We start from the raw sequence: 144,179 nt of genomic DNA, 5'->3' as shown, positions 1-144,179 counted from the left end.
AATTAAAGACTTCAAGGGTACGTTTAACTAGTAAGACACTCGAAGCGTTTCTGATTGAACTGTTAATGAGTTTCAAACCCTGCCCGCACTACATACAAGGGCAAGGGTTCGAAATTACTTATAAGTTTAATGGAAAACTATTCGTGAAACATAGCAAACTTACATATTGAAAAACTGGCAGAGATCACTAAATATGAAAGAAATCCAACTCAGGAACACGAAAAATATTCCGGCTACTGCTAATGGATTTAGGTTCTGTGATGTGGCCAATAATGTCAGTCCATTCATATTGTAGTTCATCTGCTTTTTCTGGCCATTTCCACAGTCTACCACATTTCTTCATCGCAGATATAATTGCGCCACTTTCTGTGATTGTGACAATTCTTCCTGGAAATAATTCTTTGTCGTAAGTGAATACAACAAATTCTCCGACATATCTATTCACAGGTCCCAAAGATAAAGTACTCGCGTTCATTTCTTCTGAGCTATCTTCGTCATCTTCATTCAGTTCACTTGAGGATTCCTTATAGATCACTTCTTCATCTGTCTCTGAATCCGAAGTATCTGTATTGTTATTTCTAGCAATTGAAAATGAACAAAGTTCTTTACTGTTTTTCTTCTTTCCAGCTCTTCTCCCTTTAGAGCTCTGATTCGCTTTTCTTGCTTGTTTCATTCTTTCTCTTTCTTCTTTTTTCTCATCCTTTCTGCAGCTCTTTCTTTCCTTAATCTTTCTTGTTCTTCCTTTTTCTTCAATTTACTTTCGTAATAATCTTGCCATTGCTTAGAATAATCACACTCGATATTTTTTCTTTCCTTTTCCTTTCCTTATCGTCTTGATTTCTCTCGGGCCAGAATAGTGACCTCTTAAATAGACTTGGAATAACTGCAGACACATTTCAATTCTGTGGTGTTTCTTCACAGTCGTGTGTTTGATCTTGTCTAACTTCCGTTTCTTTATCACTTTTCATTTGATCTTCTCTTACTTCCATTTCTTTATCACTTCCCGTTTTATGTTTACCAACTACTGTTTCTTTATCACTTCCCGTTCGATCTAATGTAACTTCCATATCTGTATCACTTACCGTTTGATCTTCTCTTACTTCCATTTCTTTATCACTTCTCGTTTGATATTCTCTAGCCACCGTTTCTTTATTAGTTACCGTTCGATCTAATGTAATTTCCATTTCTATATCATTTGCCGTTTGATCTTCTCTTACTTCCGTTTCTTTACTATTTCGTCTTCCAACTTCATGAGCAGGAACTTACTCTTCACTTATTCTCACAGTTGTTTCTTGTTTCTTCTTAATGTTTTCCTGTAATTCTTTATCCGCGTTCATTTCTTCTACCGAAATATTAGATACTATTTTCTTCCACACTTCAAAGAGCGAGTAGTCTTCTTTAGGCCCCATCCATCCATTTTGCAATGCTGATGAAAACTGTTCTATTTTCTTTCTCCCAATTAGATCTTCTAAAACTTTCTTAGCGGTTAGTAAAGAAGAAACGCCTAAGTTGCCTGAACATGTAGAAGTATTTTTGGGTTTCACAATTTCCACTGCATTTGGATTCCAAGGGTAAAGTCCAGAAGCTCTAAACCCATTTTGTAGAACAATCGGAGAGACCGACTTTTCTAATACCTCTTTCAATAAAGGTGCAAAGTCTTTTCTTTTGAGAACAGTTTTTATTCATGTTTTTTCTTCTCCATTCATGAACTTTATTCTTTCAAGATTCTTTTAAACCATGAAAAACAGAAACATCAAGTGGCTGAATAAGATGAGTAGCATTAGGGGCCAATGCAATTAGAATTATACCATTCCGCTCACAATATCTACTTGTGTTCAAAGAAAGATGCGATACGTGTTCATCAATGAACAGAATAACAGGAAGTTCTATTTCCTGAGTGATTAGCCATGGATGAAAAACATTAGCCACAAATTCGAAAAAGAGTTCTCAGTCATCCATCCAGATTCAGATTTACCGATTCCCCACTGCTTATCTACACTATTAACCACATCTTGAGGTAAACGTTCATAAGGAAACACGACTAAGGGAGGCGCAAATATTCCAGATGCATTACCAATAATTAGCACAGTCAAGCACTTCTTCTCATCACTGTTTACTCGCAGATAGACTTTCCTGTCACCTTTTTGAGTAAGAATTTTCTTACCTTTGGGCCTTAAAAAGAAAGCAGCCTCATCAGAATTAAACAGTCTGTTTGGGTCTTGTAGAATGTGGTCATACCCATTTTCACTTAGATAAAATAATACTTCCGAAAACCAATTTAAAATCATTTCCTGAGTGACGGATGCTCGTGACACTGTTAAGTTTTGTGCGACTCTTTTTGCAATTGATGGATTACGTTTAACAAAGCTTTTGAATGTTCTAGTTTAAGGCAGAACGTGATTAACAGGTGAATTGTTTCAAAAAATACTTTTTATCCAAGTAGTCATACTTGCATTAACCCTTTGCCCTCTAAATACAGATATATGTGGTTCGGATTCCACGTTAATCAGTAGGTCCACGTCTCATATAGCCTCGCTGCTGAACGGGACGTAAAACTCAAAGTCAACTCAACTCAACTCTAAATACAAATGTATCAGGGAAAAAAGGAAAAGTGAAGGATGTATAAGGACATATCCACTCAGAAATGTATTCAGCAACCGCAAACTCCTGACAAAATTTGGTTTAAAGTTTAAGCTTAAGTTTAGTGTGTATTTTCAGCAGTGAGGCTATATGAGGCACGATGAAATAATTTAGTATCCCTGAATTTAAATTCAGTAAGCAGAAAATTCATCTATACTAACTGAACGTTATTCTAATATCATTTTACATCAGAAAAATATCTTTTACCCGATAAGTTGTCATTCAAATGTAAGAATTAAGTATTCGGAACTCAGACAAAGAAAGAATGGGGGTGCTTCTATCAGAGAATGAGGGTTTGTGCTATAAGTTGACAGGGGATGTCAATTACTAGTGAACATTATAAAAACTATAGTCAGTAGTTGACACCCACGCCATACTTAAACAACTTCGTTGTAGGACAAAGATCTCTATTGAAATACGTTAAGCACTTTTCAGAAAATAACAAAGAATAATTTTGAACCAGATAGAACCAAAAACAAAAGAGTAAAACCTTAAGAGAAATACTCACCTGCTTATCAAACTCCTTTACAAAAACTCACAACGCTCATCGAACGCACACTACCTTCGTTAGATCCTTCGCCATGTCTACCCACAATGCAGTACAGCCAATTAGTTTATTTGTTTTCACGATAGAGGGTAGTAGCCGTGTTGCTTCATAATTTTCAAACGATTCTGAGCACTGGTTACCTTATTATTTGAAAAGTTTCTCTAAAGTGTCAGCTACTGGAGGGGGTGTCAACTACAGGTGCTTTTACCTTATATGTTAAAAAATGCGCAGTTAATTAGCGGATTTGTATATATTGTTGTTTGTCTTTTATTAACAATTTACGTACACTCATGTTTAAAATTATTGTCGCATGTCTATAAATATGCTGTTGTAGGAATATAATTTGATAGAAAAATAACGAATTCGTGCGGTATTTCTTATAATGTTAGTATGTGTATAATTGACAAACAGATGTATGTGACAAATTTCATGTCCGAAGAGCAGTAAATAAGAACTATAAAACGAAAATACAACTTTCTTGTCCATTTAGCAACATTTTGTTTTACTCACTCTAATTTTCATATTTATAATTCTTCTTCTATGAAATTTACCACAAATATACATTTCCTAATTATGCACATAGTATCAGTATTAAAAATAACCTGCAAAATCATTATCAAATTATATTCTTATCATTTTGGACATGAGTATACATCCCTAACAATGACCTACATATTCCTATCAGCGACGCACGTGCTATTTATAATTACGCGGTCTAAAAAATGAGGGGGGTCCGATGGCATTGTAGCAGAGTTCTGATCTCTGATCCGATTAAAAGTCATTTCAGTTTCTGGTGGACAACATTGTGTCTCCTTTTCTCCCCTTGGTCCTCCTTTTCCCTCCAACGTTTTTATTCCACCAATTCATACATAATCACTTATTCTCATTTATCAATCGTTTCCTTTAGACTACAGGGCAGAATTGTGTGATATAACCGAGTTCCGTGCTTCTCATGATGGCACCTACAGTACCACCGAGAATCGAACCCAGAATCATGCAGATAATATGTAAATATGATCCCGAGGGTACTTAATTCCTTTTCAGCATTATACTGTATTAGTTTCTAATGCAATACGAAAAATATATACAATGTAAAAATACTCAGAAATATACAGTATTAAGTGAAAAATCAGCTTGAACTGTTTTGAGATATGTAGAGGCTCATGTAGTAAATTGAACTTTGGTATTATGTCCTTTGACACTTTTAGTTTGTACATGTTTTAAGTTACTCGATACTAATGACAAATAAAATCGAAATGCGAAATTTTCCTTCAGTCCTCCTCATTTTTGAAACTTACTTTTGACTAATAGAGTCCAATGCTTCTATCTTGATATTGAGAGAGGAACTTATCTATCACAGCATCCAATAATGCACTATTCTCTCAATTAAGCTTTAAGTGGAATCAGTTCCGTCAGTTTTCTTTTCTCAACGACCAACAAAACAAAATTGCTAGCTGCTTTCTATTAATCCTTGTGCTCCTAGGGTACAGTCTTGTTCAAAAAAAGCATTTGCTGCCTTCCGCGCTTTAGAAGGTCATATTTGATCAACATTGTAGCAATTTGTAATACTTTGAATCTAAATTAAGATTTCAATTACCTAAAGAATATCACTGTTTCCTTGATTTAATTGCAACGTGGGTTAAAGTACAGGACTTTTCACAGAGGGATAGGTGGTAAAGTATTTTTTAACATGACTGTACTTTTTAAACCAGCCAAGGTCTGAGATTTTCCTCCCACTCAAGTGGTACTTGACACAGTAATGGTTACGACTATCTCGGTTAACTTGAACAGGTCGTACAAAGCAAGGTAATGCATATTGTTCTAGGCTACCAGCATTAACATTTTTGACAACATATTTCTTTTGTTTCCTTTCTCATGGCATTTAACTACTTTTGGTAGTAGTTCCAAATCAGATTTAACGCTTTCCAAATCACATAAATATTGTTCACCGATTATAAAATATCAGAGAAAAAATAACATTTTTATGAAACATCTTTGAAATTCACATGCGCCATATAGGATGCAACACGAGACGTTACAAGTTAGATTTTAAATTATAAGACATGATTCATTACTTTACTACAATTAGAAAATTCACAAGGCTTGGTCAAACTTAGACATCATCTTTACAATGTCTGCTAGCAATACAAAATTGAAAGTTTGCATCATTGACTTCATATATCATTCCATTTTATATTTTAGGAACGTTTTATATCCCACATGATATGATATAACATCCCGTTACTTAATCATAGTTCTCATTAGCTAATCCATGTCAATTTATTTATTTTCTATATTGATATCTGAGAGTATTCAAGATGATAGATCCGGTGTATGTAGTTACAAATAATCGTATAGTCTATCATTTATAACGAACGTTGAGTATCTAACACCTCATTCTAGATTGAAATGGTTCTTCAATGGTAATTATATCATAACTTATTGACTGAAATTTCTCCCACAAAATATATTGGAAGGATGTTTATGTACTTGTATGTTTAATTGGTAAAAAACCTGAAAAACCACTTCAACGTAAAGTACTCTTAACAGAAAACAAGTTCTCGATAGCACACATGCGAAATTTGATTTTACATTTGAATGTGTACTTTTCCTCAAGCTCTAATGGTTAATCCGTCTGCTCTTGAAGAAATCAAATGTGTACTGTAAGTAGGCATACTGCGGAAGGATAATTGGAGAGCTCCTTAGAAGATGATAGCTAGGGGAAAATAAAATAGATTGAATATATAAGATTTCCATTCATCTTTTTAGTGCTTATCTCGATTCTTGAGGATTTAAAACGATATCCATCAATTTAATTTAACTTTTATATATCTACGAAGTATACAGGGTGGAGGAAAAGATGGTCCAATAATCCCAATTCCGAGAAAAGGTTAAGTTCTGTCCCTTTTCTTCAGAGTTTTGAATACACCTACTTAGTCTAGCATGTCATGAATATTTCTAAACCACCACGTGATTCCTATTAACTTCATAATGTCGTAAATTGACTACAGATTTCGAACCTGCTTTTGTCTGCATTTAAATCAAAAGTGTCTTTTTTTTTTTTTTTTTTTTTTTGAATGCTTTCATTTGCTTGCGATTTCGTTAGAGATTAAAAATTGTATTTCTAGGCATTCGGCCCTTAAAGCCAGTGAGTGACAGTAACGTCTCTCAGTGATCACACTACCCGGTAAAATAGGGAAATAAAGAAGCAGCCTGGGACCTTCATGTTAGATACCATCCCGGCACTTGTCTGGTGTGAATAAGGAGAACCCAGGAAATATCTCACTTAGGATACCTGATCTGAAAAGGGTTTTACACCTTTCTGATCGAGCCCGGAGCCACTCATATTAAAGGCGAGAGCATTAATCAGCTTTGGATTTCGCTTCGGAACTTAAATTCACGCATTTCTATCTTAACTATAGCTATGAAAAAATGGTAGCCCATGACAATAGAATAATTTCACATAACATTTGTTCTAGCTTATCATTTAACTATACAATTACTAAAATTATTTGGAAATAATTATTTAGCGTGTACTACTTATATAATCTAAACCCTTACCGAAGTTAGGCTAGTTTCAGACGACTAGGCGTCCTGTTCAATTCATATATCAACGAAGTTGAGCAGTTTCGTTTTCGTTGAAAATGAGTATTATCTTCCATAATACATTCAAAGATATTGAATAAAGACAAAAAGTAGATAATAACCGTAATGGAAACCTTTTACAAGTAGTGCATTTTGTAAAATGCACTAAAAGAAGAAAGTAATTCTTGATAAAATAATGCAGTGTTATTCCCTTATTTAAAAAATAGAGAAATACACTGAAACGGAATATATATATGTACGTGTATGTGTGTAATTTGAAATTTTACGTTTCGCGTTTATGCATCGAGGCTACGGAAGACGATGATAATGATAATGAATGAACAGTGGAATTAAGAAAGTGGAAGAAAACGGGAAAATCTACCTACACGGTGTGTATCCACCACAAAGATCACTTGACATGAGCTGACAAGGAACGGACACTAACCTGTCAGAGGGACGGACACAAACCTATCAAACCTAGAACATTCGATAAACATAACAAAAATATGTTCATGCTCAAAAAAATAGTTGCCATGGACAAAGGAGTAAGTCCCTGGGGACCGTTAACCCATTTAATATAAAGAAAATCGTAGACCCGCGGTGAAATAGATATTGCATCAACATTGTTCATTGGAAAGTAATGGTTTATATTTCATTCTCATCAGCATAAAACGAGCCTTCCAGAGGTGCTATATATTGGGGCCCATAACGTACTTGAACAGGGAAAATTGGGAGAATGTCGGAAAAGTTCTCTCCAGAAATCTCTCCTATCAACTTTGGACCCGTCTGTAGTGGTCCCGGGTAAAAGCACGCAATCCAAATGTATCTAGCAAAATACTATACGGGATAAGAAGTGTGTACTAAACTTTGTATTGATAGACGGAATAGATATGAGGGAAAAGCCTGCATACCAATACACGCTTTTCCCTCATACCTATTCTATCTATCAATACGAAAAGCATACAGCAAACTGGGTGCATAAATGCTTCCTTTCGGAGTTATAGGCTGCAGAGAACATGATAATACGAACTTTAGTTCCAAACCTATGGGACCTACCGTAGTCAGGTCAAGACTTCACTCAGGAATTAGTATGTGCTCTATCCAAATAGTAGTAATCGCATGACTTGGCCGAACTTTTTGGCCCCTGGGTCCCTGCCTCAGGACCCATGGTCCCTGGCCCAGGGTCAATGACCTAGGGGTACCATGGCCCACCCCCTAAAATTTGGCAGGGGTACATAGGACCACCCCCCAGGACCCATGGTCCCTGGCCCGTGTCAATGACCTAGGGGTACTTAGGACCACCCCTCTAGATTTTGGCAGGGGTACATAGGACCATCCCTTAAATTTTGGAAATTGCCAAATCTAAAAATTGGGTGTGGTAGCCTAGGACCACAGTATGTACCTCTATCAGTATTGGGTGTCTATGTCGTTCCCTTTTATGAGTAAAAAATTGCCAAAAATTCAAATTTCGGAGGTTTTTGACCTAATTTATCCCCTTGGATGAGGTATTATTACCCTATATGGTTATATGGGCGTATACAGGGATTCATTCCCTTTTATAAGACATGGGTATATTAATGCACCTCTTGAAATTTTTGGGAGGTGTACCTTGGCCCACCCCTTCAATTTTGGAAATTGCCCAATTTAAACATTGGGTATTATAGTACAGGACCCTAATATGTATTATGATAAATTTGGGTGGTCCACCTCGTTCCCTTCTAGGGGTACAAAATTGCCAAAATATAAACGTAAGCAATACGTAGTACCACGTGTTTGGTTTTTGGTCGATTTTATCCCCTTTGATGAGGTTATTATCCTATATATATAGTTATATGGTCATGTATAGGGGTCCATTACCTTTCATAAGATATGGGTATATTTGTGCACCCCGGGAGGGGTACTTTTGGCCCACCCCTTAAATTTTGGAAATTGCTCATTTTATATATTTGGTATTATAGTACGGGACCCTAACATGTATTATAATAAATTTGGGTGGTCCACTTCGTTCCCTTTTAGGGGTACAAAATTGCCAAATTTTAGTACAACCACGTGTTTGGTTTTTGGTTATTTTATTTCCTTGGATGAGATCCTATTACCTTATAAGGGTGTATACAGGTGTTTATTTTCCTATTGTAAGACGTAGGTACATTTGTGCACCCCGGCAGGAGTGCCTTGGCCCACCCCTTAAATTTTTTGGAAATTGCCCAATTTAAACATTTGGTATAATAGTATAGAACCCTAATATAGATCACTATAAATTTTTCGGTGGTCTATCTCGTTTCCCTTTTAGGGGTATAAAACTGCCAAAATATAAACGTAAGCATTACGTTGTACCACGTGTTTGGTTTTTGACCTAATTCATTTCCTTGGATGAGATCCTATTACCTTATATGGTTGGGGGGCGCGGTGGCTCAGTGGTAGAGCGTTCACCTCTGGTGCTTGGGGTCCCGGGTTCGATCCCAGCCCCGCCAAGTGAACTTTGTGGTGGACAAACACCGTGCTCGTGGGTTTTCTCGGGGTTCTCCCGTTTCCTCCCACTTTCTTCATTCCACCATTTTCATTCATCTCTCATTATCACCGTCTCCTTTAGCCTCACCGGCATAACCGTGGGACGTAAAACTTAAAGATTTCATTTTTTTTACCTTATATGGTTATATGGCCATGTATAGGAGTCCATTCCCTATTATGAAACATAAGTACATATGTGCACCCCCGGGAATGGTACCTTGGCCCGCCCCCTTAAGTTTTAGAAATTGCCAAATCTAAACATTTGGTATCATAGTACTGGACCCTAATATATATTACTACAAAATTTGGGTGGTCCACCTCGTTCCCTTTTAGGGTGCATTTTGTTCCGCTTTAGGAGTGAACCTTGCAATCGTCCCGAGTTTGATTCTTGGAAATGTTGAATTTAACGTCCCCGCGAAAACGGTGATAGGACGAAACATGAACTTACTTGACTGAGGATTGAAGCAGTGACCTCATACAGTAGAGACAAGCACTGAGCCATCGTACACGTGTGTTGATTACTATGCAATAGTCCCGAGTTTGATTCTTGGTGCTAGTGTTAGAAAAATTTAACGTCCCACTTGAAACGATGATGAGAAATGAGAAAACATCATAAACTTACTTACTTGCGGATTGAAGCAGAGATCTCACATATTTGAGTCACCATGGCCCATTGAGAAGTTCAGTTTGTTGATTACTATGTCATGGTCCCGAGTTCGACTTTTTTTTTTTTTTTAAAGAAATGTTGAGTTTAACGTCCCCTTGAAACGATGATGAAAAATGATAGGAGGAAACATGAACTTACTTCGTTGTGGATTGAAGCGCTGAGCCGCCGTACTCCATTCAGTGCGAACAGTTTCACGTATGAAAAGAAGACGAGCAGATTATGTTACATTACACATTTCAGTGCGAGCAGTTTATACTAGGTTTATGTTTCATATAGAAAGATAGAAGATCTGCGTTGTCATCTTTTTTACTTTGTGTGCAACTTTGACCTTGAAGAAAACCTTGTTGACTCAGTGCAAAGCATTGACGTATACACATAATCTTATTGTTTAGTTGGCTGTATTTAGAGATGAATCAGACATGTAAGGTTGCTGGTTCGAATCTAGTTGTGTTCGCTGTAACTCAGTGCCTGAGCGATACTTACCGAAATTTTTCCAGTGTTGCCAACACTATCAGAATTAATGGATTCATTTAGTCGGAGCAGTTTCGTGACGAAAACTGATTTTTGTTTTGCACACAAAAATTTTTCTGAAACAGAATTTTGTTTGTACATAAAAATTTTTCTGAAACAGAATTTTGTTTGTACATAAAAATTTTTCTGAAACAGTTTTTGTTTTGTACACACAAAAAATTTCTGAAACAGAATTTTGTTTTCGTACACAAAAAATTTTTCTGAAAACATTTTTTTTTTCGTACACAAAAATTTTCTGAATCAGTTTTTTTTTTCGTACACTAAAAATTTTCTGAAACAAAAATTTAGTTTGATTTTTTTTTTTCGTAAAACATTGTTTTATTTTACCGGTAAACTGATTCAGAAAAAAGAAATTGAAATCGCAGTACAGGAAAAAGAATTTGATTTTAGGATGTGAAATAAAACACAGAATCATGTTTTTGTACATTTATTTTTAGCATGTGAAAATGAATACAGAATTTCTTTTTCTTCAAAGGAAGACGTGTCCGTGACGGGTACAAATTCTGTAAAGAGAAAATAAAACATATGAATATACATGGTAATATTTATTTTGTTTCCTGTGAAAGAAGAAAAACAGATTATTAACATCGAACTAACTGATCAAGAGAGAGTGAGGTGAGAAAAGAAACGCAAATGTGACGTACCTGAATTCCTTTTTTTTTTTTTCTCCACTGGTTTCTGCAAGGTGATGTCATCTGAGTTTTGTTTCCGCTCGTGCATCGTTGAAGCATGTCCCGTGTTGCGTTGATTCTTTGCCCCGTCTTTGGGAGGTGATGTTGGTGGGATTAGGGGAAAATATGGCTGTTATTCTGTTCTGGCTTTTTTATACCCATAGGGCAATGTCTCGTATGTGTCTGGTATTAATCGGCGTTTTTTATAGTTGAAACTATACTTCTTTTCTTCAGGTTTTGTGACAAGATGATGATCGTGGGTTCTGTAAATTTTGTGCGGCGTGCTAATGGAGATTTTTTCACTCGATTGATTTATGATCATTTGCTCCAGACTATTGAAATTTAACTTTTGACTTGCAGTATAATTGAGTGTGAATCCACGAATTTTGCATACATAACTGGTTGATTTCGTGTCGGGGTTGTAGATTTCCAAGGCGTACTGTTTTGGGCCACCAGACACGAATTTTTTAATGTATGCTTTTGGTCCAATTGATTCAAGTTCATTTGACATTGAACCAAGAAATACTTCTGGTTCTATTGTGGGCTGTGATGGTCGCTGCGTGAATATCACGGAATCTGTATCGAAATATAGTACTCTTTCTTGCAGCAGTTCTAAATATTTGTAGAGTTCCAGACGAGCATGACACGTTGTAAATGCTCCAAGGACAACATTAGCATTGTGATTTTGTACTGGAACATCATCTTCATACTGCCAATAAAGGTATAACATCGAATCGTTAACAGGTAAAATTTGGTTGACTTTTATATCTGGAGCAGTTAATTTTTGATACAGTTCTTTGGGGTCGTTAATGATGGTCGTTTGGCTGAAATTGTCTCTTATAGCGAGTCGTCCCCAGAAGGCATTCAAACAGAGTTTTGCAAGACTACGACGTGCTGAATTTGTCATTATATTTGCTGCATCTAAAGTTATGCCTTCCCGTTGTTGTACCACTTGAATATACTGCTGCTTTTCTTCTTCGGTGACGCAATTGGCAGGCCATCCAGAAGCTTCCAGCTTAGATTTCAAAAATGTATTAATGTATTCGCTGAATAATCCGCCAGTCTTGGTTTCTGGATCATATACGGTGATGTCGTAATCCCAAATTTCGTAAATTTCAATGACTTGATACCCAAGTTCAATGGCTTTTTGAATTTCATAGGACACCCATGTTCCTGTTAGACTTCGTTCACTGTCCGAATGTGTACATTCAGAATCTTGATTTAATGCTGTGGCACAGGCAGCACAAAGTGGAAACAACAACTTCTTATTTGAACGAAATGGCAGCACTGGATGAAACACATTTCTGCTAGGCAAAATCTTCAACTTGACCAATCCGTTGACATCTTGAATGTCGGGCATTTCTGGATCTCCCTGTAGATATATTCGTGGATGCCCTATTGGATACCGTCCACATTTATTGACATAAGGATACAGGGAGACGATATCCAAGAATTTTATTTCTTCGCCTTCATTTTCATTTGCGACGTGATACAATTTAATGGCATTAACACGGCCACCATAGAAGCTGTCTCTTGGATTTAATGGTGTCTTATTAGTATAAGGATGTGTGCTTAAAGAAGAGGCCAATGCTGGATTGGATTTTAACACTTGACGAAATTCACATTCCCACATTTCATGTATTTTATATCCCATGGATCGTAATAACTTCATTTTACGCTGTGTTCTCTCGTAGCGATAGTTCATCGTTTCTTCGGAGTTCTCATAAATGGGTTGATCACGGCCTGTAGGGACACATAGAGGACAGCCGTGGAATCTGCACCCTTCAAATTCATACACGTGTTCCTCTTTAGTGTCAGGATCTTTGTAGTAACCGTCCAGATGAAAACCAGCAACATAAACTTCTTTTCCTCTCGCAGCATGTTGAATTGAATGACCCTCTTTTTCTTCCATGTAGGCAAGCCACTGCAAAGCAATCCGTGACTGATTGTTTCTGTGACGATATCCACGTGCAGGGAGAATGCTAATAGTATTAGGTTTTAAGAAATTTCGTCGAAATACTAAATTGCACGCACTCGCCAAAGTGATAGTCTCCAGGAAAGGATTGACGTGAGTTTCTTGTTCAAAAGTGGTCATGAAAGATATACAAGCCATTCGAAGTACGTTGACGTCCTGGACACAATAGTTCACCAATTCTTCTTGGAAAATAAACGTATCGTTCTGGTGTTCGTTGTACCATGTCATGAATTTCTCTCGTTCATCCACTTTCATTTCATCTGCACCATAATAATGGATGTCCGGTAATTTTCCCACATACGTTTGATTTGCAGCAGTATTAAAAAAGTGTGGAAAATATCCTTTGGTCGCGGGTAAATGAAATGCCTTGGATAATTTACTTAAAGCCATTGGCATGAAATTTAAGGAGTCAATAAACGATAAGTGATTCACTTTCATGCTTAAAATTTTTGCTCCGTTCAAGATCAAAGTAGGTTTCAATTCATGTTCTTCCACTAAAGATTTAAGAATAAAATGACCATCATAGCCCTTACAGTTATGTGCCAAAGATACAATAAGTTTGATGCTGGGTCGTGGTTGACGTAAATACGCAAGAAAGGCATTGATCGGATCATCTTGAAAAATATGTTCTCGCTGTCCACAAACTTCACACGGATGATGTATATCCTCATCTTGAACACAGTTGTAACATACTTGTTGGGCCACCAGTAAATTGGGCTTATGAATGAACGTGTCTTCATCGAAGAAAGTATCCTGTGTGGCTTCGATATCATAGAAGACAATCATAGCTTTCTTGGCATGTAACACTGATGGAACTCCAGGTTTTAATTGAGTCGTATCAGGCTTCATGTAGCATTGGTGGGTAGACGTAACATGTTTATGGCACACATTACAAAAATAATCAGTACAATCATGTTTTCTTTCCCCTGTATGGACAAACGAATAAATGCGTAGACATTTGGCACACTGTTTCACCATCTTGCATATTGGTTGGCCTTTATGATATGGTACAGTCAGATGATTTGTATAGCATGTTTCACCATAAAATTCACGATTGCATTCTAGGCACTGCTTCTCCGTATTGGTCTTACTGCATGGCGGTTTCTGCAAACATTTCTCGCACATGGCCGAACAGTTCTTGACGTGTGCATTACGATGATCATATTTTTTGTGGCATGCAGCACAATAGTAGTTGGTAGAAAAAACAGACGTTAATGACGTGATGATGTCATAATGAGAATTGATGCACATTAAATTGATTGGAATTTTGTCTTCGCCACCAGGCCCTTCATACAGAATATCTTCTCCGGAAAAGCTGGTGTATACGGTAAGTTTATAATTTGTCAAGTAGCGTTGCAATTGTCGTAATTCTTCCACGGATCCCCCATGATCTAAATTCACTGATGATCTGGACAAAAGTTCATGTACGGCTGGAATAACAACACACTTGCTCTGGTCCTGGTATTGTCTGTACAGTTTCTTGTTCGTATCCTTATATTTCTTTAAACCAATAGCAATCACAATTGCATACGCTAAACATTTCTTGTCGGTGTTTTTTACTCGTAGAATGCCTTTCTTGCGTTTTAATAATTCGTCGTTTGATAAAAGACCTCGACGCACCAATCCAAATCCACGGGGCACATCCACATGATGAAAATGGACAATGAACGGTTCGTTCATGAGAAAACTATCGTTACTTTGAAGGATGCGATCAAAGGATGCCCATAAAGTCTCCAGTGTCAAATTACTTGCATGCCGGAAAGATAGATAAAATGGCTTGTTCTTCTCATCGTGGGATAAAATCGATAATCCAACCATCGATGATTCGTCGACGTTTTCCAATAAATAATCCAACATCTGTTGAAAGGAGGTCTGAACCCACTCCACAATATCGGTGCCACTGGCCGGAGCATTAATTTGAATTTCCAGCATTCGTCCTTCAAGATTAAAACGCCGATAATGTCTATTGATTTCTCGCAAGACAGTAAAGCCAGAAGTAGCCATATTCAAATAGGGAAAAAAAGGTAAGGTAAGCAAAAAAGGAATAGGCAAAGAAAACAAATATCTAAAACGAGAGAGAAAAAAAGCACGAATTAAAATTGAATTCAGAGATCACTACATTATCAAAATGACTACACGATCAATCCTAAAAGAATGATCATATCTCAAATAGTTCTACTACTGAAACGTTTTATTGTCGTCAAACCCGGACCAACATCAACATGTAAATGACCTAAGTTTCTGTAGTGATAAAAAGAATGAATGAAATTGTTTTTCTAACTGTGCTGAAAGAATCATTGTAGTAAGCATTTTTTCCTCTGACACTGAACTTTAAAACGTATGACGAACATGAAACGAAAACAAAATCTCATGCGCTTGCTTTTCTCGAGCTAAGGCAAGAAAGACTCGAATTCGTTTCTCGGCGGGAGATCAGATCCCACATTAAACTGCAAGTCCACGTCTCACGTTGTAGGGAACAAATTCGTGCGTAGTTTCTTTGTTTACTATCAGAAACTGAGCTAAGTGGTTAGCGTTACGCAACTCTGGCACTGGTTCAACACCCAGTATGCGCTCAGATTCAACATTAAGCTGTATTCCTAGCACCCCACTACTGAAGGGACGCTAAACCAAAATCAACAAATTTCTTGTGCTTACTTCTAATGTGTGGGATTCCTAATTCGATCCCCGGTCAAGTTATTCTTCCATTTGCTAAATAATTCATGTTAAAATAAAACAATGATAACAATGTTATCCTCATGCAAAAACACTCCATTGATATTAAGAAAACGCGGTTGATACTTACCTCAAATTCAAGGAACGGAGTAAAGTCACGCTGTCACAAGAGGTACACCTACGTTCATTCAAGATCTTCGTGGAAGTAGGATTTGAAAACGAAATTAAGAAATTTATTTAGATCTAAAACGTGTTCAACTATAAAGTGACATCACTATCAGCCAATCAGAAACGAGGAAAATGAATCAATGACATCACGGAGAACCAATGAAAACACAGCTTTCATCATGAGCCGAAACGTGATGTAAGAAGCAATCTGATTGGTTGTGACATTATTCACGTTTTTCTCCTTACACATCAATCGTTACGACATCTAGTATCGCAATTTTTTGATCATGACATCATACCGTTGACTCGTTTGTTTCTTACGACATTCAAATTACCACATCTAAAATGTGATTCATTTTCCTTAAACTTGATTGAAAAAATGTAACATTCATCGATATGTTACGAAACTGTCTTTGACATAAATGTAAAGTTGAGCTTTAAAAGTCCGTCAGCTGAGAAAAAATGCTGATGTAGTAAAAGCAGATTCTGCAATTTCACAATAACAAGCTTCTATGCGTAACAACAAGCAGAAATGTGTAGTAATGTAACATAATCTGTTCATGTTCTTTTCATACGCAAAACTGCTCGCACTGAATGGAGTACGGTGGCTCAGCGTTTTTTTTTCTGATGTGTGAGGTCTCTGCTTCAATCCGCAAGCAAGTAAGTTTATGATATTTTCTCATTTCTCATCATCGTTTCAAGTGGGACGTTAAATTTTTCTAACACTAGCACCAAGAATCAAACTCGGGACTATTGCATAGTAATCAACACACGTGTACGATGGCTCAGTGCTTGTCTCTACTGTATGAGGTCACTGCTTCAATCCTCAGTCAAGTAAGTTCATGTTTCGTCCTATCACCGTTTTCGCGGGGACGTTAAATTCAACATTTCCAAGAATCAAACTCGGGACGATTGCAAGGTTCACTCCTAAAGCGGAACAAAATGCACCCTAAAAGGGAACGAGGTGGACCACCCAAATTTTGTAGTAATATATATTAGGGTCCAGTACTATGATACCAAATGTTTAGATTTGGCAATTTCTAAAACTTAAGGGGGCGGGCCAAGGTACCATTCCCGGGGGTGCACATATGTACTTATGTTTCATAATAGGGAATGGACTCCTATACATGGCCATATAACCATATAAGGTAAAAAAAATGAAATCTTTAAGTTTTACGTCCCACGGTTATGCCGGTGAGGCTAAAGGAGACGGTGATAATGAGAGATGAATGAAAATGGTGGAATGAAGAAAGTGGGAGGAAACGGGAGAACCCCGAGAAAACCCACGAGCACGGTGTTTGTCCACCACAAAGTTCACTTGGCGGGGCTGGGATCGAACCCGGGACCCCAAGCACCAGAGGTGAACGCTCTACCACTGAGCCACCGCGCCCCCCAACCATATAAGGTAATAGGATCTCATCCAAGGAAATGAATTAGGTCAAAAACCAAACACGTGGTACAACGTAATGCTTACGTTTATATTTTGGCAGTTTTATACCCCTAAAAGGGAAACGAGATAGACCACCGAAAAATTTATAGTGATCTATATTAGGGTTCTATACTATTATACCAAATGTTTAAATTGGGCAATTTCCAAAAAATTTAAGGGGTGGGCCAAGGCACTCCTGCCGGGGTGCACAAATGTACCTACGTCTTACAATAGGAAAATAAACACCTGTATACACCCTTATAAGGTAATAGGATCTCATCCAAGGAAATAAAATAACCAAAAACCAAACACGTGGTTGTACTAAAATTTGGCAATTTTGTACCCCTAAAAGGGAACGAAGTGGACCACCCAAATTTATTATAATACATGTTAGGGTCCCGTACTATAATACCAAATATATAAAATGAGCAATTTCCAAAATTTAAGGGGTGGGCCAAAAGTACCCCTCCCGGGGTGCACAAATATACCCATATCTTATGAAAGGTAATGGACCCCTATACATGACCATATAACTATATATATAGGATAATAACCTCATCAAAGGGGATAAAATCGACCAAAAACCAAACACGTGGTACTACGTATTGCTTACGTTTATATTTTGGCAATTTTGTACCCCTAGAAGGGAACGAGGTGGACCACCCAAATTTATCATAATACATATTAGGGTCCTGTACTATAATACCCAATGTTTAAATTGGGCAATTTCCAAAATTGAAGGGGTGGGCCAAGGTACACCTCCCAAAAATTTCAAGAGGTGCATTAATATACCCATGTCTTATAAAAGGGAATGAATCCCTGTATACGCCCATATAACCATATAGGGTAATAATACCTCATCCAAGGGGATAAATTAGGTCAAAAACCTCCGAAATTTGAATTTTTGGCAATTTTTTACTCATAAAAGGGAACGACATAGACACCCAATACTGATAGAGGTACATACTGTGGTCCTAGGCTACCACACCCAATTTTTAGATTTGGCAATTTCCAAAATTTAAGGGATGGTCCTATGTACCCCTGCCAAAATCTAGAGGGGTGGTCCTAAGTACCCCTAGGTCATTGACACGGGCCAGGGACCATGGGTCCTGGGGGGTGGTCCTATGTACCCCTGCCAAATTTTAGGGGGTGGGCCATGGTACCCCTAGGTCATTGACCCTGGGCCAGGGACCATGGGTCCTGAGGCAGGGACCCAGGGGCCAAAAAGTTCGGCCAAGTCATGCGATTACTACTCAAATATCCATATTTCAGAATCCTCTGGCACTTCTGCAACTATTTTTATAGAGGTAGTTGGTGACTCCTTCAAATTATATGCCCGTAGTCAAACTCCCTCTATAAAAATCGTTGTGTAAGTGCCTCAGGAGTCTGAAACATGTATTTTTGAATAGGGCATATATTAGTTCCTAACTGAAGTCTTGACTAGAGTGCGGTAGGTCCCATAGTACTGGAGCTATGGGCCTTTAAAGTTCATTTTTTTTATGTTTTCAGTAGCCTATAACTCTGAAATGAAACATTTGTGCACCCAGGTTGATCTATACCTTTTGTCTTATCTTGTTAGGAATCACCTCCCAAACGTTATCGATGTTGTTTTGAGATGCCCTGTATATACTACAAGAGTTAATTAGAAAGTAACATTGTTGTTCTGTTCATAAAGAATTTATGCCTGGCTTTATGAACAGAAGAACACCTGTTACATTCTTTAATGTAATCACCTCCCATATCTATCTCCTGTCACACATATGGAAGGCGTCGTGCACCGTCAGTGCCTCAATTTTTGTCGATGTCTCGCAGAGACCACCATATGGCACGTATAGTTTCTCCTCTGATGTTTGTAGCTCTTCCCTCAAAGTTGTGCCCTTCTTTTAGTGAAAAGATCCTCAGGAAGACCCTGAAAACATTGTTGTGCACTGCTCCCATATGACACTTCAATCTTGATCCACGAACCTTATTCATATTTTCGATTCAAATGTTATAGTTCTTCTATTACCCTTCTCTACTTTATGACACTGCATTTTTTGACTGAATAACACTGTCACACTTCATCCAAGTCGTTATTTCAGAAAAAATGTTGCGGAAGCACATTTAGTATTCCAGAGCGCTGGTACTATTCTATGTATTATTATATTATTGACGTATTATTTTGGTCTCCTCTGGGAGGGCACTCTCAGAGCAGCGGGGGGAACCAATGCCCTCCAAATTATGTCTGGAAGCAACAGCGCTTCATCCCCTCACATTTCCTTATCAGCTACGGAACTCTTATAGTTCTGAATCACAGTCTCCTGACTTGACAACAATGTTGCCACTACTTCTTCATATGTAACAAATACCTCCCACGTATTACTGTTTGTATTCTTCATTCTACATCCTTCATATAGAATTCATGTGGACTCGAAGTTTGGCACAGAATTCGAACGTCTGCTATGAGCATCTATGAGCATCTTAGGAAAGTATCTATAGGTGCTAATACTGGCTGAGCAAGAAACCCAGGGCTCCCAAAAATTCTTGAAGCACTCCAGAGTCTGAATACATTTGCTTGGATAACAAAGAAATACAGTACCTAAATGATTAGCCCCCCCCCCCAAGAAATCTACTGAAATCGACGCCACTGGAAGAGACCCCACCTCATTTTCTGCCATTCTAACTAGGGATGATTTCCTTCCGGGACCAAGTACCTAGGAAAAACCTATATATCATCTGAAAGCTCCTGCCATGAGAAGTACGAATTCGTTTTCAAATCACGGGCAAACCCGCAAACTGACCCTATATGAAGCCAGTTTGTTGGTGTTTGTGACTCTATGTATGCTATATTAGACAGAAATAAAACTGAATAATACGATGCATCACACGTAAGCCCCTGAGTCCATCATGTTCTTGTTCAGCTCACTTCTAGAACGTGACTCGGGTAAGGGTTTGATAATATCACTTTGCACCCAAACGTACCCATTTCGTCAGTATTGAGAACGAATTGTAAATACATACAACGTGGCAGATGGTTTCTGTACCACTCGATGTATATTCATGAAAACGTGGCATAAACATCATCTGTCACTTGAGAAAATATACTTTGGACATATTAATCTTCCAAGGACCACAGTTTGTCATAGTTGCCAACCAAGTATAAAAATCAGAAATTGTAAAACATATTCCGTACGATGAGATGTTTACATATCAAGCTTAGCAGAAACATCACACGAACTATAGTAAAAAGATGTTGAGTGTGGCCGTCTCCCAACCATTCTAGGTTGTCAGTGTTGCCAATAAGTGTAAACATCACAAGGTTGAAAATGGCGTGAATGTCATTGAACGAATATATGGCAAAAGTGATAGAAGCAGCATTGGACAATGGAAAACATAGTGTAAGTGTCCCCATCTCCCAAGTACCTGAGTGTGGCGGATAGAACTAGACTGTGACCAATACTAGGTTTGTAATATGTTAGTGAACACACAAGCACCCATATCGTCAGTCATGTTTGTCAATGCGGTGATTTCATGCGAAAATCTTGAATGTTCGCACTGGTTGGAAACACTGCCACACTAGTGTATAAATCAAGCTGATGCTGGTTTGCCAGGCTTCGTGTCTAAACATCTCATCGTACGGAAAGTGTTTTACAATTTCTTATTTTTATACTTGGTTGGCAACTATGACAAACTGGGGTCCTTGGAAGAGGAATATGTCCGAAGCATATTTTCTCTAGTGACGAATGATGTTTATGCCACATTCGAGTGGTACAGAAACCATCTGCCACGTTGTATTTACAATTCGTTGGCAACACTGACGAAATGAGTACGTTTGGGTGCAAAGTAAGATTATCAAACCCTTACCCGAGTAACGTTCTAGCAGTGAGCCAAACAGGAACATGATGGACTAAGGGGCTTGCGTGTGATGCATCGTAATATTCATTTTTAATTCTGTCGAATATACCATACATAGTGTCACAAACACCAACAAACTGGCGTCATATAGGGTCAGTTTGCGGGTTTGCCCGTGATTTGAAAATGGTTTCGTACTTCTCATGGTAAGATCTTTCAGACGATATATAGGCTTTCCCCAGGTACTTGGTCCCGGTATGGTATCATCCCTAGTAAGTCAAGCATTTTATAAATCTGAAACATGATTATAATATTTTATACGAAAAGTCCAAATTCCAAATCTCATGTCTCTATCCTTAAAGGATTCCGAGTTTGAACCATTTTAATAATTCTAAACCGCGTCTGAGTTTTCTTTCCACCTTCTTTTCTTTTTTTCTGGGTTAAAAAAACGCTAAAAACACGTGTTTTATTATTTTAAATGCGAAGTCTATAACGACTCTATAGAAAAGCGTCGTCAACCTGGTTCGTCTTGTAAAATATAAGTTACGAAGCGATAATTACTTTTCTTTATGCAAAAATCAACTCAGATATTCAAAGATTATTAGTCTCACCTTTATTGCTTGATATGTCTTAAATATTCTTTTTAAGACCGTAAAATACATAAATTCACTTGACTAGGTCAACACATAACATGTACATAGCCACAACTATCCCATAATAATCTCTTACATATATTAAAAACATTCTTCTTTTTTGTTAATTTAAAAATGAACATTCTACTAAGTATATTACATATTTATGAACACTTTTTGCCCAAGGTACAGGTTAATATTATACAAACTAAAGTATTTCGTTATAGAAAATGTCGCCCGATAAAGGGACTGAATATAAAAGTCATGAGTGGGCTTGGCTTTTATATTCAAGAACCACTGGTCTGATTAGATTAATGTTCGTACATTACATATGTTCTTTATATTTTGATCACACCTCGTATATATCTTCATTACTTTTTGGTTAACCCTCATATATATATAAAATATTAGTTATTATCATTCACATAAATACATTTACAATAAATCTTTGATTTCATTAATATTTCTCTTTTATTACATTATTATTTATTCTTTATCATTAAAAACATCGTCGCTTAGAAATATAATTAACGAGGGTGAAACACAAATTATCAAGATTACTAGTTTCGATCATTATTACAAACGATGATGTGACAAATAATATTTGTTCTTTTCGGGCGCATTGTATAACAAATAAGTTAGATGTTGCAATTGTAATGTATACATAGTAGCACTAAGATGTCCAAAATAAAGAAGAATTTCACTCAAGGTAGTCATTGAATAATTGATTTTATAGAATGGATCTTATTCTTAACATAATCTTTGATAATTAAACACAAATCAATCTGATATAAAATAATTTTTGCCTTTAACTAATTATAAATTGAATTATGATTCTTCACATTAATAAGAAAGAATAAAAATTAAACATAACCTACGTTTGAATAATCAAATGGAAGTAAATAAATTTATTTTACAGAAACAAAAGACACCTTTTTGTTATTAAATAAACACATTTTTCATTATTATTGTTATTTTTCATTCTTATTTATTTGATCAAGAATGTTGGGTGCTACTAACTCTTTAACTAGATGCATTTCAAATATTTATAACTATCGTTTTCATTATTAATATTAACACAAACTTTAAAACGAAAATTCACAAGAATCTATAACCAACATGGGTTTAACCTAATTTCGTTAACGATAATCATGTTACATTCGCACTGGCATATGAATCTAATAAAGTGCATTGTACCGCACAATCGTGGTTAGGTTCTACATTAGGTTGTACATGTCTTTCATCGTGATTTGAATTTGGATACGAAGTACCATCTCGTGAACAATGATTATGTCTATACATAGGATTGGTAGCATCTCTAGGATTTCGACATGTATTTCTATTATTTTTGTGTCTACTTCGGTTGATTAGGTTAGGCGGATTCCCTACATAGCCTTGTCTATTTTGTTCATTTTGATTGCTAGAGTATACTCGTCTTAGGTTCGGTTCAGTATTATTCACACTTCGGATATTCAAATTCCGAACAGGGACCAAATGACCTGAATTATTCTTATTTTTACACATTCCTGATTGTGTTAGATTCATAGCATGGTATTGAGTTTCGTAGCATTGTACAAGCATTAATAAATGACTGAAACTCATACACTGTGTGGAAAATAAGATCTGCTGTAATTTAAATGGAAGCAAATTGCGAATCGATGCAATTATTCTTGATTCCGATTGCAAGGGATTAACAACCTTTAATTCATTATAGACATTTACAACAAACTCTACAATAGATTTGTGCAATCGAGGATTGAAATGTTGATTTCTAAGAGTGGCATCTCTGTTTGCCAGCAAAAAGTCATTTTCGTAATTCGCGATCAATGCCGCTTTAAATTCCTCATATGTACTAATGTGATCACGTATTGCCTTAAACCATAAGGAACAAGGTGGGAGTAATACATGGGGTATTAATTTCATGTATTGTGATCGGTCGATAGACATTATATTGCATTCGTCTTGGAATTTCTCTAAGAAAGAACTAGCATTTTCATTGCACTTACCACTAAATTTACTCATGGCTTTGATTTCGCTCATCTTGACACTTAACTTTACCTTTCTTTTCTCACTCCTTGTTCTTGTGGTGTGATTGTTCCGGTCCGTGGCGTGTTGTGTCATGATACCATTTATATTTCGTTCATCAGTGATCTTCGGACAATTTTCCTCTAATATAATATCCTCCTCAGATTCCGGCGAAGGCGTATTTATATCCGGTGATTGGGGAAACTCGAAGCGATCACTGCCCAGATTATTGCGATAAATGGTGTCTCTAGCCTGTAACGTTTTAATTTCTTCCTGCATAGTAGCCAACTGGATCTTTTGATGTTTAACGGAAGATTCTATTAACGTTAAATCCTTTTTTACAGCACAGATTTCATGATTTTGATGATCGTGCTTTTCTTGACACTCATCGGCTATCCTTTTTAACTTCTCTTCAAACTGCGAGGATATGTCGTTCATCACCTGGACGATTGTTTGTTTCGTATCGTCTGATTTCAGTTCTATCCGTTCTATTCGTTTACTTAATTCTTCATACTGCTTGCTAGCTTCGTTAAATTTCAGTTCTATCTTCTTTTCCATGGTCTGGTTAGCTTCATAGAACTTCAGTTCTATCTTCTGTTCCATGGTCTGGTTAGCTTCATAGAACTTCTGTTCCATGGTCTTGTTAGCTTCGTTGAATTTCAATTCTATCTTCTGTTCCATGGTCTGGTTAGCTTCATAGAACTTCTGTTCTATCTTCTGTTCCATGGTCTGGTTAGCTTCATAGAACTTCTGTTCCATGGTCTGGTTAGCTTCATAGAACTTCTGTTCCATGTTTGTGTTAGATTCATTGAGCTTCTGTTCCATGGTTTGTTTTATCTCAGTCGACATTTGCATAATTTGTCGCTGCACAGCTAACAAAAGTCGATCCTCAGATGACAAACTTGGTGTTGCACTAATTTCACCTGGATTACTGGTATTAGATTCCTGTTGCACTATTTCACTATCCATTTTTCTTTTGATGACCTTACCGCTTCGTAATACGGTTAAGTTCGTATTCATAAATGGTAATATCCAAGTAAATTCAGCCCTACTTTCCTTCTTCGGGAACTGAATTTTCAAAAGTCCCGGGTTTGGTAAACCAAATTTTTATAACGACTCTATAGAAAAGCGTCGTCAACCTGGTTCGTCTTGTAAAATATAAGTTACGAAGCGATAATTACTTTTCTTTATGCAAAAATCAACTCAGATATTCAAAGATTATTAGTCTCACCTTTATTGCTTGATATGTCTTAAATATTCTTTTTAAGACCGTAAAATACATAAATTCACTTGACTAGGTCAACACATAACATGTACATAGCCACAACTATCCCATAATAATCTCTTACATATATTAAAAACATTCTTCTTTTTTGTTAATTTAAAAATGAACATTCTACTAAGTATATTACATATTTATGAACACTTTTTGCCCAAGGTACAGGTTAATATTATACAAACTAAAGTATTTCGTTATAAGTCAAGACAATAAATTTTGCATCTCTAACAGCAAAAGATTCCGAGATATGGACATTTTATTATAATAAGGTATACTTTCGGTTAACCGAGTCCCGATTATCCGAGTCTCCGGGTTATCCAAGGTGGTTATTATTCGTAAATATTTATTTTTATCTTCAGCGGAATAGTTAATTATTAAACCTTGTTTTTTAAAGAACTTAAACAAATATATAATTAATTTTCTGAATTTTATACTGCAATAACTAGATGTAAACCAACAGTATTAATAGTGTACTTTAAAACAAAAGTGTACTCGGCTAAAGAACAAGATTTAGTTCACGGAAGACAAACAAATTGCGGCGTTGTTTGAGTCATTTGCGGACTGTACAGCAGCACGAAACGGAGATCACGATACTATCTGAGGTTCTCGTTATCCGAGGTAGCCTTTGCCCAGATAATCTCAGATAATCGGGAGCATACTGTAATTGTAATATCCAACGCTTTCTCCTTTTTATTATTTTTCCCCTTCTAGGACAAGTATTAAAATAACATAGAAACATGTGTTTAATTATGTTAAATAAGAAGTCTCGTATCAAATTACATGTCTCTAACCTTCAGAAATTCCGAGATATGGATATCTTAATGTAATTATCACCTCTATCCCCCTCCTTTCCTTGTCAAATTTCCGAAAATCCTTTCTTAGTAGTACCTTACGTCACAAATTCTATGCACTCGTCAAATTTCAATTTTTTTGTTTAAGTGGTTTGGCCTAGGCGTTGGTCAGTCAGTAATCGAGGACTTCTTAATTTAGGATGTTTTCATGTACTGAAAGTGAAAGAAAAAAATGACTAAGGCCAAAAGCATTGAGTTTGATAACCACTTCCTTAATATACGTACAGTGTGCGAATTAGATAATCTATATTGGGGGGGATAAAATTAGGTCAACAAGTCATAAAGTCTGAAGCTACAAATTTCAAAATGAGACAATAATGCCTTACTCTCTCTCTCTCTCTCTCTCTCTCTCTCTCTCTCTCTCTCTATATATATATATATATATATATATATATATATATATATATATATATATATATATGTGTGTGCGTGTGCGTGTGTGTGTGCGTGTGTGTGTGACATCTGTAATAAATAAGAGATTTATTAATTTAATAAATCTACCAACAATAACTATGCATGTATATATTGTCTGACATACCCCCACCCACCCACCCACCAAACCTTTCTGAACGTGTTTAAATGTTGTACTCACTCTTGTACCCGTACCTCCCTAAGGTTTATTTAATTAATAATACGTCCCGAGCGATAGCCATGATCACAAGCATATGCTAATTTTTCCATTCATATTGAAATCTTACACTTTGCGCAATTACATACAGGTAGCAAAAAAAGTCTTATGAAAACCACTAAAATTATCAGTTAAACCGGGCATACTTTTTAAAAAAGAAAATCTAGATATCAGCCTATCAAACAAGAAATGGATTGTTGCTGGTTCCTATTTCTGACATCAAGGTCAAATCGAAGGCCAAACATTTAAAATCTCTCAATTCAAATTTCGAGCTTGTGCTTCTACTCCCCGCTAAAGCTGCGCTCTTCACGACTTTTTTCTCCAAATGTCGATTCCGTGATTGGGCTCAGGAAGTCAACACTTACAATTACTTTACTGTTAAGTTGCATATGAGTTGATTCACTATGGGCTACGTTATTCAAATAAAGTAAAACATTACATTGAAGTTTTTCAGACAACATTATTAGCGTGGACAGCAAACTGTACAGTGAAAAGAAAGATGGAAAAATGAAGGGTTAACTTAAAAAAAAAAAAAGCTTCAGTTGAAATGCTTATACAGACACGGACAAAGACACGGAGAACCAGTCGTATTAACAAATGCTGAAACAAATCTTCAATTATGCGCTTATTCACCTAGAAATCACCTTCACTAACATGTCTGCTCACTAGGAGCGTATCCCCAGCGTGTACGTTAACATATACTTACGAGAGAATACCTATATCTCAGATTTTGAGTACAGTTTCAAAATTCATTTCCGTAAACTGAAAAGGCAGTGATTACTATGTTAATTATCACAAATTAAATGCAACTTTTGAGTTGTATACACACAAACTACTAGGGAATGAAGACCATGTACTAACAAAGAGTACACTGGAAAATGAAATAACATGTTATAACAAAAATTAAAATAAGATGATAATCGATACAAATGTAGAGGATGAATATGACATGTCCGAACTTTGCCAAGTATGGTGGAAGTAGCTATTTGTTTACTTCTTCTTGGCCAACCGCTAAGAGCATTTATAAATCCATATGTGGCTTTGTTATACGCAATTAGTACATTCAAATTCACGAACGATGACGAACTGAAGGGTACGAAGGTACAGTTGCAAGTAACAACCATAGTCATAATAATATAGTTCAACTAAATTGAAAATAGTGGTTAATTAGGTGGTAAGTAGAAATGACCACAACTGAATAGTTTACATCGATCATTCTGAAGAAATTTGTAGTTATACTGAGCATAGTTTGGGGGGGAAAGCGAGCATCCCCGGTGGGAATACTTCAGCTGACTTCTTTGGGGGGGAACAAAATGTGATTAAGGGGGAAAATCCCCCTCATCCCCCCCGGTAATTTGCACCCTGTATACGTACATACAAAAAAAAAAAAGAAACCTTATCATTAGGAAGAGTGTCTAATGTATTTGTTCTTAATTTCATTTCTTCGTATTACACTACCAAAAAAAAAAAAAAAAATCACCTCTTTAGTGTATTTTGTAAAAGCATTGCCTTAAACGTCTTCTTTCTCTTTCCTATAGTCACCAGAAAGAAAAAGTATCCATATGTATGTATTTATCTTTTAGTGTTATTCAGATAATCACATTGTATTCACACTTCAAAGAAAGATAAACTACATCCCTAAAGTTACAAGTATTAATAAAAGATCATCTATCTTGTACATATTTCTCTTTGTTTTCTTTATTGCCTATAAAAATTCTTTAACGAAACTCGTTGTATAGTAATTATAATATTTCCATGAGATATGTTGCTAATCATTAACAACTTGAAAAACTTTCAAATTCTTTGTGTCAAAATAGTTATAGGGAAGCAGGTAATACTTGCATATTCTATCTTTCACCATATCAAAGATAACTTATGGTAAGTGTGTCCTTAAAACTCTTTATTTTTTTTATTAGAAATTTGAGGCATTTGTTACTATAATTTATCGTTTGTAATGTCAGTGCTCTAAAAATATATAAAATATATTTAGCAATGAATTTTCACATTGTGACATACAATAAAGATATATACGAGTAAATAGAGAGGAAGATCGGTTACTATGGAATACCATTATTGTTTCGCTTGTAACTCAGTTAAGAATTGCACATTCAAACAAAAAGGAAAACAAATATACGCCTTACATATTTGGCTTTATTTATGCGTATCTTGATGAAGAATTTTCGTTACAGGGGTGGGCAAACCTTATAATTTGTAAAGAAACCACTTTGGAGGGTAATATGGAATAGTCGGGTAATATGGAATAGTCGGGTAATATGGAATACCAAATTCTATACTGACAAGAAATTAGTTTTCTGTTGAACATACAATGAATGCAATGACAATATATGAAAATTCTGCATGCCAAGCCATAACTGATTGTGAATACTTGCAAAAGTCATAAATATAAAACTCTGCTTCAGAATCGGCACAGTCTTTGTGTGTTCATATTAAACATGATGAACGCTGGACCCAAGCTCACCTCTTGTATCATCAGAAAATTTGCTGTAATAAAGAATACACTTGGCATTGTTGTAATAATATATGTATATTTACTTGCTTAATACCGATAGATATTTTGTAATCGGAATACCATACGGAATACGGAATACCATGCTTTTCCTGCGGGTATTCCATATTGCCCTCCATGCCAACTAGGAAACGAAAGAGCTGTTAAACGCATTCGAAGGCGTATAGGATAATGGGGCTTATCAAACTACCACTCTGTATATCCAAAGTCATAGTAAACAAAGAATTGTTTTTCTATTACATTTCAATAGGAAAATACAGGTTGTAAAACAGTTACCTATAAAAGTTTTCATGAATAAGAAATCAGATTTTCACGTCTACCAACATAACGAATGTCACAGTCACAAGGAAACTGACTGTAGAGCATCATGGGGACGTGAGGTAATATTTTCTTTCCTCTCCGCTTAGAAGCAACACATCACAGGCGAGATAATGAGGTATTCCATATTATCAGACTATTCCATAATACCCGAACTTCCTCTTTCTCTCTCTCTCTCTCTATGTCTATATATATATATATACAGATGGTGATCAGAAAAATGGAAACACCTGAACGAAATTGCAACTTACCAGATTAATATGGTGTCGGGCCACCTTTCGCCTTCAGAACAGCCTTGATGCGACGTGGGATGTAGGCATAGAGGTCGTGAATAGTAGCAAGTGGAATTTTATACCATTCCTCGTGCAGGGCATCGGCCAGTTCTGTGAGAGAGGATGGAGGTGGAAATCGTCGCCGGAGTTGTGTTTCCAAGACAGACCACAGATGTTCAATTATGTTGAGATCTGGGGATTGGGCGGACCAGGGGAGGTGTTGAACTTCATCCCGATGTTCCTCAAACCACGCTGCAACAACGCCAGCTGTGTGAATAGGTGCATTATCATCCTGGAAGATGGCGTCATTGTTCGGGAATAACATCCGGACCATAGGATGCAAGTGGTCTCCTAAAATTGCGACATAATCGTTGGCAGTGATTCGTCCGCTAAGTTTGACCACAGGACCCAATGAAAACCATGATATGGCGGACCACAGCATCACCGAGCTGCCGCCATGTTTCACAGTTGGGCGGAGACACTGCAGATCATAAGCTTCTTTGGGCGTTCTCCACACATAAACACGGCCCGTGGTTGGGAATAGGGTGAAGGATGACTCATCCGACCATATCACATGTTTCCAGTAATCAACGGTCCAAGTTGCATGATCGCGGCACCATTTGCGGCGTGCGAAAGCGTTATGGTCCCTGATGAGCGGTTTGGCCCGTGCAACATGACCCCGTAAGTTCATGTCATGCAATTAGCGGCGGACTGTGATTGTCGAAACAGGGTGGGGAAGGTGCTGATTGAGTTCCTCCGTCACTTGCTCCGCAGTGGCACGACGGTTCTGCGTGACAAGGTGCTTTAATACCCGGCGTGACCTGTCACTCATGATTTTCTTCCGCACACTGTTCCGCTTTCCCGATGTGGTTTTCCCGTGTGCTGTGTAGGCCATCATCACCTTCGACACTGTCCCACGCGACACACCTAACACAGTAGCCACTGCCGTCACACTCACTCCATATAACCGCGCACCAACATTTTGCCCTCTTTGAAAACACTACCATTTTACACTACCTCAGTCTGCCGCAGCCACTGGACACTGTTGTTCCACTGCGCCTGACGTAGTATGGAGACCGACCTAACACTCCACCACCAGCAGTCCGGCGCTGCGGGCACCACGACACCACTGCCAACCCATACATCTGACGTGTTGCCAAATTTACAATGTAGAACCCTTAAACATGATGGATTGATGTTTCCAACAACATGAATACAGGCTAATCACGTAAGAATAACAAGAAATCTTAATACAAGAATTGACAAATAGTTTGACCATTATTGCTTGAAGTCTGGAAAATACAGTTATCAGTTCTTCGCACGTGCCATCTGTAAAAGCAAGTGACGTCAGTTACAGTTATCAGTTGTTACAGTTATCAGTTACAGTTATCAGTTATCAGTTATCAGGAAAATACAGTTATCAGTTCTTGTTTACAAGTGAAGTCAGTTACATTGCAGGGTTGTCAGAGGTACTGGTTTTATTTAAGACTTGGTTTCAAGAAGATAAAAAGTATATGCTGAATCGAATCAGATTTAATTGAAGTAGTTCTGTACATACTTTAAGTTATTGTGTATTGAATACATAAAACTACTTAATATGAAATCAAACATTAAAGCATGTAGATAACTGCAAACTTAATTTTTCCATGGGAAAATAGGACTTAAATAATATTAAACATTATTAAAAAAAAACATTAATTTAATACGTCTAGATGTATAAAGGCTGATGCACAGAATGTGCCTTATCGACTAAAACGTTCGTCGCATAGCCGAACAGACTTCCATGTGCTTTTGCATCATAACGTTAAATATTCAATTTCAGTACACAGGAGTGAAACGAATTGCAGAGGGGACAAATGATAAACAAATGCTCTATGCAAAGGCCACCATGTAAAGTAGTATAGAAAAATACTCATATCTCCTCTCTCGAGAACTCCTTCAACCAATAACAACATATAAACACACAACAGTAACTCCACCAAACGAACATAAGAACTTACCAAATGGGTAATATGTTCATGGGAATTCCACAGTTTATTGCTGCTTTTTATTATTCGATTAAAATAAAAATCTAATAATTACTGAGCCGTAACGAAATACCTAGTGTATCAAATTTTTCCTAATGTCTCATAAAGTATTTGTGCCAATTTTGTCATTACTATGTAGATCTTCAAGCCACGCTGATCACCATCGATTTGAAAAAGAAAAACAAAAAGGTTTGAATCTGAGGTTTTGTCTTTTTTGTCCTTATACAGCACCAAAGTTCTGAAGGAGAGGATTGACATTTAACGTGGGTCTTGAACCACAGCAGAGGGTTTAAAATCGGTTAAATTGGCGGTAGCGCAGATCAACCCAACTCTCACAGTATAGGCTGTTCTTCACTATCTTGGCGTCAGAAGAGCTTGATTATAGGATATGATAGGAGCTCCGGCAGAGAAAGAAAGATAAATGGTGTAAATTTGTTTGGAATTACTTTCAAAGAAAAGTCCTTGTATTATTTTAGAACATCACAGAACCAAAAAAGCTACTGAAATTTTATAGCCAACTAAAAGTCTTACGGCAGAAGAGTAGAAGCTATCTCGTCTCGGAAAGCGTAATTGTTTCTAATGGAAGAGTCCTGCCTCGTCTCGTATTGTATCATGAAAATTCTCCCTCATGTTGTGTCATGAGGAACCCTACCTATATATGATGATATTTCGTGGTTGTATATGTTTCCGAAAGCATAAGCGTGATACGTAATCTTCTTAAGTAAAGAGAATGAAACATGCTTATGTGTTTCGACCGTTTAGCTATGAATATATAGTTAATAAGCTTAACGAAGCAGTAAACTGGAAATCATTCTGTTAATTACAGAAGAGAAGAATCTTTGAATGCTGCACAATGCTTCTTGGAACGTTAACGACCCTACAAGAACAAAAGAATAAGATAGCGTGGGCCGAGAGAGTGAAGGATGATTCTAGTGTAATATATATTTTTAAAATGCAACTTGGAATTCACTTGGAGTTAATTTTCGCAATTGTATACGGATGCAAAGGTTGGGAGTTATCTTGCGGGGAATGAGTACAACTAAAAGACGTTTGAAATTAAGGTTAGTAGGTATTACCAAATCATTAAATTGAACGGTAATTTTAACTGTACAGTAGAACAGAGGTAGATCGGCCTTTTCTTTTAACCTAAGGTTCAGCATCGTATGTGAATAATTGTAAAGTAGGGATCTGGAGTAAAGGATACATTGAAAATCAGGACTACATATCCAAGAGATAAGCAATTAAAACATTACTAAGATGTTCACTCGGCATTATTACTTCACTCTGTTTAACTGTGTCAAGTAACAATGCATGTCTATACTACATTTAACAAAGTTTTTGCATTAGTACACTACTATAGTACTAATTTAAAATATTTATATCCTAAATTCAGGAAAATGGGGCAGTTGGCCCCCTGTGCCCCTCCAAGTGATCCCTTCTCAAATAGGTGTAAGTATATGTTACTCGAATACCACGATATAGCCTTAGGACTGGACAGAGACGTCGAAGTTCAAGAATCAATAAAATATTATTGTAACTGTAAAATATAAATAAAGGGTTATAGTCCAGTAAAGATAGGATTGAGAAAGGAACAAATTAGTAACAAGCTGAAAATTGGTATGGAAGTAGGGGGATGTGTCAGGAATAACATACTAAAAGTCCCCTAAAATCCCACTGTAGCTTTTCCCGCAATTTTGAAAAATGTCCGCCATCTTTAGATGACGACAAGGAATTTATGGAAATCGTCACCCTTTATGTTTATTCTTCTAGTCACCGTTCTAATTATCACAAAGCCATGAATCATATATGGTTGGAAAGCTTGAAAGACAGAGAATCTAAGTAAATAACATATATCCCCATCGTGCTAAATTTCTAGAAGAAGAGGAAGAAGAAAACAGCTTTTTTATTTAAAAAAAGGTATTTTCAGAAATCATGAGAAGTTTGCAACACTGACAGTAATTGCACGCCAACGAAACACCACCAAAAGATATCCTTGATATTTATCTCAATCATAGCCAACAATGGCACAAATCGGTGCAATACAAGCCGAGAAAAAATATAACTTATGTTACTTTCTGACCTCTTTGTACAAAAGTGCATAATGTGACATACACTTTCATGGTTCTAGTCAGCTTCTTTTATCACATAGGACCAAAAGTTATATATCATTAGAAATCCTAAGAAACGTAAATTCGAACGAGGTAACACTTATACTAATCAACTCCAATTTGTTGAAGAAGCGCAAAACCCAAAATTTCGGGACAAAACGCGATTTTCGCATAAATTCTTTAAAACTTACAACACTGACAATTATCGTATGTTAACAAAACTCAGCCACCGTTTTCACTATCATCATTATTAATTTACTTTTAAAATGACCAACGTTTTTCCCAATGGAGTAAGCTTTTATGATACATAGTTTTACATCACTTAAATATAGCACAAAAATCATTTATTGACAGCATTAGAAAGTAGCAGAAATTGGTAGTCTCCTATTCATAGGAAAATCGTAATTCACACACTTAAAATCACTCTCAACTACAGTAGTCATTTGAGTGTATTTTTTTAAATGTCTTGTTCATAACTAGAATGCAATTTTCCTCCTAGTATCCTTCAAATCAACTTAGTGTTTATACTAGATGTTAGTATGCACTTTAAGAACATTTTGGTAACTAATCCATTCGGATTTATTTTATTAGAAATCAATGAGGTTATCATTATCTCGTTCATCCCTATGGTCTTCATCATTTGGTTCTGCATTCATACATCCAATTCCTCGACAATGACATAAATTAGAGCACACAATTCCTGCTTTCCGACAACCGTACATACTTTCATGGCCCTTTTTACAGTTACAGGATATTACACGGAGCGGGTTCCTTGGTCATTCTTGCTAGTACGAGGATACCTCCTAATGTTGTCCATTCATATTCAGTCGCTCGCATATTATTGAGCAATACCTGGGTTCAAAAAACGTACACTGTCAAAGAATGAATGGAATATACCACTTTTAACGTACACACGCAAAGGTAATGGCCTTTCGGATTTAATCATTGAAAATATAAGATACCTTCGTGTTCTGTATATCCAAACTAAAATCCACCTTCTGTACGATGTAACATGGATGATTCTCAAGTGGTTGAAGACACTTACTTGCCCGAATTGGAATGGATTTATGCAGCTGGTGACAAGCAACAACCATAAGTATCAAACATATTAGGTAGTGATTCAACCTCTCATCAATCTTCAACCAATAAACATGGATGCTGTATACTCAGAGCTTATGTTTGCCAGCAAAGAATGTGCAGGAAATAAGCAAAATGGGGTGCTTAGTCACGTTGGATCAACCTTTGTACTCTAAAGCATGTGACATTGTAGCAGCATGTAGAAATTCTGGTGAATTACCGTCAGTGGTTGTTAGACTTGGGGGTTTCCCACACTATAATGTCATTTATGGAAACAGTTGCATATATAATGAAAGGTAGTGGCATTGAAGAACTTTGGTATTGTGTGTATGCTAGTAACTCCATGCCACAGATGAAGTCAGGCCATTCTTATTGCTCGTGGTTTGCAAGCTCATTTCTTTTAACACAGTTAGCAGTTGCAATATATACTGTATATTTAATGAATCAGACGACACTGAGGAGTTTGCGCGTCAATTGCGAGATGTTTGTATTTCTCTGATGACTGAAGAAGATACCGATACTGATGGAGTTGTTCAACACTCAAACATAGTCAATCAAGATTGCAAATGACCTGAAGTTATTCATTGACGCTGCTGCAGAAACAAGCCGTAAGTTATTCACTTTGTACTTTCAGCTTGTAGAAATTATGCGTCTTTTAATTCGAAAGAACTGGAGACTTGAATCTTCATCTTCACTGCATGTAAGAAATGTTACCATACTCTATGCAGCTGAGCATCTTTTGTATGCCAAATACGCACATCTGTACTTACAAGAAATGCTGCGGTTGAAGGATGAAATGGATCTTCATCAGTTCCAGCTATTTGTAGGAGACGTTTAGTTCACTGTTCGTAGAAAAGATATATTTTGGAGTAGTACATGGTCTGATATGACGATTGAGCAGGTTTTAGCGAGAGCAATGAAGAGCAGCGGTGGACTGACCCATGGGAGAGGCATGACTGAAAAGATAATATCTAGGTGTATGTCAAGTGTGCCAGCAGCGTGCCACTTACGAGAATGTCTTGAAAAATTATTAAACAAAAAAAGGCTGAACTTCACACTGGTCGGCATGTGGACCTGTACCAAAGTAGTCAATCGCGTGATATATTACCTCTAAAGAAGTTCTTGCGTTGGTTTTGCCAGCATTCTCCATTCCCTACATATCCGAAGCTCGCGTCCCTAAGCACTGGCATGGTAGGTAATGAAATGGTCAACTGATAAATCTAAGGAAGTCGGATTGGCTGCTATGGAAGGAATGTTTGGACAGACTTTAGGAAATGTGAAACTTAAACAAAAAGATAAAGTCATCCCACTGTCAGTAATGCACAACGTAGTGCGTATCCGTGATGAGCTACTGGCTGTAAACACCATACTTCAACTGAATCATATGAGTAGAAGTCCGAAAAAGAACTCCAGCAGTGTTTTGCTTACGAGCTTGCACCCTATTCACTTTCTCTCTTCACAGAAATGTCTGAGAAAAACGAAAAAGTCCGCTTTGTACGACATGTTTGAATATCGGACAAATTTTAAAACTCAAATTAAAAACACTGTGTACGTTATAGATGGAGGCTTGCTTTTGGCCACAACATGGAACATACCTTGACGTGCACAACTCGTATGTGTCCTATGTACTCATAAACTCAGGAACGAAAGCAACAATTATTTTTTATGGGTATTGCACTGAAAACTGTACAAAAGCCGCTGAGCGGGAGCAACGTGAGTCAAAGGTTCAATCAACTTTGGTGTTATTCACAAATGAAATCATATTATTAACAAAAAAAGATAAATTCTTAGGTAATTTCAAAAATAAAGATTGTTTCGCCCGTGAATTCATGGTTCATTTGACACAAGCTGGAATTCAAACCCAGCAAGCACGGAGTGATGCTGACGCACTTATAGCTAAAACTGCTGTAGCCAAGTCTTTAAATCCTTGTAGGCACGTCGTAGTAATGGCGAGGATGTTGACATTTTAATCATTTTGCTTGAACAAGGTAATAATCAGTATGACATCACATTTCGAAATAACCAGTACGACATTGGACGTGTACAAGACGTGAGTAAAGAATTTAGTACTAAGAAGTTTAAGATACACAGACAAATATACTAACGGTTTTGCTCAGTTACCATGCTTTAACGGGATGCGACACATCATGTGGTTTGTATCTGTAAAAGGGAGAGTCGTCGTTGCCATAGAAACCACCGTTTCTTAATTTTGAACATACTAGATTCGATTGAAACGAGAAAACTTTTTATCGGACTTCTAAAGAGAATGAAATAAAATAACTAAATACATGACCGTGTTTATTACATCTAGGATTCCCAGTCACGACCCCCTTTTCAGTTTTATTAAAAAATAGAAGAAGAAGATGAAGAAAGGAAAAGGAAAATAGAAGAGGAAAGAGGTAAAGTAAGAAGGTAATAAAGAGGAAACTGTTACTGAATATTTTGAAAAAATATGGTAAAGAAAGTGAATAATTATCGAATTCCAATAGCTATTGGGTTAATATTTGGTATTCAGGTGATTAAGGGTAGACACATGTTAACCCATACATCCCCGATCTAGATCCATTTAACCCTAACTACCAAATTATCCCGATCTAGATCTGAGATAGATGAGAAAGTTTAATTCTACAGTTTATTCAATATTTCCACTAATATCCAATATTTGAAAAGTAAACGACGAAGTTGATGGCATGTTAGAATCGACCACAAAGAAAAAAAAAATCAGAGTATTACATATTCGTAGAAGATTTTGACTCTCACAGTTCTCCCATGCTGATCATTCGTTCAGGCTACTTCAGTCCTTTTTACTTCCTTCATAGAGCCAACTTAAGTTAGTATTAACATTCAATGAGTTTAATTGATAACTACCATTAATTATAATAAATCACACATATATGTCAAAATAATGGATGCACTTAATACTAAACCTACATTTCACTCACACACACATTCATACAGGACAATGTATACTTCGGGTTGTATTTAGTTAAATTAAATTAACCTAACTACATTACTATATACATTTATTACATTTCAATAAAAGAAAAATTAGTTGGACATAACAGGGAAAAAATTTAATACATGGAAAGAATGTTTCATTAACATGCATAGAAATTCGCTAATTTTATCAAGACCAAATAACACATTTCTCTTCCTATATATATATTAAAAGTTGAATTACATAAAAGAGAATTTGACAAAAAAAAAAAAATGAAAGACAAAAATAAAAAAAATTCAAAGATCAATACATTTAGGATTCAATGTAATGAATATATATATATATCGTTGCGGAAAAAGAAAGAAAAAATAAATAAAAAAAATATATATATATATAATTGGTTAATCATTCTAAAAAAAAACACTTTAGTAACATTTTATTAGGTCTCTGTCCCAAGAGGAGACATTTCGACGATTTTATGAGTCTTTGTTCTCACATCGATAATAGCTCCCTTTTCCAACTCTCTTTTCGCACTGTGGTTTGTGTCCATGAGAGTGTTTAATTGTTTTTGTTTTAGCTATAGACAAATAGTCGCTTCATATCATATATATATATTTATATTTCTCATTTCGTCACTCGACGCACTCAATATAAAATTTCAAAGTTTATCAAGGTTAAAAAAAATTTTGAATCCAGTCACAGACATTGAAAACATATTTCCATATTCCGGTATTCACATTAAGTTATCAACTAAATTTCTCTTCATTAACTTTAAGACCAGTAATTTTCTTTATAGTATAGATCTTGTAGTCAAAAGATTCTAGTCACTGAATAGTTAAATTTCTGATCGTAGGGGAAGGATTTGTTTCAGAGTCTACTGATAGAAGATTCGTTGGTGGGGCACACTGTTTCGTAGGTTATTAATTTCACTTTGATCTTGCGAATAAATTTGGATGAGGATTAGGGTTATTTTACTTATCTTACGACCTGCTACTCGTTTTACTTACATGCGGTATTTAACATTATATTCAACTTTAATAGTTACAGACATCAGTAACCACTCAACAAAATGTAATTTATTACAATATACGCGGTAACACTATATGTCACAAATAGTTGGTAACGGTCGGGTGTCAAAAACCTTTGGCAACCTAAATAAAACCAGGGTAAATACCGAGCCCATTACATACATACTCGTATATATATATATTCATATTATTCAATACAATAAATTTCACTTTAATATCCATCGTAGTATTTTGTCGACGTTTAAATTCTACATAACCGTTCATATTCGACAAGTATTCATATTTTATAAATGTTTATATTTTATTGGCTCAAAGACAAAACAAAAACCCTGACTATCAAAATTCACTTTTTTCTCTCATAAGGTTGCAACATTGTACTTTCTATGTATAAACCCGATAATCAATAATCATTTTCAATTTACTAAAGATCCGCATATATATATATAAAAAATAGTTGGTGTTATTTAGTGACATAAGAGGTGGAAATGTAACAAATTGAGCAGGCACGTAACTTTTAAAACTATGTAAGCACATATATAGATGTATATATATAAAAAAAAATCAATGTTATTGGAAACTAGTGGGCCCAGACTACTAATACATACACACTATATGACCAATCAATAGAAATAAAAACCAGAAATCAGTTGTCAATGGATATAATTTGTATGATCCATGAATAACAAATGTTTCTAGGAATCCGAAAGCATAGTGTACCTTCCCATCAATTTCTCCAGTGGTGGATTGAATATCGCGAAAATGGTCCCGAGATGTGCTGCAATACCTCCACGAATTGCATCCCTCGATGTCTCAGTTAGTACATACGATCGAAATAAGTGATATGGAATATTGTACATTTTCATGAGTTTCAGAAATCGGGGGGGGGGGGGCAAGGTTGAAAAATTAAAAAAAAAATCTCGAAGTAATGAAGACAGAGAGAGATAGAGAAGAAGGAAGACGAAGAATAGTGGCGCCAAAGACTTAAGTGAGAAATAACTAACGCTACAAAGACAAAGTCGAATTTCTATCTCGACAAATCCATAGCCAAAATATTCTTAACATGCCAAAAGGGTGGTCTACTCAAATACGTAGACTCAAGGAACGCCCTGCTGCCAAGGATGCAAGTTCTGTGTCCATCAGATCCCAATCCCACAAGAATTTGGTTGTAAGATTGAAATCCGATCCCCGTATCCGGCCCAAACCAGCAGGTTCCCGGAAATCGTCCGGAAGGTTAGAGAAGGCGCTAATTTAGAATTTCAAGAAAAAAAAAAAAAATCATCCGACCTCTTGGAAACTAGAAGATTCCAGAATAGGGATGAAATTAGAGTAATAGCTAAGGTATCCCTAATTAGTAATTCGCCAAAATTAAAAAAAAATTAAATAAATAAACTGAATTTTGGATCGGTGATTTCAATTACCGAAACATCACCGATGGCTACCCAGCGCAGACATGCCACCGTCTGGGACGTCGTTAATTTCCCTCATCTAATTAAACTAAGAAAAGACATGAAAAATACTCAAGGGGACTAGGGGTCGACGTCCGGGTACGCTACATTTAGTAGCAGTTAATTTAATCGGATAGTCCGAACTGAGTTATATGAACACTGCACAATAAATAAATAAGGTAAGCAACAAAAACAAAACAAAAAATCTCGGAGAGGCTATGAATGCTAAAGATACAAATGACCGAAACCTGTATTTTTCGATGATCACAGGATATAGCAGTTGGTTTTCTTAATTATCATTTCTGTCATCCTTTAGAAGTAATTCCCACATGATACTACTCTATCTATTGAAAGGCTTAAGATCTGGGGCTGTTATTATGAGGTACATAAATGCAAAGTAACACACAATTCCCAACTATAATTTACATTCAAGTAGCAAACTCGGTTGGATGAATGCACTGGTGTGGAAGTCAAAACGCGAGAGATTTTTTTTTTTTTCGTAAACATATTCATATTTTCACTATATAAAATTCACTAGGCCTATCCATTTAAATATAGGGGTCGTCATCTCGTTCATATTATATATCATATTATTAACATATCATTACGTTCATTCATTATCTACTAATTTTCGCACGAAGTAATATTTTATAAACACCCTATTTCGTACATTTTACACGCAGGCCATACACATATCTACATTACGCAGTAATAAATATATATATAACTATCACAATCTATCACGCTCAAACCACCACACGATCACATTCATCGAACCACGTACTCTTTATTTCGAAGCACCCAAATTGTATTTACCTTGCAGGTTTAAAAAAAAATCATACATGTATTTACGGAAAGTTAAATTGTCAATGATTAATCTATTTCTGATTTGTTGATAAAACTGAAGCAACAATGGAATTTTCGACAGCCACGGGAAAAAAGAATTTAATACTACATTTTGAACCAAACAGTAACAGCATATGGGCTTTACTTCTATTAAGAAAATAGGTATTCTTTATTTCGGCGGATATTTCAATTTCTACTGACCCTAGCAAGCTGAAATTTTCAGTACAGTAAGATCTCATGCTATTTTATACGAAGGTATACTCATCTGACCCGAAATCCATGTCCAATGAAAGTAATTTTTGAATAAATGACTAAAATCCAACAACCTAGATCACTAAGTTATGCGATGTCGTATTGTCAACAAACAATTGAGTACCGAAACCGGACGCTGCGGCGCTGTAGTGGAGGCATAATTTACCGTGTACTGAAATCTATACTTGTACTCATTAATCAGAAATTTAATATTTACTCTGGTTTATTTCTGTTAGGAAAATGGTACTAAATTAACACATATTTATACACTGTCCAAATCGAAAATTCACACACTCACACAAAACTACTAACTACATACACCACTGCTAATACTATACATAAAACAACTAACTAAACCAAACATGCACCATTTAGTTACATGCATGTTGACAAAATAAATACTCCCTTCTGATATATACCGTCGGCTCTATTTAATTTAGAGGGGGCAAAATGAGAAAGGTAAACACTAGGTCCAATTGACCTGACCAATTGTTTACATAATGACTACCAAAAGTTGATGCCCGGGGGGCACCTTAACGAAGTTTATGGAGGGTCCCTTCCCCTAAAAGGGGAAAAGGCCCTAAAACGAACAATAACTAACCCATTCCCCCGCTAGAACCGGTTCAATTCAGAAAAGGGGATAGGAGCCCTTTTGAACTAACTTAAGCTGCCATTATGATTATTTACAGTACTATCAAACCTACTACATACATGCAATTACGAAATAAATAATAATAAATCACATTTACTTAATACACGACCAACATGCACTAATCAGGTCGTAATTTCCCTAATCCCTAATTGAATTTGGAATAACAAGAAAAAAAAGTAAAGTCACTCTTTCACTTTTGCTGTTATAGCTGGGCAGCAAACATGGCTTCCTGCAAACCGAAATCCTGAATCAGATATTTTCCCCTGGTTTTGCAGTTCTTTCAACAAAAATATGGGTTTCCTGGCTCCTGATTGATCACACGACGTTTACGATGACATTTAGTCTAAATTTTACCTGTTTTACACTCGAAATCCACGTCTTTACCAGCCAGTATAGCGTAGTTGATTTCCACGGCTGTGCTCGTAGAGTCGTTCTCGATTATTCTCATAACATTGCGCCGAAAAAGCCAGAGGTAGGAGAATTCCTCCAATCAGAAAGAAAACTTTAGCCGCGGAAATTACAAAGCGAATGGAAATTTGGTAAATCCAGATATAACCGGATCTGAAAGTGACTATGGACTACTGAGAGGGGGTGAGGGAAAAGGTTAGGTACCTGACTAAATTCTACATTGGTCTGAAATTAAGAAAATTTATATCCAATGACAGAACTATGTTTCGGTATGACGTCAGAATGGTAAACCTTGAAACTTTTCAACTTATATATCAGAAAATGGGATTTACACTTAATCAAAATATAAATAAATATATTATACAGTGGGAAATATGGTTATTAATGAAACCTTTCGATTCATTATATTTAATTCGAAGTAAAGGGAGTAAATAAATTGTGTAGCTAAACCGAAATTGAATAAAAAAAAAATACTAGGTACAGGGTGCGTAAAAAAAAATTGCCATTACTTTCAACTGTAATGGTACATTACAGTTTTCCCCGGCCCATTAACAAAATTTTGTTAGAATAACAAAATTTTGCTAATTGGGAATACTAACTACTGATGCTTGTTAAATTAACACACTCATTCATCTCATTCAAACATTACCAGTCACACTAGGACAGTATATTATATCTACTTGGGGTATTGCGCGAGTAATTCATTACGTTTTTCTTCTGTACAATTGAAAATCTTTAAATTTCGAAAATTGTGAGTTCCGATACTTTCGCCTTTAAGATTATGCAAAACAGCGCAGTTTTTTAACAATTTTTTCACGACAAACGGGCCAGTGAAAATTTTCATCCATTTGGCGGATTCCTGTTTTATTATTGACGATAAGTTGTGTAATTTCAGCATTACTAGTTGACCTTCTTCCAGAGTAACAGAATGTGTTGATCGTTTACTAGAGTTTCGCGAATTTATATCTATCTCAGTAAATTTAAACCTATTTTCAACGGAATCTAATTGTTTTGGCCATGGGAACACCTTCCGGTAGTTGTCAACAGCAGAGTAACTCAGAAAGCGTTCCGCCGGCGTGCAACCAATACTTGAGCAATAAGAATTATTAAGAAGGTCCTGTATTTTTACAAGATATCTATTCCAGGTGGTTTGATCTTCATTACACCATAACCGAACTAACCTATTGAGCTCTTTATGGCTGCGTTCTGTTATGCTGTTACCCTGAGGAGAATAGCTAGCTGTTTTCTTGTGTTTAATTTTATACTTAGCACAGAAATCCTGCCACAGTTTGGACTGGAACTGTGGTCCCCTGTCACTTAAGAATTCTTGAGGGTATGGTAAAAGGTGAAAGTATCTTCTCTCTAGTACCGTTATTATTTCTTTGGTATGAGCTTTTCTGAGCGGAAGAAAAGTAACAAAACGAGAGTAAATATCTATTAATGATAAAATATAATAGTATCCCTGGCTAGGTGGTAATTTCCCGATAAGGTCCACCCCCAGAGTCTCATGGGGTACATTTGCTCTTATGTGATATTCTTGCTGAGCTATGGTTCGGTTTGTGAACTTTGTTTCCGCACATTGGATACAGTTTCGGATGAAATTTTTTATGGTAGATTTTTGATTTTTCCAATAAAAGATTGCGCGACAAAAGCGATAACATTTTTGAACTCCAAAATGACCTGTGGAGTGAACAATACTGATAATTTGGTGAATACAAGCCTGAGGTATTACTAGAAGCCATTTTTGAACTCGCAACGGTTTTATGTACATTAACCCACAATGCATTGCGATTCTACTCTGATTACCACTATTTTCATATCGCCTTAAGAACGTTTGACATAATTCATCAGTTTCCTGATTTTTCTTGATATGATTTAAATCGATGTCAGCATATTGTGTTTTCGTTAGGAAATGCACATAATGGGTTTCGGGTTCAAGCAATACCTCGGGCGGATACCTACTAAGTGTATCGGCGATAAGGTTCTCGCGGCCTGGACAGTGCTGAAACGTTAAGTCAAATTTTTGTAATTTAAGTAGGATCCTGGTGGTTCTTGGTTCAAGGTTCTTCTGAGTGAAAGCATGAGTAACTGCTGCATTGTCGGTATGAACATACGTGATACGACCCATTATATATTGTTCAAAGTGCTCACATAGGAACAGAACGGACAGTAGTTCTAACTGAGAGATCGACAGAGACAACTCGTAAGGCTTTACCCGTCGACTAGCATATCCGATGACATTAGGATCTTCTTGACCTGCTGGATATTGTGCAAGATAGCCAGCCAGATTTTCCATACACGCATCACTGTGTATGTGAAATGGCAGGGAGAAATCTGGCTGACTTAGAGCAGGCGGATTGCTAATAAGCTCTTTTAACTTATGGAAAGTTTCCAATGTTTCATCGTTCCATGTGAATTTTTGATCCTTTTTTAATAGTTGATATAATTTAGCGGTAAGTCCCGAAAAATTTGGTACGAACTTTCTCCTCCACCCTATGAGGCCTAGGAACTTTTGTAATGCCTTCTTTGATTTCGGAACCGGAAAACAACGAATAGGTTCGTTCAATTTAGGGTCGACCCTTATCGTTTTGCCACTAATGATATGACCTAAAAATTTTATCTCCCGTGCGAAGAACTTACATTTTTGAAAATTTAAGGAAAAATTTGCCCTCTTGAAAATTTCAAAGGTTCTTTCTAAATGAGATAAGTGTTCTTCTTCCGTGACCGATTTTACCATAACATCATCAAGGTATAAAACTACAAAAGAACGAGTTGAGTCGTTGAAAAAATTAGTCATAACGGATTGGAAAACAGCAGGACTGCTCTTCAATCCCTGTGGCAAAACGGTAAGGCAATATTGCCTTCCTTTATACACAAAGCTAGTACACTGATATGATTCTTTGTGTAAACTGATCCCATAATAGGCACTAGATGCATCAAAAGATGAGAACCAAGTGGCTTGTGAAACACGATGTAATAGATCGTCTATTGGTTCAACCTGTGCTTGTGGAGAAATAATTTTTGAGTTGGTAGCCCTGAGGTCCAAAACGGGACGTACGCCCCCAGAGGCCTTTCTGACAACATGAATAGGATTTCTGTATGGGGACATCTGTTCTATAGCAATTCCTAACCGTAACCACTTATTTAATTCGGCCTCAAACTCGGGTTGCATTGCTTGTGGGACAGAATAGCAAGGTCCCACAACTGGTTCGTTATCTTTTAGTTGAATTTTGTATGGAGGCGCATTAACACGACGTGGGTACTCGGAGAAGAGAGATCTGTACTGTAATAATAGTTTACGGAGACCTGATCTAATTGGTGGTGGTAAATCATCCCGAGTAGTAATGTAAGTGTCGATGTCTTGTGGAGAGACATTGCATTCGGCATTCAAGAATGGATCCAGCTGATCGTCCCTGTTAACCTCTCCTCCATTGAGAGGTGTCACTGCACAGGCAGCTTGACAGATAAACCTGGGGTCAAGCATGGGCTGATCCATCACTGGCCGCCCTGACTCACCGATTGCAATCTCTCTTTCCGGTATTCCCACTAACATTACATTTGGCTTATTAGTTGAAACAGTAACTGCATTCCCGAGACTATCTTTCATACGAATTTCTTTCTTTTCACGGTCGATGATACAATGAAACTTATCTAAGAATGGGCAACCCAAGATTAAATCCGTTCGCAAGTATTTAATAACAAAAATAGCTATTTCAAAAATATGGTTTTGAATATTAAGATTGAAATTTTGAACCCCTTGAACTGAAAAACTTTCCTTCCCCGCAAATGCACCCAGTGTAAGACCCGTGTACGGCCTTAATTTTGCAGAAGGGAAGCGCTGTTTCAATCTTCTCCACACCTCCCAGTCCATTAGGCAGAGCTCCGAACCACTATCGATGGTAGCAACAAGTTCAACGCCACCGATACTTCCTTTTAGGCTGGGAGATGCCGAGAAATAACGTTCTTCCCCCACCGCAAATGGCTCTTCATCGATTACGAATTTTATTATAAATTCTAAGGAATTCGGCGAGGGGTATTCTTGTATCTGAAACTCGGATTTACTATTATTAGAATATTGCATTTTGTGGTTAATGGGGTGTATGTACCCGCAGTTATCCTCCCCCATTTCATCAGGTAACTGCGGCGTTAGTTTGTCGACTTTACCGCAGTTTCGCGACTATCACTCCCATTTAATATTGTTCTAGGCTCACCGTTACCACGCACTTGCGAATGGATTGAATTCTGGGGTCGATTTACATTATTGTTACTATTATTGTTATTATTATTGCCCTGACTATTACCGTTCTCCCTTCTTCCGTACGTCCTGTTAAAATTCCTCCTGGCGTTATCGCCCCTATCCGGGTTTGATTCCATGTTGGTACGGTCATAGGGACGATAACTCCGGCGATTGTTGAACATGGGCCGATTCCTAAATAGTCGCCGGCCATTATTGTTGTTTTCTGAGCCATACCCACTAGGATAACGAGATCCAGCTTGGGTATAACTCAGGAAATCTGTCTGGCAACTTGCCGTTACCTTCGTCTTAGTCGGTTTTAGAATCTTTGCCTGTCGGGCGAAGTATCGTTTTGGTGGACCACCAACTTCCTTACCGCACAAGGCAGCTAAACGTGAGGTGACTTCTCGCACCGTTTGGCACAAGTGGGACGCTATGGCCCGGGACTCATCAGGTGGAAGAGCGTTAACTATAATATCTACCAGTTCGGCCTGAGAGGGATGTTCAGCTATCTGATAATATAGTTCGATAATTTTCCAAGCATAGTCCAAGAGGGACCCATACTTGGAGCGATCATACCGGAGTGATTGTAAGTTTCTTTTTTGGAGTCGTTCGATGTGCTCATTACAATATTCTTCTTTGAAAAGAATCAAAAAATCACCGAACGTCCGGATTTGGTATTTAACCGAGGCAAACCATGCGCCCGAAGCGGCGATCAAACATTTTTCAACTATTTGTAGGCGTTCTCCATCAGTAAGTTTGTACATGTCTAGATATTGCTGCAATCTTCGCAGAAAAACTCTAGGTAACCCGTTAGTAATGTTCCCATCGAAAGTGGGGAAACGTTCAATATCCCGGAGGGAAACTTTAGAGCTCATACTATACGGGGCAGGAAAAGAATCTAGTGGAATCAACGCATTATCCTGAGCGGTTGGGGTTGTCACCGGATTTGTCACCGACGGAGTGGTCACTGAACTGAACGCTCCCATATGACCAAGAGAGGTTTTATAATTAGTATTGACCATGTAAGGTTCGAATTTAGGACCCACCACTGCAGTAACTGACGGTCCGGCACACCTCCTTTCCCCTCCTGGCAGCACGCTGTAAGATTGTACCATTCCAAAGGTAGAGTGAGCATTTACGCTAGTGACTGTTGTAGTCACAACACTCGACTGCATCGGTACATCGAAATTACTCAACCATGATTTCGAGGTTTGCTGATGCGGGGGACAATACATGGTTGTGTCCCGTGCATCAGGCAACACTTGACTCTTTCCCGGGAGGACGTTACTCGTTTCGGGGAAATTTTTCCCTATAGAATCGCTATCAGGAAAAGGATAGGAGATGTCAGACTTGACGATTTCCAGTTTAGTAATCTTCCCCTTAATACTGTCTACCTCAGTTTGAATTCGACTAATTCTTTGATCAACCGACTCTAGTTTAGTTTCTATTGATAGGTCGGATATTACAACATTCAATTTACTTATTTCAGCCTGCTGCTGTTCAACCTTTCGTTCGATGTCACCAAATCTTTTGTTTGTACCCTCAAACCTTACATCTATTTCGTTTAGTTTCTCATTTGTTTCGTCTCTGAGCTGCTCGGTAGACTGTTGGGCCTGGTATCTAACCTGCTCCAGTTCAGTAGACGTTTGTTCTTTCAATTTACTAATCGAAGAAGCAAAGTCTAAACAAATCTGGTCAAATTTGTTGTTTAATACCTCGAATCGAGCGTCGGTCTCTCGTTTCGAGGTATCAAACTTCTCATTTATCTCACGCCTTAAGTTTTCACTATTCTGATTTATCTCACGCCTCATTTCTGCATTCTCACGTCTCAGATCTGCACCATTCTGTTCTATTTTAACTTCCATGTTAGTGAATTTTTCATGCATCATTTCCATCATCTGGCGAATTAATGCAGACGTGTCAGACCCTCCAGATGACATTCCTTCCTTCGGGTTTGCCGTCTGATCCCGAGAATCACTGTGATTTTCATTTTTTTCCTCATCGTCGAGGTCAGATATCTCCGCTGGAGATATTTGGCCTCGGTCCTTTTCACAGTCCTCACAATATTTTTCTATTTCGCCGGTTTGCACCTTTTCTGCATTTTCCGCAGTATCATCTAAATTGGAACAAGCAAAGTGGATCCATTTTTGTCCACAACCGGTGCATCTAATTAATCTTCGCGGGGCGCGAGATCTTTTCTCTTTTTCATTTAATGTGCATTGAGTGCACGTGATTTCACACTCGCCCTGTGACACCACAACCTTTTTTGTTGCCATAGCTTTGAGACACTTTACACTTTACAAAAGACAAGATATATATAGCAAAAATACACATATACTATAAAATACTTATTTGCTATCCAGACAAGTATTATTCATGACTTAAAGGACTCCCATTCTCTTTCCTTCCTTGAAACCCTTCTAGCGTTTAATTCTAATTTTAGAAAAAATTTTGACACTCCTTCTCTTTTTCCCCCTTAGAAAAGGAAACAAAAATGACAAAGTAGCCAACGACTCTACTTATTTCATTTGACTATAAAATTTCTCTTATTAATTTCAATGTTATAATCAATTCAACATGCCTTCAACCTCACTCTTTGACATTCTTAACAAAAATTTCAAATCTATCGGTCGCCATTTAAACTGAGATCCGTTGCCATGGAAACAAACGTTGCCATAACAACCATTCTTATCGCGGTTCACCAACTCAAACTGATTGGCATGATAACTGGTATTATTCAATAAGCATTTTCAGATCCGTTACCACAGTAAACATGGTTACCATAGCAACAGTCTTGTCACGTGTCGCCAATTTAAAACTGTAAAAGGGAGAGTCGTCGTTGCCATAGAAACCACCGTTTCTTAATTTTGAACATACTAGATTCGATTGAAACGAGAAAACTTTTTATCGGACTTCTAAAGAGAATGAAATAAAATAACTAAATACATGACCGTGTTTATTACATCTAGGATTCCCAGTCACGACCCCCTTTTCAGTTTTATTAAAAAATAGAAGAAGAAGATGAAGAAAGGAAAAGGAAAATAGAAGAGGAAAGAGGTAAAGTAAGAAGGTAATAAAGAGGAAACTGTTACTGAATATTTTGAAAAAATATGGTAAAGAAAGTGAATAATTATCGAATTCCAATAGCTATTGGGTTAATATTTGGTATTCAGGTGATTAAGGGTAGACACATGTTAACCCATACATCCCCGATCTAGATCCATTTAACCCTAACTACCAAATTATCCCGATCTAGATCTGAGATAGATGAGAAAGTTTAATTCTACAGTTTATTCAATATTTCCACTAATATCCAATATTTGAAAAATAAACGACGAAGTTGATGGCATGTTAGAATCGACCACAAAGAAAAAAAAAAAATCAGAGTATTACATATTCGTAGAAGATTTTGACTCTCACAGTTCTCCCATGCTGATCATTCGTTCAGGCTACTTCAGTCCTTTTTACTTCCTTCATAGAGCCAACTTAAGTTAGTATTAACATTCAATGAGTTTAATTGATAACTACCATTAATTATAATAAATCACACATATATGTCAAAATAATGGATGCACTTAATACTAAACCTACATTTCACTCACACACACATTCATACAGGACAATGTATACTTCGGGTTGTATTTAGTTAAATTAAACTAACCTAACTACATTACTATATACATTTATTACATTTCAATAAAAGAAAAATTAGTTGGACATAACAGGGAAAAAATTTAATACATGGAAAGAATGTTTCATTAACATGCATAGAAATTCGCTAATTTTATCAAGACCAAATAACACATTTCTCTTCCTATATATATATTAAAAGTTGAATTACATAAAAGAGAATTTGACAAAAAAAAAAATGAAAGACAAAAATAAAAAAATTCAAAGATCAATACATTTAGGATTCAATGTAATGAATATATATATATATCGTTGCGGAAAAAGAAAGAAAAAATAAATAAAAAAAATATATATATATATAATTGGTTAATCATTCTAAAAAAAAACACTTTAGTAACATTTTATTAGGTCTCTGTCCCAAGAGGAGACATTTCGACGATTTTATGAGTCTTTGTTCTCACATCGATAATAGCTCCCTTTTCCAACTCTCTTTTCGCACTGTGGTTTGTGTCCATGAGAGTGTTTAATTGTTTTTGTTTTAGCTATAGACAAATAGTCGCTTCATATCATATATATATATTTATATTTCTCATTTCGTCACTCGACGCACTCAATATAAAATTTCAAAGTTTATCAAGGTTAAAAAAAATTTTGAATCCAGTCACAGACATTGAAAACATATTTCCATATTCCGGTATTCACATTAAGTTATCAACTAAATTTCTCTTCATTAACTTTAAGACCAGTAATTTTCTTTATAGTATAGATCTTGTAGTCAAAAGATTCTAGTCACTGAATAGTTAAATTTCTGATCGTAGGGGAAGGATTTGTTTCAGAGTCTACTGATAGAAGATTCGTTGGTGGGGCACACTGTTTCGTAGGTTATTAATTTCACTTTGATCTTGCGAATAAATTTGGATGAGGATTAGGGTTATTTTACTTATCTTACGACCTGCTACTCGTTTTACTTACATGCGGTATTTAACATTATATTCAACTTTAATAGTTACAGACATCAGTAACCACTCAACAAAATGTAATTTATTACAATATACGCGGTAACACTATATGTCACAAATAGTTGGTAACGGTCGGGTGTCAAAAACCTTTGGCAACCTAAATAAAACCAGGGTAAATACCGAGCCCATTACATACATACTCGTATATATATATATTCATATTATTCAATACAATAAATTTCACTTTAATATCCATCGTAGTATTTTGTCGACGTTTAAATTCTACATAACCGTTCATATTCGACAAGTATTCATATTTTATAAATGTTTATATTTTATTGGCTCAAAGACAAAACAAAAACCCTGACTATCAAAATTCACTTTTTTCTCTCATAAGGTTGCAACATTGTACTTTCTATGTATAAACCCGATAATCAATAATCATTTTCAATTTACTAAAGATCCGCATATATATATATAAAAAATAGTTGGTGTTATTTAGTGACATAAGAGGTGGAAATGTAACAAATTGAGCAGGCACGTAACTTTTAAAACTATGTAAGCACATATATAGATGTATATATAAAAAAAAAAATCAATGTTATTGGAAACTAGTGGGCCCAGACTACTAATACATACACACTATATGACCAATCAATAGAAATAAAAACCAGAAATCAGTTGTCAATGGATATAATTTGTATGATCCATGAATAACAAATGTTTCTAGGAATCCGAAAGCATAGTGTACCTTCCCATCAATTTCTCCAGTGGTGGATTGAATATCGCGAAAATGGTCCCGAGATGTGCTGCAATACCTCCACGAATTGCATCCCTCGATGTCTCAGTTAGTACATACGATCGAAATAAGTGATATGGAATATTGTACATTTTCATGAGTTTCAGAAATCGGGGGGGGGGGGCAAGGTTGAAAAATTAAAAAAAAAATCTCGAAGTAATGAAGACAGAGAGAGATAGAGAAGAAGGAAGACGAAGAATAGTGGCGCCAAAGACTTAAGTGAGAAATAACTAACGCTACAAAGACAAAGTCGAATTTCTATCTCGACAAATCCATAGCCAAAATATTCTTAACATGCCAAAAGGGTGGTCTACTCAAATACGTAGACTCAAGGAACGCCCTGCTGCCAAGGATGCAAGTTCTGTGTCCATCAGATCCCAATCCCACAAGAATTTGGTTGTAAGATTGAAATCCGATCCCCGTATCCGGCCCAAACCAGCAGGTTCCCGGAAATCGTCCGGAAGGTTAGAGAAGGCGCTAATTTAGAATTTCAAGAAAAAAAAAAAAATCATCCGACCTCTTGGAAACTAGAAGATTCCAGAATAGGGATGAAATTAGAGTAATAGCTAAGGTATCCCTAATTAGTAATTCGCCAAAATTAAAAAAAAATTAAATAAATAAACTGAATTTTGGATCGGTGATTTCAATTACCGAAACATCACCGATGGCTACCCAGCGCAGACATGCCACCGTCTGGGACGTCGTTAATTTCCCTCATCTAATTAAACTAAGAAAAGACATGAAAAATACTCAAGGGGACTAGGGGTCGACGTCCGGGTACGCTACATTTAGTAGCAGTTAATTTAATCGGATAGTCCGAACTGAGTTATATGAACACTGCACAATAAATAAATAAGGTAAGCAACAAAAACAAAAAAAAAAATCTCGGAGAGGCTATGAATGCTAAAGATACAAATGACCGAAACCTGTACTTTTCGATGATCACAGGATATAGCAGTTGGTTTTCTTAATTATCATTTCTGTCATCCTTTAGAAGTAATTCCCACATGATACTACTCTATCTATTGAAAGGCTTAAGATCTGGGGCTGTTATTATGAGGTACATAAATGCAAAGTAACACACAATTCCCAACTATAATTTACATTCAAGTAGCAAACTCGGTTGGATGAATGCACTGGTGTGGAAGTCAAAACGCGAGAGATTTTTTTTTTTTTTTCGTAAACATATTCATATTTTCACTATATAAAATTCACTAGGCCTATCCATTTAAATATAGGGGTCGTCATCTCGTTCATATTATATATCATATTATTAACATATCATTACGTTCATTCATTATCTACTAATTTTCGCACGAAGTAATATTTTATAAACACCCTATTTCGTACATTTTACACGCAGGCCATACACATATCTACATTACGCAGTAATAAATATATATATAACTATCACAATCTATCACGCTCAAACCACCACACGATCACATTCATCGAACCACGTACTCTTTATTTCGAAGCACCCAAATTGTATTTACCTTGCAGGTTTAAAAAAAAAAAAAATCATACATGTATTTACGGAAAGTTAAATTGTCAATGATTAATCTATTTCTGATTTGTTGATAAAACTGAAGCAACAATGGAATTTTCGACAGCCACGGGAAAAAAGAATTTAATACTACATTTTGAACCAAACAGTAACAGCATATGGGCTTTACTTCTATTAAGAAAATAGGTATTCTTTATTTCGGCGGATATTTCAATTTCTACTGACCCTAGCAAGCTGAAATTTTCAGTACAGTAAGATCTCATGCTATTTTATACGAAGGTATACTCATCTGACCCGAAATCCATGTCCAATGAAAGTAATTTTTGAATAAATGACTAAAATCCAACAACCTAGATCACTAAGTTATGCGATGTCGTATTGTCAACAAACAATTGAGTACCGAAACCGGACGCTGCGGCGCTGTAGTGGAGGCATAATTTACCGTGTACTGAAATCTATACTTGTACTCATTAATCAGAAATTTAATATTTACTCTGGTTTATTTCTGTTAGGAAAATGGTACTAAATTAACACATATTTATACACTGTCCAAATCGAAAATTCACACACTCACACAAAACTACTAACTACATACACCACTGCTAATACTATACATAAAACAACTAACTAAACCAAACATGCACCATTTAGTTACATGCATGTTGACAAAATAAATACTCCCTTCTGATATATACCGTCGGCTCTATTTAATTTAGAGGGGGCAAAATGAGAAAGGTAAACACTAGGTCCAATTGACCTGACCAATTGTTTACATAATGACTACCAAAAGTTGATGCCCGGGGGGCACCTTAACGAAGTTTATGGAGGGTCCCTTCCCCTAAAAGGGGAAAAGGCCCTAAAACGAACAATAACTAACCCATTCCCCCGCTAGAACCGGTTCAATTCAGAAAAGGGGATAGGAGCCCTTTTGAACTAACTTAAGCTGCCATTATGATTATTTACAGTACTATCAAACCTACTACATACATGCAATTACGAAATAAATAATAATAAATCACATTTACTTAATACACGACCAACATGCACTAATCAGGTCGTAATTTCCCTAATCCCTAATTGAATTTGGAATAACAAGAAAAAAAAGTAAAGTCACTCTTTCACTTTTGCTGTTATAGCTGGGCAGCAAACATGGCTTCCTGCAAACCGAAATCCTGAATCAGATATTTTCCCCTGGTTTTGCAGTTCTTTCAACAAAAATATGGGTTTCCTGGCTCCTGATTGATCACACGACGTTTACGATGACATTTAGTCTAAATTTTACCTGTTTTACACTCGAAATCCACGTCTTTACCAGCCAGTATAGCGTAGTTGATTTCCACGGCTGTGCTCGTAGAGTCGTTCTCGATTATTCTCATAACATTGCGCCGAAAAAGCCAGAGGTAGGAGAATTCCTCCAATCAGAAAGAAAACTTTAGCCGCGGAAATTACAAAGCGAATGGAAATTTGGTAAATCCAGATATAACCGGATCTGAAAGTGACTATGGACTACTGAGAGGGGGTGAGGGAAAAGGTTAGGTACCTGACTAAATTCTACATTGGTCTGAAATTAAGAAAATTTATATCCAATGACAGAACTATGTTTCGGTATGACGTCAGAATGGTAAACCTTGAAACTTTTCAACTTATATATCAGAAAATGGGATTTACACTTAATCAAAATATAAATAAATATATTATACAGTGGGAAATATGGTTATTAATGAAACCTTTCGATTCATTATATTTAATTCGAAGTAAAGGGAGTAAATAAATTGTGTAGCTAAACCGAAATTGAATAAAAAAAAATTACTAGGTACAGGGTGCGTAAAAAAAAATTGCCATTACTTTCAACTGTAATGGTACATTACATATCGACAGAGAAAAAAAAAGCCATTGCGATTACTTCAAAAACGGGAAGATTTATGATGATCCCTTGAAGTTTTGAACCATAATAATGCTAGTGTACAATCTATGAAGCTGGCACATCATTTCTACTAACACACTACGATTCTCCAGCAATAGTAACCTTACTAGACGAATTCCAGTATCATTCATACATCCTTGCAATAAGTCGCTCCCAATTCAGAACGAAATACAATTGGCAAAACTGCCACCCACCAGTGATGCTGCGAAACAACATATCATCAGGTTCAATAGTACCGTGGAAATGATTTGCGAGCGACTGAATATGGATGGACAACATTAGCAGGTATTCTCGCACCAGCAAGAATGACCAAGGAACCCGCTCCGTGTAATATCCTGTAACTGTAAAAAGGGCTGTGAAAGTATGTACGGTTGTCGGAAAGCAGGAATTGTGTGCTCTAATTAACGTCATTGTCGAGGAATTGGATGTATGAATGCAGAACCAAATGATGAAGACCATAGGAATGAACGAGAAAATGATAACCTCATTGATTTCTAATAAAATAAATCCGAATGGATTAGTAACAAAAATGTTCTTAAAGTGCATACTAACATCTAGTATAAATACTAAGTTGATTTGAAGAACACTAGGAGGAAAATTGCATTCTAGTTTAAGCAAGACATTTTTAAAAAGTTACATTCAAATGACTATTGTAGTTGAGTGATTTTAAGTGTGAATTACGATTTTCCTATGAATAGGAGACTACCAATTTCTGCTACTTTCTAATGCTGTCAATAAATGACTTTTGTGCTATATTTAAGTGATGTAAAACTATATATCATAAAAGCTTACTCCATTGGGAAAAACGTTGGTCATTTTAAAAGTAAATTAATAATGACGATAGTGAAAATGGTGGCTGAGTTTTGTTAACACACAATAATTGTCAGTGTTGCAAGGTTTGAAGAATTTATGCGAAAATCGCATTTTGTCCCGAAATTTTGGGTTTTGCGCTTCTTCAACAAATTGGGGTTGATTAGTATAAGTGTTACCTCGTTCGAATTTACGTTTCTTAAGATTTCTAATGATATATAACTCTTGGTCCTATGTGATAAAAGAAGCTGACTAGAACCGTGAAAGTGTATGTCACCTTATGCACTTTTGTACAAAGAGGTCAGAAAGTAACATAAGTTATATTTTTTCTCGGCTTGTATTGCACCGATTTGTGCCATTGTTGGCTATGATTGAGATAAATATCAAGGATATCTTTTGGTGGTGTTTCGTTGGTGTGCAATAACTGTCAGTGTTGCAAACTTCTCATGATTTCTGAAAATACCTTTTTTTAAATAAAGAAAGCTGTTTTCTTCTTCCTCTTCTTCTAGAAATTTAGCACGATGGGGATATATGTTATTTACCTAGATTTTCTGTCTTTCAAGCTTTCCAACCATATATGATTCATGGCTTTGTGATAATTAGAACGGTGACTAGAAGAATAAACATAAAGGGTGACGATTTCCATAAATTCCTTGTCGTCATCTAAAGATGGCGGACATTTTTCAAAATTGCGGGAAAAGCTACAGTGGGATTTTAGGGGACTTTTAGTATGTTATTCCTGACACATCCCCCTACTTCCATACCAATTTTCAGCTTGTTACTAATGTGTTCCTTTCTTGGCAGAAAAATGGGCTATCTTTACTGGACTATTATGTACAATGTTAATTACAAACACATCAAAATGAGTTGTAAATACATAGCTAGTGTGTAGTTTCCTTGCTTTTTATTCATTTTTCTTGAGCCGCAAGTGGCTCAGTGGTAGAGTGCTCCCTCTGGTGCATAAGGTCCTTGGTTCTATCACAGCTCACACCAAGTAAGCTTTGTGATGGACAAACACCGTGTGCGTGGGTTTTCTCGGGTTCTTCCGTTTCCTCCCACTTTCTTCATTCCACCATTTCATTCGTATCTCACTATTGTCTTCTTTATCCTAGCCAGCATAAGCGCGGGAAGTACAACTTAAAGGTTTCATTTATTTTTTTCATTTTTTTTTCTTTTTTACAGCACCCAGGATTTATTATATAGCTGGTGCTTGATGTTTGGTGGATATTCCGTAGATCCGTAGATATTCATTTGAATATAGTTTGTTTTTTTTCTTTGCGTATAGCAGAAAGCATTGCATGTATTCGTGAAAAGACAAGAATTTAGGTACTCCCATGCGCAAAAAAAATTGCGCGTATACTGTAACTCACGATTTTTCTCAATTATTTCATTTTCCTTATGTTTATGGGTAAAATTCAGTTACTAGTATGTGGAGATCATAGAAAGCAATCCATCTAAGGAGATATTTCCAAAAAATATAATAAAATAATAAAAATATAAGCAAAAAACAAAATTATGTTTGGTTTTGTGTATACTGGCAATAATGTTTTCGAGGGAATTTTTGGAGTAGCACAGCACGATTGTAGAGGGAATTACAGAATTGGTAACAGAACAGGGGGACAGTTTAATCAAGGAACAGGAAAGTGGAGTAAAATATTGCATTTATTGGCTTAAATCTAGGGTGTAAATTGTCTGCCAAATATAAATTAGCTTCTGTAACCAAGATGTTCTACGGAAATATATAAACAAAGAGAAAAACTGTTGTCTTAAGTTTGGAAGTGACATGCTCTGTAGCCATGAGCATTTATTTTTTAAGAAAAAGATAGGCAACAAAAGAAGTTCTGGGTGGTCAAGTGGGCAGAGTAACGGATTAGTAATTCTTATACTGTTTTGACCCCAGATCGAATCCCATCCGATCCTGTTCAATTTTTTTTCTTTACAAAACATTGTAGAAAGTGTATAATTTTTATGTTAATAAAAACTGAAACAATACAATAAAGAAATAACTTTTTGTTTCCTCTGATGACGTATTTATTTAGAATTAGTGTACTATTAGTAATAGCCATTGCTTTCAGTTTATGCTGTTATATAGCTTCTTTTATCATCCTCTTTTCTTGAAAAAAAACAACAAAAAAACAAATTTGTCTCCAATAAAGTATGAAAAATATATATAGACAGAAACAGACATCTTAGTATCAAACGTGATTTATCGTGATGAAATAAACAAGTTCCCCGTTATTAAAAAAGAAAACTATAGAAAATCATTGAATTTGGTCTTTAGGTTTTTAGCATGCTATATATATTCTTTATAAGACTATACTTTATAAGGCAAGATGTGCGATCATACCCACAAATTTAGCTAGTAGGTGAAAGATGTTTTCGGCACAAATATTTTACAAGTCTAGGTGCATGAAACACCAATACACCATGGTCTTGACCTTCGTTTATTTCACGTTATTGTCCGACATATCATAGCAGGTAAAAAGCAGCATCAATCGGCAAGAAAAACTGCAAGTTGTGGTCTTAGTCTGTTTTTGATGCTCCGGACTCGATCGCCTAGCACGCCCGTCTATACCTTGACTCATACGTCTATCATTCAGTGCAGGCACATATCCAGCTTTACTTTTCGGAGGGGGCCCGACACGAAAGCTCGTAAGCACGTAATTCTAATGTTTCAAAAATATCAATAATAATAATAATAATAATAATAATAATAATAATAATAATAATAATAATAATAATAATAATAATAATGCAACAGTTCTGTATTCTCTTAAACATTTCTTACTTTTCATTTATGAACCGGTCAAACTGCATTCTAACACAAACGAAATCAAAAAAAATATTTTCTAGAGACATGTAAGGAAAACTGTCTGCTACGTATATCACATAACAAAAATAGCAAATGGCAATGAGTGTATCGTTCTAATACAATAATGTTATAAACAGAACGGAAACGAAATTGTAATCCCATTTAAAAGTGTTCTTTAATTCCACCTGGTATCAATGGCATTACGGTATATTCTTACAAGTAACACTTCCCAAGTGTAACACTCCGATTTTGATAAAATTTGACAGGCAGCTACTACACATAAAATAAACGAATACATGTTTTTTTTTTATTTTTTGCGGAAAAACGGTTTTAGGGGGCAAAAGCCCTCACCCAAAATTTTGAAAGTTAACGCCCGAAAGACAAAAACAAGTGGACCAAAGTGAACGAAATTGTGCACAGATATGGCAGACGTAAAATGAAGGAATACGTGTTTTGTATTTTCCTGGAAAAACAGTTAGGTGGGGCACAGACCCCTTCAAACCTTTGATAATAAAATATCAAAAGTGCTAGTAACAATATGTCTGATGTGTGTAAAGGACGAAGAATTCCAACGACACTTTGTGTATGGACAATACGCAAAAACTAAACGAATACCTGTTTTTTTATTTTCTGCGGAAAAATGGTCTTAGGGGACAAAAGCCCCCATCCAAAATTTTGAAAGTTGACGCCCGAAAGGCAAGAAGAAGTGAACCGAAATGAATGAAATTGTGCAAAGGTATTGCAGACGAAAAATGAGGGAATGCGGGTTCCGTATTTTCCTTTAAAAAAACGTTTGGGTGGGACACAGACCCCTCCAAAACTTTGTTCGTGAAATATCAAAAGTGCTAATAATAGTATGTCAGAAGTGCTTAAAGGACATGAAGAATTTGAACGACACATTGTGTAAGGACAATACGCAAAAAACAAACGAATACGGGTTTATTTTCTGCGAAAAAATGGTTTTAGGGGGCAGAATTCCCCACCCAAAATTTTGAAATCGTGCATAGATATTCTAGATGTAAATTGAGGTAATTGTGTTTCGTATTTTCCTGGAAAAAAAGCGGTTGAGTGGGGAACGGACATTCTAAGCTGTTGATTACGAAATATTAAAAGTGCAAATAAGTATACGTCAGAAGTTCCTAAAGAGTATGGAGAATTGCAACGAAACTTCGTATAGGGACAATTTGCAAAACAATAAATGAAATGCGTTTTAATTTGTACGACAAAACAGTGTTGGGGCCTAGAGCCCCTCAAAAAAAAAAAGTAAATATTACCGCAAAAATGCAGGAAGGAATGGACCAAAGCAAATGAAATTGTGTGTAGATATTGTATAGACTGTATGTAAAATAAGGACTTTCGTGTTTTTAAGATGTCCGTATCAATTTTGGCACATCAACAACAAACAGGAAATTAATCGGCACGTGTTTTTGTTTATGCGGAAAAACATTATAAGGGTTAAAGTTGCCTCGTGATATACTACAAAATACGCTAACTGTTTGTGCTTGTTGTTGATCCGCCAAATTTGAAGAAATCTGATGGAGACGCTTGTGAAACACGAGAGGCTTTATTTTTCATATCCAATATCTACAGACAATTTCATTCGCTTCGGTCCTCTCCTTCCGACACTCAACACCTCGGTCCACTCAACAGTTTTTTTTTCTTTTCAGGAAAATACGAAGCACGTATTCCCTCATCTTACCTCTACAACATTTGTGAACAATTTCATTCAGTTCGGTCCATTTCTTCTTGCCTTTCTTGCGTCCAATTTCAAAATTCTGGGTGGGACCTTTTGCCCCCTAAAACCGTTTTTTCGCAGGAAATAAAAAATCGTATTTGTTTATTTTTTGCTTATTGTACTAACACAAAGTTTTGTTCCAATTCTTCGTGTAAATTTAGGCACTTCTGGCATACTGTTATTAGCACTTTTGATATTTCATGATCAAAGGTTTGGAGGGGTCTGTGCCCCACCTAACCGTTTTTTCCAGGAAAATACAAAACACGTATTTCCTAATTTTATGTCCGCAATATCTGTTCACAATTTCGTTCACTTTGGTCCACTTGTTTTTGCCTTTCGGGCGTCAACTTTCAAAATTTTGGGTGAGGGCTTTTGCCCCCTAAAACCGTTTTTCAGCAAAAAATAAAGAAGCACTTATTTGTTTATTTTATGTGTAGTATCTACCTGCCAAATTTTATCAAAATCGGAGTGTTACACTTGGGAAGTGTTACTTGTTAGAATTATAATAACAACGCATTGTCCACAGTTTGGACACTGACTCAAAGTAATCTGACATAAAAGAACCTCAAAAGGGAAAAAGTAGGTTTATTAAAAAGTGCTTGAGGTTTGGTAAGGGACAGCTTCCAGGACCTCACGCTGGATACGTCACTGAGTCAATGCATTGTATTTGTTTCTTGCAAAACATGATAATTAGATGCATAATATTTAAAATTATATCATAGTTTGACTTTTAATAGGTCTTTCCTTAATACATCCATATTATCCGGCGTTCTTCCTGCCTGTTTCATGTCGGATAAGCGCAACTCTACTGTATTTTCAAAGATAGCATATACACAGGGGCTAGAGGTCTGCACGGGCCGGAATTTTTAGAACGGACCCGGCCCGTCCCCTTTAATTTATAATCTATAAGCATTAGCGGATTAAGGGCGGAGCCAATGGAGCCCAGGTTTCGGGGCCCCAAGCTCAGGGGGCCCTTTAAAATCCCTCTGTTTAATACTAAAATATAGTAATCAACTTATTATATTATAGGCTTCAGACCGATGCTATTTTTTTCCCCGCTCATTACGCTCGCGGTATCGCTAGATTTAAGTCTTTCTATCAGCAACATTTACCTATTAATAATGAATGCAATTATTTAATTGTTAATAATGAATTTAACTAAACTAATTATTCTAAACTTGGAGCACATTCAAATATTACAGCATAGTTCTCGGTAGTTCCATAAGCCTATGAGGCTGTGGAAGGCAGAAAAGAAAATTTATGCACTGGAACTATTCTTAACATAGGGCCCCCTTAAAACAGTCGGTTCTAGGTCCCCAAAAGCCTTAATCCGCCCCTGTCTATAAGCAATATTTCACGAAAACCTGGTATTTTTTAACAAATGTGTTCGTCATCAAGTTTTCATAAAGTAGTCCCTTTCTCCTTTAAGTAATTTCAGAGCCCACGGTATTTCAGTGGTAGAGCGTTCACCTCTGGTGCATGGAGTCCTTGGTTCAATCCATGCTCGCGCCAAGTGAACCTTGTGCTGGACAAACATTGTGCGTGGGTTTTCTCGAGGTTCTCCCGTTTTATCCCACTTTCTTCACTCGATCATTTCATTCATTTCTTATCATCACTGTCTCCTTTAGCCAATCCGGCATAATCGTGGGACGTAAAACTTAAAGATTTCATTTCAAATCATTTCAATCAAAAAACAGTTGCAGGAAGTATGTAATTTCGAATAAAACAAACTACTATATACAATTCTGAGTATATTATTCTTTTATGAAATTCTCGCGAACCTTATTTCTAAATCGAAGGGTAAGAAGACTAAATTCACTCTCTTATTATTATAGATCCATTTCAATTGAAGCAGGGGGCCGCGGTGGCTCAGTGGTAGAGCGTTCATCTCTGGTGCTTGGGGTTCCGGGTTCGATCCCAGCCCCGCCAAGTAAACTTTGTGGTGGACAAACACCGTGTGCGTGGGTTTTCTCGGGGTTCTCCCGTTTCCTCCCACTTTCTTCATTCCACCATTTCATTCATTTCTCATAATCACCGTCTCCTTTAGCCTAACCGTCATAACCGTGGGACGTAAAACTCAAAGATTTCATTTTCATTTTCAATTGAAGCAGTTGGAATAGTTGGAAAAAAAATTAAAAAAAAAAAAACATACCCTATATTCCAGTGTGCCACAATCGGTAATTATTTGCAAGAATATTTGTCGAGCTTCTGTTATTTATTATTATTATTATTATTATTATTATTATTATTATTATTATTATTATTATTATCAACGATTCTTTCATGGATCAGCTGTCTGTATACGGTTAAGCAACCACAAGTATCACATTGAGGGAATGAGTATAATTATTTACTTTAATAGTAATACAAAATCTATTTGCTTGTATATTCTACCGGGAATAACTGCATCCGTCTAGAAAGCTAGGACTAACAACAAAGGGATCCGAAGTTGTGACCACACACCGCCCCAAATCGTGAGTGCCACAAGTTCCCTTCTACGCCTTAGCACAATAAGGGCTGTTGCGTTCAGAGAGAGAGAGAAACAACTTAATTCCATTGCAGTTATATGCTTATTAAATGTTAACTTATATTTATAAATTATGTAAGTGATCGTATCGTTTTCTGTTTATTATTATTATTATTATTATTATTATTATTATTATTATTATTATTATTATTATTATTATTATTATTATTATTATTATTAATTCTTATTATTATACTTTTCTTATTACGTTGATTGCCATGTGTATGGAATTCCATACACACGGCTCTCCTGTGCAGTAGAGCGTGATTATTTTCCATACGCAAACAATGTAGATATTCGAAGTTTTTTGTGTTCGTTCTATAGCTGTGTATGTAATTAGATACATATGGCGTAGAAATCAAAATTTAATGTCCATGCCACGTATATGCAAAACCATACACAAAGACATTTATGAACAAAGACATTGAGTTTGAGTTTAACGTCTCGCTCAGCAACGAAGCTATATGAGACGTCGGTCTACTGACTAACGTGGACTCCGAAGCACGTGAGCTCTCGCCGGGAATCGAAGCCGGGTCTTCCACGCCAAAGGCGCGTACGCTAACCGCTTAGCCACTATGAAGCTCATGAACAGAGACATTTAAAACAAAGGCGAAAACAAAGATGTGTGATGTAATTTTGAGTTTAACGTCCCTTTCAGCAGCGAGGCTATATGAGACGTGGACCTACTGATTAACGTAGAATCCGAACCACATGAGCTCCCGCCGGACGAAAACAAAGGCCTTTGGAATTGACAATAATCGTTTGGACATTTCAGTCGCACCTACCTAATATTAACAACATTTCTACGATAATTTCGTAACATTGTATTATTTCTTTTGTTGATTAGCTTGGTTAGGCTTATTTAAACACTTTTTTTTCTTTGCACCGAAGTGTCACATCTCTTGGATGAAAATACACTAGCTCTCACTGGAAATCTAATCCAGAACCAATGCACTTGAACCATTTGACCACAACAAGGCACATTTAAAAAGAAGTTTCGATTTTGTTCGGAAAATTGTGATTAGGTGTAACATTAAAAAATATATTTAAGAAAGGATACGGAGCAAACGCACTGTACTTTCTCGCTCGAATTTTTTACACTGACTTATGTTAGGCTGTAACTATTATTGAAACATTTATTTGGGAAATTGCGAATAAAATAATGTTTTAGAAAACTTTGCTAGAAGAAACTTTAGGCCCAAAAGTAAAGTACCCATTGGTCATATTTTGGTTAGAAATAACTTGATCCATATATTAGAATTATTAAGGATATAATTGTATGTGAACTATAAGCAAAAGCGTCTGAGTAATTTCTGAGAAAATCATGAAAAAAGTCACCCCCAAGAATAAATTATCCCTTGTGGATCTTTTCAGGACAAACGAGCTATGTTATATCGTTAGTGTTTTCGTAAAACATTTATTTATGAAATACGAACACAATCGCCTGAGTCGTTCTTGAGAAAATCGCAGGGTAAAACTTACTGTCAAAAGTAATATACCATTTCTAGTTTTTCCGGATGAGGGAATTATACCATATAGCTAGGTTATTTATGTCACATGTATTTATAAAATATGAACAACAAACATCTCCTGAGTGTTTTTTAGGAAGGTCATCGGGAAAAGCATACCCCCAAAGGTAAACTCTTCTATCTGTAATTTTGACAGTATATCGAGTAATTTTTAAGCAAATCGTCGGGGAAAAATTCACTGTCAAAGTATCTCTTTTGGATTTTTCTTTTCGGAACAAGCGAGTTATACCATATTGTAAGATTATTACAGAAAATAATTTACTGAAATTAGAACAAATTTGTCTAAGTTATTACTGAGAAAATTGTCCAAAAAATTCAACCCTTGAGAAAACCACTTCTTCTGTATGTTATCGGAATAAACGATTTATGCTGTATGTTAGTTTATTAATGAAACATTTCTTTACGAAATATGAACAAAATTGCCTGAGGCGTTAATGGGAAAACTATCGGGGTAAATCTCACCCTAAGATTAAGCTACTCCTTCGAACGAGTTGTTTGTTAGGTTATTAATGATACGTTTATTTATGAAATGTGATTGAGAAAATTCTGCAAAAAGAACGCATACCATACAGTAAATTACACCATATATATTTTTTCAGAAAAATTATTCATATGCGGTGGAGATTCGTTAATAAAATATATATTTATAAAAAGTAAATAAAATCGTCACAGCTTTTTTTACTTGAGAAAATTGAATTGTTTTAAATTTTAATCCTTCAATAAATTACCCTTACTTTTAGATGTCGAAGGACATAAAATTCGAAAGATAGTATGTCATTAAAACGTTGTGTCTAGAATTTGGTGCAGATACGTTGAACAGTATGGCCTCTATTTGAGTGCGAGTAAAATCGTGACGAACCGAGAGACGAATAGATGGACAGACATCGAAAATCATTTTTTCGATATGTAGGAGCCATGTAACTTGAATCCATTGAAATCTGGTATTCGGTTTTTATAACTATAGCCACACTTTCTTCTTTCGTCGCTCGAATGTGAAAACGAATAGGCCTACACCGACACGTAATGTGATAATTTGTAATCCCAAAAATTTAATTTTTTATGTTTAATGTGTTGTCACGCTAGAAAAAGAAGCTTATGCATGTTAGATCATTTTATTATCAGTTTTTCACGCTACTGTATAATTCGTGGGAAGCATTCGTGTTATTCACAAAGAGAGCTGTAAAATTTAGTTTTGTTTAAAGAAAGCATTCTTGATTTTTTTTTACACAGACTTGCATTTGTTGCACTTGTTGATATGAAACAAAAGGAGAGAGAGAGAGAGAGAGAGAGAGAGAGTCAATACTCTAAAAAGGAACACACACACACACATACAGAAACACTAGAACAGACAACGAGCTAGGCTGTGATTGTGTTCGTCACGCTGTGTAAAGCTGCAGGTCGCGCTTGTTTTGTTTTTTACAGACACACTCGCAGTGAGTTGAAGTTTGAAGTTACTTCTGCTGTGTTAAAAAAAACGGAGAGGGAATGATTAAGCATACCATACCATAAATTAGTAAGCTAATTCTGAATAAATACGTCATCAGAAAAACAAAAAGTTATTTCATTATTATATTGTTTCGGTTCTTATTAACATAAAAATTATACACTTTCTACAATGTTTTGTAAAGAAAAAAAATTGAACAGAATCGGATTTGATTCGATCTGGGGTCAAAACAGTATAAGAATTACTAATCCGTTACTCTACCCACTTGACCACCCAGAACTTCTTTTGTTGCCTATCTTTTTTCTTAAGAAATAAATGCTCATGGCTATAGAGCATGTCACTTCCAAACTTAAGACAACAGTTTTTCTCTTTGTTTATATATTTCCGTAGAACATCTTGGTTACAGAAGCTAATTTATATTTGGCAGACAATTTACACCCTAGATTTAAGCCAATAAATGCAATATTTTACTCCACTTTCCTGTTCCTTGATTAAACTGTCCCCCTGTTCTGTTACCAATTCTGTAATTCCCTCTACAATCGTGCTGTGCTACTCCAAAAATTCCCTCGAAAACATTATTGCCAGTATACACAAAAACGAACATAATTTTGTTTTTTGCTTATATTTTTATTATTTTATTATATTTTTTGGAAATATCTCCTTAGATGGATTGCTTTCTATGATCTCCACATACTAATAGCTGAATTTTACCCACAAACATAAGGAAAATGAAATAATTGCGAAAAATCGTGAGTTACAGTATACGCGCAATTTTTTTTCCGCATGGGAGTACCTATTTTTTTAAAAAAGTCTCATTGACTTTCTAAGTGTGATTTTATTACTCTTTTGACACAAACAACCCAGACCAAAGTTATTTTTCATTGGACTCCATTTTGTTTTATTTGTTGCTTGTAAAACTCTTTAATAAAAAAACACTGCTAAAGATAGTATAAAAAGGATCACGCGATTCCACGTTTGGGATAATCGGATAAGGATTTTGCATTAAGAAAAGCTGAATACCCTTTTATTATAGGCAACCAACGCGTCTTTGCTATTGTGCAGATTGCATACAAACTAAGGAGTAGTGTAGATTTTAAACGGGTATGTATAGCCACGGCCCTACCAACAAATACAATCTTACAAGTCCTCTGCAGGATCCTAATAACGATGCATTGTTTCAGATTATTTGTTCATCTTTCTCAACGAGCTTTTTATCTTCGCCTTCCCAGCTGAACAAGTAGCTATCTTGCACATCTTTGATGCATGGAGTTCTGCATTCGATTCCTGGTGGGAGAATCTTGTAATATGAACGCATTTTAGTATTTCAGATTCCACTTTAAACTACACGTCTATGTCTCATATAACATAGGTGCTGAAAAGAGGCGCTCAACTCCAACGAATTAAACCAAACCTTTTATCACCATGTTACTTTTGCGTTCTGAACGAAAGTGTTCTAATATAAACAAATTCTACAATTATTAGCGTATGAAGGAAGCCTAGATATGATAGATAAATATATATATTGTATCATTATCAACGGGTGCGGATAAAAATATTGCGATTGTAATATTTCTTATTCTAAACGGTTAGCGTATGTGCTTTGGCGCGGGGGACCCGGGTTCGATTCCCGGCGAAAACTCAAGTGGTTCGAGTCCACGTTAATCAGTAGGTCCACGTCTCATATAGCCTCGCTGCTGAATGGGACGTAAAACTCAAAATCAACTCAACTCAATATTTTATATTCCTAATTATACAAACCTTTACGTAGTTGAGACTACCATATGATAAATATTATTGACGCTATATCAACAATGCCGATTTTAGACTGTACTCTTGAATACTATGTATACAAGTGGTACGTATTTCGTATAGGTTATGTATTTAACACAGTATATAAAACATCATGCGTACTCAATTTTCTAAATAGTCAACATGTCTATTGGTTTTCACTAAACATTTAATACGTAATAGCAGGTTAATTTTAGGACAATAGATTCACATATTTCTGAGATTTTTTTCTAACCACACCCATTTAATCAACAGCGTGAACATAAAATGCCTCTTCTCTCTCTTTCCTCGTATATCTGTGTGTATGTGTGTTAAAATACATTAGTTGACTCATGGTTGCATACAAGGATTATCCATCTTCGTTAGGAGGTTTCAGCTCAATGACCTTCAATGTGTTTCACTCACTCACTCATTCATTCATTATATGAAGCTACGAAATGGAGCTGAAATATCAAACCAGATTTTTTCATTTTTTTTTAAATTTCTTGCACAACATATCCCGTCATTCGTATTAATGGTTATTCATTGGAGCAAAAAGCAAACATAATTTACGATTACAAAACCCAATGGTTTACCGAAGTTGATGCGCTAAATCATCTGAACTTAGGTTCAAATATCAAGTAAAGCATGCTTTTCAATTTGTATTTTATACATTATTTAAATGAAGTCAAATCGACGTTGTCTGTTACATCAATACGGAAAAGTATCTGAACCGTTTGAAATGAACATTTTCTTTTTTCATGTTACGTTTATTACGGTTTATTCCTAAGTGAGAGGAGTTTAAAATGTATACGAAAAATAGAATATCTCGCGAACTCCTTGTGTTGAGAAGATGAAATTTCGTATTGGTATAAACTATGATATAAACTTCTATTTGTTTTTTTTTTAAAATGTTGATACCTATATCAGCATTCTAGGAAAGCCTGCTTCAAAAGGAACAAGGGAGAGAAAATTTATATATCTTAATTTTCCAGTTTGTATTGGTGAAATGACAAATGTGAGAACGTGACTTAACAATTTAAAATTTAACTTTTGAACATAGTTCTTACTTTGGATAACTTCCGTTTTTGTTATTACACTTTATAACAAATTTATTTTCTAAATATATTTTATAAACTTATTCTGTTCATGTGAAAAACAAGCATTTCAAGTACCGGTAGTATATACAAAAAAGAAAACATAAGTAGAATGCTGTTATCCAGAATCTTGTAATAACTTCTTCAAATATGTCACGAGTTCACTAACACTCTTCTCATCATAAATTATGTATACGTAGGCTATATTGTGAATCTTGTCCAAAACTTCACATATTATTATTTTACCAACTTCATTCCAGTATCTAGTGATGAAAATTTTCCGGAAAGTTTTGAAACGGAAAATTTTCCGATTCATGAAAAGTAGTTTCACTTGTTTCTCAGAAAAAAATAAAATATGAGGAATATTTTCTGGTTCATGAAAAATTATTTCACATGTCTTTCAAAACATTATTCCAGAAAAATTTTCGAATTCATGGGAAATTGTTTTACTTTGTTTGTTATTCCTACCTCAAAGTTGTGGCGTAAACTTTATTTGTAATCAGTAGCGTAGCCAGGATGTGTGTTTGGGGGGGGGAGGCAAGTGCTGTTATAGATACATATAGAAAAATTACAAACAAAAAAATATATAAACATAAAAATATATAAAAAAAATTACAAACATCAAAGTACCAAAGTACATTGTCGAACCTCTTTGGGGGGCGGCCCCACTGGGACCCCCTTCCCTACGCCAGACGTTATATGAAAAATAAGTTTTATAAAATGAATAAATGTAGCAATTCTTCATTTGTGGCAAAGACGTATAAGCCCTAATAGAAAAAAATTAATGTACTCTTTAATAAGAATTCACCTTCGATCACAGAATATCATAACATGGGAGTTTCATCAATTTCATGCACGTAATTCAATGTTTCCTCACAGGTAAACTACTTTTTTATATTTACATACTTTCATCACATAAATAAGTATTGCTAACATCGATATTTCATCGAATACCCAGGATTGATTCCCAACGAGTGTACATGTGATTTCTATCCTACGTTAAGCTGTAGACTCACATCTTACATAGTCTCACTGCCGAACGGAACGCTAATCATGAAATAAATTAATCAATAAAATATATACTTAAAGTTTTTGATTATTCAAAAATTCATAGTTTAATTGAGGTAACTCATTAAAACAAATACTAAAAATGTTCCGGAAATAAACATAAAAATATATATTAAAAGAAAAGTAAAAAACTGTAATCCGATGAACGAACTTCAATTTAATTTATAAAATAAAAAGATATTTCTTTCTTTTCGGTTATATACATATTTTTCTACAATATAAATCTATTTTGTTCTCCTTTATTGTTCTTTTACGCAATTTTTATAAATAAAACATATTTTTTCACTACAGTTTTTTATGACTACATTCTTTAGAGAATTCCAATTTATAATAATGAGCAAGACTTTGTTTTAAGTAACATGAAATAACTACAATTCATAAGATTTTTGCACCACTACACCAAAATTAGTTATATATATATATATATATATATATATATATATATGTGTGTGTGTGTGTGTGTGTGTGTGTGTGTGTGTATCAAACTTTTAAATTGGTTTGCATAAGGTTAACAACATAAACTTTTGTCTGTGTGCATTTTTTTTACATGGTTGGCTTGGTACGTAATTCACAATAAAATCAATGCAGAACTTCTTACTTTCTGTTACAAAAAAAAGTAGGAAAATATATTTTAGAAGGAGTTTTTTTTCAGTGTTTTCTATTTTTCGTAACATAAGTGCATTTTCAGAAACATTTATTTTCCTTCCTAATACATACAGAAACAACATGTAAGTTTTTCATTACCAAGTACGGAATAAGTTAATAGGTTTTTTTTTTAGCTTGAAATATTCTTATTGAAAAACTATGTTTTGCTGTTATTTAATATTCTTATACAAGGATTCAAACAATTTTAATTCTTAATAAGGAGTTAATTCTTGATTATGAATATTTGTTTAGAACAGAACATTTTTCAGAGTGGAAAATTTTCCATCTCATGTCAATACTCGTACCTTGAAAGTTAAAAAAAAAAAGTTTTCAAGTAGAGTTAACTTAAAACATATCAATTATTTAAAAACACAATATTATTAAAGGATTAAAATAGTGATTATATTTTCGAAGCGTGAAATAATGACGTGCTGAAAGTGGAGTAAGAAAAACCATGCACGTAAACACAGAGTATAAATGATATAAAGACACAATATTTCAAGCTCCTGTACACCTTATTCGATGCTTGTTGCTAACTGCATATTAATAAGCTATTCTGATTTAATTTCAGGTTCCCGGTTAATCCTGATAAGACAAAGAACAAGTACATTTAATTGTGTCTAAGCGACATATGTTAATGTATAAATTAAGTAAATAAAATACATATTTCTAGTAAGGGAAAGAAATATCCGTTAGAAGAGCATCATTTAACATATGTTTAACTGTCACGAATAATATTCTAAGCTTATTGTGCAAATAACTTGGAAGATGAAGTGTAATCTCCCTTTGTAATTCATAAGAATAATGTCTATTATACAGTACGTATAGTTTCCAATAGATTTTTACTAGTGAACAATGTTTGCACTCCTATAAATAGTAATAATATCTTAACTTTTTTTTTAACAAAAGAGACACTGACCAAAGCTTAAAACCCACTTTATTTTAAATTATAATTTGTAACTGTTTCGGATATCTAGCATATCCTTCTTCAGACACTATCGAAGATCAATAAAGAAGAAGAATAGAAAAGGAACTAAAAAGATTAATGAAGAGGGAGTCATCTGTAGGGTATGGTGTGAGGACTGCGATATGTCATATATAGGAGAGACAGGAAAGAGAATGAAAGAAAGGATAAAACAACATGAAGATGATGTTAGGAGGAAGAAAGATACCAATGCCATATACAAACATGTTAAGGAGACGAATCACGGAATTAATTGGGATAAGACGGAAGTATTGGAGATGGAGAAAAGAATGATAATAAGGAAGTGGAAAGAAGCAGATTGGATAAAGAAGATAGGAAGAGATAAACTGATGAACTGGACAGGGGGCTTACCAATTAATGAATTATGGCAAGGAAGTTTGAATAGCATAGAGAAAAAGAAAATAAATAAATAAAAAAAGACCCTTATAAGAACCAAAAATGAAGGAACGTGATTAGTTGGAAAGTGAAAACGAAGACTTATGGGATTGGCTGAAGGCCTCAGTAAATAGGAAGAAAAATAATAATAATAATAATAATAATAATAATAATAATAATAATAATAATAATAATAAATATAAATAAATAAATAAAAATAAAAAAAGTACAACAATAACTATACATATGTCTGTTAAAAGAATTTAAACGTTTTCATAATAATGACTATATATATGACGGTTAAATAATTTTAACTTTGTCATAACAATATTTAAATGTAAAATAACTAGGCAAAAAACGCTTTGTATGTGATTGTGTGTAGTATATTTGAAACACTAAATAATTATAATAATATTTATATATATGTCTGTATTTTCATTTATTTTCGATAGTGTCTGAAGAAGGATATGCTAGATATCCGAAACAGTTACAAATTATAATTTAAAATAAAGTGGGTTTTAAGCTTTGGTCAGTGTCTCTTTTGTTAAAATCATCAATCCAAAGCAATGAATAATAATATCTTGTTTAGAAAATGAATTACGTTGAAATAAGCGCAAGTAATACGTAAAGACTTTCATATACACTTGTAATTTGATTATTACGACACCCAGAAAAAAAATACTTTTATGCACGGTAACCAAACTAAATCACTATTTTAATGTCTTGGCTGTCATTGGAAAATAAAGTTGGGACGGAAGCCCATGAAGAAAGGACTCTTCTGATGTGATAGATTGGAGAAATTGATATCTTCGATTAATGTATATACGTGAATGTTCCTTAAGAGGCTTCATCCCGGCGAAATTAAAATACCGCTAATTTTGCAGTAATTATGTGATATCTTCAAATAACTCACTTATCTGCTTTCGATTTCGAGCCATTTTGAAAATTGGCATCACTAGGTGACTTGTGATAACGGTACCTCACGCAAAATAATATTGTCTAGGGCGCTCTTGTTCCACATTTCAATTGTCTTTTACCTATTTGAAGATATCACATAATTACTGTAAAATTAGCGGTATTTGAATTTCGCCGGGATGAGGCCTCTTAATGAATATGCATTATTTTCAGGAAACTCACTATCAAGTGCATGGCCGTTTAGAGTATAAAAAGGGAACAGTTGACGTTTCTCAAACCATTAATTTGAGTTTTTGTATACAAATTCTTAATCAGAAAAGAATATATCATGTTTCTTTTTCTTTGCCACGTAGAATAGTTGATGATTCCAGAAGGTTTTATTCAGACGTGGGTTTGAAAGAAATAATGATGAAACTAATACTGATAAAATAATAGCCGTCCTAGTTGAGTGTGAACTGATAAATATCCAGTGGAATTTCTTTGCTCTGTAAAGGCGGATCTAGACAGAGGCCTAGGACCCCCATGGTTTGCTCCCCCAGTTTTCACCTTCTAGGTCCGACTCTGTTGCTCTGGGGACAAAATTTTTCTCCAGAGCCGGCCCCGGAAATCAGCACTGTTTAGAATTATTCTACGGTATAGGTTGAATAAATGAGTGATTTGTAATTGTACGTTAGATTACAAGGCTACATTTTCACTAGAAGAAAATTATACCGAAATCATTATTGCTAACAGACATCAAACCAACATATAAACATACATTTGACCCCAGTGACATGTTACTTTAGTAAATTCAAGAATTAATATACTGAAAACATTTCATAAGATACAACAATGCATTAAAAATATGCATGGTTCTTGGAAATATTAATCTTTGAGGACATTTGGTCAAGTTTGATTACGATTAGCTTTGAGATTAACCCCTTCCTGTCCGTAGTAAGGTTACATGAAACGTGAGTCTATCTCTTAACGTGGGATTCGGACCATATGAGCTCTTGCTAGGGCTCAAACTTGAGTCTTATGCGCCAAAGACGCACATGCTAAGCATAAAGCCACGAAGGAATTGTATTGTTTGCCGTCGTCTCATGTAGCCTCAGAACTCAGGAAAAGATGAAATCCATTCAATCAATCAATCAATTGAAAATATCTATAGGACATTCCATGTGAAATCAACCAATGAAATGGCAAAATCTGACCTGACGATCATAGATTTTTGTAAAAATTGGTGTACAGCTTTATTACAGTGGGAGATGAAAAAATCACAAATATTACCTTTCTCCTCCTGAAAGTGTCCCCGTACAGGGTGTTCAAAAATGCCAAAAAAACAGCATTTTTTCAGTTAAAGTGATTATTAAAAATTGTCATAAAATTGTTAATATGTGCATTAGAAACGTGAAACATACACCATTGGAAAGCTTAAAGATTGCTCTACAAGTTGTACTATATTGAAAAACCTGTAAAATAAAAAATAACACTTCAAAAATTCAAATTAAGATTTAAATTTTGAATTTCTCATAGAAATGTCCTCTGAATTTGTTCAAAATTGTCCAGATTGTAGTCTCAAAGGAATGAAAGTAAGATGTACCAATGTAGCCAATATAAATTTAGAAACATCCATACGGACTAACAAGAAATAATGACTTGTATTGAGTACTGTTCGGAAACGTAATATCTCTCTAAATAACTCAAAAGGTGAATAATTGTGTAAATTCGAATGAATACATCAAGAAACAAATGAAATTGAATATAAATTTCTTAGATGTGGCAGGTAAACAACTCGAGGCAAATGGTTATCGATCTGAACTCAGATATTCACATGGTCAATATCGTGCAATACTTGGTTTATATTGACTTTTGAATCGGATCCCATTGAGTGTCCAAAATGCAACTTTGCGGTGTTTTAGTACACATATGAGACTACAATCTGAACAATTTTGAACAAATTCAAAGGAACATTTCTATGTGAAATTCTAAATTCAAGTCTTAATTTGAATTTTGAAGTGTTATTTTTTATTTTGCAGGTTTTCTCAATATAGTACAACTTGTAGAGCAAATTTTAAGCTATTCAATGGAGTTTGTTTCACGTCTTTAGTGCACATATTAACCATTTTATGACAATTTTTAATAATCACTGTAACTTAAAAAATGCAATTTTTGACATTTTTGAACACCCTGTATGAAGACACTTTCAGAGGGAGAGGTAATATTTGGGATGTTTTCATCTCCTACTGTAATAAAGCTGTACACCAATTTTTACAAAAATCTGAGATAGTCAAGCCTGATGACTTCTTGATTTGACATGGAATGTCCCCTATATCAAAGACGTGTTTGATGCATATTTTTAGTGTATATTATTACATGCAGCATGATTAATACATAGACATATTTCACTTATATATTACACTTTAATAGTACCTTTCGTTACTTCTTGTTTTTTTATCTAGATTAACTGGAGAAAAATAGAAAACGAAACCAAACCTTAAGCTGTAGCAGATCGATGTTATGGTTTCAACCACTTTGTGATATCAGGTGAATATTTAAAAATTAACTAAATGCTCAAATTAATAATAATAATAAAAATTATTTCTGCAACCATATACATTTAACTTCTAGCCTCTCCACACTTCGTGTAATTTATCATCTTAATGTGGCTATTGTCATTAATCTCTTATAGATAAGTTATCAATTGCCTTAAAGTTTTCTGGAGAATCATAAACCTTTCCTTGTATATGATTAAAATAATACGAACTTTAACTTTTGAGGCAATTAAGCAAGGTCGCTGCTGTTGAGAAAGAAGTAAGTAGGCTATGACGATAGCTTTGATTTTACACTTTAAAATACTTTGCACATGTCTGAAAACAAGTGTAACTTAAACGTGAAACAGTGTTTCTTTTTCTCTTTTAAATCTCTGCACAAACAATTGAGATTTTCTTCTTCGAAACAAACGTCATTCATAACACACAATGCCATACAAGCTCGCTTTTGCCATCCACCAATGGCATATATTTTAATCACGTTCGACCCTAGTCATAGGTGTTAAGTACACGGTTCTGATTGGTTAAAGTTATCCATTCGTCGTCACGTACCATACATACAGCACAAATCAAACACCAGGTGCTGTCGGTCCTCGTGGCCGAGCACGTTTCCGCACGGGCTAGTAATGAAAATTGCTTTTGGCGTGGGTTCACACCCGGCCCAAGGAAAATTTTATTTTTAAAATTTTCATAACACTTTTATCATTAAAATAAGCTTAAAAAAGTAATAATACTCCTTTGGCCTTGTAGATAATATATAATGCATAAAAAGTGATTCAATTACACTACGAAACACAGCTGAGCGAGCGGAAGTTAGAAGCCCCGTAGTGCTCGCCTTGTTCCACTTTGACCCCCATGAAAATTCCCGAGACATTACGGGTGTAGCATCGATGTAAATCTAGCCTCACCCCTTCCTTGTGACCAACTTAAAACTGTTGGCTAGGGTAGCGCGTGAAAAAAAATATGCACACAGTGCAGTTGAAACGGCAATGTTTGCAGCGCCAATTGGGCCTCTAGTGGTTAGATTTGTAACTCTATGCTGCTAAGCTGGTAGATTTCAATGCTGAAACTGAAAGTAACTTACTTAACTTCTGGTGGAAAAAGAAGGATACTATCAAGGATACTGTTTCCTCGGATACTGAATCCATATTAAAAATCGGTCTCTTGCTAGGGATGGCCAGAACCGGTTCCTGGTGAAACTGGTTTTTGGCTCTGAAGAGATTCGGCTGTAGAAGCTCCGGTTCCAGGTCTGGAACTGATTTTTCGGATCCAGGTCTGGAACCGCTTTGAAAGATTTGGTTCCGGAATCGGGTTTTCGGATCCAGGTCTGGGATCGGTTCCGGAAATGGATCTCCAAGAACAGGGTTTCGCCGGAACCAGAACTTTGTGGCCATCCATACGCTAAACACAAGGTGCTGGCAGACTGTGAATAGTGACCTAGATGAAATGGTGGAAGCGACAGGCAGGTTCCGGCCGCTTGATCCATTTGGCTAAACAAACTGGGTAACTAGCAAACTCATTGGCTAAAAAGGCAAACTGGCAAACTCATTTGGCTAAACACCCACTGGTGGACCAAAGATTTTTTGGGAGGGGCACAAGAGGGTCTCGGCGGGGAGGGCACAAGCTCATGGTCCTTTTTGCAGTTTTTTTTAAGGTCAACTTTGTGCCTTCTTTAAGGGTCTTTGGGGGTTTTCGGATTCGGGTGTGGAACTGGTTCCTAAGATCCGGTTCTGGAACCGGTTTTCAGATCCAGGTCTGGAACCGTTCCTAAGATCCGGTTCTGGAAATGGGTTTTCGGATCTAGATGTATAACCGGTTCCAGAACCGATTCTGAAAACCGGATTTTCAAGAACCGGTTCTTCGCGAAACCGGCTTATCCGGAACCGGAACTTTGTGGCCATCCCTATCTCTTACTGTCTTTATTCTATTTAGATCAATATTGAAAGCAGAAGTAGTAGTGAATTTCTACCGCTTCCGCTTTTAGGAGAAAAAGATGGCAGCGAAGATGGTACTTTTCTTTTTCAGGCGCTAAGTCGATTCCCTACAACTATTTATCGCTATGTTATTGTTTGTTTTTCTATAGCGATCAACGTTGAAACCGAATTATTAATATCTACCATTTCCAGTATTGTTAGAGAGATACAGGTGAAGGTGGTATATTAACCTCAAATACTTAATCCATTCTAGAAAACAGTTGATAGCTAGATGCTACTGTTCTCGTTCTGTCGTGATCAACGTTGAAACCGGAAATTTTTAACAGTATTCAGTTTGAGTTAATGAATGAGATGGAACCTATTCTTGGAACAATGAATCGATTCCACGTAACAGTTTCTCGATATCTCACCATTTTTTCTCTGATATCTGTTAACAGATGGACAGACAAATAGACTGGCATTTACCGTTCTATAAGACTTCCGATACTTATGTAGAGCATAGTGCATAGAGCATAAAACATTTATCATTGTTTTTTTACATCCATTCTGTCCCTCGGATACCATCGTAGAACTAACTGAAATTAGCTTCATAACAAGTAAATAAGAAGCACAATATTTTTGTTAAAACTAAGTTTTACCTTTGTTGAGTAAAAGAATAGATATTTCAATTGGTTTCCAAGTCACATAAATGATTAGCTTTTTCAACAAAACAGTTCCTATATTCAATTTTTCTCCCGTTTTCTCTTTGTGGGACTATGGTTTTATAGTATAACATAACTTGTTATATACAGGTCCTCAGTCATATTTTCTTATCTATATTACATCACTAAAATCACTTAAAACTGTATATATGACATTTATCTTTCCGTACTTTTATTGTGGCACACAATTATTGAAATAATATGCACCTTTATGATTATGCATACATACTTTATATGAAGGTTCTTGAATTATTATATCGTTTATTTATATAACGTTGTTATGACAACCTGAAGACAAAAACTCATCAAATTATTATATCAGAATCAATTTTGATTCGATTCTTTTTCGTATTATCTTCTTCATCTTCAAACTGGTTAGTGCATATTTTAAAATCACACATTGCTCGGAAATATAAGAAAAAATATTTAAAATAACATTGAAAATACAATATATCGTTGCATCATGTCGCCCGAACTATAGGACTTTCTTTTATTGAGTTTGCAAATGAAAGTAATGGATCCTGGACCATTAAGTAACACATATATTAATCACTCGAGTTTTCGAATGCACCTCGTATATATGAAAATTATAATTCATATAAGTATATATATCATATTTATTTTTATAGCAATATTATTATCATATTTATTTTAAATTTTATAATTGACTTCATTTATTTATACATTTCAACGACGATAAGACACATTCGAAATTTGATTCACAAGTTATTTAAGTCTTTTTCGGGTCCATTAAATGCTTGTTACAAGTTAATAATTATTCACTTGAGCATAATGAAGAAGGTTTTGAAAAAGATGTATGTATGATATTCATATGGTTGTTCTTTGAACGAAAAAGGATCGAGTGCATATATCTTCAACAATAACAATAATACTTAAAATAGAACAGGATAATTAATATCAGAACAAAATTAATGTCACACTCTGAACAAAAGACAAGATCTTATCAAGACCATTAATGTACGAATGAACGATCATAGAATTTTTTTTCTTTTTTTCACAAGTCTTTTATTCCCATCAGGCGATGGGCGGGCCGCAGACGGTTATGCCGTATCTATGGCCAGAGTGAAGTTTTTACTATGTGAAGAATATTATTGTGGGTGGATACAGGTTGCTCTTATAGTATAGTTGTAAGCAGAAAGCTTCTCGGGAATATTGATGGTGTGTCCAATTATCGGAAGTGCCACGTGTCATGGGAGATGTTATGTGAAAGCATGTATTGCGAGGAAATTATTATCTATAGAGATGAGGATGGGTTTGGTATATGCGACGCTCTGGGTTGTAGTCAGCTGAATTGGTGTCCCGTTCATATATTGCCAGGAGATGGTCTATTGGAGGATATCCAGTACGGGGGAGAGCAGGTTTCTCATCTAGGAGGGCTGGAAGCGTGTCATGTGAAGTTGTTATGTGATGCGTAATGTATCGCGTGCGAAGGCGATAGAGGTGGTCCAAGATTGGAGGCATTGCTGTGCGTTGATAGAGCTCGGCGTTGGAGGTTCGATAAGTTAGAGAGTATGCAATGCGTATTGCCTGACGCTCAAGGAGTTGTAGGCGGCCATAGAAATGGGGAGGCGCTGAAAGCCAAGCTAGATGCCCGTATGTCATAGCTGGCCGGACGAAAACTTTGTATGTATAAAGTAAGACGTCAGCACTTAAGCCCCAGGTTGTGCCCTTTAAGTTCCTTAAGAGATTGAGGCGACGACGGATGTCTTTCTCAAGAGCGGCTAAGTGGGTGCGCCATGTGAGGTGTTTATCGAAATGGACCCCAAGATATTTAACGCTATTGGTTAATGAGATTTCTGAGTCCAGTACCATAATACGGAGACGCTCTGGGTTGCGTGTGGGACAGTACTTGTGTGTCTTGCGGGCAAAAAGCGTCCAAATAAAATGCAAATAACAAACAATATCATAACGATATTTAAAGCGAAATAAAGCAAAAATCAATTGAATATATTCTTTCGGACGCCACAACATTAGCTTAAGTTACATGACCAATGAACTCGTTTAAGTTGCATTGAAAGTCACAAATCGGAACACAGTATTGCACGTTACTTACTTCTACAGTTCTTTGTTTCTTATTTTGAGGATTTGTACCATCTATGAAATTCTATGAAATCCAATTCGAGAGAAATTAGATCTAGTGATTACATGCTTCTTAAGTGTAAGTAATCGTACTACACTAGGGTTAGGTTCAGTTACGCGAGTACTATTACTGTTACTACTAAGGTTAGGTTCGGTTATCTTACCGGTAAAATTAGGTTCAGTTCTCACTCGTTTTACTGGTGGCGAGATGTCGTGTCACCTAACGGATCTGTACTTGTCCTTTACACGATATCCACTGTAGTTTGTCCTACCACGGTTTTTGTTTCATCCGTGATTAGGTTCGGTTACATTACCGGTACACATGAATCTAATATTACTTTTCACATTATGATCACACTTTAATTTCACATGGACACTTCGAACTTGGTTTCTATTAAGGTTAGTTTGATTTAGGTTAGTACTGTATTGCACCATTGATGGATTTTCAAAATATTGCAATGTCATACGTAGATGATTGAAGTCAACTCACTGTATCGCGTTCTGTTAAAGCACCATCGAATTGTTCACTAATATCATTTTGGTCTTTTCGTTGAACGAACATTTCAATAGCTCTAACTCAATCGGCAAATCATTACAAACATTGGTTGGAACACACATTTTCTTTCTGAATTTCACGAATACTGGAATCAATTTTCTTCCTGTAACATGAACCAAAGTCGTGTACATATCATTAAACGGTTCTACATATCGCTACATAACGTGTACATACCATTACCATTACTTTATTTTCGGGATTAATATCATGTTGAATATATCGTGAATACAAGCAGTCAATAGCATTCACTAGACGAAAATGATCATAGCTTTTCGCACATTGATACCAAAATCTTCATTACACGCAGCATCAGTAAGACAATCAAAAACATTGGAATGAAGAGCAGAGTCAGGTTAATCTGATCCAACCAATACTGCAGTATGTTTCTGCGAACACTCAGCAAATTTCGTACACACATTTAAGTCAAATTTAGAATCTGTATTAATAGTTTCTATGGAAGGTTCAGGTTCACTTGTTTGGGTAGTGTTATCATTAACTATAGTATCTACCACTTTGATGAAATTTTGTATTTCAGTGAATCTATAATTCGTTCCATTTTAAGATCACTTTGTTCAATTCGTAGAGTTGTCTGGTGGATTTTACTATTGAGTTGTGTCATCTGTTCACCAAAATCTTGCTTTAATTGTCCAATCTGTTGATGAAATTTACTGTCAAGTTGGTTCATTCGTTGATCCATTCGGTCACCAAAATCTTGCTGTAATTGTCCCATCTGTTGATCAATTTTACTGTCAAGTTGGTTCATTCGTTGCGTTTGTTGATCCATTTTACTATCAAGTTGGTTCATTCGTTACGTTTGTTGATCCATTCGATCACCCAAATCTTGCCTTAATTGTTTAATGAGATCGGCTAGGTCAGAAAAATTCATTTCCCTGTTACCATTTGATTCTGTTGCATTTCTAACGTCAGGACACTCATTTTGATAGTTCTGAAAATTTTTGTGCCACTCCTTAATAATGCATACTCCGTTTTGATAAAATCACTATGTAAAATTAAAGTCAATCTGCACACATAGAATTTATTATTTAGAAGAATTCCTACTTTACTTCCTACTCTACGAATCCCCTAAAAAGTCATTGGCGGCAACCACCAAAATTATTATAACGTAACTTGTTATATACAGGTCCTCAGTCATATTTTTTAGCTATATCACTAAAATCACTTAAAACTGTATATATGACATTTATCTTTCCGTACTTTTGTTGCCGCACACAATTATTGGAATAAAATACACCTTTATGATTATGCATACATACTTTATATGATGGTTCTTGAATTATTGTATCGTTTATTTATATAACGTTGTTATGACAAATTGAAGACAAAAACTCATCAAATTATTATATCAGAATCAATTGTGATTCGATTTTTTTTCGTATTTTCTTTTTCATCATCAAACTGGTTAGTGCATATTTTAAAATCATACATTGTCCGGAAATATAAGAAAAGATATTTAAAATAACATTGAAAATACAAGATATCATTGCAATAGAATAGTAGAAAAATATGTTTTATATTTCATGATTTGGAAAAAAAAAGAATGACCGTAACTGAGAAAAGAAACACAAACATCTGAAAGATGTATGTTTACATTGCTTCAGGGAAAATAAGAATCACAACAAAATCCACTAATGAATACGTCCCACATTCTTTTTTAAAATAATTTCTCTTCTGTAGTATTGTGCTTGAAATTAGGTTTATCTCCCTTGTGTATATCATTATTATAAATTTACCAATATCGATCATCATATTAATGTCTACAACTATATATATATATATATATATATATATATATATATATATATATATATATATACGAGGGTCATTGCAAAAGTCATGGAAAAATATTTTTTTCTAGAAAATGTTAACAAATAAAAAAAAATTCTGAAATATGCAAAAGGAGGGTTAGTTCATATGTGAACATTACAGAGGGTCATTGCAAAAGTCACGGAAACTATTTTTTTCTAGAAAATGTTAATGAATTAAAAAAAATTCTGAAATATGCAAATGGGAGGTTAGTTTGAAAGAAAACTTCTTGTCCGTTGCCATAGAAACCGCCGTTTCTAGGGCAACAGATCCTGTCACGGTTAGCCAAATATTGAAAGAATACGTAAAAATTTAACGAAGATAAAAGAGCTAATGTAGAGTTGGAGAGGAGTCGCTAAAATTAATTTTCTTTAACGAGGACGATTACTAAACATCACCTACTGATTGAAATCCAGATTATTTTCCAATAGAGTAACTTCCAATAAACCTTTTGTTATTGTTAATTATTCCATATCGGACTCCCGAAGAAAACTCATCGAAACAACTTATTGACCGTGCCAATAGCGACTACTCTCAATCATGACTCCGTTTTCTTTCATTTAGAAATAGGAAAGAAAGGGAAGAAAGTAGAAGGGTAAAAGAAGGAGGTAGGTAAAGAAGAAAGAAAAGAAATAGGGTATTTTAATGAGAAACAGATTACTGGATAATTCCGGAAATATAGTAAAAGGTCGGGAAAGTCGTTGAAAGATGAATCATTCTAAATGTTATTAACAACTAATCAATTTTGGAATGCTTCGGAATAGACACATGTTCCCTCATACCACCCAGACCTAGCTCCAGGCACCACGATCATGGGGTTGCCCAGACCTAGACCTGGAAATGAGAAAAGTGAAATTTAATTCTTTGTAAAGTTATTCCAACCGGTGATTGATAACTATCCAGCATCTGAACTCTGTCCTCTAGGATCGACCACACATATGAATTAGCCGAGGGAAAAAAAAAATCACACTTATCAACTCAATATAAATTTATGTATCGCATCAATAAAGTCTCAACTTCCTGGAAGAAAGATGTCGTATTTAGGCTTATCCTGCTATTTTTGCTTCACTCCTCGAGCCGATTTAAACCGTTAGTGACGGTCCTTCATGACCTAGGTTATTTACCTTAACACATATATTAAAACATGACACATATATTACGGATGTTAATATGACAAATGATATCACTAGAATTGCTTATATTAAATCTATCATGCATTCACACGCTCACTCACTCAGGACAGTGTATATATGTTTAAAGGAAACCAACTAACTACAAAGGTACAAATAGTTTATTACATTCATAGTGAAAAAAAAGGACAAAACAAATAATTATGAAGAAAATATTAAAAGCACAAGTTCTTGGTTATATATTAATAGAGTACATAGTGTTATATTTTAGTAAATTTTTATATATTCAATCATATTGACAAACGAAAAAGAAAGGAAAACAAAATAATTACACGTATCATATCTTAGGCATGCTAAAGCAAAATGATGATTTGCGACATACAAAAAAAAAAACACTTATTTCACTTAAAAAAAATTGGACAAAGAGGGAAGAAAAAAAACTTTTTGGTGTATTAGAACTTATATGAGTCTCTACCTCACGTCGAGATATTAAAATATTAATAATTTCGAGCGTCCAAATCACAACTCACGCACTAGTCGTAGTGTCCAAAACGTTTCGCTCCATTTAACTTAGTTTGTGGTCATTTATATATATCTCTATATATATATATATATATATATATATATCTATTGGTTTACAAAACCATTCGTCGTCTATATTTGGTTTGTAACTGGTAACAGTTTATATCTGCAATCGCACACTGCTACGTCTATACCCATCTAGGGATTTCGAGAAAATAACTTTCACTAGAGGAAGTTTCTCCTCTTAGACGGTCTATTTCCAAATTTATTAATCGAATAATTTCAAGTTATTTATCCAACACTGGGACACTTCACGAGACCTTTCATTAGGATCACTTTCGTATATGTTTATACATGGTTCGGATTAAAAAAAAATGATCTTCCACAGGTGTACGGAGTATGATGGTTCAAATTGAGGATAAAAAAAACTGGTCAAGTCATAGGATACACATGTAGGTGAGAAGGATTCAAGGTGCACTTTCCACAATGGTTTTAGGTTAATTGTCCAGGGATAATATTTGTTATGATGGGGGTTACGTTTAGACCTGCCGATATTTTTTCAATGCATGCCATTATATAATTACAGAGGTTATCACTTACATTGATTCAGAAGAAAAGGAAAATTACTTAAGTGCACGACGGTATTCTTAACAAAATCTACATTCTTAAATTCGTCGGAAGACTTCTGGTAAACTATAGCAACCAATACACGTCTAGGGGGACAGACACGAGCGCTCTTACATATATTCATAATACATTTAATATCATACTTTTACTTTAACATCATATTCACATACTAATTACACATACATTTCGAAGTATTTATTTCTCTCTCTATATATATATATTTATAATAAATGCGCACACATTTAAATTAATCATCCCCAACAATAAAATTTTACAAGGTTGCAACATTGTCCAAGAAAACAAATGACTTCCAACATTACATTTGGAAACAAATTAAATTTTATCTGATACCGCGCGTCTATAAATTTTTAACTTTTATATAATCAATTCGTGTTTAAATCATGAAGGAAAAAAAAAACTTTGTGAGGCAGGCACGTAACACAGAGCATTTCTAAAGATATAACTAGATAAACCAAAGTACAATTTCTGGGCCCAGGTTAACTACAAGGTAATTGAAAACCAAAACAGAAAGGAAAGTGACCAACGGATTAAAAAAAAAACTTAAGAGGAACGACGGTGAAAGAACGTAATCGAAGTGTCGTCAAATACTAAGTCTTTGTTCATTTCAGCGATAGGTCAAAATGTGATGGAGGACCCAATCATTATCTACTCCATTCATGAATCGTGTCTTGCAACGTCTCAGCTGGTAATTTCAGATCAGAGTTGTACGTTAAATAAATCGTAAGTAACAAGTTCAAAATCTTGGGGGGGGGGGAGGTTGAAAAAATTAAAAAAACTTGAAGAAATGAAGACAGAGAGAGAGATAGAGAAGAAGGAAGACGAAGAATAGGGGCGCCAAAGACTTAAGTGAGAAATAACTAACGCTACAAAGTTAGAAGTCGAATTTCGCTCTCAACAAAATCCATAGCCAAAATATTCTTAATATGCCAAAAAGGGTGGTCTACTCAAATACGTAGACTCAAGGGGCGCCCTGCTGCCAAGGATGCAAGTTCTGTGTCCATCAGATCCCAATCCCACAAGAGTTGGCTTGTAAGATTGAAATCCGATCCCCGTATCCGGCCCAGACCAGCAGGAAAAAAGGAGGGGGGAAAGGGACCAGGTAACTGCGTCCCCAATTTTGAAATCTCTAAGAAAAAAAAATATTCGACCCCTTAGAAAAACTAAGAAGGTTCTAGGACAGTAATGAAACTAGAGTAAAAGTATTAGCTAAGATATCCCTAACTAATGATTTGCCGAAAATAAAAAAAAATTAAATAAACTGAATTTTGGATCGGTGATTTCTATTGCCAAACTTCACCGATAGCTACCCCGCGCAGACACGCCACAGTCTGGGATGTCGTTAATTTCCCTCGTCTAATTAAACTAAGAAAAGAAATGAAAATACTTAAAGGGACTAGGGGTCGACATCCGGGTACGCGAAAATAAATTTCAATAACTAATTGTTTTGATTCTGTACCCAGTCAGAGCTGTCGCCTCCATGAACATTGTAAGCTAGCCCGAGTAGGTAACGTGAAGAAAAAAAAAATCTCACGGAGTGGTACATTCTATTTTTAAAACCGACCAGAAGATATGATTCACTACAGCCCTGTTGTCTAACTACTATTGTCTTTTCACAATTTATTATTCAATATGTCTAGTCAGCGATTATATGATGCTACCCATTCTATCAGATGGTATTACTATGGTTGATTATTACTATAACACATTAAACTACAAAGTATTACCATAGTCCGACTATATATCGCCCTCCGGTCCGCGTGATATTATGGTGCAGGGGTCAGAACCTGAGATGTTTGTAGTTACACGTATCTATTCAATATCTATATATCAACACACGGCGAAGTATTCACTGGGCTACTATATATTTAACTATATGGGTGTCCTATATTCTATATTCATTTACTACAATATTCATATACTTATTAATATTCATATTCACATTAATATTCATTTGCCACGACGCTATATTCTACAAACACCCTGTTTCCTCTATCTACGCCCAGCCTATTTATATATTTCATCATAATACTTTAAAATCTATAATCACTACAAACATTTCCCGCTCCGATCACCGCACGACAACCTCACTCGAACCCAAGACTCTTTTACCACACACACAATACTATGTAATACTTGGTAGCTTTATTAAGAACGAAAGAAAAAAAATCCTATGTATGTTCACTGAAAATAGAATTATCTGCGATAATGTCTAATGTTTATAAAATTCTGCATCAACAATGAAATTCTACAGCCACGAAGAAAAATGGACATTTAATATATTTTCAAAGCGAAGAACTAGCATCATATCGCCCGACTTCTGTTAAAAATTTACGTATTGTTTATTTATTTAAATATTTAGATTTCTAGACTATGCAGAATGTTGAAACTTTCAGAATATATTAATTTTGGGTCACTTGACCTAACTGTACATTCATATGGGCTGTGAATTATACCTTCTAGGTTTTATTTCGGAAAGAAAGGTCAATTTCATGAAAACTAAATCACTAAGCACCTCGACGGAAGAATGGCGGTTAGTACTGACTTCTGACACCAGGGCTAGCGACGATATAATGAACCCTTGAACAACTGAATGTGACCTTGTACACGGAATTATTATACTATATTACGTTCACTTAATGACGGAGTAATAAAAATTTATCGCATAGTAAATACTACACTGTCCAACACACTCTTTCATCACTTAATTATCACTATCACTGATACTACATTACAAATATACACATACTACTCGAACTACAAGACACATCATGCCACATTCATACTACACACTACATTAATACATGTTATACTAATAAATATACACAGAAATCATTCAGATTTCACCATGTTAAATCGGCTCTATGAAAGGTAACGAAAGGAAAGAAATGAACAGGGCCAACTGGCCCTTATATTTACTAAATCATATTCTTTACTCGACCTATTTAATCGATGCCCTGAGGGGACATATCGGAGTATTAGCTAGCAATAGGACCCCTGCCCTGAAGGGGCAGGAACCCGGAACAAACTACATGTTCAACTCATCCCGCTGGAAGCCGTACTCCCAATTTGGGAGTCAGATAGGAGCCCTTACTGAAATTTACACGTGCATTGTGATTACTGGACTGACTACCACAAAATTAAATACCGCCATGTTACTAATAAATAAATACAAAAAGAAATCACATCCACTACATACACGAACACAAACGGTAGTGAGGCAGGCCTTACGTAACTAGAAAAGGAATAATTTTAAGGATAAGAATATTTTAAGGGAGAAAACACCACTCCTCCGAAACGGTTTATAGATTCCTAAGAAAACTCGCAAACTGATGCACTTTACAAAGCCTGTCCATAACTAACAATATCTGCACAACATGGCGTCATCTATTTTTTATTTCTTCAGTCCGGTTTTTACTAGGAAAAACTAACAAATTATGGCTCCGTAGCTTCCTGCTTGGTAGTTATTCGACTATTATATTAGTTTTACCTTTTACTGCAGTTTTTCTCACTCCGTTGCGACCTTTTAAGCTCGACGATCGAAATCTGGCTGTTGTCAGCAAGATTTTCCGGCTTGGAATGGAATAATTGCGCCCTAATATCATAGCGTGGGTTTATCAGCCAATCAAAACTAAGCATTTTGGCGGTGGGGCTTTGAAACGAATAAAATTTGGTAGAATCTGGATTAAACTAGTTTTTAGAAGGACCTAGGTATCTAAAAGAGAGGTGAAGGGTGGTCCTGAAAATTCTGTCGAATTTTAGATTGGTTATTTGATCTGGAAAGTTCCGTCCAATAGTGGATCTATATTTTCGGATAGCACTGACACCGTAAGAATTGTAATAATCCATTTACATATACATATGCAAGACTTATAACTAATTTAAAATATAAATAAAGATATTGATTCCCAAAACTATCATTCCCAATGAATTTTTTACAGTTTTTCCATGTTAATTTGAAATAGAATAACAAAAAAAATTACGAATTATATGAACAGCCAGAAATTTTTTGTTAAACATCAAGTACAGTCGGTGCAAAAAATTTCGGGCACCCTCCTATTAAAAACATAATTTCATTAGACTGTAATGGCACATTACAGTTCCCCGGCGTCGTTAAAAAAAATTTTGTTTGAATAACAAAATTTTGTTGAATAGAATTAACATGTATTAATACTAATAAACTAACTACTCACTCATACACTCATACACTCATACACTCAAATGAGACAGTATAACATTCACTTTGGGTATTGAGATAGAAGTTCACGTTTTTTGTCCTCGGTACAGTTGAAAAGCTTAAGATCTTGGAAATTGTGAGTTCACCTTTTAGGTAGCAGGAAAACACGAGGTAACCAGTTCGCAATGTTCCCATCGAAAGTGGGAAAATGTTCAATATCCCGGAGGGACACTTTAGAGCTCACGCTAACATGAGTAGGGGAATAGTTACTGGGAATTAACATATTATCCTGCACAATCGGAGTCGTCACCGGATTTACCACCGACGACGTAGTAGCGGTGTTATAACTACCCATGTAAGGGAAAGGGATTCTGTTGGTCGTATTGAGTATGTTGGGCTCCATCCCCGGACCAATCGCACCCATGAACAACGACTCAGAATGGCACCCATCTCCTTTTCCCGGCAACACGCTATGTGATTGTATACCTCCATGTAAGGAGGGAGCACTCACGCTAGTGACCGTAGTCGTCACAACACTCGACTGATTCGGCACACTATTAGAATTGAACCACGACTTGGGTTCTGACCGATGCATGGGGTAGTGCGTCGCAATATTCCGTGCATCAACCGACATTAAATTTTCTTTTCCTGCGCCACGGGTAGTTGTAGCGGGTAATATTCCTGAGGAATCGCTACCGGGGAAAGGATAGGTTACCTCTGATTTTTCGCGACTAGATTTTGTCATTTCTTTTCGAATATTTACTATGTCATTTTGAATTTTCAAAACTTTCTGGTCAGTTACTTCCAGTTCGGTTTTCAATGATAAGTCTGACAAGGTTGACTTTAAACTATCAATTTCGGTCTGCTGTGTTTCCAGTTTATTGTCGATTTTATGTAATTTGGTATCCATTTCTTCAATTTCAGAATTTACATGATCTAATTTACTTTCAGTCTCCTGCTGAAGTTGCTTTATGGACTGTTGAGCTTCGCTTCTGACCAAATCGATGTCAGTAGACGTTTGCTCTCTCAATTTGTTTATTGAGGAAGCAAAGTCCAAACATATGTTGTCTATTTTGCGAGTTAATACTTCGAATCGAGATTCGGTTTCTCGGTTCGAGGCATCTAATTTCTCATTTATTTCACGTCTCATCTCCCGGCTATTATTATGTATTTTTTCATTTATTTCGCGGCTATTTTCATTCATTTCGCGTCTCATCTCTCGGCTATTATTATCTATTTTTTCATTTATTTCGCGTTTCATTTCCAGGCTATTATTATCTATTTTTCCATTTATTTCGCGTTTCATTTCCTGTAGCATTTGTTGCAATGAAAGGAGGAGAGCGTCATTATTAGATGACCCAGTCTTCCTTTTCTTTTCTTTGGGTTTATCACCAACTGGATCCCCATCTCTTTCATCATCATCGAGGTCAGATATCTCCACTGGAGATATTTGGCCTCGGTTCTTCGGGGTACTATACCCTCGTTCACCGTCCGAATCGGGATGTTCATTTTCCTTTTCAGAGGATAAACTCATGGGTTCACGCGACTGGTGGAGCTTCCCCTCACATTCTTTACAATATTTGACTATCTCACCAGCCCGGACCTTTTCTGCATTTTCAGCAGTATCCTCTAAATTAATACAACTGAAATGAATCCATTTCAGTCCACATTCGTGACACCTCACTAGCCTACGGGAGACGCGAGCTCTTTTCTCACTACTTTCTAATGTACATTGTGTACATGAGACTTCCGCGTTCTCGTGTGATACGACTTCTCTATTGGTTGCCATAGCTTACACCCAAAAAGACACAATATAAACACATGCAATTATATACTTATCAACTAACAAGACTTATTAATCAGGTACTATTCATAAATTAAGGGACTCCTATCTAATTCCCTCCTTGGGTCAACTTCCAGCATTTTCAATTTTTAGAATTTACTTTGACAAATTCCTTCATTTCCCCCTTTCTACAGAGAGAGACAAAGATAGCAGAACAGCCAATGACTATAATTATTTAATCTCACTGTGACTTTTTAATTATTCATCTTTGTGGCCAAGTCAATATGTGCTCGATCCTAAACAGTGTTTAATAAATAATTTCAGATTCGTTACCAGGGAAAACAATTGTTTCCATGGTAACTGTCCGATGTCAACGGTCGCCAATATTGAAAGAAAAACATCTGTCCGTTGCCATAGAAACCGCCGTTTCTAGGGCAACAGATCCTGTCACGGTTAGCCAAATATTGAAAGAATACGTAAAAATTTAACGAAGATAAAAGAGCTAATGTAGAGTTGGAGAGGAGTCGCTAAAATTAATTTTCTTTAACGAGGACGATTACTAAACATCACCTACTGATTGAAATCCAGATTATTTTCCAATAGAGTAACTTCCAATAAACCTTTTGTTATTGTTAATTATTCCATATCGGACTCCCGAAGAAAACTCATCGAAACAACTTATTGACCGTGCCAATAGCGACTACTCTCAATCATGACTCCGTTTTCTTTCATTTAGAAATAGGAAAGAAAGGGAAGAAAGTAGAAGGGTAAAAGAAGGAGGTAGGTAAAGAAGAAAGAAAAGAAATAGGGTATTTTAATGAGAAACAGATTACTGGATAATTCCGGAAATATAGTAAAAGGTCGGGAAAGTCGTTGAAAGATGAATCATTCTAAATGTTATTAACAACTAATCAATTTTGGAATGCTTCGGAATAGACACATGTTCCCTCATACCACCCAGACCTAGCTCCAGGCACCACGATCATGGGGTTGCCCAGACCTAGACCTGGAAATGAGAAAAGTGAAATTTAATTCTTTGTAAAGTTATTCCAACCGGTGATTGATAACTATCCAGCATCTGAACTCTGTCCTCTAGGATCGACCACACATATGAATTAGCCGAGGGAAAAAAAAAATCACACTTATCAACTCAATATAAATTTATGTATCGCATCAATAAAGTCTCAACTTCCTGGAAGAAAGATGTCGTATTTAGGCTTATCCTGCTATTTTTGCTTCACTCCTCGAGCCGATTTAAACCGTTAGTGACGGTCCTTCATGACCTAGGTTATTTACCTTAACACATATATTAAAACATGACACATATATTACGGATGTTAATATGACAAATGATATCACTAGAATTGCTTATATTAAATCTATCATGCATTCACACGCTCACTCACTCAGGACAGTGTATATATGTTTAAAGGAAACCAACTAACTACAAAGGTACAAATAGTTTATTACATTCATAGTGAAAAAAAAGGACAAAACAAATAATTATGAAGAAAATATTAAAAGCACAAGTTCTTGGTTATATATTAATAGAGTACATAGTGTTATATTTTAGTAAATTTTTATATATTCAATCATATTGACAAACGAAAAAGAAAGGAAAACAAAATAATTACACGTATCATATCTTAGGCATGCTAAAGCAAAATGATGATTTGCGACATACAAAAAAAAACACTTATTTCACTTAAAAAAAATTGGACAAAGAGGGAAGAAAAAAAACTTTTTGGTGTATTAGAACTTATATGAGTCTCTACCTCACGTCGAGATATTAAAATATTAATAATTTCGAGCGTCCAAATCACAACTCACGCACTAGTCGTAGTGTCCAAAACGTTTCGCTCCATTTAACTTAGTTTGTGGTCATTTATATATATCTATATATATATATATATATATCTATTGGTTTACAAAACCATTCGTCGTCTATATTTGGTTTGTAACTGGTAACAGTTTATATCTGCAATCGCACACTGCTACGTCTATACCCATCTAGGGATTTCGAGAAAATAACTTTCACTAGAGGAAGTTTCTCCTCTTAGACGGTCTATTTCCAAATTTATTAATCGAATAATTTCAAGTTATTTATCCAACACTGGGACACTTCACGAGACCTTTCATTAGGATCACTTTCGTATATGTTTATACATGGTTCGGATAAAAAAAAATGATCTTCCACAGGTGTACGGAGTATGATGGTTCAAATTGAGGATAAAAAAAAACTGGTCAAGTCATAGGATACACATGTAGGTGAGAAGGATTCAAGGTGCACTTTCCACAATGGTTTTAGGTTAATTGTCCAGGGATAATATTTGTTATGATGGGGGTTACGTTTAGACCTGCCGATATTTTTTCAATGCATGCCATTATATAATTACAGAGGTTATCACTTACATTGATTCAGAAGAAAAGGAAAATTACTTAAGTGCACGGCGGTATTCTTAACAAAATCTACATTCTTAAATTCGTCGGAAGACTTCTGGTAAACTATAGCAACCAATACACGTCTAGGGGGACAGACACGAGCGCTCTTACATATATTCATAATACATTTAATATCATACTTTTACTTTAACATCATATTCACATACTAATTACACATACATTTCGAAGTATTTATTTCTCTATATATATATATATATTTATAATAAATGCGCACACATTTAAATTAATCATCCCCAACAATAAAATTTTACAAGGTTGCAACATTGTCCAAGAAAACAAATGACTTCCAACATTACATTTGGAAACAAATTAAATTTTATCTGATACCGCGCGTCTATAAATTTTTAACTTTTATATAATCAATTCGTGTTTAAATCATGAAGGAAAAAAAAAACTTTGTGAGGCAGGCACGTAACACAGAGCATTTCTAAAGATATAACTAGATAAACCAAAGTACAATTTCTGGGCCCAGGTTAACTACAAGGTAATTGAAAACCAAAACAGAAAGGAAAGTGACCAACGGATTAAAAAAAACTTAAGAGGAACGACGGTGAAAGAACGTAATCGAAGTGTCGTCAAATACTAAGTCTTTGTTCATTTCAGCGATAGGTCAAAATGTGATGGAGGACCCAATCATTATCTACTCCATTCATGAATCGTGTCTTGCAACGTCTCAGCTGGTAATTTCAGATCAGAGTTGTACGTTAAATAAATCGTAAGTAACAAGTTCAAAATCTTGGGGGGGGGGAGGTTGAAAAAATTAAAAAAACTTGAAGAAATGAAGACAGAGAGAGAGATAGAGAAGAAGGAAGACGAAGAATAGGGGCGCCAAAGACTTAAGTGAGAAATAACTAACGCTACAAAGTTAGAAGTCGAATTTCGCTCTCAACAAAATCCATAGCCAAAATATTCTTAATATGCCAAAAAGGGTGGTCTACTCAAATACGTAGACTCAAGGGGCGCCCTGCTGCCAAGGATGCAAGTTCTGCGTCCATCAGATCCCAATCCCACAAGAGTTGGCTTGTAAGATTGAAATCCGATCCCCGTATCCGGCCCAGACCAGCAGGAAAAAAGGAGGGGGGAAAGGGACCAGGTAACTGCGTCCCCAATTTTGAAATCTCTAAGAAAAAAAAATATTCGACCCCTTAGAAAAACTAAGAAGGTTCTAGGACAGTAATGAAACTAGAGTAAAAGTATTAGCTAAGATATCCCTAACTAATGATTTGCCGAAAATAAAAAAAAAATTAAATAAACTGAATTTTGGATCGGTGATTTCTATTGCCAAACTTCACCGATAGCTACCCCGCGCAGACACGCCACAGTCTGGGATGTCGTTAATTTCCCTCGTCTAATTAAACTAAGAAAAGAAATGAAAATACTTAAAGGGACTAGGGGTCGACATCCGGGTACGCGAAAATAAATTTCAATAACTAATTGTTTTGATTCTGTACCCAGTCAGAGCTGTCGCCTCCATGAACATTGTAAGCTAGCCCGAGTAGGTAACGTGAAGAAAAAAAAAATCTCACGGAGTGGTACATTCTATTTTTAAAACCGACCAGAAGATATGATTCACTACAGCCCTGTTGTCTAACTACTATTGTCTTTTCACAATTTATTATTCAATATGTCTAGTCAGCGATTATATGATGCTACCCATTCTATCAGATGGTATTACTATGGTTGATTATTACTATAACACATTAAACTACAAAGTATTACCATAGTCCGACTATATATCGCCCTCCGGTCCGCGTGATATTATGGTGCAGGGGTCAGAACCTGAGATGTTTGTAGTTACACGTATCTATTCAATATCTATATATCAACACACGGCGAAGTATTCACTGGGCTACTATATATTTAACTATATGGGTGTCCTATATTCTATATTCATTTACTACAATATTCATATACTTATTAATATTCATATTCACATTAATATTCATTTGCCACGACGCTATATTCTACAAACACCCTGTTTCCTCTATCTACGCCCAGCCTATTTATATATTTCATCATAATACTTTAAAATCTATAATCACTACAAACATTTCCCGCTCCGATCACCGCACGACAACCTCACTCGAACCCAAGACTCTTTTACCACACACACAATACTATGTAATACTTGGTAGCTTTATTAAGAACGAAAGAAAAAAAAAATCCTATGTATGTTCACTGAAAATAGAATTATCTGCGATAATGTCTAATGTTTATAAAATTCTGCATCAACAATGAAATTCTACAGCCACGAAGAAAAATGGACATTTAATATATTTTCAAAGCGAAGAACTAGCATCATATCGCCCGACTTCTGTTAAAAATTTACGTATTGTTTATTTATTTAAATATTTAGATTTCTAGACTATGCAGAATGTTGAAACTTTCAGAATATATTAATTTTGGGTCACTTGACCTAACTGTACATTCATATGGGCTGTGAATTATACCTTCTAGGTTTTATTTCGGAAAGAAAGGTCAATTTCATGAAAACTAAATCACTAAGCACCTCGACGGAAGAATGGCGGTTAGTACTGACTTCTGACACCAGGGCTAGCGACGATATAATGAACCCTTGAACAACTGAATGTGACCTTGTACACGGAATTATTATACTATATTACGTTCACTTAATGACGGAGTAATAAAAATTTATCGCATAGTAAATACTACACTGTCCAACACACTCTTTCATCACTTAATTATCACTATCACTGATACTACATTACAAATATACACATACTACTCGAACTACAAGACACATCATGCCACATTCATACTACACACTACATTAATACATGTTATACTAATAAATATACACAGAAATCATTCAGATTTCACCATGTTAAATCGGCTCTATGAAAGGTAACGAAAGGAAAGAAATGAACAGGGCCAACTGGCCCTTATATTTACTAAATCATATTCTTTACTCGACCTATTTAATCGATGCCCTGAGGGGACATATCGGAGTATTAGCTAGCAATAGGACCCCTGCCCTGAAGGGGCAGGAACCCGGAACAAACTACATGTTCAACTCATCCCGCTGGAAGCCGTACTCCCAATTTGGGAGTCAGATAGGAGCCCTTACTGAAATTTACACGTGCATTGTGATTACTGGACTGACTACCACAAAATTAAATACCGCCATGTTACTAATAAATAAATACAAAAAGAAATCACATCCACTACATACACGAACACAAACGGTAGTGAGGCAGGCCTTACGTAACTAGAAAAGGAATAATTTTAAGGATAAGAATATTTTAAGGGAGAAAACACCACTCCTCCGAAACGGTTTATAGATTCCTAAGAAAACTCGCAAACTGATGCACTTTACAAAGCCTGTCCATAACTAACAATATCTGCACAACATGGCGTCATCTATTTTTTATTTCTTCAGTCCGGTTTTTACTAGGAAAAACTAACAAATTATGGCTCCGTAGCTTCCTGCTTGGTAGTTATTCGACTATTATATTAGTTTTACCTTTTACTGCAGTTTTTCTCACTCCGTTGCGACCTTTTAAGCTCGACGATCGAAATCTGGCTGTTGTCAGCAAGATTTTCCGGCTTGGAATGGAATAATTGCGCCCTAATATCATAGCGTGGGTTTATCAGCCAATCAAAACTAAGCATTTTGGCGGTGGGGCTTTGAAACGAATAAAATTTGGTAGAATCTGGATTAAACTAGTTTTTAGAAGGACCTAGGTATCTAAAAGAGAGGTGAAGGGTGGTCCTGAAAATTCTGTCGAATTTTAGATTGGTTATTTGATCTGGAAAGTTCCGTCCAATAGTGGATCTATATTTTCGGATAGCACTGACACCGTAAGAATTGTAATAATCCATTTACATATACATATGCAAGACTTATAACTAATTTAAAATATAAATAAAGATATTGATTCCCAAAACTATCATTCCCAATGAATTTTTTACAGTTTTTCCATGTTAATTTGAAATAGAATAACAAAAAAAATTACGAATTATATGAACAGCCAGGAATTTTTTGTTAAACATCAAGTACAGTCGGTGCAAAAAATTTCGGGCACCCTCCTATTAAAAACATAATTTCATTAGACTGTAATGGCACATTACAAGTTCATATGTGAACATTACATGTAGCAAGATGGGTGAACATACACACTATCGTAAAGATATAGTATGAGAAAAGTGACGTAAATTTTTTTCGTTTTAAACGTGTTTTACTTTCAATTGCAACAGTATACAATAGCACAGGACAGGAACAGGTACCTGTGACATCTTAGAGTTCCTGCCATCTTGTGAATTCTTGGGGAGACTCCTGATGCCATGGAATGCACGTAGTTTGTGATGTACTATTGTATACAGTTGTAATTGACAGAAACACTTTTGGAACGACAAATAAACTATACTTTGAATTTCAAATATGATTTTTTTTATTTCTCCAAGGAAATTTAAGTATATTTCATCGCCATTATTATTAAATTAAATATTTTTTGAAGTGTAAAATGAAAACTCCATATTTCTCTCGGGTCTCTTATTAAGAGTTTCTGAGCATTGAAAAAATTTTCAATGTTATTGCAGGCCAAAACCACTCTTATAGTATACTTCTATATTACTCATCAAAGCTATACTGGGAGGGGGCGGACACGGTGGCGCAATGGTACAGCGCTTAGTTCTGGTGCGTAGGGTCCCTGGTTCGATCCCGACCAACGAAATTTGTAGTGGACAATATCGTATATGTGGATTCTCTCGGGACACTCCTGTTTCCCTCCACTTCCTCACTCTACTAATTCTTTCATCATCATTCACTTGCTTAATGATCGTCTCCCCTACAGGGCGTAATCGAGGTGCGTTAAACTAAAAGATTTAGTTTCAATAGAGAGAGAGGGGAAAGAGATGTAATTGGAGTGAAACTAAATTTTCAATGTAAAATATCTTTCCATCTTTATATTTTTCTCAGCAATAGCTGAGAAATTCCCTAAAAATAGGAAACACTTAACAACTTGTTTGCTAAGACAAATTATTCATACTTGCAAAGCTTTGAAATTTTAATAATAGCGTGAAGGAGATAAGTGACGTGGTTTTGACTAAATTGTGCATTGCATAAAATTTCCATCAAATGAATTGAAGTTGGTTTTAACCTGTAGCTGAGATCTGAAAAAAATATACTCAGTAATTCATAGTCAATATCCTGATTTATAGTCTGAACTCTGAAGTTGGGATCAGCAGCGTGGTCTTGCAGTTCGTCTCTTGAAGTCATTTGGTGGTCTATTTTACATGATTGTCTGTGCACAGGCCACACTAACTGCACTGGGCTCAAGCTCATGTTACTATGGAAATGTTTTTCGGTAGAGTCAAATAAAATGGTCCGGTATAAGCCCTTCATCTATTTATTGTCAAAATAAAGTTCTATATACAAGTTTCTTTGTAATACAATAGAAGTGTTCCCAAGTTCAATGTATCAACAGCACACAGTAGAGGCTTCGGATAGTATAGGTTCAATTTAGGTTCAGGTTTGTAAAGGAACCCCTTCGCTCATAATAGCCTTCAGAGTACATTTATTTGAAGGAGTCTCCTTCGTCCACACCGACTTCGGGAGACAGTTATAGGTTACGTCCGTTGCTCACAGCAGCCTCGGAAAGTAGGTTGTTTTTTAGGATATCTCTTTCCCCACAGTGGCCTCTAAAGATAAGGTATGGTAACTACTCTACTTAGCCCACAGGGGTCCCCAGAGAAGGTGTTGACAGAACAATAATCAGTTATTAACTGATGCTTCTGCCCTGCAGTGGTCCTCTTTTATGGTTGTCCTCCGCAAGACACGGTAGTGAGGAGAGGGTCGGCCGTCTTTGGTTTCAATCGGAATCAACGTCGTGTCTTCTTGGTGTCTTTCTACTATCGTCTGCTGGTGACTGTACACAATACAATAATACGTGTTTACAATTGAGACATGTGTTTATGGAAGTAGCATAGACTGGAAGGTGTGGATTCTTAAAATATTAAGCCATATCACTTATAAGCTCGGTGCTGTATTAGAACATAAAATAAATAAACTTAATTCCGGAACTCTCAATTTTCGATGCCAGTGACCACTTCTTGCTTCAACTTTATGCTATGACAGTACATATATATGACCGAAGGAAAAGAATTCATCGAGAGCAAACACTTAGCATTTCCAAAGGAATTCCGCATTCATATCAAAGGCATTTTAAAAAACTCAAACTTAATTAAAATGTACGGGTAGTTATTGGTGCGCCCTCCCCTTCAGAGAATCCTGGATCCGGCTGTATATATATATTTCAGCTTCATTTTCACACACAGAAACAGAGCAAAGTCGCAGGAAACAAAGTATGGATTATAAAAAGAGTGCTCAAGAAGCTTTAGTCCTGTAGTGGTCAAATATTCGGTGCTGACTATCGAGCGGTGAGCTGGAGCATTGTCATAATGGAGGAACCAGATGTCCATTCTTGAATTTCACCGTAGGTTCTTCATAGATTTGATGACTTTAGACAGGCACTAGTTAAGTCTAGTTCAGTGTACCACTTAGCTGTGACTGTCTTTTGTGTTTCCAAAAAGATATGCTCCACTCGATTTTAAAAAATGCAGCTATCATTTTCTTCTTTACTGATCGGAATTATCTCACAGCTGTCACTGTGCAAGTATGAACAGGTCTCATCGATGCGTCGTGTTGCAAAACTTTCCTGTATATATATATATATATATATATATATATATATATATATATATATATATTAGGGTGGAGTGAAATGAGGCCAAAAATTTTTTTTTGCGAAATTCGATTTTGGATAGGGGGCAAAAGTTGCATCATATTATAGTACTTTACCATGGAAAATTTCAATTCTCTAAAATAATTTTAGCCGAGGCGCAATGGGCCTTAAGTTTGATAGATTATGCAAATAAGTGAAAAGAGGTCATTTAAAAAAATTAAATTCGAATTTGGATATGGGGTATGACATTTGAACTCAGGGATATAAACACATGTATTTTCTGAAGCGCGAATTTTTTGCAATTTTTCATCTGTCTCATGAGTCAGTATTAGCGTTCTGTTATGTTACACTCATTCCAGTTTATCATTTCTGTGTAATTATTAGTCTCAAAGTTTAATACTGGCACTCCGAAGGAACGAATTTCAGAAGGATTACACTGCTTTCTGGATTGGAATATTTTATCTGCAGCAAGGATTCGTGTAGTTGATCTGTCGACACCAATCATGGCAAGGACAATGATTTAAGAATTCACATAGAATGCATTTCTGGAAATTGCTTTATTGACTGGAATCTTGTATGGTTCTTGCAAACATCGCGAAAGTTTTATGGTCAGGAACAAATGTTTAGCTCCGTATTTGACAAGAGGTTTCAGTTTGATGTTGAACCACACTGGTGCATATACTTTTACCACGAACTTTAATAGAGTTTTGAGCTCCTCTGGAGGATTTGGCATTGATATATGCACCTATAATCGCAAAAGTCTGTAAGCCACTGTTAACCAGCGAGCATGCCCAAGTTTCCCAGGTTTCTTAATCTGCTAGGCTTTTATCAGTCTCATCTTATGACAGATTGGAGTATTTCACACAAGTACCTCTGATCATAACTGAGATCACGCTCATTTAGGAGTGTAGGAGGTTCTGAAGAAATCTTTTCGAAGCAGTACACTGAATTGTTTCACAATTCACAAATGATCTACCAATAGAGCCAAAGAAAGTGTAAGTACTTACACCATCAATATCTTTTAGTAAATGACGAAGTGGTAGTTCAATGAAATGCAATAAGCATATCCTCCACTGCAAAGCCCTCCCTAAATGGTTTTCGAGCACTCTAATCACTTCTCCTCTTGACCAACATTAATATTAGTGCCATCGCAGCTAATCGCTACCACATCTGATAGATCCACATTATTTTCTTGTAATTCGCGGCAGATGAAACTAGCAATATTCTTTGCTGATGCTGATCTGGTCAAATCATCCGAAATTTTTTACTCGTTTCTACACGGATAGAATAATGTTCTTCCATCTTCATATCTCTGACTTCAGGACATCGTGAGCGTTTGGTCTTTCTTCCAGTCAAAATAGATGGCACGAGGTTTTAATTTATTAACAGTCTGTTTAGTTCTTACACTTATACAATTTTTCACAACCTCTCTTTGAATTTTAATTCTGTCAATTATGTTTTGCTATTGCTCTATTTAAAATCTTCCAAAACTGCAGCAGCAATTGCTGCAATTTTTCTTCTAGTCACACTGGTTTTCTCCTTCACTTTTGCTAATGTTGGGTCGAATTTTCTCATTTGCGTGCATCCAATCTGTGCTTGCTCCCTTGTCTTCTTCAAAGGATATTTCCAACTAATATAATAATGATCTCCTCCAGCTTCAGTATGTTTTTATTGCCTTCCTATCTTGTTTCCGAAGATGACAAGAAGTCTGAAGATTCGATAATGTAACTAGTAGAGCATAATACCCTTTGGTTGAAAACTTCACCGTAAGATCGCATTTTGGCTTTCCTTCCTTCTCTTTTCTTAAATTGCTTTGTCCAAGTAATATCTATAATACTGAATATAATTTTTTACTCACTACCCAGCGACACAATTAGGCTAGTTATCGCGCGAGGCAAGAACTCGCCTTAGCGCCCCCTCCCCCAATCAACCAAACCAAAAGGCTCCCCAACTATACCTGATATTGGCATCAGACAGTAGTTCTCCTATTCCATTCTTTCTTCAAGTGATAAAGCTTGATTTCAAAATTGTACTGCATATTTTAATTTTTAGTATAAGATAAAACACTAAACTACTTTGTAACTGATTGAAAAATCTCAGAGTAGCATGCTTGACACATTCTTACAGTCTTAACGAAATAACTGCAAATCGCAATGTTTTTGGAATTATATTGGGATGTGGATATGTGTAGAATGAATCAACAGTCTTTTGCTTTAAAATAGAATATTTAATTATGAAAAACAATGAAGCTGTTGTCTCGAGTATACTCGAATATTTTACAAATCTCTTAAATCGATATAAGTTAAATACAAACACAAAAAGCTGGAACTAAAATTTAACCTTACGGCCTCTTTTGGGTCCAAAGATTTTTATAATGTCCTCAAAACATAGCGTTGAAGCTAACGTGTGATCTACGGATATGATCCTAAGGTTGGTGAGTCGTTGTTGCCCTCTTAAGTTTCTGAGGTAATTTTTTTTATGATCTTTAGTTTGCTAAAACTCCTTTCCTTGCTTTATAGTAAAAATAATTATTTGCACAGTTTTTCGCCCCCCAATTAGACGCCCGGGGTACAAGCCCCGTTCCCCCTAGTTACGTCACTGTCACCACCAACCAAACTATTGTACTATTAACAATGCTGTGAAAGTTCATTGTAGGATATCAGAAGACTTATTAAATAGCAAAAAGCTTCTTTATGACAAACTAGCAAAATGCTTATAGTTGATTACTTTTCGTCTTATTATTCACAAGTTTCAGGACCATTGCGCTCCGGCTAAATATAATTTTAGAGAATTAAAAATTCATGTTGTTATCTATTGACAAAGAATGCATCTTTTGTCTTCTATCCACAATACAAATTAAAGTCTACTTTCAGCGAAGATTTGCTAAATAGTTCCATAGTAAAAGGAAATTGATTTGCAAAATCTCAAATTTAAAGCCCCTTGCGCCCCGGCTAAAAATTATTTTAGAGAATTGAAATTTTCTATGGTAAAGTACTACGATATGATGCAACTTTTGCTCCCTATCCAAATTCGAATTTCGAAAATTTTTTTTCGTTCCACCCTAATATATATGTATATATATGTACGTTTTCCTTATATTATCTCAATTATAGCAGTCAATTAATTTGTCACTTTCAAAGTGAATGCTTGAACTAAATTTCACAGTTCAACTCATTTAAATATATGAAATAAACAAATGAGTTTCGTACCACCAGTGGGACTACAGTAGACTTCCAAACCAAAATGGTAACGTATTACACCCACCAGTAACTGATTTATTCCTTGTCCTTTCAATAGACGAATAAGGGGAGAAATAGAACTTACTATGTGGACTTTGAATCCATATATTTGGTCTAGGAATTAATTCGTGCGGGTGGACAAGAGATGGCGCAACGAACGGAGCGTCCCACAGTTCCGTGTATCCACACATGTGTTGCAAACCCCTGTCATCGCGTATCGTTCGTAGTATAGGGCAGTGGATTAAAGCGTCAACAACACCAGTTTGTAGTTAAGTGAACATGGCGCAATTTGTGCCTGATAAAGTGTTTTTGCGGGGTGTCCTGCTGCATTACTTTAACATGCAGAAAAGTGCGACTGAAAGTCATCGTATTTTGGTGGAAGTGTATGGTGACCATGCTCTAGCTGAGCGAACGTGTCAGAAGTGGTTTGCACGGTTTAGAAGTGGTGATTTCGGCTTGGCAGACCAAGAGCGAGCTGGACAGCCAAAAAAATTTCAAGACGAAGAATTGACAGCATTGCTCGAGCAGGATTCGTGTCAAACGCAGGAACAACTTGCAGCAGCATTAGGCGTTGATCAAACAACAGTCTCCAAACGCTTGAAAGCCATGGGAATGATTCAAAAGATGTCACATTGGGTTCCACATGAATTGAAAGACAGAGACGTTGAAAGACGAAAAACCATTTGCGAATTGCTGCTTCAACGACAGAGCAGAAAGGGGTTTCTGCATCGAATTATTACGGGTGATGGGAAGTGGATCCGTTACGAGAACCCTAAACGAAAAAAGGACTGGGTGAAACCAGGTGAACCAGGTCCATCACAACCAAAACGAGATATTCACTGTGCAAAGGTTATGCTGTGCATATGGTGGGATATGAAAGGTGTGGTGTACTATGAGCTGCTGCAACCGGGTGAAACTATGAATGGAGAACGTTATCGACGACAATTAATGCGTTTGAAGCAAGCTCTGGCCAGAACACGACCAGAATGGGAGAACAGACATGATAAACTTATTGTTCAACATGATAACGCTCGCCCACATGTCGCAAAACCGGTCAAAACCTATTTAGAAAATGTCGGATGGGAAGTTTTACCCCACCCGCCGTATTCACCAGACGTTGCTCCTTCGGACTACTACTTGTTCGATTGCATGAACAACGATTTGATTGGACAGCGGTTTACTTCTTCAGAAGATATCGAAACATGGGTCTCTGACTGGATCGCTTCCAAGGATGAGGACTTCTTTCGCCACGGTATCCGTACATTGCCTGACAGATGGGCGAAAGTGGTGGCTAGCGATGGACAATATTTTTCTTAAGGTATTTATGTATTTTGTGTTTGTACTACAGCTTCAATGTGTGCGTACCAACCGCATGAATTAATTCCTAGACCAAATATATATTTTTAAATACCTAGATATTCTTTGCACTACAGAGGTTGTTCATTCTACATTTGGCCAATTTCGACTTACCTAAAAACTTAGAACAATCCATGGCGCCAGGTCCGTAAGTACTCGATGTGTTTCCCTTAGTTTCTAACAATAGCCCGACAGCGTAATTTCCACTGTAATAGGCTTCCCTGAAGAACTGGAAGGGGAATCTTGTCCCGTTCCCTTTGCACAGCCCTCCAAAGTCCTTCCACAGTTGTCACACGCCGTTTTCCCAAAGCCCGCTTCAGTAATCCAAATCCACAATAGTCCATAGGATTTGCATCTGGAGATTTAACAGGTACCTCATTGAAAGGTATCACCTGTATACCACTTGCCTCCTCCATCTCCCTGTAGAATGCGAGGGACGATCGTGAGGTATGTGATGAGGCCTTGTCCATGTGAATGGACACCAGATTGGCGTCATTTCCGTACATTGTTGGAATGTCACGCTCGTAGATCGGCCGCATGAACTGCTTCTGAAAATACTTCGAATTTATTTTGCAGTTCTTCGCCACCCTACGAATCTTCAGTTTACCTCGGTAACAGTAGCCAGTAATGACCATAAACCCTTTTGGGAAGGATTCTTTAGAGACACGGACCCACCTTCTGAAGTTCTTGGCGACTTTCTCTCGGTACATGATGACTCTCGGTTTGCCGCAGTCGAAAAGGTAAATCCATGCTTCATCGAGCGTTACGACGTACATCCACCCTTGTTTTGCCAGATGCCGTTCGTACAGCTTTCGGGCGTTACACTTTCGTTCCTTTTGGTGGGCATCCGTGAAAAGATGGCCGCGAGCTTTCATGACATTTTCCAGCTTGAGTTGTTGGTGCAAGGTCCGGCTCGCAGTCCCCAAAGACACGTCAAGACCATTAGCCATACACCTTTGTGTTGGCGGATTTTCTTGCATTGCTATTTTGCGAAGTTTCCTCTGCATGGTGGAGGTGGTCTTGGTGCATTCCCACTTCCTAGCCAACTTCGTTGGTGATCCACATGGTGGAACTTCGTTGCCCGTGTACTTTTTAATAACATTTTTTATTCCACTTAAACTGATGTTGCAACCATTCTTCTTGCACTATTTTCTAATGACAGTGGGAGTCATAAAGAGCCACAACATAGCCTTCCCAAAACCGGCTTAGTTTGGGCGGCATCTTGGTCACAGAGCGAAAACCCACACACCCGGAAACAAATTTAACACAACACTCACAACAATGGTCCTGTTTTGTGCGTTATTGTCGTCGGCGCGGAAAAACAATTCCGTTCCCAGGGAGCCACTGAACAACACTGCAGGACGCCACGAGCCAGGTGGGGTGAGTCCATTCTGCCCGGGAGGGGGAAGGAACGAAATCGGTCAAACGTAGGTTGATCAACCTCTGTATAGTGGCTTAATATTAAAACTCGAACCTCTAGGTTTCTACCAGTTCTACTTTTAATAGGGATATATATAAGAACAGAAATTAAACCTACTCTAACACATAGAATTCATATCGAAAATTATTTCTTGCTACTGAGTGCCGTTTTCCAATTTTGGAAATTGTATTACTGAACCGATAAATGAGACTGTACGTTCAAAAAGTCGCAAATGCAGTGGATTATAGCAAAGGCATACGTACAAACATCCCACTAGTACTTCATAGTAAATGATGAACTGTACACCTTGTCTCAAAAAGGTTGAGCGCATTCTTTATTGGTGTTTTGAGGTAAAAAGTTTCAAAGTCCAACTTCGGGTATCTTCGGAAAATAGTAAACCAGGTTCGAACCTCCAAGCCAGTCTTTGCAATCGGGAAAAAGTTTGCAGATGTGTTTTTCTTCTTTTAAATATAATAAGACTTGTTATCAAGTGATGAAAAAACCAACATTGATTGAAATACTTAATGATTCAATATTTCGAAACCTTGTATTAATGTCAGCACATGCTTGTCTGTCATTTAGCTCTCCATACGTAATGGAACATTTAGATACGTTAAAGAATCTTTCCATATGTAAAAGAATGCTCAAAGTTAAGACATAGAATATAACTATCTCCTGAGTACTAAAATAAAAGTCAAAATAGAACAAAAACAGCGTTTTTAGCGGATATGAATGTCATAATTTTCTTGAGAACCGTTATACATCGCTAGAAGGATGGCTCCAGAAGTCTTTGTGTTAGCTCACTGGTAAGCTGTCGGATTTCAAATCTTAAGGTTGTGAATTCGATTCTCTTCTGGGTCAATGTTTCTTTTTAAATTATATTTTTCGCAATGCATGAAAAATTATATAAAATAATTACATTAAAATACATCAGTTGTATATATATAACATAATCATTGCAGAGCATAGTAATTATTATGTTTAAAATATAACATCTGAAATAGGTAGGTGTTCATAGTAGATCGTTATTATATATGAGAATGTTAAATACAAGTTAAGAAACTAGTTCAATAGCAATAAATAAATCATGTAGTGTATTTATTTGCAGCTATTTGTCATATAGACGGAAATTCTCAACATTCATAATACAGCATGTCATTTATATTCTTGAAAAATTATTCGATGCATAAACAGAGGGTATCAACAGTTTATCCAAAGTCGCAACGCTCGGAAGAAATTCATGAACCCCAAAGGTCACGTGAGCAGACTAGAATTGTCCTTATGAAGCATGCCACATCAGAAAGTCTTTACATAGATTTTCAATTCAATTCCTGATATATGCTTTGCAATGTGGAAGTTGTGATGCTTTGAGTCGCTCTCTCTCGCTCGCTCGCTCACTTTCTATTTATACAGAATATAAAAGTGGATGTATGTGTGTGTTTCAACATAATTCTGATATGTCTAGAGCAATTTTAACTATATTTCTTACAATCTGGGAAAGAGTACTGTCGGGATACATATCAAAAATGTTAGAAACGGGTCGATATTAGTATCGAATCCATAGTTTCGTGGTCGCTTAGGAGAATAGTTCTACTTTCAATTCAAGTCCAATTAAGCTCCCATTAGCACCCAGGGTGGTAACGTAGCGATATAAAAATATCGAAATCAACCGATATTAGAATCGAATCGTAAGTTTTCAGCGCCGCTAACAGTGCCGCATTTCCCATTAGTCAACATTAGTCCACATTTCACATTAGTCCGATTGCCTAGAGGGCAACATATTTGTATAGTGCAAAGTTTAAAACTTCATAATATTTTATTTTTTTCCGTATGAAAAAGTTAAAAATTAAGAGCAAATATATTATTTCATGAACAATCCTGTTTTACTATTCTAATATGTTTAATAATAGCGTAAGAAATCTAAAAATAATTCAGAACATGTTTCACATTTGTTATTTTTTGTTACGTAGTTGTAGCTGTAGCATGTAGTGAGTGGTATTTAACTGTAATAAATTCACTAATTAAGCATATTCGAATTGTTTTATTTTTAAGTTAGGGATGAAGGGGCGGAGAAATATGTAGTTATTGGGGGCGCCGAGAGCAAAAGTGCGTAGGGACGCCGAGCTTTTAAATGCAACACTGGTCGCCAAATTAATTGGTAGAAATTTTAATGTCATTTAAGACCAAATTTAGTCCTAACGGTGGCAGTCTCCGTTTGCTCTCCTGGGAGAAATGAAAGGGCTGACATCAAAATTATAAAAAAAGACCAACATTAGTGTCGAATCCATAATTTTCGGGGAGGATTAGATAAAGAGTGGCACTCCAGGTGCCACGTAGGTTAAGCCCTCATTAGCACTCGGAAGGTGTGTGTGAAATTTTGACATGTAGAAGTAATTGAAAATGACCATTGTTAGTGTCGAATCCATATCATTAGGGGTCCCCAAGTTCATTGGGAGCAGTTCTAATGGCCTTTAAGTTCAACTTCCAGCAGGAGTAAAATCCCCTAGCACATCTAATAAGGAGAATCAAGAGTCGAGTAACATAAACAATGATTTAAAACGACCGATATTAGTGTAGAGTCCATAGTTTCGTTATCACCGAGATAAATAGCAATACTTCTGAACGAACATGTCAGCTGGATTTTCAATTCACAGGGGCAGCATCGAAGGCATTGCTCGCACAGCTCTAAGTATTTTAATGTTTCTGTATAACTGTATATTCCAGCGTAACTCCTTAATGTCTGGGGTAACATTTACCAAACTTGGGGGACATATTATTTTCAATCTAAGAAGAAAATATTGTGGTAGTATGAAATTATGGAAGTTGGGATCTGTGACATGTAAAAATAATGTAAAACGACTGATCTCTCTTTTCTCATAATTTTCATAATTCTGATCATAATTTTCTGTCCTTGAGATAGATAGTGATGCGCAGAATGGAGTTCACATCCAAATCCATCCCCATATTTACAGGATGATGGCCTGGGAGAGATAAAAATATAATCTCAAAAATTACTGAAATATTTGTTGAATTTATAGTTTTAGGGGTTGAGAGAGCGTTTCTAATAACTTTGGAAGGTAGTTTGTTCCCATTTCAAGATGGGTGTTTTTATCATATCAATTTCTCACCGTGAGAAAAATGACCATTTCAACTACTATATGAAGCCAACCTTCGCAATCGACGAAAAAATTGTGTGGATGTATGTTTCGTCTTTTAAATGGAAGAAGACATGTTAAAATCAAAGATGGATTTGGTCAATGGGTCGGTTGCTAAGTGGGTGAAATGGGTCAAGATTTGTGAGTGGGTCAGTGGATCGTGGGTACAAAGGACGTGACCTACTGCGTAACACCACTCACCGTGACTCACACTCACCCTCCGACCCATTCTGTTCAGTGCATTGTAGACAACATCTTCTGAACACTGGTGAGCTTTTCTACATTTTACTTTCAAGATCTCCATTTTTGTCTTTTGTCATTTGTTTCTAATGAAAAAAGTTTAGTCACTTTTGGATTGTCATAGGATATTAGGAGTTGGATTTTGGAATGCAGCTTGTGAGCTTCTAGAGGAGCTAACTGCTTGAAAAAATATTTTTGAATCACCTGTAATATATGAATTATATTATAAAAAATTGAAAGTAATTATATCTGCGTAATCGTCACGGTCAAATTGCAAATTCAAATGAAATGACGTTTGGTATATAATCAGGCCCTAATCCTAATGGGTAAGTTATCACACGCGTATCACTTTCATTATAATACATATCCTTAGGGGAAGTAGAAGTCCGAATTTTTGCGAAAAATTGAGTATCTCACAAGCCGTTCAACTAAGAGCTGAAATTCAGCATATAACTCTTTATTAAAAATAAACAGAATATGTACTGGCATTTTTAAAAATTTTCTTTTATGAGCGAGGGGTGGGGGTGCATTTTCTATATATTGGAAATTGGTAGTGGGTTGATTTGTAAAAATAATCGAAAACGATTGAAGTTAGTTGAGAAAGAAATTGAGTAATGAAAACTACAGTTCTTCGAATCTTATACCCACTGCTTTCTATTTATAATTGCGAAGCTTTTGTTTAATATATGGAGCGTTCAGAGCATAAGGTAATCAAGCCATAATGTTGAGAGAAAAATGGCCATAAATTTGTATTGTAAACTTAATTACATGAGCATATTCAATTAGTACGTCATGCTTAATTATATAGAAAATTAGTTTTTCTTTCTTTTTTTACGTTGGTCTATTTTTCCTTGATTTGAGACTTTCAAATTTCATCCTATTTTCTACTGAAATGTGTCTGTAAGACAACAAAGAAATAATTATATATGATAAATTTAAATTCATTTTAATTCGGAAGATGAGAAACACTTTGTCATTATATATCGCAAAGGTCATATCCACCAGTATTGTAACAGAAAGGTGCTTGAGACATTGATAGAAATTCAAACTCCGGTAAGTGATAATTTTACAGTCTTGTTTTATTACAAGTGTAACCTCTTTAGTCAATGGAAAGGAGGACGTGGATCATGGGTCACAGTTGATGTCGATGGGTTTTGGTGGGTCGGAGTTGATTGCAATGGTTCAGAGTGATTCATAGTTGGTGGTGGGTCAAAGTGGATCATGATGGATGAACGGACAGAGTGGGCCAATGGGTCATTTGGGTGGTGGGTCATAGTGGGTCATGATGGGTCGTGGATCAAATTTCCATTGACCCACACAATCTCTGGTTAAAATTGAACTAAAGATAAGAGGCACCGAAGATTCATGTCGGCTATTATGCTCAAATTTTGCACATAGATAGTACCCCACCAGAAAGCAATAAATCTGAAATGGTTCACGGTATCACCTCCTAGAACTCGAGATGTAGGGGTTTGTCTGATTGGCTAAATTAAGACGTCAATGATTTATCCTTCAACAAGCAAGCTTTTTATGATCGTTTCCGTGGGGAAGTCAGAAGAGCACATGCCTAGTAACCGTAATATTGATAGATCGCGTCCACCCCGGGGTATTTGTTTTGTGTTTTTTTGACTCACCTAAATATAAAAAATCACACATATAGGCATTTTAACATATTTTGGGAGAGTAATTTTGTGGTTCGTTGGCGTTTCATCGCATCTCTTCCGCTGGTAATAAAGTTTTCAAAATGGAACTGGGGCCACCGCGGATCGTCGCTGCGGGGCCACCAATTTTTGACGCGAGATCAATAGTTGACCATATGTAGCCCACCGATGCCTACAGCTTAGGGTAATGAACGATGTCCTTGTCTTATAGACTTCATGACTACCGACGTCGGCAGTCAACTTCCTTTTAGTATTCCTTTACTAACCGTCTATCTTTCATGTTTATACACGGTGTTGTAATAATAATTATTATTATTATTATTATTATTATTATTATTATTATTATTATTATTATTATTATTATTATTATTATTATTTGTAGTAATGGTAGTATAATTGATAATAGAATAATTATATTGGCTATGTATTGTCTAGGTAGGACTACACACAGGATTTGGCTTGTTTTGGTTCGACTCGACTCTAATCCGAGTCGAGTTGGAGGATATTTTTCGCGCCAAGTCCTAGAGTAGACCTCAAAGATATCTGTTTCGAGTCGAGTCGAGTTTCAAAGAAAAGTCGCTCGTGCCCATCCCTACTAATGAGAGCTTAATCGGGGTTAAGCGAAATCGAAAGTCTCACTATTTATCTAAGCGACCCCGAAAACTATGAATTCGACACTAATACCGATCATTTTCTAGCAATCTTTTATATTGCTAAAACTTTAAAAATAGGTTTGCAACTGCCTTTACATTATACATTGCCTGTTTTATACACATTTTACAATTTAATTAAATATTTTGTTTTATTATACATTGTGGTACACAATAATATGTATCCCCCTCCCATTCACCATAGGTAACCCGACAGCACTCTTTTCCAGACTATAAGAAATGTGGTTAAAATTACATTAAAGAAGTTCTGGTCACAGCTAAGGAGAAATGAATACAACGAAGAGGATAAGATCATAAGAGACATAGCAAGAGAGAGAAAGAAAGAGGAAGAAGACAAGAAGAAAAATAGTTTGGAATAGAAAGCCTAGGCAAAGAAACAGAGAAGATAAAGAGATTGCCTCGGAAAGTAGGAGTTAGGACGTACAGGAAAGGAGGAAGCAGAATAATTGAACTAGTAAGAAGAACCAAGAGAAAAGCAGTAGCGGACAGAGATCAAAGGGGAGTAATATATAGAGTAGGATGCGCGGAGTGTAACAAAATTTACATAGAATATGCAAGAAAAACAAAAAAAGAATATGCAAGAAAGGATTAAACAGCACCAGGATGATGTAAGATTGAAAAGGGACAACAATGCGATATACAAGCATCAGAAAGAGATAAACCTCAGGATAGGGTGGGAAGGAGCAGAAGTAATAGAAGTAGAGAACAGAACTTTGGTGAGAAAATGGAAGGAAGCCAGGGAGATTATGAAGGCAGGAGACAAGGTAATGAACTGGAATGCAGGATTCTCGATAAGTAAGGAGTGGGAGAAGATTCTGCATAAAGAAGAGGAAACGGAAAGGAAGAAGAAAGAAAGGAAAAATAATAAGGAAAATAAGGATAATTAGAGGACAGAATGCATCTAGCGAAAAAAGTAAACATTTAATTGGACACGTGTGCAGCTAAAAAGTGAAAGCCACACAAGTGTTACTTTTTAATGAAGAGGCGGAGCCTAATTAAAAGTTGATCTACGGAGAGTATAGGGCTATAATTGATGACCAACTCCCAAGCAGCCAGAAGGAGTGGAAGTCTGATGAAGACACAGTTATTGTGTTGAAACTATTACGTGATACTGTTTTTTTTTACATATTATCACATAGCCTTGCTCAGTGTGTTATTGTGTACTCGAGGCCAGTGGTTCTCAATCTAATTCCTATCACGATCCTCTTTTATCACATCCTCTTGCCAGCGACCCTTTTATAATTTGTGTTTTATAATAAGCTTGTATGGGATTTTTAACATACCTATTTCCATAATAGTAGAATCCATTTAGTGCCGTGGCATGGAAAATCAGCGCCCGCGGCGAGAGTATACGACGATGTCTCCGTACATATAAGTGAGGTCGACAGACTAGCTGCGAAGCGCCACCATGATTGGCACGAAGGTAATTAAAATTTTCAAAAGTAAACCCTGCCTTTCCTTGATTTTGAGCACATTTTATTACATTTTTCCTTCTATTTTATACATGTGCACATGCACTTTTCTAACATGAGTAACATACTTCCTCCCTTCCTCCCCTTAAATTTGTGCTCCCTTTTTTCGGCGCCCGGCACTGACAGTGGATACAGTAACTAATATCTATATTCCCAACGACGAAGGTGCTGGTTCAAAATGGATGTTAAACTCCTTCATTAAAGAGGCCATTAACGTATCTGATCTAAGCCCACAACTTCTTGACCAAATAATAGAATGATCATGCGACAAATCTTTGCAACTGGTTTTCTGTAACGAAGACTTGAACAAGTTCTGCCTGATGAGGAGAGAAGAATATCCTGGTCTGGCATCTGCTGCTTTAAAAGTAATAATTCCGTTGCTATATCTTACTTGTGCGAAAGTTTTTTTTTTCATGGTGAACATAAAACAAAGATAAGAAATCGCTTATCAGTTGAAAGTGGCTTGATAATGTTCGTCACGAAGATTGAACCGGGCATTGCTCCACTAGTGAAATTACACCATGCTTACGTATCTCATTAGATTTCAATTTTAATTGTATTTTAATGTGCAGGTTTCGTTGTATGTGTTGTATTTTTCTAGTATTTCTATATATACTTCTCTTTAGTTTCATATCATACCTCTTTCATTTAAATTCACTTTGAGAAACTCTGCTCTAAGCATACATGAGTTATGTTGGAACATACACTTTTATATGTATAAATTCAAATAAGAGAGTTAAGAGAGAGATATTAAGGTATTACCGCTCTCAATCCCTTCACTTTACTTTTGCAATTCGTGAATTTCTTATGTGACAGTTTGGGGCTAGCTAGTTGTTTGTGTTGAACCACGATCCGATTTTAGATATGTTCTATCTAAATGCCGTAATGCGAATATTGGGAAGTTATCTGCGTATGAAAATAGCTGCAAATAAATACATTACATAACTTATTTATTGCTATTACACGATTTTCTTAATTTGTATTTAATATTCACATATAACATACCGACGTTCTGTCAATACCTCAAATGTTATATTTTAAAAATAAGAATTACTTATGTCGTGAAATGATTGAATATATTTAATATATATTCAACTGATATATATGCAACTGATGATATGAATATATATATTCAAATGATATATACAACTGATGAATTGTAATGTAACTATTTTACATAATTTTCAAGCATTGAGGAAAGTAGAATATCATAAAAGAATCTCACCTGAACGGGTATCAAACTCACGATTTAAACGCTCGGGGTTGCACCACTGAGCTAACATGACCGCTTTTCAGAAGCTGCTTCTCAAATATAACTGAGCTCATACGTAAATGTTCTTTTCCGTATGGAAATCACAATGACGAAACGAAAGTGTGAATACATTGATTTGATTTTTAGTTTAGCGTCCCTTCCAGCAGCGAGGCTATATGAGACGTGGACCTACTGATTAACGTGGAATCCGAACCACATGAGCTCCCGCTGGGAATCGAAAACGGGCCTCCCACGCCACAGGCGCGTACGCTAACTGCTTAGCCACGAGGGAGCTCTGTGAATACATAGTTTTGAAATATTTTATCATTAAGTATTTCAATCAATGTTTTTTTTTTTTTACACTTAATATCATTTCCACATGTCTTATTATATTTAACAGAAGGGAAAAAATATCTGTACATTTTTTCCCGATTTCTAAGGTTGGCTTGGAGGTTCGAACCAGCAGCTTTAGTTTACTGTTTTCCGAAGATACCCGAAGTTGGACTTCGAAAGTGTTCGTCTCAAAACAGCTATCATCATATCGCTCAATCTGTTTGGTATATGATATATGTTTTTATACGTGTAAAGTCAGTATAATAATTCATTCTTTAAAGAGCTTTTCGTATGTATTAATATTCCTTTATAAAAACTGTTTTTAATATTATTATTATTATGGCGCACCATTTTCAGAATTCTTTCGCGAGTCGTTGACCAAGTCGTTCCCTACAATAGGCGTGTCGTGCAAGTAACTAATCACACGTCAGGTACTAGCTTTTAACTATTGCTTCCTGCTCACAGCTCAGAACATTGGTAACTATGGATAGACGTACAGCAGTAATTACTTTATGGGAGTTGGAAGACTATTCTGCAACTACTAGCAGGCGAGTAGGTGTCCCGGCTTCTACAGGAAGCGAAGGATTCGGAAATATGGTGCTACAGGTCAGACTGGTAATTTACGATCTCCTGGTCGTCCGCATGTGTCAACCGAAGCCCAAGATGCGAGATTAGTAAACGAAGCCCGGTTAGACCCACTAAGGACGTCTTGACAGCTAAGGGAATCTTCTCTCTTTCCTGGTAGTAAGCATACAGCTCTGAAAAGGCTTCGTCATGCTGGGTTACGTGGCCGTTTTGCTGCCGTGAAGGGAAAACTCTCAGACGACAACAAAATTTATTGTCTCGCGTTTGCACAGGCGAATGTTGGTCACAATTGGGAAAACGTAGTTTTCTCAGATGAATCCATATTCACAACATCAAATGAGGGACACCGTTTTGTGTATCGTCCGAGAGGCATCCGATATGACCCTGGATATGTGCCTGCTTGCAATCGCAGTGGCCATGATCTATTTCATGTTGGGGTTGGATTTCCATTCGCGGAGCAGGACAGCTTCACAGAATTGAAGGACATCTGGACAGTGCTCAGTACTTAGACATTATGAGTAATATCATGGTGCCATCTGTACGAGTATTTCAGCCTGATGGTGTAATTCACTTCCAGCAAGACCAGTCGCCAATATATACTTCCCATGTGGTTCAGGAATGATTCGCAGGGTAGCCTGAGATTGATTTAATTGACTGGCCGCCTCGTGGAGCAGACCTCAATCCCATGGAAAATATATGGGCAGAAGTGAAGCGTACTCTAAGAGACAGTTAGCCTGAGGCAGATCCACCGAAAACTCAGGATCACCTGTGGCATCTTGTTTCCGAAGTATGTCTAGAGGTAGGGGAAGGAGATAAATTTGTCACCCAATTAATAGATTCCATGCCCAGAAGAATGGGGCGTGTAATAAATTCAGAAGGGTCTTTGACACAATATTAGTGTTCCCGCCTTAATTCCCGAAAACAGCCCTTTTCAGGGCTACCTAAACGCTTCTGAAAATAAGTAAACCACTCCTTGTATCCGATTTCTGCGCAATTCTACTAAGAAAAAATGATAATTCGCTGCAGGCTTTGAACTCAAGGAATCTTCATTGCCAAGCCCGTACTCTGCCAGTGAGCTAACATAAACACGCAAACCCAACCAGAAGAAACACAACTTTCAATTTCCGGTATTCGATGACAATGATGCTCATATACTTTGCAAATGTTGTATTCAACTTGGGATATTCCGCTACATACACACACACACACACACACATACATACATACATACATAAACAAAGCGAAAGAGAGAGAGAGAGAGAGAGAGAGAGATGAATATACAAAAGCATATTCATCGAATGAGACTCTAAGTAACGACATTCCGTTCCAAAGAGAATTTGTGTTTCTTCTCGTGACGTTAAGGGGATCGGGAAATTTATGTGTCTTGAAGCAGGATCCGACTTTGGATACTCTGTTCATACACTTTCTATATCCGTAGGAATATACTGTATTTCACGAATGTAAATGACATGCTGTAATGAGAATATTGAGAAGTTACATCTGTATGACAAATAGCTGCAAATAAATACACTACATAATTTATTTATTGCTATTAAACGATTTTCCTAACTTGTATTTAACATTCTCATATATAATACCGACCTACTGTGAAAATTATCTCAGATGTTATATTTTAAACATAATAAGTACTATGTTCTGCAATGATTATGTTATATATATATATATATACAACTGATGTATTTTAATGTAATTATTTTATATAATTTTTCATGCATTGCGGAAAATATAATTTCATAAAAAATCATTGACCCAGATGGGAACCAAACTCACAACCTTAAGATTTGAAATCCGATAGCTTACCAGTGAGCTAACACAAGTACTTCTGGAGTCATGCTTCTAGCGATGTATAACGGTTCTCAACAAAATTATGACATTCATATCCACTACATCGCTGTTTTTGTTCTACTTTGACTTTTATTTTAGTACTCAGGAGATAGTTATATTCTATGTCTTAACTTTGAGCATTCTTTTACATATGGAAAGATACTTTAACGTATCTAAATGTTCCATTACGTATGGAGAGCTAAATGACAAACAAGCATGTGCTGACATTAATACCAGGTTTCGAAATATTGTATCATTAAGTATTTCATTCAATGTTGCTTTTTTCTACACTTGGTAACAAGTCTTATTATATTTAAAAGAAGAAAAACACATCTTCAAACTTTTTCCCGATTGCAAAAGCTGGCTTGGAGGTTCGAACTTGGTTTACTATTTTCCGAAGATACCCGAAGTTGGACTTTGAACATTTTTGCCTCAAAACACCAATAAAGAATGCGCTCCACCTTTTTGAGACAAGGTGTACATGTCAATCTTCCAACATAGTTTTAGGGATTGGGATTAGGAATTACAATTCTGGGTTTTCGGCAGCTATGACCATGTTAGCCAGTCACGTATGAGAGATGATATCTCTCAGCGACCACACTACCCGGGGAGCTCAGGAGGAAGAAAGGAATGGAGAAGGATGGAACCGGCCTGGGTACCATCCTGAAATTTGCCAGGTGTGAATGAGGGAAACCCAGGAAAACCTCACGCAGGGTGATTAACCTGAATAGAAAATATTTGCACTTTTTGCACCGAAGGTCCCCACCGGGAATCGAACCCGGAATCGTTCACATCAAACGCAAGAGCGTTAGAGACTCCCTACACATTTTTATAACACTTGAAATGAAGACTGGTAATCGATAAATTGTGTGCGTTTTAGATATGATAGTGACCCTTGGTACTTCAATAGTTCTATGAGTTCATATGGTTCAATTTTTTTTTTTTTTTTTTTTTTTGAGCAAATCATGTGGCACCAAAACGTCGGGCTTAATTTTGTAGCTCAGTTTTCTCCAAGTAGTTTAACACTCTATGGTGATGAATTTTTAGGGCATGGGTTATGTTATGACTGCTTACATAGAATATTCCTTGATTTTTGCCAAATTGTCATCCATTTTTTGAACATAAATAAATTCAGAATCAAATGGCCTTGTGCTATACTGATACTTTATGTAAATAACTTCAAAATGAAAAGACTTTGTGCTGTATTGAAACTTATAAATAAACTCAGAACCAACTGACTTGTGCTACTAAATCTTTATGTAAATGAATTCAAATTGCCTTTTGTTGAACTGAAAGAAACCTCTTAACTTAGTATTAAGCCGAGTATATTCGTAGATTTTCCGGGCTTGTGTTGTACTGAAACTTATGTAAATATTTTCAGAATCAAATACCCTATGCTGAGTTGAAACTTCATCTATACCAGGGGAAATTAGAAAGTCAGAATCATTAGCATGAATGAACCATTACTACAACAATTACTACTACACTGTTATCAGGTCATGCTTATCTTTCCTCTCCTCTTTTTCATAACAGTGTAGCATTAAAGCTCAAATAGACAGAAAAGCAAGAGGATATTGTTTTGATGAGAAACAAACAACATACACCACAGGAACTATAGGCTAATTCAATATACAAACAGACAAGCCAAACGTGATACAACAAAGGTAAATCGTAATATCGTTATTATATCAGCATATGCTACAATATACCTGATAGTGTAAATTATAGTTAGACATTTCACTGTGTTTAACATGTGAACAACAGGAAACATGTAAACATAGTGAGCCTTATGCAGAGTCGTTTTGACGTATGATTAGCGTCATACTAAAGGTCTGACTACATCAGGAAACATATGTAAATCGAACGAATTTTATTTTGTTATATTTATATGAAGTGTTAAAAAGCTGTTTTAGTTTTAGGTGCATGAAAACAAGTGCACATTGGTCAAGCATGCAAAATACTAAAGCAAGTAATATCAGTCTTAAAGAAAAAATGAAATCTTGGAATTTTACGTCCCACACTTATGCCGGTTAGGCTAAAGGAGACGATGATGAGAAATAAATGAAATCGTGGAAGGAGGAAAGTGGGAGGAAACGGGAAAACCACGACCATATGGTATATGTCCATTACAAAGTTCACTTGGCGCGAGCTGGTATCGAACCAGAGACCCGCTGCACCAGAGGTGAACGCTATACCAGTGAGCCACAGCGGCCTACGTCTGTATTAAGAAGTTTCCTAGTGGCTATAAGGTTAGCATATGCACCTTTGATGCAGGAGACCAAGGTTCAACTCTTCATGGGAGCTCATGCGGTTCTGCTTTAATATTAAGCTGTAGGTCTATAACTCATACATTCTTGGTGCTGAATAGACTAGTTAAACTTGTACTGTAGTTTGAATAGAGTATTAATGGAAGAGATACTGGCTATCCTTGAGATCTTAAATCGATTACAAAAATCTCTTTTCTCTATTTCTCTTACCTTCTTGCTCTATGGACATCAACATTGAAATCGTAAGTATTAGTAAATTTCCAAAAATTTCATTTTGGTAAAGCTTTATAAGTGAAGATTATAAATTTCCTTGATTGCATTGGATTGAATTTGAGTTTAGCATCCAGTTCAGCAGCGACGTTGTATGAGACGTGGACCTAGACCATCATGAGCTCCCAATGGGAATCGAACCCGGGCCTTCAACGATAAACGCGCGTACATAGCAACGAGAGAGCTAGTATATTTTCTTGAGAACCTGAATCTATTAAAAAAGAAACTTGTCGGTATAAATCTATATTTATTCTATAGTGGTGAACGTTGAAGCCGGAAGAGTAAGCAGATTTTACCACTTTAAGTTTTAGTAAACTAATATTGATGAAGAAATCTTTTCTTGAGACTCAGAATCAATTAACAAAAACGCATGTCGCTCTCTATTACCGTTTTCACTATATGTTGATCAATGTTTATACCGTAAATGGTCGACTTTTACCACTTCCAGGTTGAAAAGAAGATTAAGAGAAGAAAAGAAACCTATTCATGGGATGCTCAATCCATGGGATGCTAAATCCATTTATTTTTCTATATTTCTTATCGTTTTAGCTCTATAAAACCGTAAGTAGATAGTACATGTATTAAAACCCTAAGTAGTAGTAATAAATTACTACCACTTCTGTTTTTAGTAGAATATTAGGGTAAAGAGATATGGTACCTTTTTCTGCGGGTGCTCACACCTATCACTGTCTCTTAGCATTTTTTGCTTAATGGAGATCTATATTGGAAGCGGAAGAAGTAATACATTTCTACCACTTCCAGACTTAGTAGACTAATATAGAGAGATTGTATCTTTTCTTGAAGCGCTGAATCGATTCCAATAAGTTGCTTGTCGTAATCTGTTACCGTTTTTGTTCTATGGTAATCAACATTGAAACCGGAAACGGTTGATTTCTATCACTTCCAGTTTGAATCGAGGGGACCCCAGTGAAGTTAGCGACCAAAAGTTTAATAAATCGATATATTTTTAGAGTTCTGAGTAGCACTCAAAGAGTTCTAGAGTTCTTGCTAGGTTAGACCAATAGTTCTGGGTAAATAAAGATTTTATAGTGATTTTAAAGTTTCGGTGCTACTTCAGCAACACCAAAAATCTTAAAATGTCTATATTTTTTTAGAGTTCTGAGTAGCACTCAAAGAGTTCTAGAGTTCTTGCTAGGTTAGACCAATAGTTCTGGGTAAATAAAGATTTTATAGTGATTTTAAAGTTTCGGTGCTAACTTCACGCAACACCAAAAATCTTAAAATGTCTATTTTTTTTTTAGAGTTCTGAGTAGCACTCAAAGAGTTCTAGAGTTCTTGCTAGGTTAGACCTGTAGTTCTGGGTAAATAAAGATTGTATAACGATTTTAAATTGTCGCTGCTAACTTCATTCAAAACCGAAAATCTTAAAATGTCTTTATGTATTTTGAGTTGTCAGTAGCACTTGAAAAGTTCTAAAGTTTCTCATGAAAATTTAGAACAATTCTCGCAAAATAAGGGAATAAATGGGTAATAAATGTTTCGTCATAATCTACTGACCACACATGCAATTGGTGCAAATCATTAACAAGTATATAACACGTGCCTAATAAAATTCAAACAATGTTACCCAAAACATAGAAATCGACAAGTGCTACTCAAAACTCTCATCAGAACTCTATTTCATTACGAAATAAAAGAGTTCTAACACCTTGCTCACAGTCGGCTTGCGAGCGTCCCATAAATTGTTAATCTAAATTTTTATAGAATATTTTAATAGAGCTTGAGTAGCGCTACTCAGAACTCTCATCAGAACTCTATTTCATTGCGAAATAAAAGAGTTCTATCATCTTGTTCAGAGTCTGTTCGCGAGTGGCGCATAAATTGTTAATTTAAATTGTTAGAAATAAGTATTCCAGAAATAAGTATTCTACAGGATACCAACAGAATCCTGTAGAACTTTACGAGTGCTACTACTCTTACCCAGCACCAAAGTGTACTACATCCACATATAAAACCAGAAGGTACCATATCTATAAGTTCTAAAATTTTAAATATTTTATTAAAAATTACTAATTACACGTATTTACCGAATTATGTATCATAAAAATAAATTGTACAATATTCTACCTACATGAAACTGAATCACCATTTTACAGCAAAATTTAATGATCATATTTGTTTTTCTATTTCCTTTAACCCTTTCAGACCTGATTTTTTGTTTACTCTCCGGTGTTATTGTTATTTTGAATTATTATTCTTTATGACTTAACAAATGAAATACAACCGCCAATTCGTTTGCGGATGTTATATTTAGAGAATTATGGACGAAACATTTTGCGTGTATTAGGGTTGAAATACGTATGTAAAATAAAAATGGGATTAATCGAACACATCATTGTGATCTATATAGTTTAGAAACTCAAAATACATCACTAAAACAAAAGGATAATTTATTGCAAATACCTGGTTTCGCCAAGAATAAAACAGCCTACGTGGGTGAGCTTTGTCCATTGTGACAGCTCCTGCAAGTAGTCTACAAGAAATGTGCATTGCTTCCTGACAACAGATTAAAACACCACAGAAATAGTGGAAAGTGATTTAGAAAAGTTCAAAGAATTCTGACATAAAAACCCAGCCATTTAGAATCCTCCAGAGTAATTATATTAAACTTAAAACTTAATGTACACAAATGTGACCACCAGGTCTGAAAGGGTTAAAAATTCCTAACTGTGATATAGTACATTTTGGAAACAAGCTCCTCAGTTGTTGATTTAAGTTGCTATAAAATAAAAAGTTAACCATTTTCGGAGAGGAAACAGCATAACCTTCAAGTATTGACTAATGGGCATTATCGTATATTTTGTGATCTGTTTATAATTTTAAAAAAAGTAATTTTGTCGCCCGACTTTTTTGTTAACAATGTCAACAACAATCCTTGTGTTTAACAATGTCAACAAGAACTCTGTAGCAAATACCATAAAAATACTATATATATTGTTTCCGTTTATTGTTTATTCCTTGTATATAGAAAAAAATGAAATTTACATTGACAATATAATAAAATAAATTGTTTTCAGCTGAAATTGTATACGTAGCGGAAGTAGTAGCTTAAGGTGACCATCAAGTAGTCCACATAGTTCCGCCTTAGAAATTATCTCATTCTAGTAAAAGGTACAATTATTATTTTTATACAAGACTATTACATATTAAATGCAAGTAGTGTTTTCTAAAAAAATATTTTTACATACTACACTGAAGAATGGTTCAATTAAGCCCAATGAAAATTTAATTATTTTTTATTCTAACAAAATGAAATCAGTCCGTTAACTTATTATGCTCTCTTATATAGACATTTTAAGATTTTCCGTTTTGCGTGAAGTTAGCAGCAAAACTTTAAAATCGCTATAAAATCTATTTACCCAGAACTATTGGTCTAATTTAGCAGGGACTCAAGAACTCTTTGAGTGCTACTCAGAACTCTAAAAAATATAGACATTTTATGATTTTTGGTTTTGCGTGAAGGTAGCACCAAAACTTTAAAATCTTTATTTACCCAGAACTATTGGTCTAACCTAGCAAGAACTCTAGAACTCTTTGAGTGCTACTCAGAACTCTAAAAAAAATATCGATTTATTAAACTTTTGGTCGCTAACTTCACGGGGATATCGAGGGGTGAATAGATGTTTTAGCCATCTGGATTGATTTTCATTGTAGATTAAATCGTGTTTCATTAATGATAATATAGAGAAAAATATCAATTTTTCAATGCGGTGCTAGTTATAAAATGTTCGTATGTTCTTTGGAATAATTTCTGGTGCACTATTAAGTGAATCTAAAACTACAACAATTTAGAAATTATGAAAATATTCCCCGCTCCCTTTTTTCCGTTTTGTGGAACTTTAGAAAAACAATATTTCAATACGCTTGAAAACAAATAATCAAATATAAATTAAGTTATTGGTTGTAACATCTATATTTAACGACGAAAATATTTTCTAGTTCAGTAACCCTATTTATTATATTGACCTATATGTTTGTAACATTGTGCTTGCTTGTGTGGCTTCAAATTTGCTGTATCGAAAAGAAGAGGAGGGAAAGGCAAAGCACCAGAACAAAAGGGATGTACTTAAACAAAGTATTGGTAGTAGCAATTACTGTTTCTTAGTACCATTTATATCTATCTATCTATCTATCTATCTATCTATCTATATATATATATATATATATATATATATATATATATATATCTGGTGTTCGAAAAATGGTGCCCATGTACAACATAGCGCTATTTTTCAGGTCAAAACAAAGCGAAGATCCTATGTAATGGTATGCCATCCTTGGTCTCCTTCACAAAAGGAAGTTCGGGAGAAAGCACTAGCCTGAAGAAAAACTAAGCATGCCATTTGAAAGACAAATTCATGCTAATTGCAACAAGCTAATAATATTTCTGTACTGTTGAGAACTTTTCGAGAGATTCAACGTTAAATGCACGATTGCTCCAAAAGTATAACTGAAGTATTCTCTCCCATGGTGAAGCCTGTTGATTTGTAATTAATACTCCTTGATCGCTGGTGTCTATTCACAGGCAAATTGTCAATTGCAGATTAGATGACGGATGGCAAAGACGTAATGGTTGAGAATGTACCAAAGAAGTGCACATGTTTTGTACAACCATTTGATGTGTTTGGATTCCGACCAATCAAAGATTATGGCAAGAGATTTGTACATAGTATGAAACTTCTTCATCCGGACGTTATGATATACCAACGAAACAATCAAATAAAGTTTGTGTCCATGCTAATGAATCAGTTTCGGTCACCGCGATACATTGGATTGTTTCAGTTTGCGTTCCACAAGACAGGTTACCGAACAAATTATATACCTTTTCAATTACCTGTCGAATTTCCGTTTCGCCTTGGTTCTGCGAAGTGTTCCCCTGACGGACGCAACCCAATTACGCATATAAAATGTTCATGATACAAGGAAGTCTTTTTTTCTGTTATCCCGATGGATTTCAATTCGTATGTCAATATTCGTTGCTATTAATTTTGTACTTAACGCGTTTAAATGCTCATATACTCATTTTTTCATATAAACTTCCAAGTTGAATTTCTCGAACAGTTCTCAACTGTACAGGAATTTTATTATCTTGCTGTAATCAGCATGAATTAGTCCTTCAAATAGCGTGCTTAGTTTCTCTGCAGGCGAGTGCTTTCTCCCGAACGTCCATTGTCAGCTGCTTATGTGGCAACGTAGAAAATTTCACTATGTGGCAACGTAGCAGATTAACTTGTAACCATGATCATTGCTCTACGAATCCATCAAACAGTTACACTGATTGTTACTCTAGTACGTGGCGCTACTTCCAACATCTGTTGGCTTTAACTGTCATCTGGAAAGAATTGATGTAATTATTTGATAGGTTGGTAGTCCTACCCTATGGTTCTTTATCTGCGACGTTACCACATAGTGCAATGCGCTTGTCCAGATGAGAACCCGAAAGATATTTTTTGCTTTGTTTCAACTTGTAGAATAATGTTCTGTAGTCCGTCGGCGCCATTTTCAGAACACCCGATATATATATTACAGCGGTGCCCACCCCCCCCCTCATATCCATGACGCACCCCTCTCAATTGTCTATCCATAGGTGTTCTTCCATGAAAAAAAATCTTTTTGATTAATTTTTACACCCTCTCAAACATATTTATATAGATTTTTAACCCCCCCAAATATTTCAATGATGCAGTTTGCGTCATAGCCTATATATATATACAGTGGCGGATCCAGGATATGATCAAGGGAGGGGCTAGGGCTAAACCATAATTTGCCGTTTTATCCAGTGTAAAGCAGGATTGAAGTCCATTTTATCCAGTGTAAGCCTAAGCGTCAAGGGGGGGCTATAGCCCCGTAGGCCCCCCTTGGATCCGTCCTTGTATATATATATATATATTAATTTCTCTCAGTGCACATAATTTTGAATCAAATGGCATTCTGCTATAATGAAATTATATAAATAAATCCAGAGTCAAAGGTCTTTGAGCTGTATTGAAACTTTATGAAAATTAATTCAGAATCAACTTTCCGTGACTTGTACTGGAAGTTTATACAAATAAAAGTAAAATGAATAAAACTAAGCTTATTTAGATTGACTTCCTTAAGCACCAAAATCAAATTGCAACGAATTAGCCAGAGCTCTCTACTGGCTATGGTTTGCGTGTGGCTTGAATTTTCTCTTCTTTGCAAAAGACCTGTGTTCGATTCCTAGTGGACACTCAATTTGAACGGATCCCATCCTACTTAAAATAGTAAGTCTATGTACCGGTACTATACAGTCTCGATGTTGGAAAGGAATATTTTTTTAAAAAATCTGGAAATATAATATACGTTACTGACCTTTTACGCTATGCACACGAAATTACCAAATGTTGAAATATATTTTGTCTTATGGACAAATCAGGTCTTTGCTCTGTTCCTACGAATAAGAAAAATGTGGGTTTCTTGTTGCTTGGTTACTATGGCAACAGCTCACCTGAGAGGAAGCCCTAGGTAGTTGTAGATTCTCTTCCTCTGTTTCTCGGTTCCATTCCCATAATCCTTCGCGGCTGCTCCTCATTTCCAGTGGAGTGCGCATATATGCGAAAAGCTGGCGAAGGGGAAAAAGAAAGAAGGTCTAAAAATAGACTCTTGTACGATCTTGAAAATTGCTCTTCGATTTTCAATTCCGCTGACCGTAAGTGGCTTAAGAGAGTGGTGAAAATGGGACATTGCAACGGGAGGATTTAGTGCTATTCGAACAAAGACACGTATTGTAGTCATCGGGAAAACATAGGTGTACCATTTTTAGTAGTTTTGCATTTCATCATGTTGTTCACCTCTAATTTGTTATTTTCGTAATATAAAGAGAATAAAGCACTTGGCACAATATTAGGGAAAATGATTTTGGAAACGAGAAATAATAAATATACCATAATATCAAGATATCCTCATTATTTTATTTACCGATCTTTAGAATTCAGAGAAGTCAATTTGAATATTAAATTTTACTATTATATACTTATTTTACTTTATTTTAAAATATGTTTGTTTTAGTTTCGAGGTACGGTAAGAAAAAATGAAATTAGATGAAATTTTTAAGTTTTACGTCCCACGCTTATGTCGGATAGGCTAAAGGAGACAGTGGTGATGAGAAATAAGTGAAATAATGGAATCAAGAAACAGGAGAACCACGAGGAAACCCATGCACACGGTGTTTGTCTACCACAAAACTCACTTTTCGCGAGCTGAGATCGAACCAAGGACTTAATGCACCAGATAAGAACGCACTACTTTTGAGCTACCACGGCCTCTGAGGTACGGTAGGAGGGAAGAAAGTATGGTAATTCGAGAAAACAAGATCGAATTCGAAACTTCAATAAATTTATATATTTCATGGCCCCAATGCAAATGTTGGATTCCGTCCATTTATTCGTATATCCACCGTTTATCCTGATGTACCTACCTAGAAGCCATACTGCTCAACGTATTTGGATCTAGTCATATACTTAAGTTCTTCGTGGGGTGGGATTCGAATTTTCTGTTAACCTTCAAAATGCAGATAGTTTATTGAAGAGTGGACATTTCGAAAGAGATGTGAATTTTTCGGAAAGCTCTAACGTTTTAGTGTTAATTTTGTGCATCTGTATGTGTTCCGAGAGAATTATATAAGGCAACACAGTTTGTATTATATGTTTAAGAAGAAGAGAAAGAAAATTGAACTAAAGAAAACAAATACAAAAAATAAGTTCTGATGCATTTTCCAGATCTAAGAAGATATGAAATTAAGAAATGTAGAAATCCGATTTAATTTTGGAACGAGGAACATCCTTGATTACAGTATATATTTAGTGATAGAGCAGATACAATAAAATTAATTAAAAAACAACTAAAAATTATACAGAAAAAATACCAAAAAAGTATTAAGCAAGAAAGGATGAGAAAGAGAACTTTTTTAGTTTCTTTTCTTTTCAGATTTACGGTTCCTTGTGTTGTTGTTTATTCTTTATTTTGTTAAAAGAGAAATATAAAAATAAATAAATTTTAAAAAATAATAGGATATGTCATTAAAATGTAAGATGTCATGCTGAATTAAAGGTACGAGCCACAGTACTAAACTATCACACTTCAATTCCTTAAACTAAATCATGCAGTTATAAATGAAACATTTTCTTCTAAAATACAATCCAAATTATAAGGCATTCTTGGGAAACTTCATTCGTATTTCAATCCAAATAACAAATTATCCCTTGTAATTGTTAGGGTTATATGATATATATTAGAGACATTAGTGATATATCTATTTATAATATAGCAAAAAAAATATCACGTCACATTTCACAAAATTGCAATTAACCGTTATGAATAACCTGATGGAAATGATTTATGGAATATTATACGAGTATTAATCAAATATTTATTAATGAAATAGAAATATTTATTTATGATCTGTGAACAAAATTGCCTGAATCCTTTTTAAGGAAATCGTTCGAGAAAACTCATCATAAGAATAAATTACTACACTTTCTACCTATTTTCAAGACAACGAGTTGTGTCATATTAACCCCTTTACATATGACTTTTTTCGGAATTTCTTTGCAATGCTGTATGATTTATTGTATGGTCTCTTGCTCGTAGCTATCTTTAAATTTCACTTGACACATTCACTTGTTTAATTTGTCTTGTAAATAACAAAAACACACATCTGTGCCTCTTCTGAAGCTTACTTAAACTAACAGACGTTCACAAAACACAGGAAACCTGTACTCCTCTGCCGCCTCTTGACAGCAAGCGAAAACAGCCGCTCAAAAATCGGAACGCGTGAAACGCGTCAAAATACGAAAGTGAAAAATGAAAAGCAACGCGTCCAGCGCGTCAAAATATGGCAAGGGGTTAATAGATTGTTAATTATGAGATACGAGCAAAATCACGTGAATCATTTTTGAGAAGAAAATTCACCCCAAGAATGAATTACCCTGTGTATATTTTTTCAAGGCAAACAAGTCATCTTATTTGTCAGATATTAATATGAAATATGTGATTATGAAATAGGAGCAAAATCGCTTCAATCATTTTCAAGAACATTTGCCGAAAAACCTCACCCCAAAAATAAACTACCTCTTGTACATTCTTGCAGAACAAACGAGCTCTGCCGTATTATCATGTTAATAATGAAATATTCAATTACAAAATGTGAACACAAATGCCTGAGCCCATTTTTAAAAATGTCCGAAAAACTCGCCCCAAATGTAAACAACTTCTTGTACACTCTTTTAGGACAAATAAGTTCGATATTGTCAGGTTATTAATGAAATATTTGCTTATGATACATAAACCAAAACACACTAAAACTCGTCCAAGAGAAACTTACCCCCAAAATTAAACAACCATTTCTCGATTTCTCATAGAAATAACATATTACAGTGTAGAATTTTTATTAAAGAAAAAAATCTGAATTATAAAGAAAACCGTTACAGTTGTTTTTGACAAAATTGCAATTATTTACTTTCATTTTCCGTAAAGTAACCCTACTTTTAGGAGTAGAAAGAAAATTCGACAAAAAATCCATGTGGGGAGTCACATAAGAACTTTAAGTTGAAAATTTCGTCTCGATACGTTGAACTGTATGGCCTCTAGGCGAGTGTACATCAGGATGAAAGGATGAACTGACGGACAGGTGCCACAAAAAGCAACAATTTTTTAGTATTTATGCTCCATAAAACGTGTAAATTCGTTGATATCGAAGAATCTCTTTTTTTCACTATCGCCATACTTTCTTTCCTCCTTTTGTCGCTTGAAAGTTAAAAAATAGAAAGCCTCGCTTTATTCTGCCTGAGACTTGAAGAGAGAAAAGAAAAGAAATTGAAAGAAAGATCAAAGTAGTAGAGAGTGAGCTAGTGTCAAGGGGCAGTTGAGTCTGCCCTAAATAAGACCGTATGAAATGCCAAAGGCAGAGGAAAGTGGAGGCAAGAAAAAAGTATGGAAAGCATGTTTGTAACGTTCCGTTGCTATTGTTGTGTGTACAGCTGCTAAACAACTGCGTTCGGAAAATCATTGTTTTCCTCATTAAAGGGTCATGGTTATCATTAGTAATAAACGATAATAAAGTGTGGAATAACTTCTACGAGAAACAATCTATAGTCGACGAGAAAGAGAAACATACTGGATTTTTAACCAACTTCAAAAAAGAAGGGAACTATCAATTAACCTTGTCTATACGACGCGTGTCTTTTAAGTAAGTGAAGTTTCGAGATATATATATATATATATATATATATATATACGGGGTGTTAATGAACTAAACCGACAAACTGAAACTAGTGATTTCTCACATCAAAATAAGGAGAAAAGTTCATATGGACCCATGGTAAAAAGTGCATAGTTTCAGAGTTAGGGCTGTCCAAAAACGTAGAAAAATGAACTTTGGGGCGAATACCACCAAAAATATTAGCTACTGAGCTGAAGCGGCATGTTAATGTCTTAGACTTGTAATCTACTCTATCTACAAATGCATGATTCTAAATCATTTAGTACTGGATCAAAGGTATCCCCAGAGGAAGTGGGGAGTCTCGGATATTCCGTTAGGACAGATTGGTCCGATTGATGACAGATGGAACAACGTCCCACCAAGTAACAAAAGTTCGTTGACACGCCATTAATGTTTTGAATAAATAATTCTTTTATGTGAAACAGAGCTCCTCCGTGGCTAAGCGGTTAGCGTACGCGTCCTTAGCGCGAGAGACCCGGGTTTGATTCCCGGCGGGAGCTCATGTGCTTCGGATTCCACGTTAATCAGTAGGTCCACGTCTCACATTGCCTCGCTGCTGAAAGGGACGCTAAACTAAAATTCCACTCCAATTTTTTTTATGTGAAAGAATATTCTTTCCTTGTGGTCTCAGGCAAAGTTCATAAGGATCTAACGATAATGATTTGGAGCTACAGGGTGGCCACAAAGTCGCGCAGTCAGATTTTGGAGCACCAAAACTTTTTTGCCGTAAGTGCAAATGAAATGAAACTCCCATCCAGAGAAGGCATGTCCCTGCACGTATTTTTGAGATATAAATTGTGGGATGGGATTCGACACTCCTCACAAATGCCAGAAACGTACGAAGGTGAAGAAAAAAATATGAAACGCGGTCAATCAGAAATTAAAGTCAGTTGTAGCTTTTTGTGGACAGATGGGAATCATAATGGATAGGCTTTGTAGGAATGTATCGTACAGATAAATTGTTATAAACAAACAAGAAACTTGCATATAATTGAGGAAACGTAATAATCTATCTACGCCTGATTACGACTCCCTTGACATTATAAAGGTCAAAAAGTAACCTTCAGAACTAGATTATGAAGCTCTTCAACTGCTCACAGTGTTAATATCGTAATTGAACAACTTAATTGTATTCATGTTGATATATAACTTCAACATAATGTACCAATTTTGATTATTCTTTTTCAATTTAAAAGACTATTCTATTTCAAATCAGGGTCTGAGTACAATCTTTGGAATTAGCTCACGAAACTACTCAACACATGATAGTACTAATAACGTGTGTATGTTCCCGTATAATTCCGTAACGTGCAGACCTGGATATATATATATATAGGGTAGTTCAAAATGTGCTGCTAAATACTAATAAATGGCAAACACTACAAAACATAATCAAAGTAACAATATAGGTAGCGAATGGGAATTGGGAAAATGGTTGAGGACATATCATAATGATGTTCGCCATCTTGAAGTCCTCCGTAAAATTAGTGACATTCTCACATTAATCATACGTATCATGTGAATGAATAAGTATCACCCTTCTAAGCTGCAACTTCACCAACATCTACAGAAGATGGTTTTCGGAATTCGCTCAATGGCCACAGAGATATTACAATAAAACCTCACATTCGCTTCTGAGGTATTGTTAATTGATTAGACAAACTTTTACAATTTGGGCGAGGTTAACAAACGAAACATGTGCTATTAGTCGGATAGTAATCCGCATTGGTTTGATGCATCCGCAGGTGTTTCCAACAGGGTTATAGTAGTGTGACGTGTGGGCGACTCGAGTTGTGCCTCCATTCTTCATCGATAGGACCTTAACGGCGATGGGTTATCATTGTATTTAAGAAGGCGGCATCTAGTCATCACTGCTGTCGGAGGAAGAATCAGTCCTTAAGTTTTTTTCAGTACGATGGCGCCCACACTTTTACAGTGCCTGTGTTCGTAAGTACCTCAATCAGCACTTTCCTAATGCATAGATTGTTCGGCGAGATGCTATGGAATAGTAACCTCGTTCCCCTGACCTGTCCACACTGGAGTACTACATATAGGGGTATGTGAAGTATGTAGGCATGTGATAAAACTTAGGGACGTTCAGCATGTCAAGGAATGAATTGTGGACGCATGTTTCAACATTGCAGCCGAAACTTTATATCCTAATCCTAATCCTAATCAAATATCGTTCAGTGTTAGATGATTCATAGAATGAAAACTATAAATTTATAAGGAGATTGTGCGAACAAAATGAATAACACATATCAACTCTTAAATATACGAAGGTCAATATACAATATACTTCAATAATAAATGTGGTTCAAATGTTTGTTATATCAGACCTTTCGTGGATCTCTTGTAACACAAGGATTCTGATAACTTCTAGAATAAATTTAGAAAAGAATCGGATTGTAAATTTTGTACATAAAATTACAAAACAAAAAGACAAAAAAATCGAGACTAGATTATGCTTTTCAAAGACTGACAAGACGAGAAAATCTTATTTCTCGTCTCAATCCATTTTGTCCCGTGGAAAGTACTAGGGGAAAGATGCTTTAGTGTCTGTAAAATCTTTATTATCCCCAAATATAAATAGGCTTACAATTACCAATTTATATATACTTAATGTCGTACAAAATAACCGCTTCTCGCTTTTCCTTCTCCATATAGTAATGTAGTATATTCAATTAAACAGAGAAATATGTTGATATTAAGTTTCTTTCAATGAAATATAGGGGTAGTTGCCAAAATAGTTGAGAGAAACAGCACCTTTTTTAAACTCTTTTTTCGCCTTATTTTGCAGCTTGAATTTTTGTTAGGAAAAATGTCTCCAAAGACCTTAACTTTACTCATTTAAAATAAACGAAAAATTCTTAAATTTAAAAAATTTAAACTTAATCTGAACTCAAGATGTTACAGCTTACAGACTTAAGAAAATAAGTTTAAAACTTTGGAACATTTAATCACCATTTTATATGACCTTGTGTTCATTTATCATTAAGTTTATGAGTTTAATTAGTTAACCATTGGCATACAACCGAGCACTGGAAGTACGCAAAAAATTTCTTACCACCACCTCTTTTTTAAGAAATCTTTTAAGCTTCGTAGTGTGTGTGTGTGAGTGTATGGAACGTCTATACTGAACCTACAGAGAAAAGAAGTTCCTTTTCAATTTCTCTTCTTCTTTTTTTTCTTCGTTTTCTAAGCTTTTACTTTTCAGAAATGGTTTGAATTCCCAGAAGTCATTGTGAAAGATCTGCAACTCACGTACATGCTTTTTTACAAAAGACGGACTCGTTCCCATTTCAATAGCTTGAATCGATGCTGTTCCTTCCTTTCTAAATGCCTATTAAAGATAACTTCCAACCACGGTTAACCATTGTGTTCAGTAAGTACGTATGTGTTACTGCGAAAGAAATAAAAATGTCTTTGTATAGAAATTTTAATAGTTGGGCAAAGGACAAGTAATTAGTTTATGTGACTAAAGCCATGGATTAAGTGAACTTTTACAAAAACAAATGAGCTATGTTTAACAATGAGAAACTAGGATAGACTTTCATATTATATATGTCCAATATTCTAAGCAAAAGTGATAGATTTGTTAGTCTCATTTTGTAGTAGATTCCCAAAATCTAGGAATCCAATATTCTAATCAGAACGGATAGATTTATCAATTCCATTTTATTGTAGACTTCGGAACTATAGCGATCCAATATTCTAACTAAGAGTGATAGATTTATCAGTTCTGTTTTATAGTAGACTTCCAAAGTATAGAAGTTCAATATTCTAATCATAACGGATAGATCTATCATTTCCATTTTATCATAGACTTACAAATAAATAACGATCCAATATGCTAACTATAATTGATAGATTTATCAGCTCCATTCCATGGCAGGAAATGGCTGGAGATAAAACATACTTTCTGTATGTTGAATATATATATATATATATATATATATATATATATATATATATATATATATATATATATATATATATATATATATATATATATCGTTATCTATTATTATCTTCGCTTTATGATAATCCGATATTAAAAGAACTAGTGACAGATTTCTACAACTATTGATTTCAAAACGGAGATTCAGCCTGTTCTCGAGACACTAAATTCACATCAAAGAATCTGATTTTCGTTATGGCCGTCATACTCTAATTAAGACCAAAAGTAGTAAGAGTTTTTTATCATTTCCTGTTTCAGTAAAGGGATTAACGCCGAAATAGAACATAATTTTGAAAGAGTAGGGACAAATTTCATATTTTAAAAAACGTGAGTTCTAAACTATTACTGTTCCTGATCTGCGGGTGTCAATATTGAAAATCGAAATTGTAGTAAATTCTACCAATTTTGGCTACAATACAGGGTTTAAAGGCAAAAGATATCATATAGTCTTGGAATGCTGAATCTATGCCAGAAAGCCGTTTCTCTATCTTATAGTTCTTCCTCTACAGCGATCAATATTGAAATTAGGATTGATATAAACTTAAATTGAACCAATTTTGGAGACTAAATTTGTATATAATATTTATTGTTTTTAATTTTGCTGTATTTAGTCCAGTAAAGATAGCCTATTTTTCTGCCAAGAAAGGAACAAATTAGTAACAAGCTGAAAATTGATATGAAAGTAAGGGGATGTGTCAGGAATAACATACTAAAAGTCCCCTAAAATCCCACTGTAGCTTTTCCCGAAATTTTGAAAAATGTACGCCATCTTTAGACGACGACAAGGAATTTATGGAAATCGTCACCCTTTATGTTTATTCCTCTAGCCGCCGTTTTAATTATCACAAAGCCATGAATCATATATGGTTGGAAAGCTTGAAAGACAGAAAATCTAAGTATATAACATATATGTCCATCGTGCTAAATTTCTAGAAGAGGAAGAAGAAAACAGCTTTTTTATTTAAAAAAGATATATTTTCAGAAATCATGAGAAGTTTGCAACACTGACAATTATTGCACACCAACGAAACACCATCAACAGATACCCTTGATATTTATCTCAATCATAGCCAACAATGACACAAATCGGTGCAATACAAGCCGAGAAAAAAAATATAACTTATGTTACTTTCTGACCTCTTTGTACAAAAGTGCATAAGGTGACATACACTTTTACGGTTCTAGTCACCTTCTTTTATCACATAGGACCAAGAGTTATATATCATTGGAAATCTTAAGAAACGTAAATTCGAACGAGGTAACACTTATACTAATCAAGCCCAATTTGTGGAAGAAGCGCAAAACTCAAAATTTCGGGACAAAACGTGATTTTCGCAATAAATTCTTTAAAACTTGCAACACTGACAATTATCGTATGTTAACAAAACTCAGTTACCGTTTTTACTATCATCATTATTAATTTACTCTTAAAATGGCCAACGTTTTTCCCAATGGAGTAAGCTTTTATGATACATAGTTTTACATCACTTAAATATAGCACAAAAATCATTTATTGACAGCATTAGAAAGTAGCAGAAATTGGTAGTCTCCTATTCATTGGAAAATCGTAATTCACACACTAAAAATAACTCTCAATTACAATAGTCATTTGAATGTAATTTTTTTAAAGATGTCTTGTTTATAACTAGAATGCAATTTTCCTCCTTGTATTCTTCAAATCAACTTAATATTTACATACACGTTAGTATACACTTTAAGAACATTCGAACTTATTTTATTAGAAATCGATGAGGTTATCGTTATCTCGTTCATCTCTATGGTCTTCATCATTTGGTTTTGCATTCATGCATCCAATTCCTCGTCACTGGTCACTGACATAAATTAGAGCACACAATTCCTGCTTTCCGACAACCGTGCATACTTTCACAGCCCTTTTTACAGTTACAGGATATTACACGGAGCGGGTTCCTTGGTCATTCTTGCTGGTACGAGGATACCTCCTAATATTGTCCATCCATATTCAGTCACTCGCAAATCATTTCCACGGTACAATTGAACCTGATGATATAGTGTTCCTCATCACTGGTGTGTGGCAATTTTGCCAATTGTATTTCGTTCTGAATGGGGAGCGACTTACTGCAAGGATGTATGAATGATACTGGAATTCATCCAGTAAGGTTACTATTGCTGAAGAATCGTAGTGTGTTAGTAGAAATAATGTGCCAGCTCCATAGATTGTACACTATTATTATCATGGTTCAAAACTTCAAGTGATCGGCATAAATCTTCCCGTTTTTGAAGTAATCAGAATGGCTTTTTCTTTCCCTTTCGATACAAACCACATGATGTGTCGCATCTAGTTAAAGCAAGGTAGCTGAGCAAACCAGTTAGTATATTTGCCAGTGTATCTTACAACTTCTTAGTACTAAATTCCTTACTCACGTCTTGTAGACGTCCAAGCTTTCAAAATGTGACGTCGTACTGATTATTACCTTGTTCAAGCAAAATGATTAAAAGGTCAACATCCTCGCGTCAACATTATCACGACGTGCTTACAAGGATTTAAAACTTGGCTACAGCAGTTTTAGCTATAAGTGCGTCAGCATCACTTCTTGCTTGCTGGGTTTGAATTCCAGCTTGTGTCAAATGAACCATCAACTCACGGGCGAAACAATCCTTATTTTTGAAATTACCTAAGAATTTATCTTTTTTTTTTGTTTTTTTGTTAATAATGTGGTTTCATTTGTAAATAACACCAAAGCTGATTGAACCTTTGACTCACGTTGCTCCCGCTCAGCGGCTTTTGTACAGTTTTCAGTGCAATACCCATAAAAAATAATTGTTGCTTTCGTTCCTGAGTTTGTGAGTACATAGGACACGTACGAGTTGTGCACGTCAAGGTATGTTCCATATTGTGGCCAAACAACATGATGTAGAAGCCAGCCTCCATCTATAACGTACACAGTGTTTTCAAATTGAGTTTTAAAATTTATCCGATATTCAAACATGTCGTAGAAAGCGGACTTTTTCGTTTTTCTCATGGACATTTCTGTGAAAAGAGAAAGTAGTGGATACGGTGCAAGCTCGTAAGCAAAACACTGCTGGAGTTCTTTTTCGGAGTTGCTACTCATATGATTGCAGTTGAAGTATGGTGTTTACAGCCAGTGGCTCATCACGGCTACGCATCTTTTTGTTTAAGTTTCACATTTCCAAAAGTCCGTCCAAACGTTCCTTCCATAGCAGCCAATCCGATTTCCTTAGATTTATCAGTTGACCATTTCATTACCTACCATGCCAGTGATTAGGGACGCGAGCTCCGGATATGAAGGGAATGGAGAATGCTGGCAAAACCAACGCAAGAATTTCTTTAGATGTAATATATCACGCGAATGACTGCTTTAGTACAGGTCCACATGCCGACCAGTGTGAAGTTCTTGACTATCTTTGTTTCATAATTTTTCAAGACATTCTCGTAAGTGGCACGCTGCTGGCATACTTGACACACACCTAGATATTATCTTTTCAGTTATGCCTCTCCTATGGGTCAGTCCACCGCTGCTCTTCATTGCTCTCGCTAAAACCTGCTCAATCGTCATATCAGACCATGTGCCACTCCAAAATGTAGCTTTTCTACGAATAGTGAAGTAACCGTCTCCTGTAAATAGCTGGCACTCATGAAGATCCATTTCATCCTCCAACCGCAACATTTCTTGTAACTACAGATGTGCGTACTTGGCATACAAAAGATGCTCAGCTGCATAGAAGTATGGTAACATTTCTCACATGCAGTGAAGATGAAGATTCAAGTCTCCAGTTCTTTCGAACTAAAAGACGCATAATTTCTACAAGCTGAAAGTACAGAGCGAATAACTTAGAGATACGGCTTGTTTCTGCAGCAGCGTCAATGAATAACTTCAGGTCATTTGCAATCTTGATTGACTATGTTTGAATGTTGAACCACTACATCAGTATCGATATCTTCTTCAGTCTTCAGAGGAGTACAAACATCTCGCAATTGACGCTCAAACTCCTCAGTGGCGTCTGATTCATTAAATAAACTGTATATATTGAAATTGCTAACTGTGTTTAAAAAACATAGCTCGCAAAGCACGAGCAATAAGAATGGCCTGGCTTTATCTGTGGCTTGGAGTTACTAGCATACACACAAGACCAAAGTTCTTCAATGCCACTACCTTTCATTATATATGCAACTGTTTCTATAAATGACATTAAATGTGGAAAAACCCCAAGTCTAACAATCACTGACGGTAATTCACCAGAATTTCTACATGTTGCTACAATGTCATATTCTTTAGAGTACAAAGGTTGATCCAACGTGACTGAGCACGCTTTCTTGCTTCTTTTCTGCACATTCTTTGTTGGCAAACCTAAGCGCCGAGTATATAGCATCCATGCTTATTGGCTGAAGATTGATGAAAGGTTGAATTACTACTTAATATGCTTGGTATTTATGGTTGTTGCTTGTCACCAGCTGCATAAATTCATTCCAATTCGGGCAAGTTGGTGTCTTCAACCACTTGAGAATCATCCATGTTACATTGTACAGAAGGTGGATTTCAGTTTGGATATTCAAAACACAAAGGTATCTTATATCTTCAATGATTAAATGCGAAAGACCATTACCTTTGCGTGTGTACGGTAAAAGTGGTATATTCCATTCATTCTTTGACAGTGTGCGTTTTTTGAGCCCAGGTATTAGACGACTGAATATGGATGGACAACATTAGGAGGTATCCTCGTACCAGCAAGAATGACCAAGGAACCCGCTCCGTGTAATATCCTGTAACTGTAAAAAGGGCTGTGAAAGTATGTACGGTTGTCGGAAAGCAGGAATTGTGTGCTCTAATTTGTCAGTGTCGAGGAATTGGATGCATGAATGCAAAACCAAATTACGAAGACCATAGAGATGAACGAGATAATGATAACCTCATCGATTTCTAATAAAATAAGTTCGAATGTTCTTAAAGTGTATACTAACTTGTAATGTAAATATTAAGTTGATTTGAAGAATACAAGGAGGAAAATTGCATTCTAGTTATAAACAAGACATCTTTAAAAAATTACATTCAAATGACTATTGTAATTGAGAGTTATTTTTAGTGTGTGAATTACGATTTTCCAATGAATAGGAGACTACCAGTTTCTGCTACTTTCTAATGCTGTCAATAAATGATGTTTGTGCTATATTTAAGTGATGTAAAACTATGTATCATAAAAGCTTACTCCATTGGGAAAAACGTTGGCCATTTTAAGAGTAAATTAATAATGATGATAGTAAAAACGGTAACTGAGTTTTGTTAACATACGATAATTGTCAGTGTTGCAAGTTTTAAAGAATTTATTGCGAAAATCACGTTTTGTCCCGAAATTTTGAGTTTTGCGCTTCTTCCACAAATTGGGCTTGATTAGTATAAGTGTTACCTCGTTCGAATTTACGTTTCTTAAGATTTCCAATGATATATAACTCTTGGTCCTATGTGATAAAAGAAGGTGACTAGAACCGTAAAAGTGTATGTCACCTTATGCACTTTTGTACAAAGAGGTCAGAAAGTAACATAAGTTATATTTTTTTCTCGGCTTGTATTGCACTGATTTGTGTCATTGTTGGCTATGATTGAGATAAATATCGAGGGTATCTGTTGATGGTGTTTCGTTGGTGTGCAATAACTGTCAGTGTTGCAAACTTCTCATGATTTCTGAAAATATATCTTTTTTAAATAAAAAAGCTGTTTTCTTCTTCCTCTTCTTCTAGAAATTTAGCACGATGGACATATATGTTATATACTTAGATTTTCTGTCTTTCAAGCTTTCCAACCGTATATGATTCATGGCTTTGTGATAATTAGAACGGTGGCTAGAGGAATAAACATGAAAGGTGACGATTTCCAGAAATTCCTTGTCGTCGTCTAAAGGTGGCGGACATGCTTGTTACTAATTTGTTCCTTTCTCAATCCTATCTTTACTGGACTAATTAGGATTAATACTGATACTGAAAGTTGCAAGGAATTTCACCTACTTCTGGCCTCAGTAGAGTAATATGGAATGAGAATGGATCTGTTTTTGAAATTCTACATACAGATTTTTTTTTTAAAAAAAATCATTTTTCACTATCTGCTGCTGTTTTTGATCTATACCTGTCGAGTCATAGATAGACCAACAAATTAACGTAGTCGTTCTGTATATATAAGCTCTCTCTGTGCTGAAGTCTAAAACGATGATTTTGTTATAATTTTCACCAGATAGTGATGATAAAAATCAGTCTTATATCGTTTCGGTGAATAGATTTAACTTTGAATTGATTGAACTTGTACAAAAAAGAATGATCAGACTTAACATGAAAGTGTGATCTTGATTCCAACCCTGATCTTACAAACTCGACTCTTTTCTAGTGAACTTCTCATAAATGTTATCATATTCTTTCCCTCTTTCCATGTCATTTTTGTATATAAATGTAAATGATTTTAGGGATTTACGAACTAGGGCGTTGCAGAATTAATGTATAATGCGTCACAGAAGCTGAACCTAGCGCATTACAAGATGTTTGAAAAGTGGCAACTCGCGTTTCGACATTTATCTCAGGATGCTAAAAGCTGAAATTTGACCCGTATCATATGATGTTAAAATTAAAATCTAAGAAAACTTTTTTCTAATCAATATTAATAAACAACCGAAGTGACTTCATAAATGGTTTTACAGAATACAAAAACATGTTTGTATTTGTGATAAGTAATTTAAATTTTAAGAAATATGCGGCTGTAAATTAATCAAAGCCTCGTATAAAAAATATTATGTAAATTCCAACTGTATCCTATTAATATTCTTGTATCTGATATGTAGTTTAGAAGATAGGTGAGAAACAATAATTTGTGATTGTAATTATGAGTATATCGAATGTTTAATGTTTTTTTGGGGGGGACAGCTTCTGAGGAATGTAATGTTAATTAATTTGATTAAATATGAATTATTTTAATGTAATGAAATACTTCTACAATTATGGATGTATAAGAATATTGAAAGATAATAATAGTAAGTTGCTGAGCCTGCGCTATCTACACAGCGCATCATTCACATATGAGCAGAAAACTCCTTGTCATTCCTCTCATCTGTACACGTTCCTCTACAGACACAAGTTAAAGACACCTTGATAAAAAAAAAATCGGCAAGGGTATTATAAAGATTTTTTTCGATTATTTCTTTTCAATATTTAGCACCGTTTGCAAGATTGAGCGCACTTTCGGTTCGAGTTACTAATTCATACATAATCACTGTTTTCTTTCTTCTTTCATGTAGTATGTAATAAGCAGATACATTATATACACAATTAATTATAATGGCAGTAATTTATGGTGTTCATTAGGCAAACAACTCCAATCAATAAAGATTCATCTTAACCTGGAGAAATGGTTATTCTTAATCTTTCATTATCATTTGGCCATGAAACAAAACGCCAAAGAAATATACAACCCCTATTTACAACTATATTGTATTAGAATGTATAACGCGTAGGATATGATTTTTTTTTTAATTTCAGCACTTCCAGTGTACCTCTAAAAAATGTAATACAGGAATAACGACCACGTTTTTAAATATTCAATTAGAACTGGACAATCTACACAAAATTTGGAATCGATGAGAGAAAACGGCACGTTTCTAGCACTTGTGGTTTTTGGTATCTCATTGTTGAAAGAATTGGAGACAAACATATAAACCTAACATTTAATATAGCTACTAGCTGAACCTGCACTCTCTACGTAGAGCATCATTCACATATGAGCATGAATCTCCTTGTTATTCCTCACATCTGTACATGTCCCTTTACAGACACAAGTGAAAGATGTCTTGATAAAAGTTGGCAAGAGATACCATAAAGGGGAGATTTTGTCGATTACTTTTTCAATATCTTGCACCGTTTGCAAGATTTAAGGCTACTTCCGGTTTTTAATTTATGTATGATCAGTGTTTTCTTTCTTCTTGCATGCAATATGTAATAGGTAAGAACAAACAACACACAATTAATTATAATGTCAGTGATATATGGTGTTCATTGGGCAAAACCCTCCAAACAATAAAGATTCAACTTATTGTTAGAGTGGAGAAATGGCTAACCGTTTTTCATTATCATTTCCCCATGAAGCAAACGCCTGAGAGGTATGCAACCTCTATATACAATTATGTGGTGTTGGAATGTATAGTGCGTAGGATATGATGCTTAGTTTCCTTTTTTAATTTCAACACTTCCAGTGTACCCGTAAAAATGTAATAAAGAAATAATGGTCATGTTTTTTTTTTTTTTAAATACTCAATTAGAACTGGACAATCTACACAAAATTTGCAATCGATCAGTGAAAACTTCATCTTTCTAGAGTCTGTAGTTTTCAATATTTCATTGTCGAAAGGATTGGCCTCGAACATATAAACGTCCAGAAACATATAGTTTAAACGAACTCCAAAGATGGCAGCAGAATTCATTTGCATTAATTTTGGAGAAGGCTTATTAAAATACGAAAGATTTGAACAATAATTTTAAAAAAATAAACTTTATGAAAAAGATCTACTATTTAAATAATTTATTTAAAGTACACATACTTTAAGATATTTGTCTTTGTTAAACTTGAAATCACAAATAACCGTAAATCAAACGTTTGAAATTATAAATTAGAAGTTGCAGCTAAGGCGTTTATATTTGATACGGCCCTGCTAGCACTTGGAACAACTATTCAGCAGATCAGCACTTTCTTACAGACTGCTATCGATCACTTCTACACCTGGTGTACTTCATGGAGGCTTACTATAAACGCAGCTAAAACTCAGGCGGTAGTTTTCTTACCACCCAGACGAACTTCCAAATTCCGTAGAAATCCACGTAAACTCTCTCTACACGTTGATGGGGTGCCTATTCAACTCAGTAATACTGTTACATATCTTGGAATTACATACGACCGTCATCTTACCTGGTTGCAACATCTAAAAACCATTACTACTAAAGCCTATAATAGACTTAATCTATTGAAACGCTTGACTGGTACCACTTGGGGTCTTAAACCACATACAATACTAAATACGTACAAAGTATTCTTAAGACCAGTTCTCACATACGGATTTACTGCTTGGTTAGCTGCCCCGACAAAATTCTACAATAAGCTTTTCATCCTAGAACGCCATGCTTTCCGTACAGCATTCCGTGTTAAGCTATCTAGTCCCACACAAGATCTGTATAATCTAATTACCTTTCCGACCTTACAGTACTACATTGAAAAACTGCGGCTCACATATATCATCAAGCGCTTCGAAACTCGTCATCCTTTACTTCAGGATACAATGCGTTACTTAGCACTTCATCCAACACCTCATCGTTACTATCATCCTCCACTTTCGCTTCTCTTCACATTATATCATTATACTCTACCACCACTAGATCCCGCTTTATTTATCATCACCGATTACGTCATTCATGAACATCCTCCTCTCATTCACCCATTATTTCCAGCACAGTGATTATCATTATTTACTAACATGGGCCTCATTCGTTTACATCATTGCCTAGAGCCGCCCCTAGGCTGAAGATAAGCTCATTTGTCTAACTAATATCACCCACGTGTTGTCCTGTGTATGCACCTCGCCACATCATTCACGCCCATTACTATATCATACTGTCGTGCATGCTATACCTATTCCTACGTTATGATCATCAATGTTCTTTGCTTATAATGTTTGATTACTTCCTTATTTATTTTCCTATTAATAACAATCATATGTATGTAATGTTTCTTTTCATCTATTTATGTAATCTATCTCATCATAACTTTCGCACTTCTATTGTTCTCATGTTTTGCTTT

The sequence above is a fragment of the Thermobia domestica genome, chromosome 12, assembly GCF_964235325.1.
Source record: "Thermobia domestica chromosome 12, izTheDome1.hap1.1, whole genome shotgun sequence".
NCBI lineage: Eukaryota > Metazoa > Arthropoda > Insecta > Zygentoma > Lepismatidae > Thermobia > Thermobia domestica.
Note: the sequence above shows the minus strand (reverse complement) of the source record.